The sequence below is a fragment of the Emys orbicularis genome, chromosome 2, assembly GCF_028017835.1.
Source record: "Emys orbicularis isolate rEmyOrb1 chromosome 2, rEmyOrb1.hap1, whole genome shotgun sequence".
Classification (NCBI taxonomy): domain Eukaryota; kingdom Metazoa; phylum Chordata; order Testudines; family Emydidae; genus Emys; species Emys orbicularis.
Genome location: NC_088684.1, coordinates 224,279,404 through 224,413,956, shown reverse-complemented (window position 1 = coordinate 224,413,956; position 134,553 = coordinate 224,279,404). Strand labels below are relative to the sequence as shown.

Sequence of the window (134,553 nt, the reverse complement as noted above, 5' to 3'; positions counted from 1 at the left end):
CTTAGTGGCTTTACTTCAAGTTATGTTATTATAAAAGATGCATAGCTATTTTCTTCAAAATAGATTGCCAAATGTACCACCTCTGCAGGATAGTCCCAGAATGTTTCACTCCATTCAGAAGTCCTGGTTTGGTAAGAACTCATGGAATTGAGTTATTCTAAATATAATGTCCAGTGAGAAATGAGAGAGACTTCTCTGAGCTGCCAGTCTTCCACCAGGATCTCCTCCAGACCTGGAGCTGGTCTCAGCGACCAGGTCTATGGGCAGCCGCCAGGGAGGGACGGGGAAAAGATCTCACGGAGCCCACAATCCCCAGCTCGGTGTTCAGGCGGAGTCCCTATAGGTGTGCCGGAGGTTGGTCCTGACAGGTACCACCAGGTTCGGAGATCTCCTGGACTATGACCGGAGGGACTGTACGGACTCCTGGGCACTTGGACAGAGCATGGGGCTCTCCATCCTTCTTGTCCCCTGGCGCATACTCCAGGAGGTGAGGGCAGCCTTGCTGACTGCTTCTTGGGCCTTCCTCAAGGGGGTCCTGCAGGAGGGTACTTCCTGTCCACCCCTTACCCCTGGCTCTCTGAACCTTGCCATTGGTCCCCTGCCCTGTGAATTCCCCCCCGGCCATCCCTCTGCATCACCCTAGCCTGCTGTGTGACTTCCTCCTATTGAGGGAGGGGGTGATTTTCATGAGCTTATGCTGTACAGTTCTCTGTGCAGTGCAAGACAATACAATTTTGGGTTTACACTCCAGAGGGGGTGTGCACTTGAGTGCTGAGAAATTCCCGATCTCAGTCTTCCCACGCAGAGCTGATCTCAGTGTCTGTGTCTTTCTGCAACTGGGTGTGGCCCTAACCTGCGTGTGTGTTGAAGGAAGCTTGAGGGCCTGGCTTAGCAGGACAGTGTAAGGGAGCCCAGGCTGATGGAACAGGCGGGCTCAGTGGTACCCCAGTACATCAGGTGCATCTTGGAGTGGGGGGTAACCAGTCACAGGCATAACAAAAACATGGATGTTTTCATCACTTCCCATGTAAACTTTTTAGAATAGTTGAAGTTAACTACTATATTTTTAAAGCACAGATTAAGATTTAACTCTTTAAGGCTTTTAAAACTGGCAACATTGCATGGAACTAACATACAGCACAATACCCACATATAAATGCACCAGTCCATCCACACTAAATGCAAGAGGTAGTCTCAGTATCTCTTTAAAGGCCTCTAGAAACTGACTAAACTATCCTCATGGTATTATCTGGAATGCTTACAGAACCTGTTGAACAACCCCATCTCTCTGGCACAGTTACATCCCTGGAGGCAACATCACACTTCTCATCAATCATGTGAGATCCCTTTATGAACAACATGAAAAATAACTATGTTTACTAGGAGTAGCACAGACTAAGGGCAGCTTGCCAGACTATCCAGACCTTCTTACTGGTCATGGAGTGCACTAGTGCCTAACTGATAGCTAGCTATCAGCTATGATCCAAGAACCACTCAATGCCAGCTGGACAGGGAGTTACAAAAATATCCTGATTCCAGTATGCACATTCTGGTTCACCAAAGAATGTCATGTGATGGGGCGCTGCCTCCTACCAGTTCTGGGGATTAGCTCTGCCAGGCCAATACCCCTTCCTGCAGTTGCTCTCTGTCCCTCCCTTTGTCGCTCTCAGTCCACAGCCCCTCTCTTGCTCCAGGTTCCTCTTTGTGACTCAGCCCTCTGGGGTACCAAAGTCTTCCAGCACAAATTGTCCTAGGCAGTCCTCTCTCCACTGCCTGGTCTGTGCCACTTCCCCAGTGTCTGGTAGGGGAACTCAGTCCCATCCTGTACTCTGGGTTCCAGCTCAGGGGCCCACCCATCAGCAGCTAAGGTCTGCCCTATCCCACACCTCACTGCTTTTTCCCCTGAGCCTTTCCTGGCTCTCCCTGCTCTCTGGATTTGCCAGCCCAAATTCCCTCTTCCCAGGGAGTAACGGTAGCCCACTTGCCTCCAAACACACCTCTCTTCTACCAGGGGCAACTGCAGTATACTTCCCTACAGTCTCTCTCAGCTCCTGGGCTTTACACAAGCCCCTCCTGTTCCTGTGCAGCTGAGCCTCTCTAATTAATCCCTGCTCCCTGGCTCCTCCTCCAGGTGCAGCCCAGGAAGTTAATTAGCCTACCTCACCACTTTAACCCCATCAGGCTTTTGTGGGATGGACACCCCATCACAGATGTCTTAAATGAAAACCAAGGGCATACTGGTCATTACTATCATTGTGAAATACATGTACAGATGCTATGTAAGGAGTTTATATATAAATAAAATATACAAACACACATATATGTTATCAAGGCAGACTTGACAAACAGGTTTTCTGTCAGAGATGGGATGTTTATTCACCAGTCTCTCAGCTTAAATGTAAATTAAGTATTGTCCCATACACAGTGGGTCTCCCATTAACATCTAAACTGAATGCAGATGAAGGATTATAAGAATCTTAGATAGAAACAGGTAGAGAAACACAGTATGGGAAAAGAACCTTACCTTGAGATACACATCAAAAATTTGCTGGAGTATATTTGGGGAACAAAGAAGACATCTTGGAAGTAAACAGGCAGTGCATTTACGTTCATGAAAATAGGACCACAACCAGCTTTGGTTGAAGACACTGTTAAAGGCTTTGGGTGAGATAAGCTTTATTAGACAGGAGGTAAGCCTAATAGTTAAATTTAGTCTCTAGAAAGCATGTTATGATTTTGTTTTATATGTGATCTTTTGTTTCCATTACCCTTACTCACTATCTCTTGAATCTTTGATAATAAACATTGTTTTTTCACTATAAATATATCTCAGTGCTGTGATATTAAGCTAGGTGCTCATCCTAAATTGAATCATACAAGCTGGTGTGTTCTCTATTCCCTTGGGGACAGCAGACCTGGTATTTTTGTGATGGTTCAGTGGATAAGTGGCTGGACACTACAGGGGAATGCTTCAAAGGGGTTCACGGACTCAGCTGCACCTACTGTTAACCTGCAAGACACAATAAGGGCTAACATAGCCCAGAGGAAAATACTTGGGTGGCTCACAGGCTGGTGGTGCCAGGGAGCTGACTCCCAATTAGGCACAAGCAAGTCTCCCTCATGCTGGAGGCAAGGGGGTGTAAGGAACTGCCTCTGACAATCAGGCCTAGTGGTTGGAGTACAGGTCCCAGGTGGGCATAAGGGTTGGGTCTGAGCCATGGCTGGTCCTAAAATTGAGATCTGGGGGCAGGCCAGGGTCAAAACCAAGATCAGAGTCTGTAGACAAACAAGAATCAGAAATGTAGCCAGAGTCCAGGTGCAGGCCAGAGGTTAAAGCTGAGTGGTCACAGTCCAAAGACAAGACAAGCTAATATAAAAGCTGGAGTCCAGATACACACTGAAGATTGAAACCAGATAGTCAGAGTGCAAAGATGGGAGGGGGGGACACACATAGGCCCCACAGTCGCAGAGCACCTCCCCGGCCAACATCCTCCCCCTGGTATGATGGATGGCCACCTTGGCCAGTGCCAGGAGGAGGTTGACAAAGAGGTTTTGCGACTTCATGGGGCCACAAATGGGGTGTGCAAATATCGGGAGGTGTGGGGAGAAGTGCAGCCAGAACCTGAGGAGAAGATTCTGGAGGAGCTGGAAAAGGGGCTGCAACCTGGTGTATGCCAGGGTCTCCCTCATGCCACAGAAGGAGCAAGTGTCGGGGCGGGGGAAAGAGGGGAAAACTGTGCCAGGTAGTTAATGCACAGATTTTTGCCCCCCAGTTATGAATTGCACAAACTGGTTTAGAGAAAACAAAACCAAGTTTATTAACTACAAAGGATAGATTTTAAGTGATTATAAGGGTTAGCAAACTGATCAAAGTAGATTACTTAGCAAATAAAGCGAACATGCAAACTAAGCTTAATACACTAAAGAAGCTGGCTACAAGTAGTAATTTCTTACCCTAAATGTTGTTTTAAGCAGGTTGCAGAGTTTCTGGAAGACAAACTGCTCTTGCTTGCAGCTTAGAACTCCAGCTATTCCTTTCACAGGCCAGACACTTTCTAGCCTGGGTCCAGTCCTTTCTTCCCCAGATCAGCCTTAGGTGTTTTCAGCAGTCATCTTGGGTGGGGATTCAGTGAAGAACTGACCCTGATTAACTCACTCCCCAGCCTTAAATAGGATTTACATATGGCGGGAATTCTTTGTTTCCCAGTTTGATCCCCGCCCCCGACTAGTAGTAAAATACTAGCAGTCCAAGATGGAGTCCAGTACCAGGTGACATGTTCACATGACTTTGCAGTGGCAAAGCAGCCATAAGTCCTCAGGAAGACCTCCCCGGATGTGGGAGATTAGCATCTTTAAAGTCCTAGTGCTCTCCCTAATGGCCCATCCAAACTGATTGCATTCTATCTGGTGGGCGTTCCCCAGATGTAAACCCACTTGTAATTGTTACATAGTCAATATTCCTAACTTTAGATACAAAAATGATACATACATACAAATAGGATAATCGTATTCAGTAAATCATAACTTTTCCAATGATACCTCACATGACCCATCTTGCATAAAATACAACTTAGTTATGCCATGTTATGCCATGAATGTGATATTCATATCACAACAATATCTCTATGAAGAATATTGGGCAAAGTGTCACAATGCCTACTAGGAAACAATAGAAAAGTTTGAACTTTTTTGGGGAAGAAGAATGGGTGGGTCATTGAGTGGGATGAAATGAGTTAGCTAGAGGGTGGACTCAGCTGTCATTAGATCAGGGGTCGGCAACGTTCAGCACGCAGCTCGCCAGGGTAAGCACCCTGGCGGGCCGGGCCAGTTTATTTACCTGCTGACGCGGCAGGTTCAGCCGATCGCGGCCCCCACTCGCCGCAGTTCGCTGTCCCGGTCCAATGGGGGCGGCGCGGGCCGAGGGATGTGCTGGCCGCGGCTTCCCGCTGCCCCCATTGGCCCGGGACGGCGAACCGCGGCCAGTGGGGGCCGCGATCGGCCGAACCTGCCGCGTCAGCAGGTAAATAAACTGGCCCGGCCCCCTAGGGTGCTTACCCTGGCGAGCCGCGTGCCGAACGTTGCCGACCCCTGCATTAGATGTTGAAGAGGGAAGTGAGTGAAGTTGTGGAATAGGTGAGAGGAAGAGGGCTTGGTTCAATAGAATATATACTTTTCTGGAAGGTGAGCAAGGCATCTGATTATATAAAACTGTCTAGTTCATCTTACTTTTCCCTTGTTAGTGTTGGATTCATTAGATTTTCTCACTTTCACATTTACTACAGTGCAAGTGGATGATAAATACTGCAAATGGGTGATGACTGTTTAATGACTCCCAGACATCAGTGAATGAACTAGAATTTGCCACAAATGAGTTTTCCATTCGTATAATATTAGTATTACCATAGCATCTAGGTAGGGTGACCAGAGGGCAAGTGTGAAAAATCGGGACGAGGTGGGGGGTAATAGGTGCCTATATAAGAAAAACCCCCAAAATCGGGACATCTGGTCACCCTATATCTAGGAGTCCTATTCATGGACCAAGACCCAAGTGCACTAGGCACTGTATAAATACAGAACAAAAAGATGGTCCCTGCTTCAAGTAGTTTACAATCTAAGTATAAGACAAGAGATAGCAGATGGATGCAGATAGAGGAGTACAAATACACAGTGAGACAATGGATCAGCATGACAGGCAATGGTCTCAGCACACCAGCAGCCTACACCTCTGTAAATGTTGCTCCGGTTGTGATTTAATGTGCAATTCTTGAAATGTACTAGTTCTAATTTTTCTTTAAAATAGCTCAACTTATGCTACATGTTCTGTATCAGCAAATCTACGTGTCGCACACTGAATTATGTTATTTCCTTTCCTTTCCCCTCCACCTACCCTAGCTGTAGAATGATTTTTTAAATTTCTTTGAATCTGACTCACTCCTGTTTATTACCATATACATTGCCTGTGTGTCCTGTGGGAAGGTGGACTTTGTGCTGGTGTTTTGGCACTGAATATTCACAAATGGCTGAGCTACATATGATTTCCTTATGATCTGTTACCGATACTGCATGAAAAGCAAATGCAATAAAATACAAAAACTTTACAAAACATAGACAAATTGCCTCTGGGCAGTGTTTCTTTCTGTTTAGTTTTTTTTTTCTGTTTTCAATCATGGTTTTTTTGGGTCTGGGCAAATAATACAAGCAAAGCTTGTTATCCTCTGAAGGTTATTTATGCCAGGGTAGGCTGAATGCCTGTTCCTTTGCCTCATTTTGTCATTCAATAATTCCTTATTTATTAATAAAGAATTATAATATTATAAGACAGACACACCGTAAGTATCGCATTTTAAAAAGCATCCTGGCAACAAGAATTTTTTCAAGTAGACTATTATTGTCTAGTGGTAGGAGATCAGGTAGCAAAGGAGCTACATGTGGGAAAACAAAGTTCTGAACAGCTTGTGATTCATATGACAAAGATACACTTCTGCTTTTGCTATAAAGCAAGGGAATTGAGAACTGAAGAGGGACTACATGTTCTTTCCCTAAAGAATTCAGAATCTGTGATAGGCATCAAAATTCTAACAATGTGAAATATAGGAGTAAAATATAGATAGTAACAGCAAGTATGGCAAATCCCAAGGGGGGGTGGCCTCCTATCGGATCGAGCACCCCGCACACGGATCTCTGCCAGTGCTTAAGTGGTCTGTCTGGATATTCAGTTTATGTCCATCACTAGCAATCTTATCGGGCTACCAAAGCTTTTGATGCCCATGGGATAGCAAGCCATGTAGCTACATTCCCTGGTATGCATGCCCTGGAAGCTGTTGGTCTTCCATTCGAATAATATGTCAATACTAAGAAAGCTGCCAAAACTGAACTACTGCTGTTGTAGGCAGTTGCTGGGTTTGGCTTTGAATATCCTAGTTTCTGATCTTGTCCAGCCACCTGATATGGAGCAGCTGACAAAGATGGCAAGAATAAAAAATGTTAATCTAGTGTTCTTCAGCCTTCCTCAGCATTCATATTTTATTCCTGGGGGAATTCTGTAATTGACAAATTTAAATTCTGCTCCAAAAAAAGTAAAAATTCTGCGCATAATATTTTAAAATTCTTCAAATATTTTATTTGTCAAAATAACACAATATAATCATGCTGGTTTCAATTATTTTTGTAATTTAAATAAACTACAATACAATGGATGGAGAATGAGAGTGGGGAGCATTAGAGGAAATCCCCAAACCTCCTTTGTCTGATAGTAATGTAGCTAGGTTTGACCTTTATTTCTAGTTATGGCTGCATATATTTGTTGACTAATATGTTCAGTGTTACATCATAGGCAACCGAAAAGCAAGTGAGGACTGGTGAATCAAAGTCATAATTTATATTGGCTACTGATGGTCTCCAGAAAGGTCAGTAGCAAACAGATCATGGAGCATATTTTGATAGGAAATGTTTTCAGTCCAATAATTTAGACCAGTGATAATCACTAAAGCACCATAAACATTTATAAGCCATACTGTCCTTACAATAAGACTCCTTTACACCACTGTGGCAATATAAAGGAGCCTTAAAACCTTTACACCTGTTTTACACTCCGGGGGGATTCACAAAAACAATGGGAACAATTCACTAAGCAGGCAGGCTGCTACATTCTTCTCTGCCTGAGGGGACAGAGCCTGCCCCATACCTACCTGCTCAGCCACACCCAAAAGCCCTGCCTCTCCATGCCAAGCATGCTGCAATAGCATGCAAGAGGGACAGAATGGCTTTCTCTCACACACACGACTGCCCAGCCCCACCCCCACTGGTGATTTACGTCTCTACCAGCTGCTCCAGGCACCCATATTGATGGGCCTGAGCTACCAGGGAGGGGTGCATGACCACTCTTTAGGCTTCCCTTTGCTTCCCCATCAGAAGTCATTTTTCTGTCGAGTAGCAAAGAAATCTGCAGGGAACATGAATTCTGTGCCTGTGCAGTGATGCAGAATTCCCCCAGCAGTGATATTTTCAGTACTGTACAGTGGAGGTGGTATAACCATGGTTCTGTAGATTCACAGCAAGTAGGTAGTAAAAAACCAATCCTGAAGTCCTTACTCAGAAACTCCCATTACAATATGATCCTTAGGTTTTGATACTTGGTGAATGGTCAAACACTTTTACATTGAATTACTGATTTCAGTCACAATAGCTTTTCATACCAAAAAACGTAAAAAGTCATTGGACTTGAACTGTTTCATTTATAGGTATAGTGGTTTTCTTTGTAGGGTGCCATGACATTAATTTCCTTTCCTGCCTGAGAGAGTTGGAGTACTGACTTACTTTGCTGAACAAAAATCAGTAGTCATGTCAGTTTGCCATTCGATTTTCAACAACTTTTGAATGTAATCAGCTACAGGAACCAGTCCCCCAACCTCTTTTTCTCTGGTATTTCTTTTGGGAATTCCAGTCTGTCATTTTACGTTTTGTTTACTCATGCTAGAGCTGCATAAACCATTACTACCCTTATGGGAGTTGCTCTACAAAGACGTAGGCAGCAAGTTCTTCTCAACAAACAAAACACCCAAACCAAAAACACTTTAGAACATCTTTAGTAACATACATAAAACAACACGGTTTATTTTCATACTAGATGGCATAATCTACAATGGGCATTATGTGAGGTGTGCCTCCTTGTGGCTGGATCTGGGAATTATGCCACATCGGGCACCCCTTTCTAGTAGTTGCATGCACTGTCACCCTTCTCTCTGTGTGATGCAGGGTGTGCCCTCATAATGACTTGGCCCTCCAGACAGGTCACTATACAGTCCCCTCCTTCCAAGATAAAGTCCCACTGGATAAGCTGTCCAATGCTGTTTCAGGCAGTCTGTTGTTCTGACTGCAGGTCCTGTGTCACTTTCCCAGTAACTGACAGGGGAACCCAGGCCTGCCTGCTTCTTCAGGTTCCAGCAAGGGACCTATGCTTAGCAACCTAGGTTTGCTCAGTCTCAGTTGCTGTGCGTTGGGCTCCTTCCTACCCCACAGCTGTCTCCTTGCCTATCTCTGGGTTTACCACTGGTGCTTCCTCCATCCCCCCATGCCTACTGCACCCTGTAGGCCTTTTGTAAGACTCCCTATTCCAGGGCAGGACCCCAGGGCTTACTCTCTCCCGGTCTTCCTCATTGTCCCTGGCCAACTCCCTTGCTCTCTAGGGTTTGATTGCAGATCTCCCTGGAACTTCTTCCTTCTCGCTTTTATACTCCCCCAGCTGGGCTTCATCTGCAGTTAGTGTTTATCAATCCCTGGATTCCCTCCAGGTGTAGCATATAAGATTAATTGGCCCCCTTTGACTCATATTAACCTGAGTTGTGGGGTGTTCAACCCACACAAACTACTTTTTCTGTGTTGTCTTTTATCTTTAGGAAGGGTAGTGGTGAAGTAGGGTGATTTCTTTTCTGTTTAAAGGCCTTAACCTGCAAGCTGCTGACCAGGATAGTTCAGGGTGCTCCAGATCTTGCATGATCAAGTCTAAAGGTTGACTTTCTGGAATGTCTTTGTGTGTGTGTGTGTGTGTGTGTGTGTGTGTGTGTGTGTGTGTGTGTGTGTCCGTCCCCTTTGGGCTTCTATCTTGATGCCTTAGTCCACTGAAGCTGGGGTGTAAATTTTAATGAGCACCACCATATTGCCAGGAGCGGCGCCAGGGTTTTTGTCGCCCTAGGTGGCAGTGCTCCTCCTCTGAACATTCAGGGGGCCCGGGGTCTTCGGGGCACTTCAGCGGCCGGTCCCGGAGTGAGTGAAGGACCTGCCGCCGAAGACCCGGAGGGGAAGGACCCCCCGCTGCCGAATTTCCGCCGAGGGCGGCAAAATGCCGCCCCCCAAATCCTGACACCCTAGGCAATTGCATAGGGTCACCTAGTGGAAGCGCCGGCCCTGCATATTGTGCACCAACTGCCCTGTGTAGACCCTGTTGGCATGCACTAAAAACACCTTAGTGTGTGTTAAAGGATCCACAGAGGCCAATTAGTGCACAACATTCTAGTGTGAATTAGAAATGTATGCCCCAGCTAGTGTGGACTAAGACACAGGGTTTTTTTCCTACATGGTGCCTTTCTCTGATTTCTGTTCATTGTCATATACCTTTCTATTTGCTGAAAGACAAAAAGTTCAATCTAAATGATACATACCAGGATGCAATCCAGACTAATGTGTAGCTGTGTCACCTCTGCCCTGTCACTTGGGGTGCCCTTTACAATGCCTTGCTACTGTAGCCTCCAACCTGGACTGCTCATAGCCTCCACCATGTAAGTCGCTCCCAACTGTGACTGTGTATGCTGCAGTCGGCCAGCCACACCTCGGCTCTTACCAGCCTACAAGATTACCACAGGGTGACCACAACAAACTCCAAATCCCAGATTTCCCCCCAGAAATTTATGTCCTGTACTGCCCAGCCCTCTCCTGGACAGTATGACTATATTAAGTCCATTATTCCTTTAAGGGAGTAATATGCATACAACTTGTTACCCAGACACTCTAACTTGAACACACTGGATTAGATAAAACCATAAAGTTTATTTACTACAAAAAGAGAGATTTTAAGTGAGTACAAGTAATGAGGCATAAAAGTCAGAACTAGTTACAAGCGAAATAAAGATAAAATGCTTACTTGTGCCTCACCTAATTATATTGGATTCAAAGCAAAGTTTCACATGCTTTCAGCAGTCTTACTGACCAAACTCTTTAGGTCAGAACCCCTCCCCTAGAGTCCAACGACTGCTTTCTTTGTCTCTTTAGGGGCAGTGAATGCGATGGGTAGGGAGAGAGAAAGGGGTATCTGCCCCTTCTTTTGTAGTCCTGTCACCCCTCTGAGAAGCATTTCCAGCTTGAAGCATGACGACAGGCAGTCTGTGTGGAAGGGAACTCCATGCTGTTTCTTTGCTAAGATGTAGATTTTTGCTTCTACCCCCTTTCCTGACAAAGAATGGCCACTTAGCAGGTAATGGCCCATCAGCCTTGTTTATACCTGGCTGAGGCATCAGCTTGCCCCTTGTCTCTGAGGAACTGGTTTAGCCACTCCCCAGACTTATCTGAAAAACATACTTTAAGTCATGATTTCAGCTTATTTTTATAATTTCAAATATAATGCTGCTACATGCATTTTATTATGATATTACTGGTCAGCAAATTGAGGTTTAAATGATACCTCACAAGACATGGCTTGTACAAAAAATTTTACAATAGTGTATAGGGTGTGAACACAGGTATATTCTGGCACACCAAGCTTCACCAATGACCGGTAACTTGGAGGCTGGGTAAAATCTCCACTGGGTTTCTTTCTGCATTACTGACCTCACTACGGTTCCCATATATCATGGAGATGATGTGCTTCAGTCAGCATGGCAAACTGTACAATAAATAACAGTGTGATCATTGGAAGGACTCCAGGAAAAGTTGTTTTTTGTTTATAACTTCTGACTCAGTATGTTTGAGAAAGAACTTGGTCACCCTTCCGTAACATGACAACTCTTATAGTTGCACAGCTGCATCACTGAGTGAACCTAATTGTCAGATACCTGGCTTTTAACTTTGTGGCTTCTTTGGTGTTAAGATTTTTCATCTCTGAGTCATGACATCCATGTACTGGTGTGTGTAGCTGGTGAACTGAAGGCTACATTCACCTCTCATTGTGCATGCATAACTCCTTACCTTTTAATGAAGAATATTAACATAAGGATGGCTATACTGGGTCAGACTAAAGGTCCATCTAGCCCAGAATCCTGTCTTCCGACAGTGGCCAATGCCAGGTGCTTCAGAGGGAATGAACAGAACAGGTAATCATCAAGTGATCCATTCCTTGTTGCCCATTTCCCAACTTCTGGCAAACAGAGCCTAGGGACACCATCCCTGCCCATCCTAGCTAATAGCCATTGATGGATCTATCCTCCATGAATTTATCTAGTTCTTTTTTGAACCCTGTTATAGTCTTGGCCTTCACAACATCCTCTGGCTAGGAGTTCCACAGGTTGACTGTGCAGTGAGAGAAAATTTGAGAATTTAAGGGAGCCTAGGGTAGCATCTCAAATTTGATGTTTTGTTTGGTTGTATATTGTATTTTGTTGTCTGTAATAAGAAGTCACCACAGTGTGAGAACTAGACCATGTCGTTCAGAGGCTAGGTCATCAGATCAGTTTCTGATCCTGCTGCTGCCACTAACATGCTGTGTGAATTTGCGTAAATCACTTCTACACGTGCCTCAGTTTCCTCATCTTTAAAATAGGGGTGATACTTACCTGCATTTGTAAAGTGCTAGATGAGAGTTGATGGTGTTCCTTTCATTATCTGTCTAGTTAGCATACAATCCCTGTTCCATCATTTTGAGTGCAGGCGTTAAGTAAAGATATTGTGATTTGGTTTCTGCCAAGTCAACAATGACTATTTTTATTCTCTCAACCTCACCCACAGTTTAGACCCTTCACTCCTAACCTTATCATAACATGAGGCTGTACAATTCCAATATGGAAGCTGGTCCACATTAATGATCTACTAATACATTAACTGAACATCTGTCAGGAGACAGTAACATGGCCACAAATGAGGGCGGGGAGGGAGATGGAGGACTCCTGGTAGCTGACTGTCCTCATCACTGGCCTTCAAGGGAATTTCCATTGGTTTTCATTTCATGTTGTCAGAACTCTGCTGATGGGTGTTTCCAGGTTTCAGCGAGGGTACATACAGTCTGAGTGCCTGTTTTCATGTCATTGTACTGAGGAGACAAACATAGTTTATTTTCAGTGTTCTGTATTTCCTGATGTTCAGAATTTGGAGTATATTTCATTCTGAACCAATGTGTGGAAAAAGCTTTTACTGTTGCCTAATATGTAAAGGCAACAAAACATCATTCAGGATCAGCAGGGGTCATTTCCACTTTAGAGGACCGCCTGCTTCTCTATGTGAGCATTTAAGGACACATCTACATGACAAATTTACATCAGAATAACTACATCTCTCAGGGGTGTGAAAAATCCACACCCCTGAGTGACATAGTTATACTGACCTAACCTCCAGTGTAGACAGCGCTATTTCAACAGAAGCGCGTCTCCCATCAACATAGCTACCGCCTTTCGTGGAAGTGGATTAACCACACCAACGGGAGAAGGTCTCCTTCTGGGTGATTGGGGGACAAAATTTCAGATGAAATTCAATATTGATATGTGCAAATGAATGTACAGTGGAAAAAATAATCCCAGCTATACATACAAAATGATGGAGTCTAAATGAGCTGTTAACACTCAAGAAAGAGAGTCATTGTGGACAGTCCTCTGAAAAATATGCAGTGGCAGTCAAAAAAGCTAATAGAATGTTAGGAACCATTAGGAAAGGCATAGATAGTAAATCAGAAAATATCATAATGCCCCTATTTAAATTCATGGTACACCCACACCTTGAATACCGCATGCAGTTCTAGTCACCCCATCTCAAAAAAGATATATTAGAATTGGAAAAGGTACAGGGAAGGGCAACAAAAATGATTAGGGGTATAGAACAGCTAGGAGAGATTAACAAGATTTAGGCTGTCCATCTTAGAAAAGAGACAACTAAGGGTGGATGATATAGAAGTCTACAAAATCATGCATGGTATGGAGAAAGTGAATAAGGAAGTGTTATTTACCCCTTCACATAACACAAGAACCAGGGGTCAGCCAATGAAATAATAGGCAGTGTGTTTAAAACAAACAAAAAGAAGTACCTCTTCACACAATGCACAGACAACCTAAATACAAGTGGGTTCAAAAAATAATTAAATAACCTCATGGAGGATAGGTCCATCAATGGCTATTAGCTGACATGGTCAGGGATGCAACCTTCAACTGACAGAAGCTGGTGCTGGATGACAAGAAATGGATCACTGAAAATTGCCCTGTTCTGTTCATTCCCTCTGAAGCATCTGGTTCTGGCCACTGTCGGAGACTGGCTAGATGGACCATTGGTCTGACCCAGTGTGGCGATTCTTATCTTCTTATTGCCTGCCATGGGCTCCCTTCATGTACAGTGCCCCTGGCAAGTAGAGCCCTGCAAATCTGCGGATATCCACATTGGCGGATGTGGATATCCGTGGACCATGATTTCGGATCATGGATCAGATGCGGATATCCTAGGAACTTACAGCAATGCAAGATATTACTTTTTGTTATTTCTTTGGTGGCCACAAGTGACTGGTAATTCCACAGCCCAACCTTGTTAATATTGTATTTTAACACAAAAAGACATATTATGATCAGCTGTAAAGAGATATGTCATACGAATAAGGCAAATACTATCCAAGAGAGAAGGACTTTCTATTCAGGTTGCTCATGTAAGTCTTTGAGTAGCAATGGCATTTAAAATTATGTTGCAAGTGTTAATTTGGCTATTTTTGTGCTTATCAGAAGAACCTGTTTGAAAAGATTACTTTTGTTACATTTCCATGATGCTTTGAAGGTAGTGTAGGTACGCCATGTAGCTATATATTCATTTTTGTACACAATTACATAGAGTCTGTAATAGGTTGAGGTCCTACATATATTATGATTTGGCCTTGCAGCACTGGAACCTGTATTTTTTTTTCTGTTCACAACCCAAACTCTTAAAAAGCCATGTAAATGGTGACTTCCATCTACACATGGCCTAACAATTTCCCCATTTAACTCAATCAAGAACACACACCACAGTCGTCACAAATTGATACCCATACATTTGAAGCACTTCATAGCATGGAACCTTTTTACCTTACAATATATTAAGTCCACTCTAGCATAAGGTTTTGTCAAGGAATCATTGATGAAAGAAAGCAAGTGCTGTCACAGGAAGAAACTGGCATTTAAGTAAAAAAAAAATTGCCTTTTTAATAAAAATTGATCTGCACTGAAATGGAGATCAGAAAAAGAGGTCATTTAAAAGAATGTATTTGCTAAAGAGTTCAAACTATTCTGCCTTACAAAGGGTACTTCAGGGACACAAGACGGAGTTCAATATACACCTCCACCCCGATATAACGCGACCTGATATAACACGAATTCTGATATAACGCGGTAAAGCAGCGCTCCGGGGGGGCGGGGCTGCGCACTCTGGCGGATCAAAGCAAGTTCTATATAACACGGTTTTACCTATAACGCGGTAAGATTTTTTGGTTCCCAAGGACAGCATTATATCGAGGTAGAGGTGTAACTTTTGTATTTTACTTGTATTTAATCTTTGGGTTTCCCTCATCAAGTCTTTCCTAAAATAAGAATTTCTACTGATTGCTATTGCTATAATCAAAATGAAAGTAATAGAGTTGCAAATGTATTGTTGATTAACGAGGACTACAATATTTTAAATCTCCTCACTTCATTCAAACATTTTAATAGTGCACATTAACTGCTGCATTGCTTTGAGTGGATGACTCCCTCCATAGCCACTGAGATGGTCTGGCCAACCCAGAGTCCAAAATTGTGTGTGAAAATTGAGCAGGCATTACTTTCATCTTACTAATATTAAATCTGATCCACTATCTGCTTACCCAATTACCAAATATGGTTAGGGTTTTCTGGAATTCCTAATAACCCTCTTTTCAGTAACCTAATTATCTATATCTATATAGATATAAAATATAATAATAAAATTTAGGATATTGAAAAGAGAGGACTGTGTATCAATTTCTGACTTGCAATAACAACCCTATCAAGGCAGCAAAGATTACATAGTAGTAAGAGTTTTATTGTCCAGTATCACTAGATTGTCTTTTCTTGCTTATTGACTTCTAGTAGAATATATGGCCTGAACATTTTCTTTACTTGTTTTATCCTCAAATCTCATAACTAAGATCTGGTAGAAACTGACTAAATTTACATGGTTACAACACTGCAAACAATTTTGCCAATTAATTTTTGCACTAGGTGAGTCTTCACATTAATTTTTCTGTAAAAATAAGTATATGTTTGGGGTTTTTTAAGAGCTCCAAAATTTAAATTAGGTTGTGAAATCCACATCTAGCTATACATTTCATTATTGAGATTATTCAAAAATTTTCACAGAAATACCAAGGCAGCCATTTTGGCTAACAATCACAATGATATCAATCTTAAAACTTTTGTGTGGGGAGAAGGCTACTCCTCTTACTACTGCCCCTTGAGAAAAAGCTATGTTAAATGTGGACTAAATGCAGGGCTAAGAAGCAATAGGTTCCAAGTTCAGAGTTACTAACTCCTGTGATTGCAAGTCTGTTTAAGGTTGTTTAAAAACAATTCATGACATCAGGGAAAGCTGAGGATTTTCTTGTAACTCAACATTAACTCCCAGTGTGTGCCCTTTGTGAGTGACACTGCACTGCTCTTGCTCACCAGGGGAATGGAGACCTGCCGAGGAGTATGCAGTCTTCTGCGGATTATGTCTGCCTCCATAGATGAAGGAGGTTGTGAGGCTTTGCTCCCTCCAAAATACATTTGGTCCTCCAAACCCATTCTGTTATGGGTCTGTTTTATAGGAAACTGTGATTTTTGGTTTGCCTGAGCATCATCCTGCAGTAAAGGAATATTTCTGCTTTTTATTAGTTACTGATGTAGGGATGCTTCATCACTTCTATATCAGCAGTCATCTTTTGTGTTACAAAACATTGCAAACCCTTTTCAATCCTCCTTATAATAAGCCCTGATTCAGTGCCATTAAAGTCAATGGGAGCTTTGCCATTGACTTCAATGGGAGTTGAAGCCCATAATTTATAGAGAAATGGTCTTGTAACATGTCCACAAACATAATCAATTTATTTCCCCTCTTTACTGTGTACTGATAAGCTCCTCATTGCTACTAGTTTTCCTAATAGCTTTGTAATTCTTGCTGCTCCCGCTGTTCAAGCAGAATGTAGAATATTCTACTCTCAGTTTATTCCTTCTTCTTTTGAGTATTTTCAATTGATTCTACTTAATAATTAGTTCTTTCGAAGTCTCCTATCTTCTGTACAAACCCTTTTTCTACATGGACTATTTCCTTACCCTTTAGCTCTGTCTTATACTTTATTCCTCACTATTAGAACTTTTTGATTTTTTTTTTCTTTGAAGCTACAGGTTAATCAAGGCATGATGTCACATTGTACTAGGTGTGCTTGGGAGTATATGTGTGTATATTAATATTGTTCTGTTAGGTGCAATTCTGTGCATTTCACTTGTGTTGAGTTGCTCAAGTGTTCTCTACATAGGGAGTGCAGAGTAGCTCTTCCTAATCCCCCACAAATGATCAGTTTAAATCCTGAAGTCTCTTCTTAGTTTGCATAACTACACAGGTAATAAGGTAGTCCATCACTTTTTAAAATCCCAACACAGTCCTTCAGATGTTTGTTTGATTGTGTGTTTGGGGAGGGAGGGGAGAAGGAGACAGAGTTACACAATTTCTTAATAGTTCATGGAGGTGTTGAAATCAAGCAATCACTCTCCAGTTGCTCATTATACTGCATCCACAGCACTCCCAGCCCACGACAGGCCATGGAGCTAGACCAGGACTGAAAATCGAAGTTTGATCTCCTGAATTGTAGTGTTGGTTGTGTTTGGGGCAAAAAGTTAAAAACTGAATTCTATGGTCTGAAAATTTTTACGCATCAAGGGGGGGAAAAAAGCACCTCATGTGGGGGATAGCTCAGTGGTTTGAGCATTGGCCTGCTAAACCCAGGGTTGTGAGTTCAATCCTTGAGGGGGCCATTTAGGGATCTGGGGCAAAAATCTGTCTGGGGCTTGGTCCTGCTTTGAGCAGGGGGTTGGACTAGATGACCTCCTGAGGTCCCTTCCAACCCTGATATTCTATGATTCTACTTCTAGCACCAAATCTGGTGCATGTGACTCAGACTGACACAAGATAATAGCTTCTTAAAAAGTGATTATGATCTATCAGCTCAATAAGCAACTTAATAAAAAGGGGAATAAATATGGATTTATACAGTATAAAAATATGTATAACAAACTAGGCATTTTCCAGGATAAAAATTATGTGTTTTTACTCAATTTTAAATCTCTATTTTACATGATAGACCATAACAGAATTTCTAGGTACATGTTGAACATGACTTTCACATAAATGTATTACCCAGTATACTATTATACTCCAAAATATGTTTATTACTTAGACCAATACACACATATATGTAGGCCATCTTTAAAAACTGCCTTAATATTTATTCAAAGCTGCTTTTCTGGTGTATCATGTAAAATAATATTGTATCTTTTAAAATGCCTAAATAGTATGTAGATTTAACCACAGGAGATGTTAGAGGCTAATATTATCCTTTATACAAGTCTTTTAAAATTAAAAACAACATAACACATGCTGCCTACCAGACAACTAAGTGCAAATTTTAACTCCAAATAACAGCAGAGATTGTGAAACAAACCAGCCCCCAAATTCAAAGTTAAAACTGCTGTATGTTCCTCACTCAGTTTTGCTTTCCCATCATTATTTCCCCCTCTCACTATGAAGCAAGTTTAGGAAGGAGCATCAGTTGTAACTCTGAATACCTTAATTTCCATGTTTTGGATGAAACACATTTTTACTTTGACATTTCCATATTTGCTATAAGTTTACACAAAAATAAAACCTGCAAAATTCCAATGTTTCTCTATGGTCCATAGTATAAAATTTATTATTTTCATGATGGCCAAATTAAAACTGGCAAATGGGAAAAAAAATGCCAGCGGTATGAACTATGGTAATTGACAATCAAGTCCTCACATTGTATCCACAGCATATTTTATACAATAAATCCCTGTTGCCAATAGCATTTCTCCTCTGTTTAGATTCTCAGAGACCAATGAGTTTTATAATTATCTCCAAACAATTTTCTCCAGAGTTACTTAAGCTCTCTCTAAACAGCTGGGTGTGCTGCCATGCAATATCACCATCCCCTCCACTTAGTTCAGCTTCCAAAATAACTTCTGTTGCATCAGAGAAATCTGAATAGGAGCGAAGAATTTTATCTGTTGGGGGAGAAAAAAACCCCAACAATTAAAGTTCTGCCACAGATCATTTATATTGCTAGAATACATGTTCAAGAGGCAATTTGTAATGAACATTAAAGTGTTTGACTTGCAGATAATCAAATTATTATTTATTATTTGTATTGTGGTAGTCTCCAGAGGCTCCAGTCAGGATTGGGTGCCCCATTCTGCTACATGATGTACAAATATAAAGACAATCTCTGCTTTGAAGAGCCCATATTTTTCCTGTATCCACGTCAGGTTTTGCTGGATCCTAATTTTATTTTCCCCAAATATGGAAAAATGTGGCAGGTTGGAGTTATATATTGATTGTTCTCACATATTTCCTTATCCGTGGCAAAAAGCCTGAGTGGGAAAAGGTTAAAATGCAATTGCATTTTAACTTTCTTTATTGCTTACATTGTTTCTCCCACCTCCACTTCCCTGCGCACTAGTGCATTGCATTTGCATTAGCACTTATACCGCATGATTTAAAAATAAAATCAATCAGATTTCACACTTACCTCCAGTCAGATCAACTTCCGCTATGTTGGAGCGCAATCTCCACCTTATTCTTCCACTGTGAAACGTCTGACTGTTCGTTCTAATGGAAACATTGTCTATTTTTAGATCGACTGACCCACACTCAAACTTCCAGCAGATGTAAGCAGAGGATGACCCTTCTTTTCGGGCTAAATAAACCTAAATGGAAAAACATCATGGTTAAGGTATTGAAAGATGGATGCTGAACATAGATCAAATGAAATGTCTTTAACTGTTGTATAAGGGCACTAAACCTTGGCGTAAAAAAACTTTATTACGTTTTTTAAGTCATTGAAAAATAAGTTTGTACACAATAAAACTTTGCACAGAATCTCCTTCTAATACCTTATTCCTGTTTTTACCGTGATATTGGGTAACTGCACATTTTCAGTGAAGTTTACTTCATTGAAATAGTAGGGGAAGCTCTTTAATGTGCTGCGTGGTATTTTAGCGACATAGACTCATACTGTTTTAAATATGTAGGGTTCTGCTTTTAAGTAAATACAATGGGCCAGATTTTCCATCCTGTTTTGGCTCCTTTGCCCTTCTATGGTAGCGCAAATGGCCTGTGTAACAAACAAAGAGATGTGTGGGACTCAACTGGTGCAGCTGGCTTTGTGCCACCCTTTCTAGGCCTTGGCATGCCAGGAGTCAGAGAGGGGATCACTAGCGTCCACTACATTCCAGCAATCCCAATCACTGTAATGATCCTTTTGGGGCCATCAGCAGCTGGCATATCTTGAGTAGACCTGAAGTTTCCTGCCTACATTACATAGCCTCCTTATTTGTGCTACCTATATATACTGCTACCCTTTAGCAGTCTGAATCTAGAAGGATAAAATCCAGTTTACATTCTTACCCATGAATGCAAATTTTTTTTGGAAGATGGTTAGTGTAGACTGTAAGAAAGAACCTGAGGATACAAGGTTTTAAAAATCCAGTGATTTTAGATGAACAGGTTCTTAGGTTGCTCCTTACATTGTGCTTATTAGCACCATGTGCTGCAGATGGTTCTGGGGGAATTTGGCCTACTAAATTCTAGTTTTCTTCAGCTGGTTCTAGGATCTAATTCTATGAAGTTTTACCTCAGGGACATGTTCGTTTACAGCACTGCACTATATAAGTAAGATGGCGATTACTGCTAATTGGGATACTAAATAGAGGATCAGCAAATCCACTTTACCTGCATCAGTTTGCCTTTCTTATCTTTCTGCTTGCACTGCAGTTGGTATTTCTTCTCTACTGCTTTGCACTGCAGTTGGTATTTCTTCTCTACAGCTTGTGGACTGAGATCCATAGTTAGCTTTACGTTAAAAAACAGTTACCTACCTTTTGTAACTGTTGTTCTTCGAGATGTGTTGCACATGTCCATTCCGATTTAGGTGTGCGAGTGCCCCGATCACAGCTGTCAGAGATTTTCCCCCTAGTGGTATCCGTCGGCTTGGCGCTGGTGCCCCCTGGTGCAGTGCGTTCATAGCGCTGGTATAAGGGGCCCCCACCAAGCCTGGGGAAGTCTGTCTTTGTCTTTGACTTTGTTCATTACTTCCCACATGTTGTAATCATATCTACCCAGCAATGCCTGCTGGTTCGCTATCCTCAACTGGAGTCCCCCCATCAAATAGGCCTTCCTACCCAGAAGGTCCATTTTCCTGGGCTCCTTTGGATTGGGGGTAAACCCCGTCTGACCTTCGCGGTCCTTTTTGTTGGCAGCCGCCACAATGAGGGACCCCAGAGAAGGATGAGAGAACAAGAACTCACAGCCTTTTGCGGGCACAAAGTATTTTCCTTCTGTTCTCTGCTGTGGGTAGAATGGAGGCAGGAGTCTGCCAAATGGCCTTAATACGTCCCAAAATGGATTTGTGGAAGGGCAGGGCCACCTTCGCAGGGGCTGCGGCCAACAGAATGTCTAGGAACCCATCTGATGGTTCCTTGACAACTTCTGCCTGCCAAGATTAGAGGCTACCCACTTTAACAAGTCTTGGTGGGCCCTTATGTCATCCTGCAGCGGGGACAGCCCCTTGAGCATGAGCTCGTCCTCGTCCTCTTGAGACGATGAAGAAGAGGTGTGCACTGCCATAGTGTCCACTGCAGCCTCTTCCTGAGGCACAAGAACTTGGGTACTGGTATTGGTTCTGATACTGGCATCAGTACCAGGGAGTATCCCTGCTTAGGCAACGGTGCTGGGACATGCTCTGGCATCAGGACCGGTACAGGGGGTTGGCTCCAGAGTTTCCCTGTGTGCCCCTGGTGCCACAACAGTCTCTGAGCGCACCAAGTAGGAGCACCATGAGCTGGTCCCTTGGCCTGGGGGAAGCCCCCACAGGTTCCAAAAGCCCCATTGTAGGGGTGCCAGACGCCATGGGCCCAGCGCCTTGGGTCATCCCTGCTCCCAGCATGCCCAATGGTACCACTGTCTGTGGGGGCTGACGCAGTGTCTCCCTTTGGTGCCGGTGTCTTGAATAGTCGGATCCCGAGTCCGGACTCGATGAAGAAGATAACGTGGAGGTGGAGGACCATGGTGGGGCTGATCGGTGCTGTGGAGACATCTCTGGCGAGGCAATGAAGGGGGTTTCCCCCTAGAGGCTGGTCTTGAAACTGGCTTAAAGGTGGTTGATGCTGCGGTGCTACTGAGTGGCGCCATTGGTGCTGCGTCCTGTCTCCCGTCTGGGCTTGGTATCGACAAAGTCATCAGCTCAATAGCAGCCGTGTAGGCTTCTGGGGTCAAAAGCACTACAAACTGGTCTGCCCGGTGCCAACCAGCTGGTTGGTTGAGCGCTACTGGGGTCTGTGGCGCCGGTGCCTCTACCAGTGGTTGCCACGGTGCCGGGGAGGGAGAGCGGCCCAGCATGGATCTCGCTCTATCCCAATCTGCTCGCTTGTCTCCCTTCAGTGCCAGCAAGCAAGTCTTCTCCCGGTGGCCTCGATGTTTCTTCTTCGGTACCAATGAGGAGGACCAGTGCCAAGAGCTCTTAGCCACCAGCGGAGCACTTTGTACTGACGCTGCAATACTCGGTGCCAAGTCTGATCTCTGCTCCAAGGCGGGTCTCAGCGCCGCCTCCATAAGTAGGACTTTCAACCTTGCTGCTCTGTCTTTCTGCATGTGTGCTTAAATTCCCAGAAGATGTTGCAGCGCTCTTTCCTATGACACTCTCCCAAACACTTGAGACAACTCAAGTGAGGGTCACTAGTAGGCATAAGCTTGCCACATGAAGAGCACTGTTTAAACCCTGGTGCCTGAGGCATGTCCCAGTACCGGGGGAGGGACAGAGCGCATCTCCGAGCATGGAGAGGAGTCCCAGTCCTAAACTATGACTACTTAAATGTACTGAAACTACTAAACTATCAAAATCTATTTACAATGAAAAATAGTGGAAACCACTAAACCACTTTCTCAAGACAAAGAGGTGAAGTTCCAACAGCTGCACGGGCAGTCAGAAGGGACCGAGGAACTTGGGCTCGGCGGGGGCCCCTTATACCGGTGCTATGAGCGCGTGGCACCAGGGGGCGCCAGCACCAAGCCGACGGATACCACTAGGGGAAAAATCTCCGACAGCTGTGCTCAGGGTGCTTGCACACTTAAATTGGCATGGACATGTGCAACAGATCTCGAAGAAGAACTTTACCTTTTGGGTAGCCTTTGTTGGTTTCCTCTCCCTTCATTCCAAATTAAAGGATGAACCTATTTTTTTTCTTTTTATTTTTTTTATGAAGGCTTCTCTGGCTGAAGACTTTCTTGGACAGCTGTTTAGCTGGACTCCAACTTCTTAAGCTGTACATCTGTTCAAGTTAAAAGACTGAACATTCCACAAGGTGGCATTCTATAGATCTGCCACGTCATAGCTACAAGCCTGATGGGTATCTGGTCAGTTCTCCTACCCACCCCCAATTCTTCCAACTTCATGGAAGAGCTGCTTACTGCTGGTAAACTCTTCTTGCTCAGTCACACAAATCAGTGCTCCCTACTCCACTTGTTACATATACCCAGAGTAGAGAGCTGAGCAAAAGAGCAGATATATGTATTTGAACAGAGCACTCCCCTGATTAGTGGCTAGTTTTTTCACCTGGCCCATATGTTTCTGGCAAAAATGGGAAGGCTGATTATATGAGTATCTGAAGGTGGGAGGTATAGCCACACTGTTAGTAGACGTGGGTGTCGCAGCCCTATGCTCTGTCATGACGTCTGGATGGCCAACTGTCGGTCAGAAGGTCACATCGGTGTCATGTGCAGCACCTGGGTGCCGTGTGCAGCGCCTTGGTGTCGTGTGCAACACATTGGGGCTGTGTGACCATTCTCGAACCTTCCGCCTGGTCAATTGTGGGTCACATTAGTACCGTGTGCTACAATTCCGGCGTGCCGTGTGCATAAGCTTAGCGTGCCGGGTGCAGTATCTGTTTAAGTAGAGGGCACCAGCTCGGAGCCTGGTTGGTGTAGGAGCGGGGAACCAATCAGATGCTAGCACGAGCAAGGGTCTTCGAACAAAACTATGTCCCTCGCCTAAATCAGCAGGAGTGTCCGCGTGTTAGCTGGAAGGCCTGATCACCCTTTCAGCCAGGATCTCCTCCAGATTTAGCCAGCTCGTGTCGTGTCATCTCGGGTTATATCTCGTCATGTCCCTGGTGTCTGTACTGCTGGTCAGCTGCGCCTGGAGTGTGGTATGTACATATTAATTTTTGTAGATATTCTGTTTGTTAGGCCTTTTTTCTTTATTACTTGGTACCAAATCTCATGTATAGTGTATATAGGACGAATTATTACAGTTTACTCAGTTTTGTATGTTTGTTCTGGCTTTTCAGTAAGCAGTTGGTTGTAAATTATCTGATTCCTTGTTGTTAAGTGTACATAGACTGTTTTATATTACTGCCCTGGTGATATTTTTGGTTGGTTACTTGTTCCTATTTCAATTGAATTTGTATTGTTAGTTGGTAAAGGTGCTCTTCCCCAGCCCAAGTTGTAATTCATCCCCCATTAATAAACGGCCACCTGTTTTGAATTATAATCTGCCTCTGTCTCAATTTTCCTCTTCCACTCGAATCCTCATTCGAACCTATATTGGTCTCAGACAGTGGGAAGGCTGGGGAGTGCCTAGTCTGATCTCTTACCCTTCCCTGTTCTTCTTCCTCCACTATCCCACTCTGCTGCATCTTCTTTTACCCTTCACCTTCCACTCTAGCTTTTTCTCTCCTTTCCTCTTTGTGCACTTCCCCATCCTGTTCTCCCATGGTGCTCTGACAAGCTGTTGTATACAGGGCCAGCACAGCAAATTTCAGAGTGAAATTAACTTCTCTGGTAAGCTTCATTTTCCATTGTGGATAGGAGGCAAAGCCTGGCCTATGTTGGTGGTATGACTGGACAGAGGGAGCTGTCAGGCTAACAAGATGTTAGGGAGAGCAAAACAATAGTCACTAATATAGAATGCTCAGCTCCATACTTGGTGGTTGTTTGCTAGTAAATGTCTCCTTCCCCAGTTTAGCCTTAATTCCTCTCCCTCTTTAGATTTGGAGTGCATGATCCTTCTGTTGCTCAGTGTATCAGCAGATGGGAAGGGTTTAGGCAGGGTCTTCAATAATCTGGGTAACTGACAGCTTTTTCCCTTCTTGCAGATGGAGCTGTAATGTTTAGCATAAGGAATTTCTTCCTTTTTGTCTGTGCAATGAAGAGATATGATATACTACAAAGTTATTTCACCACTGCTGAAAAAACAATTTAGACTCTTTGAAAAGAAGTATTCCTTATTAATACATGCAGTGTGTGTCCATGTGAACACAGGGGGAAGGGTATCAGAGGGGTAGCCGTGTTAGTCTGGATCTGTAAAAAGCAACGAAGACTGTGGCACCATATAGACTAACAGATGTATTGGAGCATAAGCTTTCGTGGGTGAATACCCACTTCGTCAGACGCATGTAATGGAAATGTCCAGAGGCAGGTATAAATATGCAGGCAAGAATCAGTCTAGAGATAACGAGGTTAGTTCAATCAGGGAGGATGGTGCCCTCTTCTAGCAGTTGAGGTGTGAACACCAAGGGGGGAGAAACTGCTTTTGTAGTTGGCTAGCCATTCACAGTCTTTGTTTAATCCTGAGCTGATGGTGTCAAATTTGCAAATGAACTGAAGCTCAGTAGTTTCTCTTTGAAGTATGGTCCTTTGAAGTTTTTTTTGCTGTAGGATGGCTACCTTTAAATCTGCTATTGTGTGTCCAGGGAGGTTGAAGTGTTCTACAGGTTTTTGTATATTGCCATTCCTAATATCTGACTTGTGTCCATTTATCCTTTTACGTAGGGACTGTCCAGTTTGGCCGATGTACATAGCAGAGGGGCATTGCTGGCACATGATGGCGTATATAACATTGGTGGATGTGCAGGTGAATGAACCAGTGATGTTGTAGCTGATCTGGTTAGGTCCTGTGATGGTGTGCATGGATTGGTTCCTGAGTTAGAGTTACTATGGTGCAGTGTGTGGTTGCTGGTGAGAATATGCTTAAGGTTGGCGGGTTGTCTGTGGGCGAGGACTGGCCTGCCTCCCAAGGTCTGTGAAAGTGAGGGATCATTGTCCAGGATGGGTTGTAGATCACTGATGATGCGTTGGAGAGGTTTAAGCTGAGAACTGTAGGTGATGGCCAGTGGAGTTCTGTTGGTTTCTTTCTTGGGCTTGTCCTGCAGCAGGAGGCTTCTGGGTACACGTCTGGCTCTGTTGATTTGTTTCCTTATTTCCTCGTGCGGGTATCGTAGTTTTGAGAATACTTGGTGAAGATCTGGTAGGTGTTGGTCTCTGTCTGAGGGGTTGGAGCAAATGCGGTTGTACCTCAGCGCTTGGCTGTAGACGATGGATCGTGTGGTATGTCCGGGATGGAAGCTGGAGGCATTAAGGTAGGTATAGCGGTCGGTGGGTTTTCGGTATAGGGAGGTGTTAATGTGACCGTCACTTATTTGTACCGTGGTGTCTAGGAAGTGGACCTCCTGTATAGATTGGTCCAGGCTTTAAAGGTAGGCATCCTACAGCAAAAAAACTTCAAAGGACAGACTTCAAAGAGAAACTGCTGAGCTTCAGTTCATTTGCAAATTTGACACCATCAGCTCAGAATTAAACAAAGACTGTGAGTGGCTAGACAACTACAAAAGCAGTTTCTCCTCCCTTGGTGTTCACACCTCAACTGCTAGAAGAGGGCCTCATCCTCCCTGACTGAACTAACCTAGTTATCTCTAGACTGATTCTTGCCTGCATAGTTATACCTGCCTCTGGAAATTTCCACTACATGCATCTGACGAAGTGAGTATTCACCCATGAAAGCTTATGCTCCAATACATCTGTTAGTCTATAAGGTGCCACAGGACTCTTTGTCGCTTTTTACAGATCCAGACAAACACGGCTACCCCTCTGATTCAAAACATAATGTGGACGTCCTCATTACATACTGACAGCATAGAAACTTTCTTAAATCTAGTGAAATAGGCAGGGTATTGATTCCTTTCCTGAAACTGTCTAATTGAATCTGCTAACTAAACAGAACACCTCAACTGCTAGAAGAGGGCCTCATCCTCCCTGATTGAACTAACCTCGTTATCTCTAGACTGATTCTTGCCTGCATATTTATACCTGCCTCTGGAAATTTCCATTACATGCGTCTGACGAAGTGGGTATTCACCCACGAAAGCTTATGCTCCAATACATCTGTTAGTCTATAAGATGCCACAGGACTCTTTGTTGCTTTTTACAGGGGGAAGGTAGGCCATAAACTTTAGTGTTCCAGCAGGGTTCTTGTTATCTGCAGAGAAGTCAGTCATCCCATTCTGAAAGGCAAGCTGACTTTATTTCCAATTTCTCATATCAGTTAACAATCTTATCTGAAGCGGGACAGTAAAATCTGGCAACTCCAACTGAATCCTTAAGCATTAAGAGAAATTTGATGCAAAATATGCTTAGTAATATTAGACTTTATTGGGACTATTAATAATCTAGAAAATTCTACAGAAATTTCTTTAATTGCAATCCTTACCATTTTCCAATCCGTTTCAACCTTTCTCCATAGAGACTCCGTCTTCCACACACCTTTCTCCCAGCCAGTGATTTTTTCATTATTATTGGAAACTCGTGTATAGCTATCTTCCACTATATTGTAACTGAGGTGGAAGAGTTTAGACGTCTTCTCTTTCCCAGATGGAATAAAAATGACTTCTTTTCTCATCTGAACAAAACCAAAAACTATACATTGGTGTTTTGCAATATATTTGAAGGGATCATGCTAATTTTATTTTTGCTTTTTGTTTAGCATAAACATCTGGCAAATATATATATTTGATAACGTAGATCGCCATGCCGTTATCTATTATATAAGCAATATATCAAAGAGGTTCACAGTTCTTTATGAAAAACTGTACAGCAGCCAATCTAAAAATACTAGAATTTTTTTTTGCCATTGAAAAATGTTTGCCCCACCTTAGAAATTTTACATTACTTTGCTAGAATAAATATAAATCTTCCACAGAGAAAGGGGAAGTAATTTATTTTAAAATAACTAATACCATGAATCTGTCTACAGTAAATAGTTGTTTACAAAAGAATTTTCATGCTCATTTATGACAGGGGGCTGCAGGAATTAGGTGTGTTAATCAGATTTAACAGACTGACAAAAAAGCAAATTATTAAGCTATATTAAGAGAGCAAGCATAGCTCAATGACTAAGCTGCAATTTTCAGCATAACTATAGCAATTTACAGAACAATGCCTTTCTAAATCTGATAGGGAAACAAAAATAAAGGTGGGCTTTCAAAATTAAGGTTAGGTGTGAATTTCATAAAGATAATTAGAAAACAAGGGAAAATGAAGTATATGCACTTAAAAATAGATTTTTAATCATCCTTCATATCATGAGATTCAGTAGACAGAAATAAAGTCCCCTAAAATATGTATAGTTGAAATAAACACTAGTATCTCAAATCTGAGCATTGCTATGAAATCCATTAGTTCCACTTAACTAGCTCTAATTCGGTATTTAGATTGTCATCCTTTTTACATCAAATGACAAGATCACTCAGAAAAGGATGTGCAAAATGGCAGGAATAATTGATACCTTTGTGTACTGGCCTATCTAGAGGGATTGTTTTTAGGAAATTCTGTCTCTCCACATAAGGAATTAAGAACATAAAAAAACTCCACTTAGCCAAGAACCTTGGGGTTGGGGGGATTATGTAAACATTAATTAATCTCATTTTGTGGGAGTTGCAGTTACACATTCACAGTGGGCCCTGGTTTACATTTTACACACACACACACACACACACACACACACACACACACACACACACACACACTGCTCTCAAGCTTAATTAGATTCCCCAGAATTCTTGAGGCAATTGTCATCAACCTAATGTGTTGATTTCCCAAACACCTTAATTTCAGTTTTCTTAAATTTCCTGCTTTTGTTATGTTGTAGCTTTAATCAAAAGAATGTCAGTCATGAGCCTATAATTAAGAGACAAACAATTTAGACACCCCTAAAATGATCACCAGTTCACAAATTAAATACCTCTGAACCAATTTCATCTCTGGCTACTCTCCAAGCCATTGAACCAGATATCCTTCCACCAAGTTCACCAGGTTTAGGAGTTTTGGGAGAAATGAACTCAACAAGCTCCACAATTATCCTCTCCAGGAGCACTCTCTTTCTGCTTTCTGACAAGGATTGTTGTCTCTGTAATAATTTAAAAAAAGTGCAAAAAACCTCAAAGAAAAAATAATCTTTCAGATTAGTTCCAACTGTATCTCAGTCCTAGAATGATACCATGCGGAAGTAAACATGAAAGAATCTAGATTTAAACTGATTGTTAAAACACTAAACTGGGATCACATGCATTAATATGCCTCAATCCTAATTGTATAGTTACTGCATGGCATCATGCAGTGACTTTAAAAAATGTTTGAGTGCCCTAACTGCATATGTCCACACCTTAATCTGTTTGGATTTCTTTTAAAGTAAACTCTAATTGAATTTCATGGTATTATAATGCATGTTTTTGTATCATTAAAACATCCTTGTAATGTATTTTATTCTAAATTACTGATATGTACTCTCAATCTTAATGTATTTTTTTGTCTGGGAATAGAAAAAAAACAGACTTGACCCAATAATCATATCTTCTACATCGTGCACTGTTCTGGTTACCAGAAGTCCTGGTTTGGTGAATAAGTCTAAGCATAAAAATCATATCATGCCTGAAAGAGTAGATTCACATTGATGAATGTCATTACAAATGCAGTATGAGTTGCATATTTTTAAGAAGCAATAGAATTGAGTAAAATCATACCATTACATTTCAAGTGAGCCTAAAGAAGTCTGGTATGTAGAACAAGAATTATTATATAACATACTTTTACCATATGATTAAAAAGGCTGGGTTTTCTTGAGAAAGTGACTTTAAGATGCATTGGACTGAGAGTCTATTTTTGTCTCAATGATTTCCATGTCAAATATGCTAAGATGACATGTAACACTTCTTATTTCTTCACGGACAGTCCTGCAAGCAGCCTGAGAGTTGAGTCAGGCAGTGTTATTCTCTCACAGCCAGTAAAAAAAAGTTCTGCAAAGTGAATTAGGCCCTCTCTTACAGCTATACAACCTTATGGTCTTAAAATTATGGTCTCATTGAAGTTGTGAAACTCAACTGTTTGCACAGGTATAATTGATTAAATTTATTTGACATATCTGTTGATGCACGAGAGAGAATAGAATCCAGCTCACTTTCTCTGCAGAGCCAACAGGAGTAAAAGGTAATAATTTCCTTTTCCCAAATCAACGTAAGGAAATATGACTGACTATGCAGAGAACAGACTGGTATAAGTAGGTGACACTTTTACAGTTACTTCACAGAGGAGAACTACACTTTAAGAATTCTCAGCTGACAAAACTGCTATACTGTGACTGGTCCTGAAGTGGTCTTATGTAAAATCAAAGAACGTATAAATAGCAACATTTAAATTCTTTGTAGTACACAGAGACCTTTATCAGGACTGGGCTCCCTTGTCCAAAGAATTTACATAGTCTGTTTCCAATACATGTCATTTTAACAAATCAGTTGAGGTAAAGCTACGTACCAGTTTATTAAGCCTCTCTATGGTTTCACGCAAAGCTGCTTCTTTGACCTGTGTCCTTCTAGAAAGTAATTCTTCGTGTTTACAGGAATATCTCCAGGTGACATCAACAACCTCAAGTATAAGTTGCAGAAGTTAAAAAAATACATATAAACTCTGCCTCTTAAATGTGTGTATTTTAAATAGACAATGTGATCAAGAGACTGTCTTCCCTTACAATAATCTAGTACAGGGGCGGGCAAACTTTTTGGCCTGAGGGCTGCATCGGGTTTCGGAAATTGTATGGAGGGCCGGTTGGGGAGGGGGTCGTGGCTCGGCCCTCACCTCCTATCTGCCCGCTGCAGGACTCCTGCCCCATCCACACTCCCCCGCTCCCTGTCCCCTCACCACCCCCGGACCCTCGCCGCCCCATCCAACCCCTCCTCTCATTCCTGACGGTCCCCCCAGGACCCCTGCCCCATCCAACCACCCCTTCTTCCTGTCCCCTGACTGCCCCTGGAACCCCTGCCCCTGACTGCCCCCTGCCGCCCCATCCAATCCCCCCTCCTTCCTGACTGTCCCCCTGGGACCCCTGCCCCCATTCAACCCCCTATTCCCCCCACCCGACCGCCCCGACCCCTATCCACCCCCCCACCCCCTGACCACCACCCCAAACTCCCCTGCCCGCTATCCAACCCCCCCTGCTCCGTGTCCCCTTACCACGCTGCCTAGAGCACCGGTGGCTGGCGGTGCTACAGCCACGCTGCCCGGCTGGAGTCAGGCCACGCCGCCGCCACCACCACGCAGCACAGAGCACTGGGTCAGGCCACGGCTCTGCAGCTGCGCTGCCCCAGGAGCTCACAGCCCCGCTGCCCAGAGCATTGCGCTGGCGGTGGAGCGAGCGAGCTAGCTGAGGCTGCGGGGGAGGGGAGACAGCAGGAGAGGGGCCGGGGGTGAGCCTCCTGGGCTAGGAGCTCAGGGACAGGGCAGGACTGTCCCGCGGGCCAGATGTGGCCCGCGGGCCGTAGTTTGCCCACCCCTGATCTAGCAGATCCCATTAAAATGGTATATGATGCACAGCTTCTTTCTCAAGGCAAATTTGTATTTTTATTTCATAGCATATTATTATCCCTACCCCTACCTCATCCTTGGAGAATGCAATTACATAGGAGAGCTTCTTTCCCCAGCCAATCTCATAGAGAAGAGGTTTATCACAGACATTTTCACAAGGGTCACAATGAAGCCATCTCTGCTGGGATGAAGAATATACCTCAGTCCACACATGATCTGCATGAGAGACAGGCCGAGGAAAACACTGAATGTTTTAGATGGGTTTTCTATTCTTACAGTTTGAGATATTTAAACTCTTCCAAATCAATTAAATGGGGAGCATAACATTACTCTTGAGGGCATTCTGTGCCAAAACATTAAATTCTGCATCAAAAAAAAATTAAAAGTTCTGTGCACAATATTTTAAAATTCTGCAAGTTTTATTTGTCAATAAATAAATGCAGAGGCTCCAGCATGGCAGTGGGGAGCACAGGCCACTGGCTGCACAAAGGTTGGGAGATCACCCTGCAGCCTCCCCGCTCCCTACCCTGGGGACATGCACTTAGGGGTGAGGCTGCACCCGACCCTGACACAGCATAAGGCCTGGGCCTGCCCCAGAAACACCCTAGGGCACTGCCTCTCTGTGCGAGGCACACCAGGCGTGGGGCAGGCAGGCTCAACCAGGCAGGATCTAAATGTGGAGGGGCTCAGTGTGGGGGGATCCAGTAGTGGGGTGAGAGGATTCTGTGTGGGACAATCTGGGTGTAGGCAGCTCAATGGGGGATCTAGGTGTGGGGGGATCTGGATGCACAGAGTCTCATGGGGGGGAGAGTTCTAGGTGCCATGGCAATAGGACTCTGCAGGGGCTTCCGGTGAAAGTGGTTGAGGTTCAGCAAAGGGGTCTGGGTGTGGGGGTCTCATCAGGGGGGTCTGGGTGCTGAGGAAGTGGGGCTTGTTGTGGTGGGGGTCAGTGGCATGGGGGTCTGGATGTCGGGGTACAGAGGGTGGGGCTCTTCAGGGTGGAGGTTTAAGTGCAGGGAGCTCAGTTAGGGGTGGTCTGAGTACAGCGGTGGGGGTTCGAAGGCAGAGGGTCTGGGTGTATGAGGTGAGGCTTGATGGGGGGTGTCTGGGTATGGGAGATTCAGATGCACGGGGGTTGGGCGGATGGGGGAGCAGCTCCCTGTACAATGACCCCTCCCCTGCAGCTGAGCGATGGGGGCAGGGGGCAGGAAGCAGGGGAGAATGTTGAGCTTCCTGCAACTGGGGGAGAATCCTGGGGGTGAGTCTGACACAGCCCCAGCCACTCAGGGTAGGAGCCACTGGCTGGGGTGTCCCAGCCCCGCGGTGATTTACCTCTCCGCTGCTACTCTGGGTGCATGAAACAATGTACCTGCGCAGCTAGGGAGTGGTGCGTGACTGCTCTTGCAGCTTCCTTTTGCTTCCCTGTCAGAGTCATTTTTCTGCAGGGAAGCAAAGAAATCTGCGGGGGATATGAATTCTGCACAGACGCAGTGGCACAGAATTCCCCCAGGAGTAATAACATGGAACTGTGAAGAGGGAAGAATGCATTTTCTGTTCATATTCCTTCAGAAACATCTCCTTTTAAATGTGAAAGCAAAAACAATGAATTCTGCTTATTTTTATTGAAAGTAGGAGAACCTGAATGTAATATGTAATGTAAGATATAAAGATTTCATCATGTTGAAAACAGCAGTCTAACTTCATTTGTAGAATATTTCATGTAATCAGACAAGATGGAAATTTAACCTAGATTTTGTTCATAAGATACTGTGAAACTTCAGAGGTTACCAGTTAGCTAACATGAACACACACATCTAATGGTTGTAAATCCCATTTTTATGCATGCTTATACTAAGTTTAAGGTGTTCTAGAGCACTGATACCTGTTGAATCCCAGACATATCTAGCTTCAAATCCTATAGCTCTGCAGCACAGTGTAAAACAGTTAGCCCACTCTCCACAACGCCCACATCTTGTTTCCAGAAGTTTCTCAGGATTATTATACCTAGAAAAATTAAACTTTATTCATTGTAAATTATGTGCTTTGTACACGTTAATGGACTTTAACAGGAATATATATTTCCCCCTTCTAAATCTCTGAACCATTATACAGTAGAACCTCAGAGTTATGTACACGAGAGTTACGAACTGACTGGTAAACCACACACCTCATTTGGAACTGGAAGTATGCAATCAGACAGCAGCAGAAACAAAAAGAAAAAGAAAATACAGTACCGTACTGTGTTAAACGTAAACTACTAGAAATAAAGGGAAAGTTTAAAAAAAAAAGATTTGACAAGGTAAGGAAACTATTTCTGTGTGTTTCATTTAAATTAAGATGGTTAAAAGCAGCATTTTTCTTCAGCATAGTAATGTTTCAAAGTTGTATTAAGTCAATGTTCAGGTGTAAACTTTTGAAAGAACAACTATAACGTTTTGTTCAGAGTTATGAACAACCTCCATTCCCGAGGTGTTCATAATTCTGAGTCTCTACTGTAGTCCTCTTGATTAACAGGATATCTGTTCTCAGTGCCATTGAGTTCACACTTGTTGCTGAAGATGATTGTTGCACTGGACAAAATTAACATTTGGCTGACCATCTCCTTGTTTCTAAGAGAGCTAAAATTTACATGACTGTTCTTATTTTAAAAAAACTCAACATAAGTAGGATTTTTGTACCCTAACCTTATTGACAGATGTCAGCACAATTCTGAAATTAGTACATATCTGTTGCTACAGTCAGCAGAAGTATGCCCTCTTTTGTGGGCTCCCAAAAAAAGTGCAATGGTTTCTTTCTTTCTTTTTAAAAACCACTTTGATAATGGCATTTATTAATTAAAATCATTATATACAGAAAATACACTTGGTAAGATCAGTCAAATATTTAGTATAAAAACAGGGCCCTCTTTTTAAATGCAATAATTTTTTTAAAATTAAGCATTCTAGGCTGATTGGTGATAAAATATAAATATCAGAGCCCACAACAACCCCATGGTACTGCTTAAAATGATCTATGTATGTATTATAGTAGGGTTTTCAATCTATGTAAAACAAAATACAAGCAACGACCTCCCAATAATTTACAAAATACAAAAATACAAAGTAGCATTTTAGAAAATCCAAGGTTATGTGCTTACCTTGGGAATCTATTGCTGAACTGGCACTGGTTACAGTGATGATTTTCAACTCTGTTTGCATTCCATCTCAGATCGTCATCGTTAGGTGATAAGATACCTTTAGATTCTGTCTGACCACCACACTTGCTGCAAGAAAGGCTATTCACCCATTGGAAAAATTCACCCTTAAACCACTGCAAGAGCTCCAACAACAAAAAATCATCTTCATTCACATGGGTTCCTATAACATTAAAACATAGTAATTTAAACAACATTAACCAAGTTCAGATTCATATGACCTTTCCAATATCTACATAATTACGATATCTGGACCTTTATCATAACTTAGAGTTGAAGTATCAACCAAGAAATTATTATATAGATGGTATTTTTCAAAAAATTAGATTTTAAAGACTGAATAATGGTAAATAATGTTTTTTAAAAAGACAAACAGCCAAAAAGAAATTAGAATAAGGAATTGAACACAGAGAAATTTAGCATAGAACGTAATAACTCTTATATTTTTCCAAAGGTATGGAAAAAATGGTTACTCACTTTCTCGTAACTGTTGTTCTTCGAGATGTGTTGTTCATGTCCATTCCAAGCAGGTGTGTGCCCGCAGTGTGCACGCCAGCTGGAAGGTTTTCCCCTAGCAGCGTCCATAGGGTCGGCCTGGGCGCCCCCAGGAGTGGTGTCTTCATGGCGCACAATATAGAGCCCCGCCGACCCTCCACCCCCTCAGTTCCTTCTTGCCAGCTACTCTGACAGAGGGGAAGGAGGATGGGTATTGGAATGGACATGAACAACACATCTTGAAGAACAACAGTTATGAGAAAGTGAGTAACCATTTTTTCTTCTTCGATTGATTGTTCATGTCCATTCCAAGCAGGTGACTCACAAACCAAAGCTCAGGAGCTGGGGTCGGAGTCATGTACAGATTGAAGCACCGCCCAAAGGCCGCATCATCTCTGGCCTGTTGTGTAATTGCATAGTGCATCGTAAACGTATGTATCGAGGACCACGTAGCTGCCCTGCAAATTTCCTGAGTGGGGACTTGCGCCAGGAACGCCACCGAGGAGGCCTGTGCCCTTGTGGAGTGGGCAGTAATCGTCGGGGCGGGCAACTTCACCGGGCCGTAACACTCCCTAATGCAAGATGTGATCCATGACGAGATACGCTGAGAGGACACAGGGAGACCTTTCATTCTGTCCGCCACAGCCACAAAAAGTTGGACGGACTTCCAAAATGGCTTAGTTCTTTCTATGTAGAAGGCTAAGGCTCTACGTACGTCCAGTGAGTGCAGCCTGCACTCCCTATCGGAGGAGTGTGGCTTGGGGTAAAACACTGGGAGGAAAATGTCCTGGGCCATGTGAAACTGGGAAACAACCTTAGGGAGGAAAGCAGGGTGAGGGCTAAGTTGGACCTTGTCCTTATGAAAAACTGTGTAAGGGGGCTCAGACGTGAGGGCCCTGAGCTCCGAAACCCTCTGAGCCGAGGTAATTGCTACGAGGAAGGCAACCTTGAACGAGAGATACAACAAAGAGCAGGTGGCCAGTGGTTCAAATGGGGGGCTTGTAAGTCTGGACAGGACTAGATTGAGGTCCCAGGCTGGGACAGGCTGACAAGTGTGTGGGAAGAGCCTGTCCAAACCCTTGAGGAAGGGACTGACTATAGGATTTGCAAAATCGAGAACCCATCTGAGCTCGGATGGAAGGCGGAGATGGCGGCTAAATGGACCCTTATTGATGACAGGGACAGATCTTGATGTTTTAGGTGCAGGAGGTAGTCCAGTATGAATGGTATGGGGGCGAGAAGAGGCGACTGATGGCGTTGCTCCACCCAGATGGAGAATCGTTTCCACTTGGCAAGGTACGTTGCCCTGGTGGAAGGCTTTCTACTACCCAGGAGGACTTGCTTGACCTGGTCCAAACATGACAGCTCCGCAGCGCTTAGCCATGCAGCATCCAGGCTGTGAGGTGAAGGGACTCCAGATTTGGGTGCCGGAGTCTGCCTAAAGTGAGTGGAGCCACTACTGACATTTCCAGGAGCGAGGTGAACCAGTGTTGGCGCGGCCACGCCGGCGCTATGAGTATAACTCGAGCCCGGTCCCTGCAGATCTTGAGGAGCACCCTGTGGATCAGCAGGATAGGTGGAAAAGCATAGAGCAGGTGGCTCGCCCAAGAGAGAAGGAAGGCATCCCTGATGGACCCCGGGCTGTGACTCCTGAGGGAGCAGAATGCCGGACACTTCCTGTTGCCACGAGTGGCGAAAAGGTCTATCTGGGGAGAGCCCCAGAACCGGAAGATTAAGTTCACCACATCTGGATGAAGGGACCATTAGTGGCCCTGGAATGTCTGGCTGAGGCTGTCCGCCAGCGCGTTCTGAACCCTTGGGAGGTATGACGCCTGTAGGTGGATCGAGTGTTCTACGCAGAAGTCCCACAGTGCGAGGGCTTCGCGGCACAGGGGAGAGGAGTGTGCACCCCCTATTTGTTGCTATAGAACATCGCCGAGGTGTTGTCTGTGAGGACTGAGACACACCTGCCCGTTATGTGGGCTTTGAAAGCATAGCATGCCAGACGCATCGCTCTCAGCTCTTTGACATTGATGTGTAGAGCGAAGTCCGTCTGAGACCAGAGGCCTTGAGTCCTGAGGTCCCCTAGGTGAGCTCCCCAGCCCAGATCCGAGGCGTCTGTCACCAAAGAGAGAGAGAGGGCTGAGGGATGGCAAAGGGCACTCCCACGCAAACTACTCGCGGGTCGAACCACCACAGAAGGGAGTCCAACACAGGGCGGGGCAGGGTTACAATGCAGTCCAGAGCGTCTCGAGCTGACCGATACACCAACGCTAGCCAAGACTGGAGTGGACGTAGTCTGAGCCTGGCGTGCTGCACTACGTAGGTGCACGCAGCCATGTGCCCCAGTAGTCTTAGGCAGTTCCTTGCTGAGGTGGTGGGGAACTGTCTGAGGCCCTGTATGGTATCCCGAAATGAGCAAAACCTGGCTTCTGGGAGGTACGCCCTGGCTCGGGTAGAGTCCAGGACCGCGCCTATGAACTCTATCCTCTGCACCGGGGACAGGGTAGATTTCTCCTCGTTTAGGAGAAGACCCAGTTCGAGGAAGGTCCTTCTTATAAATTCTACCTGAGCCTCCACCTGGGCTCTTGAGCGTCCCTTGATTAGCCAGTCGTCGAGATAGGGAAAAATTTGTATCTGGCGTTTGCGCAGGAACGCCGCGACAACTGCCATGCATTTCGTGAATACTCGGGGGACGGTCGACAGTCCAAACGGGAGGACAGCAAACTGATAGTGGCCTCTGCTAACCACGAATCTGAGGCAGCGTCTGTGATGTGGGACTATTGTGATATGAAAATACGCGTCCTTCAAGTCGAGGGCGGCGTACCAGTCTCCTGGATCCAGTGAGGGGATAATGGAGGTTAGTGAGACCATGCAAAACTTGAGTTTCTTTACATGCTTGTTGAGCTGTCGCAGGTCCAGGATGGGTCTGAGCCCCCCCCCTTGGCCTTCAGTATTAGGAAATACCAGGAGTAGAAACCCTTGCCCCTTAGCTCCTGAGGAACCTCCTCCACTGCCCCTACCGAGAGGAGGGACTGCACTTCTTGAATTAGAAGTTGCTCATGAGAGGGGTCCCTGAAAGGGGACGGGGAAGGGGGTAGGTGAGGTGGGGGGGTATAGAATTAGATGGAGGACCCAGCGGTCTGAAGTAATTTGGGACCAGGCACGGTAGGTAGAAAGGGGATAGACAGGATGAGAAGGTAAGATGGGAAGGATCGGGGGAGGGATAGCTCAGTGGTTTGAGCATTGGCCTGCTAACCCCAGGGTTGTGAGTTCAATCCTTGAGGGGGCCATTTAGGGATCTGGGGCAAAAATCTGTCTGGGGATTGGTCCTGCTTTGAGCAGGGGGTTGGACTAGATGACCTCCTTAGGTCCCTTTCAACCTTGAGATTCTATGATCCAGAGATCGTACTGGAAAGCCGTCCTTGACCGCACCCTCAAAAGGGTGGTCTAGGCCCAGGTGGGGGTTTTGGCTGGCCAGAGTTTTGCCCAGAGGAGGAAGGTTGTCTCCTCCTAGTACTCCTGTTGCGCCAATGCGGAACATCCTGGCGGTTTTGTGGTTGATAAGGCTGAGGGGCAGGCTGAGGCCTAAAATGCCGGCGCTGAGTAGCCAGCGTGTGAAGTCCCAGCGATCGAAAGGTAGCTCTCGAGTCCTTCAAACTATGAAGTCTCTTATCTGTCTTTTCAGAGAAAAGAGCTGATCCCTCTAAAGGAAGGTCCTGGATGGTCTGTTGGACCTCGTGTGGTAGTCCAGAGACCTGCAGCCAGGAGCCTTGTCTCATCACTACCCCTGTGGCCAGCGTGCGGGAGGCTGCATCTGCCGCGTCCAGAGCCGCTTGTAGTGATGCTCTGGAGACCAGTTTCCCCTCCTCCACGAGTGTGGAGAACTCCACCCGAGTTTCCTGGGGAAGGAGCTCCGCAAACTTAGCCATAGACAAGCAGGTGTTATGCCCGTAGCGGCTTACTATAGCCTGCTGGTTGGCTATCCGGAGCTGCAGGCCCCCAGTCAAATAGACCTTTCGGCCAAATAGGTCCAGTTTCTTGGCGTCCCTGTTTTTTGGGGTGGAGCCCTGAAAACCTTGGCGTTCTCTCTGATGGGCCGCATCGACCACCAAAGAGTCCGGGGGAGGGTGGGTATAATGATGTTCGTAACCCTTAGAGGGAACGAAGTAGTGGCGCTTGGTTTTCTTGGCGTAGGAGCCAGAGAAGCGGGGGTTTGCCACAGATTCTTAGATGTGTCAGTTATAGTTTTAATCAGTGGCAACGCAACCCTGGATGGGCCGGAGGGGGCCAGGATATCAACGACAGGGTCTACATCCTCCTCCACCTCCTCTGCCTGTATCCCCAGGCTTTGGGCGGCCCGCATCAGGAGCTGTTGAAGAACACGGTTGTCCTCCACAGATGTCAATGTAGATGTTCCTGCAACCGCTTCGTCAGGCGAGGAAGAGGATGAGAGAACAGGTAGCGGGCTCTGTTCGCTACCCTCGACACCCCTGGGGTCCCTCGGCACCCAGTGTTCAATCCGTGGGGCCGGAGCTGATAGAGAGTTCGGCATCGCTGTTGGTGCCGGGGCCGACAAGTCCAGCAGTACTGAGGTTGACAGTGTCGGCTGGGTTGGAACCGGAGCCTCCAGCGGTGCCGTTGTCTGGAGAAACGGTGCCGGAGCTGGTTGAAGTATCGGTGCCGGAACTGTCTGAGCCAGCGGTGCTGCTCCTCCAAACGGCGGTGCCGGCGCTGACTGTGGGACAAAGGATGCCAACAACACCGATGCAGTTCTGGACCGCGGACCATGGACTTGGCCCTGGCTCTGATGGTAAGCCCAGGGTGTCCAAAAGGGCTATTGGGCAGGAGGATGCCATTGTTATTGCCACGGTGCTGGGTATGATTGGTAACTCCACCACGACCTGGACCTCCTGCTCCGCGACCTGCTGAAGCGATTAGAGTCTGCCTCCGAGGTCTCCGAGTTGGGGCACCGATCGTTGGCGACTCGGGGTACTGCTCCCATGGAGGAGCAGTACCCTGAGTCGCCAACGATCGGTGCCCCAACTCCGGAGAGCAGTACGGTTCTTGCATTTGCACGGGCGGTGCCGGAGATGGAGACCAGCGGGCCATCATGGCCGGTTTACCCCTGGAGTGGAACAGGGGGCGCGCGGTCGCCGGCAATTTATCCGTCATTTGCGGGGAGGACGGCACCGGGAGGCACATCAAGTCCGAGGCTGCCTCAAATGCCTCCTGTGTCGATGGTGGCTGTATGTCCCCTTGGTCCGGTGACCGGGGGGCGGGGAGGGGTTTGGTTTGGACTCGACTGGACCCCGGCCGGGGCAGGAGTCAACGAAACCCTGGGCGGGAGCAAGGAGGAGCGGTCTGTCCCAATCCGCTTGTGGACGCCACTGATTCTTTAAGTTTCGGGAGGGGTGAGTGGCACATCACTGGCCTCTTCTTTTTTACTGGCACCAGAGATGGTGAGCGGTGCCGTACTGAGGCAGACCCGTGGCGGTGCCGGTGGGCTTTAGAGTCTTTAGCCGGGCCCGTTTCGCGCGCCGTTGGTGCCGTAGCGCTGCGCACCGAGGAGGAGGTGCTCGGTGCTGGGTCAGTGGGTCCTGGGTTGGACTGTGGCCGCAACGCCGCCACCATTAGCAGGAGTTTTAGTCTCTGCTCTCAGTCTTTAAGCGTTCTGGGGCGGAAACCCTTGCAAATGCGGCACTTCTCCTTCTGGTGACTCTCACCAAGGCACCGCAGGCAGGAAGTGTGAGGATCACTCTTGGGCATAAACTTGCCACAGGCCTCGCAGAGCTTAAACCCCGGAGACCCGGGCATACCCGAGGAGGGGGAATGAAACGTCCTAACAACCAACTAACTATAACTATAGGGAAACAACTATTAACAAACTGAGAACTATATACAACTAAGATCTATCAGACACTGCTAAGGCGCTTGCTGCGAGAGCGAGAAAAGTTCCAGCTAGCCGTCACCGGCGCTAAGAAGGAACTGAGGGGGTGGAGGGTCGGCGGGGCCCTATATTGGGTGCCATGAAGGCGCCACTCCAGGGGGCGCCCAGGCCGACCCTACGGACGCTGCTAGGGGAAAACCTTCCGGCTGGCGTGCACGCGCACACACCTGCTTGGAATGGACATGAACAATCACTTGAAGAAGAATAGCTTTTAAGCAACGAATAACAATTGTTTTAACTCCTAAATCCCAAAGGTTTTTTGTTTACCAGAAGCTAGTGGGCAAAAAAATGTGCCAAATATGTTTAATACGAACATACTTTTATAAGTTGTACAGCACTGTGCATATTTTCCAATAATTAAGGTTTGTGAACAAAGTTTTGATTTCATTCATAATTCATTCTTAAGCAAATGTGTCCTTTCAGTTCAACTTATCCAAACTAGAAATTTGCTGTCCGGCCCCATATCTTTCTATTGTCCAGCCAGTTCCCCTATGCTTGAATAACAGAGTCTTCTGTCCTGTTTTTCTGTCTATTTGCAGCAGGTGTTAGAGCCTTCTCTCCTACTTTTGATATCCTATCATCTGGAACAGCCTCATTGCACCTAATTGACTGATTTTTAAAATCCAATTTTGAGACCCATCTCTTCTTTGTTCTGATTCCTCACCACCTTTAACTTAAAAATATTTTGAATACTATGCCCTGAGTCTTCCTCTGTCCCCCATTCACAAATGTTCTCCATAAATCTGAAATTTGCTCCTTCATAACCTAGATCACATCACAGTCACAGACGTTAATGCCTATACAATATTTTATCTGTTTGCTTGTTTGCATTTACAAATTGGACTAACTGTAATGTGATATTTTTATAACAAAGATGCTATACAAAACCAAAGTTGCACTCTATTTTCAACATTCTGAAAAAAAGATGTGGTGTGCAGAGATGATCCATGTTGGTGAACTAGAGTGATTCATACTAAATGAGGATATTGATATAATAGGCATCCCAGAAACTTGGTGGAATGAGAATCATAGAATCATAGAATATCAGCGTTGGAAGGGACCTCAGGAGGTCATCTAGTCCAACCCCCTGCTCAAAGCAGGACCAATCCCCAGACAGATTTTTTTGCCCCAGATCCCTAAGTGGCCCCCTCAAGGATTGAACTCACAACCCTGGATAATCAATGGGACACAGTAATACCAGGGTACAAAATATATCGAAAGGTCAGAACAGGCTGTGCTGGTGGGGGAGTGGCACTATATGTGAAAGAAAGCATAGAATCAAATAAAGTAAAAACCTTAAATGAAACAAACTGTACCATAGAATGTACGATAGAATCTATATAGATAGTAATTCCATGCTCGAATAATAAGAATACAGCAGTAGGGATATACTACCAATCGCCTGACCAGGATGGTGACAGTGAAATGTTCAGGGAGATTAGAGAGGCTATAAAAATAAAAAGCTCAGTAATAATGGGGGATTTCACCTATCCCCATATTGACTGGGTACATGTCACCTCAGGACAGGATGCAGAGATGAAGTTTCTTGATACCTTAAATGACTGCTTCTTTGAGCAGCTAGTCCTGGAACCCACAAGAGGAGAGCCAATTCTTGATTTAGTCCTAAGTGGAGCACAGGATCTGGTCCAAGAGGTGACTATAGCTGGACTGCTTGGTAACAGTGACCATAATATAATTAAATGTAATATCCCTGTGGCGGTAAAGTTAGTTAAACAGAAATTAAAAGGTACAGTGCCAAAAGTGAAATCCCTGCAAGCTGCATGAAAACTTTTTAAAAACACCATAATAGAGGCTCAACTTAAATGTATACCCCAAATTAAAAAACATAGTAAGAGAACCAGAAAAGTGCCACTGTGACTAAACAACAAAGTAAAAGAAGCAGTGAAAGGCAAAAAAGCATCCATTAAAAAGTGGAAGTTAAATCCTAGTGAGGAAAATAGGAAGGAGCATAAACTCTGGCAAGTGAAGTGTAAAAATATAATTAGGAAGACCAAAAAAGAATTTGAAGAACAGCTAGCCAAAGACTCAAAGTAATAGCAACAAATTTTTTAAGTACATCAGAAGCAGGAAGCCTGCTAAACAATCAGTGGGGCCACCGGACAATCGAGATGCTGAAGGAGCACTCAAGGATGATAAGGCCATTGCTGAGAAACTAAATGAATTCTTGGCATCGGTCTTCACAGCTGAGGATTCCCAAACTTAAGCCATTCTTTTTAGGTGACAAATCTGAGGAACTGTCCCAGATTGAGGTGTCATTAGAGGAGGTTTTGGAACAAATTGATAAATTAAACAGTAATAAGTCACCAGGACCAGATGGTATTCACCCAAGAGTTCTGAAGAAACTCAAATGTGAAATTGCAGAACTACTAACTGTAGTTTGTAACCTATCATTTAAATCAGCTTCTGTACCAAATGACTGGAGGATAGCGAATGTGATGCCAACTTTTAAAAAGGGCTCCAGAGGTGATCCTGGCAATTACAGGCCAGTAAGCCTGACTTCAGTACCAGGCAAATTGATTGAATCTATAGTAAAGGACAGAATTGTCAGACACATAGGGGAACATAATTGTTGGGGAAGAGTCAACAGGGTTTTTGTAAAGGGAAATCATGCCTCACCAATCTACTAGAATTCTTTGAGAGGGTCTTCAAGCATTTGGCCAAGGGGCATCCAGTGGATATAGTGTACTTAGATTTTCAGAAAGCCTTTGACAAGGTCCCTCACCAAAAGCTCTTAAGCAAAGTAAGATGTCAGGGGATAAGAGGGAAGGTCCTCTCATGGATTGGCAACTGGTTAAAAGATAGGAAACGAAGGGTAGGAATAAATGGTCAGTTTTTAGAATGGAGAGAGGTAAATAGTAGTGTCCCCTAGCGGTCTGTACTGGGACCAGTACTATTCAACACATTCTAAATGCTCTGGAAAAGGGGTAAACAGTGAGGTGACAAAATTTACAGATCATACAAAACTATTGAAGATAGTTAAGTCCAAAGCAGACTGCAAAGAGCTACAAAGGGATCTCACCAAACTGGGTGACTGGGCAACAAAATGGCAGATGAAATTTAATGTTGATAAATGCAAAGTAATGCATATTGTAGTTCTCTGAAAACATCCACTCCGTGTGCAACGGCCATCAAAAAAGCTAACAGAATATTGGGAAGGAAGAAAGAAGAGCAGCAAAATACAGACCTTGAACTTCAGAAAAGCAGACTTTGACTCCCTCAGGGAACTGATGGGCAGGATCCCCTGGAAGGCTAATATGAGAGGGAAAGGAGTCCAGAAGAGCTGGCTTTATTTTAAAGACGGCCTATTGAGAGCGCAGGATCAAACCACCCTGAGGTGCAGAAAGAATAGCAAAGATGGCAGGCGACCAGCTTGGCTTAACAGAGTGATCTTAAACACAAAAGGGAAGCTTACAAGAAATGGCAACTTGGACAGATGACTAGGAAGAAGTATACAAATATTGCTCGAGCATGCCGGAGTGTAATCACAATTGGAGTTGCAGCTAGCAAGGGATGTGAAGGGTAACAAGAAGGGTTTCTACAGGTATGTTAGCAACAAGAAGAAGGTCAGGGAAAATGTGGGACCCTTACTGAATGGGGGAAGCAACCTAGTGACAGATGATGTGGAAAAAGCTGAAGTACTCAATGCTTTTTTTGCCTCCATCTTCACAGACAAGGTCAGCTCCCAGACTGCTGCACTGGGCAGCACAGTATGGGGAGGAGGTGAGCAGCCTCCTGGTTAAGGCAGGGGTGGGCAAACTACGGGCCGCGGGCCACATCCAGCCCATCAGATCTTTTAATCTGGCTCTCAGCTCCCGTCAGGGAGCGAGGTCAGGGGCTTGCCCAACTCTGGCACTCTAGCGCAGCTCCCGGGAAGCAGCCGGCGTGACCTCCCTCCGGCTCCTACATAGTACGCGGAAGAACGGCCAGGGAGCTCTGCGTGCTGCCCCATCCGCTGGCGCCGCCCCCGCAGCTCCCATTGGCCGTGGTTCCCAGCCAATGGGAGCTGTGGGAGCAGCCCCTGCGGACAAGGCAATGCGTAGAGCCGCTGGGCTGCGCCTCCGCGTAGGAGCCGGACGGGGGACACGCTTCCAAGAGCTGCTTGAGGTAAGCACCGGCTGGAGCCTGCACCCGAGGCCCCCCTGCGCCCCAATCCTCTGCCCTGATCCCCCTCCCGCCCTCTGAACCCCTTGGTCCCAGCCCGGAGCACCCTCTTGCACCTCAAACACCTCATCCCCAGCCCCACCCCAGAGCCCGCACCCCCAGTTGGAGCCTTCACACCCCCCACCACGTATCCCAACCCACTGCCCCAGCCCTGATACCTCTCCCACCCTCCGAACCCCTCAGTCCCAGCCTGGAACACCCTCCTACGCCCCAAACCCCTCATCCCCAGCCCCACCCCAGAGCCCGCACCTCCAGCTGGAGCCCTCACCCCCCCCCGTACCCCAGTCCTCTGCCCCAGCACTGATCCCCCACCCACCCTCTGAACCCCTCAGTCCCAGCCTGGAGCATCCTCCTTCACCCCAACGCCCTCATCCCCAGCCCCACCCCATAGCCCGCACCCCCAGCCGGAGCCTTCCCCCCTCCCACACCACTCCCCCCAATGTTGTAAGAATTCATGGCCCGCCATACAATTTCCATACCCCGATCTTTGAAAACTCGTGGCAATCGGGAGAGATCCCGGATGATTGGAAAAAGGCAAATATAGTGCCCATCTTTAAAAAAGGGAAGAAGAAGAATCTGGGGAACTACAGACCGGTCAGCCTCACCTCACTCCCTGGAAAAATCCTGGAGCAGGTCCTCAAGGAATCCATTTCAAAGCACTTGGAGGAGAGGAAGGTGATCAGGAACAGTCAACATGGATTCACCAAGAGCAAGTCATGCCTGACCAACCTGATTGCCTTCTATGATGAGATAACTGGCTCTGTGAATATGGGTAAAACGGTGGACGTGATCTACCTTGACTTTAGCAAAGCTTTTGATTCCGTCTCCCACAGTATTCTTGCCAGCAAGTTAAAGAAGTATGGATTTGGATGAATGGACTATAAGGTGGATAGAAAGCTGGCTAGATTGTCAGGCTCAACGGGTAGTGATCAATGGCTCGATGTCTAGTTGGCAGCTGGTATCGAGCGGAGTGCCCCAGGGGTTGGTCCTGGGTCTGGTTTTGTTCAACATCTTCATTAATGATCTGGATGATGGTATGGATTGCACCCTCACCAAGTTTGCGGATGACACTAAGCTGGGGGGAGAGGTAGATATGCTGGAGGGTAGGGATAGGGTCCAGAGTGACCCAGACAAACTGGAGGATTGGGCTAAAAGAAATCTGATGAGGTTCAACAAGGACAAGTTCAAAGTCCTGCACTTAGAATGGAAGAATACCATGCACTGCTACAGGTTGGGGACCGACTGGCTAAGTGGCAGTCCTGCAGAAAAGGACCTGGAGATTACAGTGGATGAGAAGCCGGATCTGAGTCAACACAGTACTGTAGGTGGGGGGGGGAACAGGGGAGCGGCCGCTCCCGCACCGAGCACAAGTGGTGCCTTTTTAATTTTACTCACCCGGGAGCGGGGGGGAAAAAAGGCGCCACCCACTGCGGCGCTTTTACTGATGGGGCGGCGCTCCGGGACCTTTACTCGCTTCGGGTGTCTTCGGTGGCACTGAAGCTTCATCGCCGAAATGCCGCCGAAGACCTGCGGCGCGAATGAAGGTCCCGCCGCCAAAGACCTGGAGCGCTGCCCCGTCAGTAAAAGCGCCGCAGCGGGTGGCGCCTTTTTTCCCCCCACTCCCCATCTTCCCTCCACCTGGCTACGCCACTGAGTCAACAGTGTGCCCTTGTTGCCAAGACGGCTAACAGCATATTGGGCTGCATTAGTAGGAGCATTGCCAGAAGATCGAGGGAAGTGATTATTCCCCTCAATTCGGCACTGGGGAGGCCACATCTGGAGTATTGCGTCCAGTTTTGGGCCCCCCACTACAGAAAGGAGGTGGACAAATTGGAAAGAGTCCAGCGGAGGGCAACAAAAATGATTAGGGGGTTGGAGCACATGACTTATGAGGAGAGGCTGAGGGAACTGTGCTTATTTAGTCTGCAGAAGAGAAGAGTGAGGGGGGATTTGATAGCTGCTTTCAACTACCTGAAGGGGGTTCCAAAGAGGATGGAGCTAGGCTGTTCTCAGGGGTGGCAGATGACAGAACAAGGAGCAATGGTCTCAAGTTGCAGTGGGGGAGGTCTAGGTTGGATATTAGGAAAAACTATTTCACTTGGAGGGTGGTGAAGCACTGGAATGGGTTACCTATGGAGGTGGCAGAACCTCCATCCTTAGAGGTTTTTAAGGCCCGGCTTGACAAAGCCCTGGCTGGGATGATTTAGTTGGTGTTGGTCCTGCTTTGAGCAGGGGGTTGGACTAGATGACCTCCTGAGGTCTCTTCCAACCCTAATCTTCTATGATTCTATGAATCATTAAGAAAGGGATAGATAATAAGACAGAAAATATCATATTGCCTCTATATGAATCCATGGTACACCCACATCTTGAATACTGCATGCAGATGTGGTTGCCCCATCTCAAAAAGATATATTGAAATTGGAAAAGGTTCAGAAAAGGGAAACAAAAATGATTAGAGGTATGGAACAGTTCCATACGAGGAGAGATTAATAAGATTGTGACTTTTCAGCTTGGAAAAGAGACGACTAAGGGGAGATATGATAGAAGTCTATAAAATCATGACTGGTGTGGAGAAATAAATATGGAAGTGTTATTTACTCCTTCTCATAACACAAGAACTAGGGGTCACCAAATGAAATTAATATGCAGCAGATTTAAAACAAACAAAAGGAAGTATTTCTTCACACAACGCACAGTCAACCTGTGGAACTTCTTGCCAGAGGATGTTGTGAAGGCCAAGACTATAACAGGGTTCAAAAAAGAACTAGATAAATTCATGGAGGATAGGTCCATCAGTGGCTATTAGCCAGGATGGGCAGGGATGGTGTCCCTAACCTCTGTTTGCCAGAAGCTGGGAATGGGTGACAGGGATGGATCACTTGATGATTACCTGTTCTGTTCATCCCCTCTGGGGCACCTGGCACTGGCCACTGGCGGAAGACAGGATACTGGACCTTTTTAGCATTATACAAATTAAAAATGTTCCATAAATGATTCAACTGAATTAGCATCTACTGCTTATATACTGGATATGCTTTGAGTCTATTTTACTGCTACCTTTTCTCTGAGCTGTTTGCCAGAAACTAAATGAGGTAATTTCAATCGAAGGACAATTTTTCTTTCTGTTGGTTAGTGGTGAATATAATGATGCCCCTCTATGGAAAGAAAATTGCTACTATTACATAAATATTGTTCTCTGGGTTCATAAAGTAAATCCTGCATAAAAATAATGACAAATATGATCTGTTTCAACAAGAAATGATTGTTTGAAAATACCCAGATATCACAGAAGTTAAAAGTATGCACAATTCTGGTCAATTTACATTGCTAATGCCGGTGGCCAATGAGGATAAAGACAAGCATTGTAATCTCTTGTTCAAATGACCATAACTTTATCAGAGTAGTCTTTATGAGCCAAAATGCCTATGACTTTTACTTCTTCTTCAAAATCCCAAAGGTTTTTTGGATCTGCCTGTAATAACTGTTCTCCGACAGCAATGGTAATTTCTCCAGGTGGCTGTCTTAATACAACAGTGACAGATTTACAAGGAAACAGGAAGGGTAGATTATTTCTCAGCAACAGTAGCTACTCCCTTCCATACAGCCCATTCTCAATGGAGTCTGTCTTTCCATACAGCTTTTAAAATTAAAGTTAACACACTACCTCTGCTTTTAAGTTGTCATTGCCTAACAAATGGCAACTTTTTCCTCATATTCTTTTACACCTGAGTTTAAGGTGCAAGGTCTGAAACCTTGAGTGCTGCTTTGGACACTTCAGCTGTAGAAGCTGGGATCACATGAACACAAGCCCCATCCCCCTTAAAGCAGAGTGGATAAAAATCATTATTTAAAAAAAATATCAAAAACATCAATTTTTTGGTTTAAATCAACTGTTTAAAGTTAAATAATATTTATTGTTTACATGTTACTAGTTAGTTCTTTCCCTCCATTTTAGTCTCAAATTGCTATAGCGGATGTTTTGTAGTAATTTCTTTAGTTTCCTAATTGTTAGAAGAATTTCATATTTTACTTAGTGATTTCTTTCTTTTAGGTAATTCCATACTTTAAATGCTCAGTGAAAACATTTTAGTAATATTATTATGAGAACACAATCTCACACATAAGACTTATAAGCGAATACCCCATCCTGTATTTGTAGGGCCATACCAAATTCACGCTCCATTTTGATCAATTTCACGCTCATAGGATTTAAATCTGAAATTTCATGGTGTAATTTTAGGGGTCCCAAAAATGAGTTGTGGGCGGGAGGGTCGCAAGGTTATGTAGGGGGGATTATGGTACTGCTACCCTTACTTCTGCACTGCTGCTGGTGGCTTTGCGGCCTTCAGAGCTGGGCAGCTGGAGAGCAGCGGCTGCTGGCCGCGAGCCCAGCTCTGAAGGTAGAACTGCCGCCAGCAGCAGTGCAGAAGTAAGGATGGCATGGTATGGTATGGTATTGCCACCCTTACGTCTGCACTGCTGCTGGCAGTGCTGCCTTCAGAGCTGGGTGCCTGGCCAACATCTGCCGCTCTCCGGTTGCTCTGAAGGCAATGCAGAAGTAAGGGTGGCAATACCATGACCCCCCTGCAACTCCCTTTTGGGTCAGGACCTCCTATATGAGAAACACTGGTCTCCCCCGTGAAATCTATAGTATAGGATAAAAGCACACAAAAGACCAGATTTCATGGGGGGGAGACCAGATTTTACAGTCCGTGATGCATTTTTCGTGGCCATGAATTTGGTAGGGCCCTATGTATTTGTAACCAACATAACCTTGTAATATACTGAACTTCCACAAGTAAAGAAAGCTGAAATTCTCTGATACTCTTCCATCAGGGTATACAGTTTGAAGTCAATAGGACTTAGGAACATAAGTCACTATGGTACTTTTGAAAATCCCACCTTTTGGTGCCTAAATCTGGGTATGGAAGGCTAATTTTACACTCCTTTTTTTTTGGAATTTTTTGGCTTGTGTGCATAAAAATTCAAAATAAATTTCTTAACATCTTGAAAGTCTAACTTTTCACTGTTAAAACTGAAGCAGTTTTGTTTTGAAGTGACAAAGATTTTATGCCACAAAGAGTAGTTTTTATTAAAAATACAGTTTTAGATTCTGATGCTGCAAACACATGCATGCACTTCACTTTAGGCATGTAATCAAAAGGATTATTCATGTGAATGAAGTCACATACTTGTTTGCAGGATCAAGGCCTTAACTTCCATTATTTTGGTTTTTGCCTATTGTATTTCTATAAAATTTAGAAAAGACAGACTACCAAAAGTGGTGTTTTAAAAAGAAACAGCATTTGTAATTTAGTTCATTATACATTTTAAAGTAAAGTTAAAATAGAACAAGTTTTCAAATTAATTTTACACTGTCTCAAGATGACCTGAATCAATGATTTAAAAAAAATAAACAGTGATTTTAATCAATGATTTAAATTGCTCTGCCTTTCCTTCAAAACATACATTTATTATCTTCATTCTACTCCAGATGCAAGCAGCTAAGCAATATGTACAGAATCCTGCTGCCTCCAATGCTATTTGCTGCTAGTTCAGAAATCTGGATTCAAGTACTGTAAATTTCCTTTGCTCTCTCATCCCGCCTCCCTTCCCCAGCCATGAACAGATGGACAGCAGATGGACAAAAAAGAAAAGCATGTAAAGGAAGAGAAAATACAAAATTTAAGATATCAGTGAACAGAGGATGAGGAGAGGACAGATGAGAATGGAAGACAGGACAGAGGGTTAATAAATTTAAGAAATGGTTCAGCTGAACTGAATTTATGAAACCTCTCAAAGCCCCATCTGTACAGAATACAGTACTTTGCTTCAGCCTGTGCACACATGAATTTTGAATCCATATGATGTGCTGGTACTCAACAGGTTAATCTAAAGGACAGAAGAAATGTGAGCCTCAAAATTTCATCTAATATGATTTTAAACAGAGAAAACAAACCTAAACTGATAATTAGCATTAATTCTCCAAGCACTTTTCTTTTTTGACAAAGATGATAAACTAATTGAATAACATGGCATACTACATACATTCTGAATACTAGTGTAGTTTAAAACTAGTATTCTGAACTCACAAAAATATGACGACAATCCTAGTCTATAAACATGCACATTACGCCCAAATGTTTAACCTAATATTTTTAGTGTCTCGTAAATTGTCAGAACTAATACCTTCATCCACTTTTTTGGCTTGTGCTAACTTTTCTTGAGCTCTCTCTTTCAATGCTTGGACAGGAATAGAAGCCAATGCTTTCTTCTGAAGAGACTGGTTCTCATACACTTGCACATGCTGAAAGTTTGATTGAAGGGTTTTAAAGAAGATTGTTTCAGCCTCCTAATATGGAAAAAATATAGGTATTATTACAATCTATGCAAACCATTTTCTAGTAATTGGATGATTTCAAAACATCTGGTCTTGGTTCATTAATGTGTAAGCTTGTTTGTATATTTATTATAGAGTTTCTGATCATGACTCCATAGTTAAGGTTGCATTACAGATTTCAGTTAAAAGGAGTTTTAAACTGTAAAAATATGAACAACATGGCTAAAATTAAAACACAGAATGTAAACTTTGAGCACTATTTGAATTTTTCATGATGGTTTGATTGAAAAATGGACTGGATACAGAGAGAAGTAAGAACTCAAAAATAACCCTTTTGGCAATTTTTCACTGGATTGTCTCACTTTTCTTTGTATGCCATTTCCAAGGAATCTAAAATACTCAGATTGTGGGATCTGTCCTTTCTGCACATTGTTGCTCCTCACGTGCTGATTCCCAGAGTACCAGTTATACATAGCTGTGCTTGACTAGAGAGCGTTTTATAGCTTTTTAGCCATAATGGAAAATGTATGTGTCAAGCTGAAGCTGCTGAATTTGACAACATAGCAGCCACAGCACAAATAATGCGGTGAAAGAGAGTGAGTTAGCATACCTCTATAACCAAGGGGATAATTCCCAGAACTAGGAAGGAGGAGACCAAGAGTTTAAAGCTAACTGTTCTTTGTATTTCCATGCAAGTCACAACCAGCAAAGAGCTGCTGAAAAAACCTTTATTGGAAGTAGTGATGCCTATTGTTAAGGCTTCTGAGCACTTCTTGTTATAAGACCCTGAGTGCTGGAATGAAACTCAGGAGACCTGGATTCTAATCCCAGATCTCCCACCCTCAGCTTGTTCACTGTAGCAGATTGACTAAACCAGTTTTGGTTATTAACCACTATAATTTCTAACCACTATAATTGCACTCCCCTCTTGTTGGGATTCCCTCTGAGACCTCCTTCCACACGGCTTTCCTAGAACTTAGTTCAACTTCAGATTCTGTCACTCATATTTTTAGTTGGCATACAGCAAAGCTACGCTGAGATGATTACACTCAAGCATAGTGGGTTGGTATAGGGCAGGGGTTGGCAACCTTTCAGAAGTGGTGTGCCGAGTCTTCATTTATTCACTCTAATTTAAGGTTTCGCGTGCCAGTCATACATTTGAATGTTTTTAGAAGGTCTCTTTCTATAAGTCTGTAATATATAACTAAACTATTGTTGTATGTAAAGTAAATACGGTTTTTAAAATGTTTAAGAAGCTTCATTTAAAATTAAATTAAACTGCAGAGCCCCCCGGACCGGTGGCCAGGACCCGGGCAGTGTGAGTGCCACTGAAAATCAGCTTGCGTGCCGCCTTCGGCACACGTGCCATAGGTTGCCTACCCCTGGTATAGGGCATACCACACATCCAAAGTTACACTGCAAACCTCTTTCTTTATATACATTTATACATTATATTGCATTTACTATGCATTGCATCATATATTTTGGGATTGACTTTGTAGGAAACAATCCCTGTACAGCACACACTGTCCATACATGATTTACTTTTTACCTCATCTTATATTCCAGGCTCATTTTAGTTAGTTATTTTATCCATTATAAATGGTTTCCTGGGGTTCCCCCTTATTTTAGCTAGTACAGACATTCTGCTTTCAGCCTACTGATCCTAATCCTGTCTCCCAAAAAATGAAGCCTCACCCATGTCCAATTAGTCATGTCAAGCCAGGTCTACACTTTTCAGAGCCAAGTACAGAATCCAGGATTCCTAATCACCAATATTCTACTGCTGACTAGTAAACAGTTGTGTCAGCCACTCAGAAAGCACATGTCAAGTTCTCATTCAGTGACTAATCCACAAAGTGGCTAGCAATTATTAGCCACTGAATTGGCCTAAGATAGCAATTTGAAGATCAAGGGGTTCAAAGCCTGCTGCTGATTTATACGGACAGATGGCACTGTGTGGTTCACACAGTGAAAAGACTTCTTTTAACTTTGTACTTAAATTCAATCTATAAATTATGGTGGGAATCAACAAAATATACGTTTCACATTTCAGCTGTTTGTCACACATTTTGCTTGTATGATGCACTGGTCAATGTGTGGGTTGTGTGCCTCTCCATGCCCGAGGCTCTGAGTCTGATAGCTCTGAACTTCAGAGGCTAGTTCTTCAGCATAAACTGTAACCGTTCATGTTTTTAGCTCTGGACCTTCAGCCCTGGTGTCAATCACGATGGTGGTTGTCACATATTGGCAGGTTTGAAGGTTGAGAAGCATGCTCCAGGCATATCATAGCCTCTCACACCCTTCAGGAGGGTCAACATAGTCAGGGGCAGCTTTAGCAACACAGCTTCTCCTTCCAATTCCCAAGCAGCTGCAGCTCCCTTTCTCCCTGATTCTTGGCAGCTATCCACTGAGGTACCCTAAAGCCTATATAAAAAACCTAGGAAATCAACTAACAAAAACAATGTTTAGTAGCAATTAAGGGCACACCCCAGCCACTTAGAACCTTAAAAGCATGGATATAAGAAGTTACGGTAGAAGTCTCTTGTATGCTCTGCCACCTTCATTGCCTACAACACAGTTGATAATGGATTCCAACACACCATAAGGCTTTCACTTCCTCATCTAACAAATACCCAAAAGCAATATATGTCCCAACTTCATCAAACTTGCACTCTTAGGGATATGCATATTATAGGCATTAGTAACAACATTACTAATTTTCTTTCTTGTCACCAGGGGGAAGGGTGTTGGACAGTTATTCTAAAAGCAAGACTAAAGCCTACAGCAAGGCCAGCATAGTCCTAGAGCTGAGGTGCAAGCGATTTGGCATTGACAAAAGTGGTTCATGGCCATTGCCACAGTCACAATGGATAGGCTTTACCTACTTCTTCCTTTCTGAGAGAGAGCTCAGATTAGAGGTCCATTTTCCCATACTGTATGAAGGAAATAGGAATGGGACTTAAGGAGCATGACCTTGTTCATTTTTGATAGGGCCCTGACCTGGTCACTATGCCCCCTGGTCCACAAATTATGGAGTATCCCAAGATTGGGTGTGTGTGTGTCAGTCATCAGTTGATGCAGAACTCATATAAGTACCAGGGCATACAGATACTCATGTCCTTCTGTTTCATCTATTTGTTGTGTGGGATAGGGTGAAGATTACTGGGGTAATGGTGGGAGACTATCAAGCTCAACATTGCATTTCCAACTGTCTCTTTTGGCTCAAGAACTGGCAACATGGCTTGGGGCTGGTCTCCTCTGGTGCCATCTAGCTGCTAGATTTGAGACTTTAATTCCCCCTACCCCCCATGCACATTTACTAACAATGAAGGATCAACACTGAATTAGCCTGCGTGGCAATTCCCATATTATTCTGTCTACTTTAGCCTTCCTCCCCCCACAACAACCTTATGTTTTGTGTGGCTGTTCACATCCTTCCTTTCTCCTCTCCCAGCTCCAATAAAAACCAAACAAATAAATAAATTTAATAAAAAATGTTCACATTAAAAAAAATGAACAAAACAAAACTGGAGATGGATATTTGAATGATTAATTTCAGCATGCTTTTGGACTTCAGACTTGTGTTCTTATGCCTCAACATCTATGGTGTCTTTGCTGAGATGCTCCTTCCTTATCTCACATTTGCTGTCAGACTGTATCTGTTCCTTCCCCTCTTTTGTATAGCTTTTTTATGGCTCTGCAGGAAGGAATGATGGTTGAATCAGAGGGCTCCTCCTTTAGGAAGGATTATAGGGCACAGTATGCTTCAGGGGGCTTTCAAGAGGGTAGCAATTTATTGGCCTGCATCATAGATGGCCTTCACCTGGGGGACATGGTTAGTTTTGGTGCATGACCAACTTATCTACAATTTCAGCATCAGCACTCGCTCATATACATTAAACCTCACTGTCCCTTGGCTTACAGACATCAATGTGGTTGTGGACAAGGACATTTAAGCTACTAATCTAAAATAAGTGGGTCTGCTGCCTCCACTGAAAAAGGCTGTTACATCATCTGTACTACTCTATTAGGCAATCTGCTGTTAGTTTGGTTAGATACATGCAGACTGGTAGTTGCCTGATCAAAAATATCATCAAGTTATGAAAGCTTTTTGCCCATTCAGCCAGGAGCTGTGGATGTTGATGCAGAAGAGCATCCCTTCCGATTACCTCCAACTATTGGGTCTGAATGAAGTACATCTCTTGGATGTTGGGAGCTGATGTCATTATTTCCATGGTTTATTTCAGTGCAATGTTCTACTGTTTCTCTTTTTGGCTTTCATATCTAGCTAGAATCCAACTTCTATAAACTCATTCTGTGTCCTATACATAGAATTATATATTTCTGAGATTACCTGTTTGTCCTAACTCCTCCTTAATGATTTTGTTCAATCTGGCTGTTTCCTAGGAAGATTCTGTCCTGAGTTATTGGGCTCACTTTAAAACAAAGTCCTGTGTAACAGGATGGTTTGCTCCTTCAAGGGTCAGAGCATCTGGAGCCAGAGGCTCTTTAACAACAGGTGTTTGGGCCTCGTAGAGGTGTTATCAGACCCAGCTGGGAAAGAGTCAGGTGACAGTTTGATGAGCACCTGATTCCCATAAAGGCTGAAAGAGCTCAGTTAAGGAGAACTATAGAAGCAAGCTGGTGCTTGTTCTGGGGGATGCCCAAGCAGACTGTTTCTAGACTGGAGAAGAGCTGCCAGGAGGAAAGCCTGTGGGTCGGGGAAAGGTTGAACTGCTTTTTTGGGAGATCTGCTAAAGACTGTCAATACAACCAATAAACAGTGCTCTGACAAAAGGGCCTGAACAGATGCTAGGCGGGGCATTAATCCTTTCTGTGATGGGGAGACAAGTCAACAGACTACACGCTAAGACTCTTTAATAAGGTATCGAGATTACAGATGTTATTGCTCATGTCTGGACTGTATGAGTATTCACAAAGCACTCATTAAACTCTCCGAAGTCCTGTCACAGTATGCACTAGGCTCACTGCTAAAACTAGAATTAACTTCCTTGGGGCAATCACTTATTCAATTGTTCTTGGTAAGTAATCTGGAGGGGATAGTCCCTCGACATTATAGGCAGCAGCAGTTTCTCCCTGCAGAATGGAATTTAGAAGTTTATCAAAGCAATTCAATGAGCTCTAGGTCCTGTGCAGTCAGATCTGATTCTCAGCTGCCATTCAGTGTTCCACTGACTGAGATGTAAACTTCTGGCAAAAATTAAATAGTGCTGAAGTGGATTATCTGGATTATCTGGATTTGAGTTGTTGGACATCTTGCATTGGCTTTCGTCTGTTCTGAATGACTTGCAGCCAGATTTAAGTTCCATAACATATGGAAGCATGGTTGGTTCCTCCAACCATTCTGTGGCCTCTCTCTCTTGTTTTGATCAGTTTCCTGTGACTTTGAGTATGACATATTCTTGCCATTTACATAGAGATTTGGTGTCATATGGCATCAGCTATCTTGAAGGAATTTCTTGGTGTCTCCAAAGGATTCTCAGCTCATGACCTAGGGAAAGTTTTTGATTCCTTGAGAGATATTGTGCTGCCTCAAGGAGTTGTCTTATTACCAAGTGCTAGCTTGAGCAGGTATTATCTCCATGAGAGATGGTCCCTTAACTTGAGTAACTTCTAACAGGAATGTCTCAGGTGAGCCACCAGTATTTCTGGAGTGCATCTGATTGGGGATGGCTACATTTAGAGATGTATTCCAGAATGTTTTGACTTAAGTGTCAAGAGATGCTGAAACCTCTTTGACATTTTAGTGTACCATATTCTGAGTGCTAGATAGCTTGTTCTCCCCTCAGTGTGTCAAGCCCTGAAGGCGTGCCATGGTGGTAGTTTCAGCATCGTTCATGCTCTGTAAATTGACAAGGAAATTTAATGCTGAAATCTATCTCTGCACTTTGACCTAAAAACAAGACATTCTAATAGGCCCGTGTCAGTTTGAGTAATTTAAGATCAAGTAGCAGCTGAGCATGTTTCCTTTACTGTGTAAATATAGTTAGAGTTCTACACTATTACAGCAAACAAGATATGCAAATTAGATGTCAATTGCAATTAACTGAGGAAAAGTGCTGTTTCCTCCTGGCACAACATGCAGCATTGATTGTATACATTATGGCTCTTTCATAATGTGGGTTGCTGAGCCAACCAATTGACCTTTAGGCAGAATAGTGTGCATTGCTGGTATGCCTCTCAGGAACTGCTGAGCTTCACTGTTTGAAATATGTAGATAAAACAGAGTTCCAATTCAAATATAGGTACTTGTATCCATGGATGCCAGGTTTGTATAATTTTTGGTGGTGCCCAAAATGGGTCAAAGCAAAGCTGTCCCACCCATAGGATGGACTAGGGCAACCACCCCGGGCCCCATGCTTTGGGGGGCCCCGTGCTTCAGGGGGACACAGGGTCCAGGGCGGCCTGGAGGTTTAGCAGGGGACCTAGTGCCAGCAGCAGCAAGTGACCTGGCCCCAGCCCGCCCCGCCCCGCTCCACCCTGGCGTCGCTTGGAGGAATGACATCATAGCTACAGATTTGGGACTGGTTAGAGGTCATCTCAATGGACAGTTGTCTCTCTTTCCCAGCCAATCAGATTGGTCTGGAGTAGAACTATGGGACAGCAATTTTGTGAGCATTCTAACCTCAGATCACATAACTTTGACTTTAATAAGGATGGTTTGGGGGCTTTTTTTTGGTGGCTAGCAAGTTCTACCAATCAAACACTGGAGCCACTGGACTTTAAGAATGTAGCATTCTTACAGCTTATTGTTTAAGACAATGGCAGGTGAATAACTGTCTTCAGCATGAGGAAGACTTATGCGAAAGCCTCAGAAGTTCACTAAGCAGACAAAATACCAGCTATGCAAATAGTAGGTAATATCAATCTCAGTATCAAAAAGGAAACAATGTTTGTGGTGTTGGCCTTTTCCCTTAACTTAATTTTTTGGGAAGCTGCATGTACGAAGCACTAGTAAGTCAAGGCAATATTGTGTTATGATACCTCCTCATGATGTTCAACAATGTAATTGAAAGTGACTCTATCTAAAATGACTGCATAAGATAAGAGTGAGATTTCACCTTACATAGGGAACATTGACTGTCTTGCAATGGGTGGGAAGGCCACCTGTTCACACAGGCCTAATAGTGAATATTGGATCAAATCAACCTGTCCTATCACTTAAACCCACTCAATTTAGCTGCTCTGAATGGCCTCTGTTCTCTAAGCCTCCAATATGGCATTTGTTTTCCACTAAGCTGGATATAAAGAGGAACTGATTTATATGACTGTAGAAGCAACTCCCTGTATGGGCTTGGAGCTGCAGACTTTTTTCTCCATAGCTCTATTTTCTCCTCTCTCACTAGTATGGTCTGTTTTTGCTGCTTTTCACTCAAAATGATCATATTTTCAGAGTTATTTTATTACCTGCTGCCTACGCTGGCATCACACTTTATGCTGTTTCTTATTGAAGTTGATTGGGTCTTGGAGAGAGTGTCACAAGTGAGCAGAACTGTTAAGGTCAAATGCTGTCATCTTGGGTCATGCAACCTCAGCATTTCTTTATTCACCTCCTGTAAGTTCAGTATGTGCATCTCTCACAGAAGAGAGATGTGTGGATTCCAGCATTCCTCCTTCTGTCCACCACCCCATTCCTCCTGTAGCTCCCATGCCACCGGATCAGTTTATTCAATACTTCTAATGCAGCCAAACAGATTTGAGTGATGACATCATAAGCACTTTCAGTTCACTTGTGCAGATTTGAGGAATGCTCCTCTGATCAGCACTCAGCTGGGTCTGAGGTTAGCATGTTTCAGACAGACTGTTTCAAACAGAGCAGGGGGGATTTTTTTCCACAGACCCTTGTCTGGTAGAGGATACTCTCTGGCCAGGACCAAATGCTGTGGCTGAAGAATGCTCAGGTGAACTTGATCATTGTCTATCTCACATGCCCTAATTGATCTCCTGGTTAAGAAATTTTTCCTGATATCCAAATTAAACTTCCATTTGCTTGCATTCATTCCATTACTACTAATTAGCCCCCCCGCGCCTTCCTACACAATTCCTTTACATCCTTCCAGTATCTGGAGATTATTTTCCTCTCCTCTTAGTCACTTGGCCAACCAAGTTATACATATCTTGTTTACTCACTCTAAATAATTACTTTCCCCCCCTTATTTTAATTGCTTTTTTTTGAATACTTTCCAATGTAACATCCTTCTGGTGATAAAGCATTTGGACCTGGACTCAACACAGTAGCTGTGGTCTCACTGCTGGTGTATGTAGTACATCCTTGGCTCCTGCTAAGCCTGATGATTATTCGGTAAATTAGAGCACACATGGTCATTTTTAGCATAAGTCCTCTTTCACAAGTGCCTTTAATGTACTAAATTAACTGGAATAGGTAAATTGTCTGCCAACAAACCACTGCATTAGGCAGTTTAGCACAGGGACATAACTGATACACAAGATAGTAAATGCAATAGTTATATAGAGATTGAGCTTGTGAAAACACCTTGAGCATGATTAGATGCATTAATAATTTGTCACCATGAAGATAAGAAACTGCAACTTGCTAAGGTAAACAGAATTTGCTAATGGGAGGCTTGGTAATGAAGTATGGAACCTTTTACCATTCACTAGTCAAAACCTGCCTAAATGGGCAGTGATCAAGTGTTTTTCAGGCTAAGAAAGCTTGTTAACTGAGCATGGACTACCTACAGTGGAGTTGCATCATAGGTGCATTTAACTTACGCGATTTTAACTATACGCGCTGGGCAGAACAAAAAAAAAAACAAAGAGAAAAATAAATACTATACCTGTAGTGCGGGCGATTTCGCCTGCCATTCCATTCAACGAGCGTTTGACTATACGCGATTTTCGCCTTACGCGCTGACTTCAGAACCTAACCCCCATGTAAGATGTGACTCCCCTGTATTTGCTCATCAAGTATGGTTGTCTAATATAATGCTTTTCCACTTTTTAAAGCTATGTGTATGCCTCACTTGTCTGACATTGTATGTATGTTTTCAGTTAGTCCAGGTGTAAGCAACCTATGGCACGCTTGCCAAAGGTGGCACGCGAGTGTTTTTCAGTGGCACTCTCACTGCCCGGGTCCTCGCCACCAGTCTGAGGGGCTCTGCATTTTAATTTAATTTTAAATGAAGCTTCTTAAACATTTTAAAAACCTTATTTACTTTACATACAACAATAGTTTTAGTTATATATTATAGACTTATAGAAAGAGACCTTCTAAAAACATCAAAATGTATTACTGGCACGCGAAACCTTAAATTAGAATGAATAAATGAAGACTCGGCACACCACTTCTGAAAGGTTGCCGACCCTTGAGTTAGTCACTGGCTCGCCTCCATTTCTGAAAGCTTGTCAGCAACGTTCTAGGTTCTCAAAACGTTGTACCTTGTAATAAACAGAGCGTGATGTTATAGCTAACTAGACAGGGGACCAAGATGTGTTGTATGGTGAACCTTCTACTCTAATAAGGAAAGATGGAGAGTTTTTTGGTATTGAGCTCAGAGGTGAAAGTAGGAGAGTATGGCAGGTCGCTGCTGCCTGTCATCTAAAACCAACCTGACATCTGGATGCAAGGAAGATTCTTGTATGTTCCTTCCTTCCTTCTAGAGGCAGGTGCTGCTCTGACATATACTTAATGAGTGCACCCAGGATTATTATTTTTTTAGTAGCATATCTAACCAAACGGGAATTAATTCAGGCCTGTGCTATCAAGGAGGTCAGACTAGATGATCAAAATGGTGCCTTATAAATATAATCGATGAAGATGGGAATTGGCCTCCCCCAGTCAGTTTCGCTAAGTACCACTTAACAGCAATTACACCCTGCTACACTGATAGCACCTTCTTTTCTAAGGTAATTAGCTGAGGAATTTAGCAAAGTAGTAGTTGAGCAGACAAAAGCATTCCCTGCCCTCCCATTTGGCATAGCAGGACAAGGAAAGAGAGATGGGAGAATTAAGTTAAGGGCTGTCCAGCAGGCAGCAAGTCATTCAGTTTTTGCTTTTCCGGACCAGATTTTTGGTTGCTCCAGTTTTCAGCCAATAGACTTTTTCCTGGTCTAAAGTGATTACTATTTGATAGTTATATGAGGAGCTATATAAAATTTGTGGTCACATGAAGAGCCTCTGCAATAGCTAAGGTTTCATGTCTGGGCATGAAAACTAAACTTATGGCAGAGGCTGTCCTTCTAGAATATGGTTAAACACACTCAGGGAAGCATGCAACACTACTGCTGAATCTTTTCTGAGACTAGAGCATTCTACAGTGGTGTTAATCTAGCATTTTTCATTAGCACTGAGACCGCTATGTATGTACTCCTAGGGGAATTCTGTGCCGAAAAATTAAAAATTCTGCGTACAATATTTTAAAATTCTGCAGATTTTATTTGTCTACATAACACTACATAATCACGCCAGTTTCAATTATTTTGGTAATTTATTTCAAAACCTGTCAGCAAGTATGTCTGTAACAATACACAGAGACACAAAAATTCCCCCAGGAGTAGAGAGTTAAAGAAACCCCTATGACAACACAGTTCCTGCTTCTCTGCCCCCTCCATCCCAGAGCCCAGCCACAGGCCCCCCATCCCAGATTCCTGTACCCCCTCCCCTTCAGAGTCCAGCTGCAGGGGCCCCCTAGCCCAGATACCTGCACCCCCTCCGAGCCCAGCCATGGCCCCCCCACGGATCCAGAAGGAGAAACAGCCTGATGCTGGGTCCCGGGCTTGCAAGGAGTTTCCTGCGTGCCGCTGTCTCCTTCCCTCAGGGCGTGCGGGGAACTGCAGCTGCCAGGAACCCTCTAGCTCTCTCCCCAGCAGTGTCTTCTATGTGCAAGCTGGGCTCTGCCAGGTCCAGCAGCCCCTAGTGGCGGCCAGCAGCACTGCAGCCCATTTCTGTGTGGGAAAGGAAATTCTGCACAAAAAACATTAATTTCTGCAAAATTCTGCATTGCTCAGTGGCGCAGAATTCCCCCAGGAGTAATGTATGGGAGACCAAGAAAAAATGTGACATTGTAGGTGGGTAGGAGAATCCCAGGAAGATAGCTTCCTTCATAGCCTTATTCTTAAACTCGGGAGTGACCCTTTTGCTGCAGGACAGTACTACAGGACCAGTCCGAACTTTTCATAACTATTGAAACAGGGCGGAACTGGTTTCGCTCTTCCTGGAGCTCATCAGCTGTAGGTAACTGGTTTAATATAATGGGCCAAACTGTGCCCTGATTCACCTCAATGCAGTTGCATGGAGCATAAGTCATGGTAGAATTTGGGAAGCATGTTGTGACAGCGTACCCCATAAGGCTTTATGGGGGGGTGTTTATAAATGTATGTATGATATAACTGAAATATGTTTTGTGCTGCCTGTGCCACGTAACATATCTCCGTAAAGGTTATGGTCTACTATATCTATTCATCCTTTGTACTTATATACCATTTTCTACTTGAGGTTAAGAATATGGGCTGTATGCTTGCTTGATTTCTAAGTAAGCTTGGTGAGGCATTTGGTCAGCTTCTTTAGGAAGGAATTTGCCAGGTTAAGTACCTGATCGGGAAACACTTGGGGAACAATGCATCTTGGAATGCTCCAATCCACATAAGAAGTCTTCCTGGAGACATGCAAGATACCATGTGAACAATGGCGTCGGCCTGTAAAGACTGAGTCATGCAGGGGCATGTGACTTGCCCAGGTGTCTCCAAAACTCCATCTTGGAGCTGGACTTTGCATAGGAGGGAGGAGGGGGGTCTCCTCCCACAAGAGAGAGCCTATTTAAACTCGTGGGAGACCCCTCCATTTTGTCTTCAGCTGGCTAAAGAAGGAGCCTCTCCACCCCCCCAGGATACTTGAAAGAAACTGAAACAAAAGACAGAGACTACAGGGGTTGTGAGAGATTGCTGGACCCAGGCTAAAGGGAGATTAGCCTGTAAAAGGGAGCATTCTGGAACTGGTGAGGAACTTATCTGTATTTAGTTTGATTAGGCATAGATTTGCGCATTTTATTTTATTTTGCTTGTGACTTACTTTGTTCTGTCTGTTACTACTTGGAACCACTTAAATCCTACTGTCTGTATTTAATAAAATCACTTTTTATTTAGTAACTTACTCAGAGTATGTATTAATACCTGGGGGAGCAAACAGCTGTGCATATCTCTCTATCAGTGTTATAGAGGGCGAACAATTTATGAGTTTGCCCTGCATAAGCTTTATGCAGGGTAAAACGGATTTATCTGGGTTTAGACCCCATTGGGAGTTGGGCATCTGAGTGCTAAAGACAAGCACACTCCTGTAAGCTGTTTTTGGGTAAACTTGCAGCTTTGGGACAAGTGATTCAGACCCTGAGTCTTTGTTAGAGCAGACTGGAGTGTCTGGCTCAGCAAGACAGGGTGCTGAAGTCCTAAGCTGGCAGGGAAAACAGAAGCAGGGGTAGTCTTTGCACATTGGGTGGCAGCTCCCAAGGGGGTTTCTGTGATCCAACCCGTCACACATGTATTCTCCACCCTCCCAGGGATGGCATGGTATTGACCAGAGAGAGTTTTCAAGCAGTAAAATCATGGTTTTTACCACCCTGGGAAAAATTAGTTAGTCCCAGTTTAAAACATTTTCTATTTTTAAAACGGTTTCATTAATGCACACCACACTACACTTAGTCTTAGTTATATAGTCAAATTGTGGTGACATAAGGCAGTAGATTCATAGATTAATTTATGGTTACACAAATAAGTAAAATGGAAGTGGGTGTAATACTAATATATGTAACTAATACTGAACATCTGAATGTCTGTATACATTTTGGTTTGGTATTTTCTCAAGGAAGTTACAAGTCATGACGCATTTCAGTTTGCAATATTATATAAACAAAAGTCATTATATGAAAATGACAACAATGCTGAGTTGTAGGCTTGAAACTTTAAGCAATCAGAAGCATGCAGAGTTGCAGACTGCCAGTGCAGGTCCATTTGGCCACACAGCAGTCTGCAGCAGAAGAACAACTTTGATGTAGTAGATAGACCAAGCCTATTCCTCCGTTTTAAATGGATGTATCCAATATTTGAAAAGATTCATTCTATGCTTGCTGAACTTGCTGGACATTGGTAAAATAATTGCATCAGATGCCCTGTTTAAGGCGGTTTTACCAGTGCCCTGTCCTAAACTAGTTTTCTCCCAGGAAATTGCCAACCCTGTACCCACACCTCATGGCCTCATTAGAAGGTTTTTAATAACTTATTTTAAAAAGCCTGTTACAGTCTGTAAATGGCTAAATATTGTAAAGTTTTTGAAAAAAGCTTCATTTATAATTTAATATTTTATTATTGTATTTAGAAGATGTTCCATCCCAGAAACAAACATTTCAATGCAATCATATGCACTGAGAGGTGAAGGACAAAAGGAATCTAGGACTCCTGGTGGTGTACAGATTTCCAAATGGAAACACGGTCAACTTTCCTACAGGTACGTACAGAGCTGCTGCTTCCCACCCTAGTTCTGGAATCCCCAGATTCCATGTCTACAGTGACCAACCTTCACAGACCACCTCAGTAATACAGTAGCACTTGACCTCATGGCCTATGTGGAAACACTTGGATTTTCACAGGCATTCCCTGAACCTATATATGCAACTGGAAATATGCTGGATCCTATCTTAAACCTAGGATTTGGTACTGGAGACATCAACATACCACTCTTTTGGTATGATCATCACCTCATCTAGGCAGAGATCAGAGCCATCCTGCTTTCCCACTAGGGGAGTGAGCATCCAAAACTATTCCAGCCCTGAAAATTCCTAAAGTCTGTAGGTTTTTAACTCACCCTAGGAAAACAAGCCACCCAAACACAAGGCAAGGGTGCTGATGAGTGAGTACACCAAAACAATCACTTGTCGTCCACTACCCTGGCTCCAAGCCATCCATTTTCCCCCCACACCGACTCTGAAGATCACCAAGAACTATGGCAGGTGAAGTGCAGAAGCAGAAAGCTAGAAAGCGAGTGGCACAAAGATCATTCTGAACCTGTCTGGAAGCAGCACAAACAGTCACAGGACTGTGCTACTGCAGTAAAGGAGGCAAAACAAGCCATCCACTTTTCTGCAATGAGTGCAACAGAACCACAACCAGCTGAACTATTTTGCAGCAAACTGTCTAATCAGCCCATACGGTATAGCCCAGACATCAGACCCAGAACTGACCACTGTGAAGAGCTCTCACTGTATTCCACTGATAAAAATCAATCAAATGTGTATGGAGCTAACTGGGAAAAAATTCCACTTTGACCAGAGAATATTATCTACCCCACCACGCTTGACTTTGGCTCCATCACTCAAGACAAAGCTCAAGAATTCCTAAGAAATATTAGAGCCACAATCTGTGAAATGAATCCATATCCCTCCTTATGGAAATAGTCAAGCCTCCTTCAGAGAAACATCTACCAAGCTCCTGGAAAAAATACAATAGTTCACACAATCCTCAAGAAGCCAACACTCAACCCTGAAGATCTCTCAAACCACCATCATGTCCCCAACCTCCTGTTCCTGAGCAAAATAATTAAGAAAGTAGTAACTACCATGTGCCAACATCCTGGATGCCTCACAATCAGGTTCAGACCAAGGCACAGCATAAACTGCTCTTATGGCACTAAAAGATGATTTCTTCATGGCCATGGACATATGAGTCTTTGGCTCTTGTTTGACTCCTTGTTAAGCCTGGATGATCAGGTAACATCACAATTTCCAGAAATGCCTTCTTTCACCCCCAGCTTGCTAGGAAACATCTTCCCTGATGAGTACCTGAATAGTAATCCATCTATTTGTCACTTTCACGTAGGATTCCTGTAATTCACTGCAGCTGAATCTGAACGTGAAGGCTGTGCACAGACTCCAGCTGGTACAGAATGCATTTGCCCACCTTCTCCATGGATTAAGACACTGAGTACACCCAGGCCTGTGCTCACGTCGTTCCACTGGCTCCCAGTCAGCTTTTGATGCCAGTTTAAAGGCCTTGATCCTAATTTTCAAAACAATCAACAGATCAAGCCGCAGCTACATCAAAGACCAAATGTCGATCTATGAAACATTGCAACAGCTGCACTCTTCTTTATGATCTACATTGTCCCAGATCAGGATGAAGCATCTGAGAGCTGGGGACAAAGCATTCTCTGAGAGGACCTGGCTATGAAACAATCTTGCAGAGATCAGGCAATCTAGTGTCTGACCATCTCCTGAGGGAGCAGGCCTTGACTTCAGCTGAGCATTGCTCTCTCCAACAATAGATAGCTGAATGCCCGTGCCACAGGTCATCAGGGTAGCTGAGTAATATAAGGTGCTGCGTTCAGGTTGCAGCCTCCTCCGGAGGCATGGGTTTGTATCCCATCCCAACATTATAGGAACGCTCTCTCGGAGAGGAAGCTTTTGCACCATAAGTGACACTTGCAAGTTGAACACCCCCGCCAACTCCTTCCGTCCCATCACTTCCACCAAAAAAAGCCTACCCAAAACAGAATTCTGACTGTATAAAGGGCGAAGAGAAAGAAAACCCATGAATCTACTAGAGACTTTGCTAATGATTTTACCTGGAAGATGCTCAGATCCTACACCAACGTGAGGCAGTATAAAACCCTAAGGTAGGTAAGTAGATAGAGGTAATACACAAAGAACATCTCTTTGAGAATTAAGCCATTTGGTACTTAAATTATCTAGGTCCTTTTTGTAAATAAGGTAGAACAGAAGAGCTAAAGTCAGGACTTCTTGGGTTTGGTTCTACCATTGGGTGAACTTAAGTAAGTTACTTACCCCCCACTGGGCTTCTGTTTCTTTATTTGTAAATAGGTATAATACTCTATGTACTGGCATATTATAAGGTTTAATTAACATTTATAAAATGAAATAATCTGAAATGAGCTATACTATTAACGATCATTGACCTTTTTACAGAAGCACTGAGTTTTGCGCATCCTTGGTGCCTTTTCTAACTATAGTCAAACTGACTGCTTTCCATGTGAATGGACATTAGGCATACACTGACTGATAAAGCTTAAAGATCTGATATTCACCTGCAGCTTCCATTTACTTCAGATGGATTTGTGGGTGCTCAGCACTTCTGAAAACCAGGACCTTAAATGATCTTTTCTGGGTTGCTTTTAATTAGCTCATGAAGAGGTTTGTAAATCAGTAGAAGTTCCCTGAACGTTTGAATGTCAAGAATGAGAGTAAGGACAATTCGGACAATTATGGTCCATCCTCTTAATCTCACATGCAAAAGTTGGATTCACTTTGTCTGAAGGAAACCACTCAAGAGTAGATTGTTGTGAAAGTGAAATGGGCTATATTCAACATTTGAATCACATCCCAGAAAAGCCTTCAGGGGGGAATTAGTCTCAATGTATGAATGAGAAAAAATGAGATAGAAAAGAAAGGGGCTTTGGTTTCAGGCACTGGAAAACTTTTAGGGAAGGTTTCCATCTTAACCAAACTGCTGGCAATGAAGTTAAAAAGGGTGGTGGGAAGAAATTTATTAGAGAAGATTGGAAAACAGAATAAAATTTTAATAAGCAGAAGTCAAGTTACATGTTCAGTAGCATGGGAATCAGTTAGCAACAAACAGTTGCAACAGAGAAAAGGGAAGGAGGGAAACTAGGAGTAATTTTAGCTAAACTAGATATATTAAAATAAGCACATATTTACAAACATGAGTCTGTTCATTTACCAATGAGAAGCTTAAAAGCGAAAATGGATGAACTAAAATGTTTGGCATTGGGGAAAGGACCTCTACATAACTGACACTTTTGAAACATGGTGGAATAAGAACCATCAATGGGATACTAAAATTCCTTGCTTCAAAAACTATACAAAGAAAGGATGGTTAGGTTGTTTTCCTGAAAAAGATCCTGAAGTAAAACCGTATATGGCTATATATGCAAGATCTTAAAAATATGAATACAATAGTGGGGATATACTATCAGGTAAGGATATGATTTTGTTACGGAGGTCATGAATTCTGTGACTTTAACGGACCTCTGTGACTACTGCCCCCACCGCAGCCCCCAGGACTGGAGCAGCAGCCGACGGGACTCAGCCGGTTAGTCCCTGTGTGTGTCTGGTATTTTTAGTAAAAAAGTCAGGGACCGGTCACAGGCTTTAGTGAATTTTTGTTTATTGCCTCCGACCTGTCCGTGACTTCAACTAAAAATACCTGTGACAAAATCTTAACCTTAACTATCAGTCTCTAGATCAGAGCAGCAATGATGAAGTTTAAGACAGTTTAAAGAGGCAATAAAATCCACAACAGTAACAGCAACATCCAGCCAACCCAATATCGTACAATGGTTGAAACATCACTTATAAACACAGTTTGGAAAAAATTTCTTTGGACAGCTTGTTCTGAAGCCTACAAGCGGAGAAGCTATTCTAAACACAGTCCTTAGAAACAGACTTGAGTTAATTCAGGAAGTGTAACTGAAATTTAAAGAATGGGGATACGGATTTTTAAAGAACTGAAGTTAAAAAAAAAACAAGATTACCTGAAAAGCTAAGCGTCCTCCATACTGATTCCACTAATGTTAACTTCTTAAGAGTTAGTCTTAGACAATGTAATACCCCAGGGCAAAGCATAAAAATATCCTACAGGGTACACTTCCACAATATATAGTTAACCAGCTTGTGGAATTCACTGGTGGTCAGTAGAGAGCTGGCTAATCACACGATGTTGGCTGTCTTCATTTCCCGCTGGTATATTACATACAAACCAGTTAAAAATACATAATACCTTCTTAATATTTACTTCTTGATGTAATTGCTGTACACAATTATGTATTTATTACCAAACGAATGTTATGAATGCAAATACTAGGGAAAGTGACCCATAAGAGAAGAAGATGGGTCCACACTATGAAAAAGCGGAGAACCTCTTGCCTATCACAAACAGGATTTTTTTTTAAATTTGAGTTTTCTTCTGAACTATTCTGCATAGGTCATTCTTGGCTAAAAGTTATTGAGCTGGATGGACTGTTGATTTGTGGAAATTCCATTGTTACTTTGGAAAAGTTTTCCATCTAAAAAACATACATTCAGTGAATCCTGTTCTGGAAATTGCACACTCAAAGACCTTTTCTGTTGTGTCATTTGTTTGTGCTGGGCCCATAGCACATTCAGCTGTAAGGCTGGATGTAGACAAAGAACTTCCACAACCTCATTAAGGTAATGGGAGAAGATGTTCCCAAGAAAGTTATCAAGGGAATCAAATTTTCAGCTGTCCCCAGTATTCTAGTTATTTCTACTTCTGCCCTCATGAAAGTTTCTCCAAGTCTTATAAATACAATCCCTTTTACAGGATAGGTATTATAAGAGGGTTTTAAAAGGTGCTTACCATTGCAGCAGATTGTGCAGTTGATGTTTGTAGTTGCCTATTGACAGGGATTGGGGTTGAGTCAACAGCTGTTGAAGACTGAGGTACAATAGGCTGCATACTGGTTACAGTTTGAGAAGATCCTGATCTTTGGGTTTGACTTGATTCACTTAATCTGCTATTTCTCTCTCCAGCAATCAGATCTCGGATTTTGTGTAGTTGTTCAATTGAGGCTTCCTTAGGAAAAACAAGATGAGTTTCTCCCTGAAATGTAAAAAACATAGAAAAGTTAATTTTTCTGTATTTAGTGCATGCAAATAGAACAATGCAGTTTAACCCTTTCTCTGCTGGCCTTGCTGCAGAGAGAAGAGGCATCCTTATCCATAGAGACCCAGGGAAACTGGAACAAGATCTCAATGTTTCTAAAAGAATTTGCCTATCTTCAGGTTGGATTAAGAGAGGAGGAGGAAAAGGGCCTCATGTTTTTATTTTTATCTTATTACTCCATAAGTAAGGGGAAGTGTCCAGTTTCTCCTCTAAACAAGGTCTTGTGCAGTAGCTGTGCAATGGGAAGGCTGGTAAGGAAACTGCCAAGCCTGAAACGAAACCCAGAAGCAGTGAAATGACCATGGTGCGAACATGAAGAGTGCTGAGCCAGAACAGCCTAAGCGAGATGGGGTAACTGTAACTTGGATTTCTTCCCCTCTCCAAACACCTGAGAAAGATGGACTAGCATACAGAGCTGGAACATACACACCCTGCAGATGGCTACTGAAAATAAGTTTGTGATCTCCAACCTTGATTACCACAACTTGTATAGAGATGAAGCAGCATACTCTCAAAGCTCTAACTCATACAAAATACAGCAGCAGTTTATCCAGTAACACAGGTTCCCAAACACAATCACTGTGGAGTTCAGTTATCTACACAGATTTTCCATTTAATACTGTGTCATTCAAGGTGTTATCCTGGACCTCTTCATGAGATTAGCCCTAGAAACCTGAGACACTAACTCTTCCTCTGCAATCAGGCTCTCCCGTGACAGCTACTTTCCATCAGGGCAGTTATAATATGTGACCGATAGAGGGAGGCTCAGAAGTGCAAAAGACAGAGCTCCCACCAGCACTGGACATAGATTAGAGAACTCAACCCCACAAGAGATAAGAATGACAATGGAACTAGCCAAATTCAGCTCTGAAAGCAAAACTTGTTTTTTCAGCTTAGCTTTCCCTCAAATATTCCATACACAAATTAAAACTAGAAGCTATTTCTACTTCTATTTCTGCTACAGTGCCATATTAGCACACAAGGGATGAAATCCTGGCTCCACTGAAATCAATGGTAAAACTTCCATTGACTGCAATAGGGCCAAAATTTCACTCAGGATGTTTTTTTACCTTAACTCTACAGATTTAAGATGATGCTTTCCTTAACTTTCATGTTATTTGGTACTAGATATTTATGGACAAAGTAAAGATATGCAAAATGAAAGGAAAAGTGCTACTTAAACTGCAAGTGGCCAGAAAGTAGAATCTGATGGAGTCTCCAGTCAAGCTCAACGGATGAGCTAATCACTTGTTTCAGGCCCCACAACAAGACCATAAACCAATTCTGGATCTGCAGCTCCAGGTGAAGGCAATTGTAGATCAACATGCACTGCTTTTAGCTTTATGCCTCGCACATTTCTCCTTGCTTGCAGCAATTCAGATCATGCGCTAAAAGCTCCCCAATGTTGAGGTCAACTCTGCAAGATTGGCATTTGGCCCCTTTCAGTGTTTTTGTAACATTTTCTTGGTCTGCCTCTAAAATGCGTTCCAGTCTGCAATTCTCTGTAAAAGACAGCCTTTGGTATTCTACTGTCAGACATGCGGACCATATGACCACAGCATCTCAGTTGTGCTCTCACTATAAAAGCTTAAATGTCTGATGTTGCATGCAACACTCAAAGACCTCGGTGTTTGGAATCAAATCTTGCCATTTAATTCCAGTTATCTGCTGTAGAAATCGTAGAGGGAATTTGTCCAAGCATTTTATGTGGCATTGATAAGTTGTCCATATATTGCAGCCATAGAGGAGAGTAGTGGTGATGATACATAGTGGTAAACATCAATGATGGTTTGCCACCTGACACGGTGTTCATGCCAGAGACAACGCTAAAATTCTCTGAAGGCATCACTGGCTGCACCAATACATTTCGTAATGGTATTGTCATCATTGTATTTCAAAAAACAACACTGTGTAGGTAGCAAAATTTATCAACAACCTTGAGTGGTACGTAGTCAATAGGCAACAAGAGCAGTTGCAGTATTTACCAGTGGAGCCTGGACTGTCACTTCTGTCTTCTTTAGGCTGATTGTTAAGTCAAAATATTTTGCTGCACACACAAAGCAATCAGTGAGCAATTGAATGTCCCTGAGGTTACGGGCCACTAAAGCACAACCATCAGTGATAGTAATTCATGAATAGTAATCTTCATAACTTTTGTCTTCTCACACAGGCAATGCAGATTTAAGACACCTCCATCCATATGGTACTTCATATAAATACCACAATCAAGGTCTCTGAATGCATCTATTAGAACAGCTGCAAACATGATGCTAAACAATATTAGGGTAAGAACACAACCTTGTTTTACTCTTTTGGTGACAACAGAGGAAGCTGAGAAGCAGCATTGGTCAAGGACACGAACCTGAATTCCTGCATGAAAAGATTTAATAATGCTGACAAACTTATAGGGGGGAAACTGAACTTGTGGAGTCCACAAGCCTTCTCAATTTACAGAGTCAAAGGTCTTAATAAGATTGACAAAAACTACATATAGGTCTTGATTCTACTCACAACATTTCTCCTGTATTTGCTGGAGTGAAAAGATCATGTCTGAAGTACCATGCCCAGGACGGAAGCCACGTATGCCTAAACGCCAATCTTCTCTGCAAGTTGGTCAGTTAGTTAGTTTCGCATGACTCAGGTGAGTATCTTTCCTGCAGTGGCAAGAAGTGAGATGCCACGATGGTTATCGCAAGAAGCATGACTGCTTTCCTTTTGTAAAAGTGGAAAATGTTGGCCTCTTTCAGCTCCTGTGAAATAGCCTCCTCTTCCCAAAACTTTAAGCAGAGGCCTGTGAGCTTCCTGATCAGCTGCCTTCAAGTCCTACAATTCTGTGTCCCTCACATTTGAAGATCTCTGCAGGAATACCATCTGTACTTGATCCGTTGCTGTTTGACAGCTTTCCATACTTCAGATATATTTAGTGGAATTGAGAGTTGGTCTAGAATTGCAAATTGTTCAAGATCATCAAGTGCTGATGCTAATGTGGTGTCTGGGCAGTTCAGAGCCTTATCATTGCAGAATTTGTCCACGATCAGTCAGTGAGAGTGAGTCATTTATATTCCAGATGGGGGTAGCCCATTAGATTGCAGGTCATACTGTCTTCAGCTCATCAAAAACCTGTTTGGAGTCTTTGTCTGTCACTGATTGAAGGTGGCTGGCTTTCATTTTCCACCAGCTATCTTTCATGTGGCGAAGCTTAGTTTGCACATTACACTTTATATGTGAATAAGCCATCTTTTTTAATAGATGAGTTTTTATAATTTATCTATGTGTGAAGAACATGCATGGATCTCAAGAGTTGCTTTATCTCAGCATCATTTTTGTCAAATCATTCCTGATGCCCCCTCTTTAGATGCATTGAACACTGTTTCCTTAAAAGATGACCAGAGTCAGCATTTATTATGTCTGACTCAAAGTGTGATGAGAACTTCATGAAGTTTTTTAAACAAGCTTTGTACACGTGAGCTCAGATTTTAACACATGCACACTGAGCGTGGGTATTGGAGATTGACAACATCTGCGCTGTTTCAACTGGAGGATCAGTGTCACTTTACATCTCATGAGCTGACATCAGACTGCATGCAGCTCCCTGCATTGCACAGGTGATTTTGACATCCCAATGATTGCCTTGGTATACAATGGGAGATGCATCCATGTTGTTTTGCATTTCACTGCTTGTTGAAATATGTTTGTGGTGACTAGCTAATTCTCCATGCACTTTTGTGAGGAATAGCGTGCCATTTGTACCCACACCTCGTTAACCAATTTATTTTAGGCAAAGCTTTGTGATTGCAACCAACTCGGATGTTAAAATTGCCTAGGATGATTAATTTGTCGCACCAATGAGCTGAGTTTATGGCATTGTCAAAGTCTTCATAGACTTTTTCTTTGACAATGTCAGAACATATCATCATCGGTACATATGCACTAACTGTTACATGACATGCAGATGTCAAGCTGAGGTGAAGGACAATCAGGCAATCATTTATTCCTTTTGGTACACAATCAGATGTGTGCGTGCAATAGACATCCAAATAGCAAAGCCCACTCCCGATAGTCTCCACTCTTCTGCGGACTTGCCTATCCAATAAATGTGTATCCAGCACAGACCCCTTCAATTTGGGACTTGCCTGGGAGATGTGTCTCACTTGGTGCAGCTATATCAATGCTGTATTTGGCAAGTTCTCTTCCAAGGAGTGCAGTGTACTTTCCAAGCCCACCAACATCATCAGAAAGAGTGCAGACATTTCTAGGTTGCAAAGTTCAGTGTTATGTGCGTGATGCTGCTTTTTAAGCACATACTGCATGACCAGCTAGTCATAGCATACTAGTAAATTGATAATGGAGTGAGAGATATTTAGGGATCCATTTCTCCCCCTTCCCTGCATTAGCGAGAGCAGCACTATCTTTAAAGAGGGCTGATCTGTCGCATGAGAAGGATATGGATTCCAAGATCACTCCAAGTCAACAATAAACAACCATCATGCTGGCGCTGCCTGACTGCATGTTCGTGACTAGGGACCCCCTGTTCCCATCACCACACTTTCCTGTCACCACAGGACATTCAAAGAACAGAATGAGTGAAGAGATAGCAAGGAATGAGGGCTATGGACCTGCACAAAGAATTGTTTAAAGTGGTACTAGGTTGTGCATGATTAGTCACACTCTCGTCCTTAAAAACAATGAGGAGTCCTTGTGGCATCTTAGAGACTAACCAATTTATTTGGGGATAAGCTTTCGTGGGCTAAAACCCACTTCATCAGATGCATGGAGTGGAAAATAGAGTAGGCAGGTATAAATACACAGCACATGAAAAGATGGGAGTTGCCTTATCGAGTCAGGGGTCAGTGCTAATGAGCCAATTTAATTAAGGTGGAAGTGGGCTATTCTCAACAGTTGACAAGAAGTGGTGAATACCAAGGGAGGAAAAAATCACTTTTGTAGTCCTTGTTGCCCATTTTGTCCACTGGTGCAGAAGACTGCAACGCGTGGATTGACAACACAGGTCTTTGCAAGGTGCAGGTGAAACAAAATTGAGAAAATTGCTTGCAGAACCCACTGAAGGCCAAAGTGACCACAGCCCAATGCCCGGGCTGTGCAGCAGTGCCAAAGACAGCTTATTAACACCACTGCAAATTGAAGCAGAGCGTGGCTGCTCCACTAAAGTCCATGGGCCATGATTGGCTAGCAGGTCGGACCACCTCAGTTTGAATACAGACTATACCTTCTCCTTAGACCAGCTGCCTACCAGGGCTAAGGAGTCTGGTTAATCCCAATAATGGACTTTTTGGCTGATGTTTACACCTTCTGACTTCTGTCCAGTTGGAGTGGCTCTACCAGGAGTTAAACTACTACAGCAGAGGTGGGCAAACTACAGCCCACAGGACTGTTCTGCCCAGCCCCTGAGCTCCTGGCCCAGGAGCTCCTGGCCCAGGAGGCCAGCCCCGGCCCCTCCCCTGCTGTCCCCCCTCCCCCGCAGCCTCAGCTCGCTCACTCCGCCAGAGGCACAATGCTCTGGGCAACGGGGCTGTGAGCTCCTGGGGCAGCACAGCTGCAGAGCCCGGCCTGAGCCGGTGCTCTGTGCTGCATGGTGGCGGCGGTGGCGTGGCCCAGCTCCAGCCAGGCTTCGCGGCTGTAGCGCTGCCAGCCACCAGTGCTCCAGGCAGTGCAGTAAGGGGACATGGAGCGGGGGGGTTGGATAGAGGGCAGGGGAGTTCAGGGTGGTGGTCAGGGGCAGGGGTATGGATAGGGGTCGGGGCGGGAACAGGGGGTTGAATGGGGGCAGGGGTCCCGGGGGGGCCATCAGGAATGAGAGGAGGGGTTGGATGGGGCAGCGAGGGTCCGTGGGTGGTCAGGGGACAGGAGTTCCAGGGGGGTCGTCAGGGAATAGGGGGGGTTGGATGGGGCAGGAGTCCCAGAGGAGGGGGAAGGGGCAGATAGGAGGTGGGGGCCGAGCCACAACCCCCTCCTCTAACCAGCCCTCCATACAATTTACGAAACCTGATGCAGCCAAAAAGTTTGCTAGCCCCTGTACTACAGCATAGCTCTCAAGGTCATTGGAACACACAAGCCTTTCCACCATGTTAAGGTGCAGCCCTAGAGAAGGCCCTATAGCTTTGCAATTGTAAAGTTAAGCGTGAACCAGAAGAAGGACAAATCACCTATTATACTGTAGATAGAACACTGCTGAAGTTACAACAGGATAAAACAAACCTGTAAAACAAACATCTAGAATACTCACCTCTTCAAATCCCATTTCAAACAAACATTCAACTGCTCCTCTGACAGGTAACAATCGAGTCGAAAACGCTGGATTTCCAATCCGAATAGACCTATATTTTTCTTCATTTGGGTGTCTGATAGGAATTAAAAAAATTAAAACAATTATGTCATCAGCTAAAAAACTTGGAAACTTACAGTGTGGGTAGTGACACCTCTCACTGGATTTTTCAGGGTGTTAACATTTTTTAGAAGCTAAAAAACGTAGACTTGCTTTTATATACAGAGTGTAGGCAGCCCATGAAAGGTCATTTCTAAATCTACATCCTACAAAAAACTTGACAAAGGTTAGGTCACTGCTGCGCTGACATCACTGTTCATAATACTAATACTCTCTCTCTCTCTCATTGTTTCCTTGTCCTCCCCAATCTGTCTTACATTTACATTTGTATTCTTTGGGCTAGGGGTCCTCTTTTTGCGTGTGTTTGTACAGCACCTAGCATAATAGGGTCCTGCTCAATGACTGACTAACTTGGGATGAATGGCCATTTACTGTACACTCCCCACCATGTCCCACATAGCAAAATACTGTGCAATACATGAATACCATGATGCTAGAATACCACAGTGATAGGCACCATTTAAACACCCAAACTGCTCACAGACTGCATGTGCACCTGGGGGACAGGTGTGAAATGCACAAGACCTGCACCCTCACGGTGGGAAAAGCCACTGACTCATTCAACGTCAATCTCCTGCCCTCACCCTGTCCAGCCCCAGGAGATGGGAGTAAAGGGCTGCCAGGTGGGCCCGTCCAAGCGGGTGCCAGGGCAGTGGCGAGGAGGCAGGTCACAAGGCCCAGGCCTAGGCCCAGGCCCAGCAGGACGTGGCAGCCAGAGGGCAGCCCCGTGTGGACACAGCAGCGACACGCTGCTTGGGCCGACACGGCGTGGGGTCGGAGGGGGAAGCTCTGCCCCGCAGCGGGAGCTCTGCTCTCTAAGGGAAAAGCGGGTGCAACTGACCCAACGGGGGACAGAGTTCTGGCGGTCAGTGACTCAGCACAGGCTGGGCTAAGCCGCCGCCTCCCCTGCTGAGTCAGCAGCTCTTCCCGCTGGGTGCCCGGCCCGAGCTCAGGTCGTGCCCTCCCGCGGCACCCCCCGCCAGCCCGCAGACCGTGAGTCCGAAGATTTATACCCGCCACGGGGACGGTGCCCTGACTGACCCCGCTCGGCACCTCCGCCGCAGCTTCGCGGGCCCGTCCGCCCTGCTCACCTGAGGATATTGTCCGCGTAGGTGAGCAGTAGCCGTGAGGCCTCCAGAAAGGTGTCTCGGGCGTTCTGGCAGAGCTCACTCACGGCTCGAGAGTGCGGTGGCGCGGAGGGACCCCCCGCGGCCGCCATCGTGCTACTTTCCTAGGGGCGGGGGATGGGAGGGTGTCCGCCCCAGTGAGCGGGCGCTGCCGTCTAGCGTGCGCGCGCCCGCTCGCTTGCTCCCAGATCCGGGACCTGCTGAACCACCCAGCGGCTGAACGTGGAGCGGGCGGGCAAGTTTCCCTTTCAGTTTCAACAGCGATTATAGTCTCACAGTCAGTGCCTTCATAGCTAAATTGCATTGAGTTTTGGTTGTAGCCCACGAAAGCTTATGCTCTAATAAATTTGTTAGTCTCTAAGGTGCCACAAGTACTCCTGTTCTTTTTGCGGATACAGACTAACACGGCTGCTGCTCTGAAACCTGTCACTTAACTCTAGGACTCAACGTCTTTGTTGTCTATGAAAAATATAGTGCCTCTTTCCCCAAATTTACCGCACATCAGCTGAGTAAATTTTGAATTTTCTGAGAATTTTCAAATAAATCTGTTAGATTGAGTAACATTTAATTAAAAATGGGTCCTTTAAAAATATATTCTGGTGAGTCTCGCCCTTTTTTTTACCCCTTTAGCTAAAAATGTATTTTTTGGGTCTGATTTTCAGATGTACTAACCTTGTGCAGGTTTCAGAGTAGCAGCCATGTTAGTCTGTATCCGCAAAAAGAATAGGCAGTTTCCCTTGAGGTTGCGGTGTGTAGTCTCTCTGAAAATCAGGCCCTAGGTGTATGTAGTGTACAAAATACAAAATAATTTATCTTGGTCAGTTTCTACATGGTGTGGTCTGATTGCTTTGCTTTTAAAGTAATGTTGAAGCTGCTTATCCTTTTCTAATACTGTGGTCCTATAAAGCCCTAAAATGGATAATGTGCAAGTACCCTGACTAAGCCCTGGCTGGGATGATTTAGTTGGGGTTGGTCCTGCTTTGAGCAGGGGGTTGGACTAGATGACCTCCCATCAGTATTCAGAGTAGCAGCCGTGTTAGTCTGTATCCGCAAAAAGAACAGGAGTACTTGTGGCACCTTAGAGACTAACAAATTTATTAGAGCATAAGCTTTCGTGGGCTACAACCCACTTCTTCGGATGCATATAGAGCAAGTGGGTTGTAGCCCACGAAAGCTTATGCTCTAATAAATTTGTTAGTCTCTAAGGTGCCACAAGTACTCCTGTTCTTTTTCCCATCAGTATGGCACCCCATTTAATAATTTTTGCCAAAAAGCAAGTACCAACAATGTATACATATTTCACTTTTGTCTGTTTGCATTGAACCTCGAGGGCAGGGGTCGCCAACCTGTGGCTCCGGAGCCACATGTGGCTTCTTGTATAGGTACGACTCCGGGGCTGGAGCTACGGCCGCCAACTTTCCAATGGGCCAGGGGATGCTCACTGCCCAACCCCTGGCTCTGCCACAGGCCCTGCCCCCACTCCACCCCTTCCCACTCTCTCCCCTGAGCCTGCCGTGCCCTCACTTCCCCCCCACCCTCCCCAGAGCCTCCTGCACGCCACAAAACAGCTGATCAGGAGGTGCGGGGAGGGAAGGCGCTAGCAGCGGGGGAGCTGATAGGGGGCTGCTGACGTATTACTGTGGCTCTTTGGCAATGTACATTGGTAAATTCTGGCTCCTTCGCAGGCTCAGGTTGGCTACCCCTGCTCTAGGGATAATTGTACACACAAGTTTCTTCAGATTCTTCTCCGAAAGATCACCAGGGTCTTTGAACTAGAGCAGCTCATTTACACACTTGAGAAACTTCCTCCTACCAAATAATGTGCATTTACAGGTGCTTTTATCCAAGAATCTCGTAGTGTTTTATAAACACAGCTTGGTTTATTAATCATTAGCACCCCTGTGAGGTAAAGTGATCCCCATTTTATAGATGAGTAAACTGAGGCAAGAGCACAGGGTGAGTCAGTGAGTTTATTATAGGCAACGCAGATAGCAACATCCATCATTTTAACGTTGCCTGGACACTTTCCATTATAAAACCCTGTTTTCAGTTGCTTATAACTTTGCCAAATGTAACCATTTGGGCTGAAATTTTCCATGCCGGGGTGCCAGCCTCAGGCTGAACTATTTTTGGAAAATTTCAGCAAAAACAATTCTGTTGTTTCTCAGAACAAAATTTTATGGAAAAATGTTTTGCCCATGTTAAAAAAAAATCTTATGACCATTTTGATGAGCAACTCTAGTGCCTCCATACTTTGGAGTAAGGACATGAAATTTGGTGGGGGCAGGTTGCCCTGATGTCAGGGATGTGCCTTTTTGCCATCCCCATGAAAATCTGCCCAAATTTGGTAAAGTTATGAGCTTCTGAAAATCTCAGTTTGCATGCGCTCAGGGGAGTTTGGCAGCTCACATCTCTGAAGATTCTATCTGCTGTGGGCAGACTCCACCAGAGGGATGCAGAGGCTGAGCAGGACTTTCTCAGTTGGTCCTCCCAACAGTTGGAGATTGCTGAAGTGCCAGGCACAGGAACTGAGAGTGAGGATCCTGTCTTTCCTGTGCTTTTAATGCCTCCCTGCTGGCATCCAGGCAGAGAGGAGGAGGAGGAGGAAGCTTAGCTACCTGACTGGAATATGGAGGAATAAATTGCCAATCCAAGGGAGTTGGTGAAGTGGAGAGGGTGGGGGTGGGAGAGAGAGGACGGGGATGTGACACTCAGGGATCTGGGACTGGAATGAGGAGCTGATGCAGGTGTGGCGTGTTAAAATGGGACTGGGGGCACGGACATGCTGTGCAACCTTAATTTGGTCCCCTTGTGCATATACTTTATGATCCTATGTAACTGTGTAATTAAAGACTATTTTTGTGAAAAGCAATATTAATTCTAGCATTTCCTAACTTCAGAATTTGTAACCCTAATGTTCTTTTTAATATAGTTTTATATGTGTAATACTAAATAAGATGATGTGAAAAAAAATAAAGTGAGGGAAAGTGAATTTTTGAGTTCTTGGTGCTCTCTTTTGCATGTTTTCTATTTCTGGATGTGACTTTTTCGAGAGTGCTTGGCTCTTTTTTTATTAATTTCCTTTTCAATATAACTTTATTCTGTGTGGTTTTTTAAAATCTCTATGACTCCTCCTTCTAGGGCTCTGCCTTGCTGTTTTTGTTCTGACTCCTCTTTTTGGTCTCTGTAGATAATCCTAATAGCTCTTCGATTCTGCTCACGCTGTGCTCTAAGATAAGTAGGGAGAATATTTCCACCACCTAAGAGCAAATTGAAGAAAGGCTCTGCTTATTGTCATGGGTGGGATTCTAACCGGTGTCGCAAGCAGAGTCTGTGAGATAAACACACCACCCATCTTACCCTGCCCCAACCTCACAGATAAATAGGCGAAAGCCAAGGAAGCAGCAGGTCACATGCCCTACCAATCCAGCGCCGATTTCTAGATTGGTGCCGGCGCTTCTGACCAATCGAGGAATCGGCAGTCGATTATCAAGTTGTCGAGGTTTGAGACCCCCCTTTTTTCCTCACGTGGTTTAGCCCACCGCCATTGGAGAAAGGGAGGGAGACAGAGCTGACCACAGAGGAGAGGGGGAGGTGAGATACAGATATGCGAGGAATGTGCCTGTCTCCAGGGTGGGATGGAATGAAAGAAGGAGGTTCGGGAAGGGCGCGGGGGGAAGGATCTTGCCCCCCCTGGAAATGGGCCAGGGCTGTTTCCCCCTCTCCTAGATACTAGGGGCGGGGAGGTTGCCCCCGGATGGAACGCGGCTGGGGCGCGGGGAGGGGGTTGTACTCACACCCAGGAACAAGCCGGGAGGCTGAGCGGCGTCCCCCGCCCGAGCCCCCCCCAGCAGAGCTCTGCCATTGCTGGTGAGGGAGGCGCGGTCCCAGCGTCTCCTGTGCTCGCCAGTCCCCTCTGCCCGCCAGGCATCGCGCAGCGTTAGAGCTTGAGCTGGAGTCACTCCCCACAGTGCGTGGAGAGAGGCCTCCACTCACTAGGCTGTGTAACCGCTTCCCTAGCCCCCAGGTGTTTACAGGCGTGAGGCTTGAAAATCCACTGTTGTTTTCAAACAGGGTTGCTAATTTGGGTTGGATGTATTCCTGGAGGTTTTCATCCCATGGCATAAACTTTAATTAAAGATTAATCTTGTATTCCTGGAGACTCCAGGACAATCCTGGAGGGCTGGTAACCCTATTTTCAATGCTGTGCCTAGGGGCTGGCAGTGAAGCCAGGGGAGGGAGCAAAACGGTAAAATATCCCCTAGTTTTATTCAGTTTGGAGGGCTCCACTCCTCCTTTGGTGAATCGTAAAGGTTTACCCCCTATAACAAAATAGTATTCTGTGTAATAATCTCAGCTACTCTAGCAGTATTGCCAACCCCAAATGTTCAAAAAACATGAGTCAGGCACACCAAAATCATGAGATTGGCTTTAAAATCATGAGATTAAGTAAAATAATAGCTTTGGTGTTTGTTTTGTGTGTGTGTTCTGCTTTACGAGCCTTTAGGGTTCGTAAATGGGGGTCACATTTTGAAGCTTTCTCCACAGCCAGAAGGGCTAGAAACTTGTTGGTATTGTAACACAAATAAATAAGAGCCTTCACTTGGGTATCCCTCACTTTGCACTTTTATAGAGATTTATACTTTCAATAGGCTGTAAAAAATACTAACTAATCCTGTGATGGCCCTTAATGTTAGTTTAACATTACTTTATTTCTTTTTATAGAACATTAATAACCATTAAATTAAGGTGGTGACTAAGCATTGTTTTTTTCAGAACGTACCTTGTTATAAGGTTTATTCTGACAATATATTCAGTGGTTCTCAAATTGTGGGTCAGTCGGGTCACTGGGGCTAGGGTGACCAGACAGCAAATGTGAAAAATCGGGACGGGGGTGGGGGGTAATAGGAGCCTATATAAGAAAAAGACCCAAAAATCGGGACTGTCCCTATAAAATCGGGACATCTGGTCACCCTAACTGGGGCTGACTTAGGCTTGCTGGGGTCTGGAGCCAAAGCCCGAGTCCAACAGCCCAGGGCCAAAGCCGAAGCCCAACAACTTCAGCCCTGGGCAGCGGGGCTCAGGGTACAGGCCCTCTCCCCCTCTGCTGGGGCGGTAGGACTCCCACTTTGGCCTTGGCCCCCCCCCCCACCTGGGACAGCAGGGCTTGGGCAAGCTCAGTCCCCCCTTCTGGGGTCATGTAATTTTTGTTACCAGAAGGGGGTTGCAATGAAATGAAGCTTGAGAAACCCAGCGTATTATGCCACATACTGAAGTCTCGCTGCCAAATATGCTGACTGTTGACCCACAGCAGAATATAAAAAGGAAAGCAGCAGCCTTAAAGTTACAACATGCTGCTGCTGTGAATTTAAAACCAATAGTGTTTTTCAGCCTGTTGTCACAGGAAATAAAATTACCGTACTTTCAGTTTTTCCTCCCACTCATTCCAACTGGAAAAGATATTTACCAAACTTGAAGAAGCTACATGCAAAATATAGAATAGGTTTCCCTGTCCTTTCAGTGCTCTTCATTTTTGCCTTTGGCCATATGTATGAAGGGGAAACATTATAAGAAAAAAGTGAGAAAAGTTCTACTAGTACTTGTCCTTGGCAAAAACAACAACAAGGCCAACATCCAAAATATCTAGTGTTCTACAATCACATGTTTTTACCCATATAAAATAACATCACACCATTAAACATTTGGCACAATAGAAATAAAGGCACTAGAACCAAATGCTGTCACAGGATTAATACTCTCTGTTCAAAAATAACCATCCAACTCTTTATCTAGCCGCAGGAGTACGTAACAGCATTCTATTACAGTGATATTATCTCCAAGTGCAGTTCCCCTCGGAAAAATTATTTGGTAAAAAAATGGCATGGGGTTCCAAGTTTATTTGTTTCTCATGGATGTCAAACCAAATTTGCTCCATTTAGAAGAGAAAGTGGTTATTTTCTAATTGGAAGCCCTGCAAACTCTACTTGGACACTTAATAGTCAAGTTGGGTTATTTCTTTCTTGTGTATCATCACAGGTAATAAAGTTCCTGCAAGCCAAATAATACCCTCATGAGCACCTACACAACAGGAATACAAATTGCCAAACCAGATCAGACCAATAGTCTAGTATCTAATTCTTTAACAGTGATCAATACCAGATTCTTCAGCTGACGGTGCACTATAACATTAATATAATAATGCAATGTTTTATGATGCTAGATATGGTTATTTTCAAAGTGAGAGCTATTAATCCTGTCACAGCATTATATTCCAGTGCATTTATTTTCACTATACCAATACAACTAATGGCATAGATGTCATTTGATGAAGGCAAATACATTTGATTGTGAGACATATGGTGTTTTGGAGACACTTCAAATAATTGCTTAAAAAGAGCAAATGGCCATGTTTCATAGCTTTCTAAATCGCAACTGTACTACATTTTTAATAAATGTAAATTAACTACTTCATATGCTCAACAGTATTTTGATATATACTATATGACTTTAAATAACTTTTTTCCCCAATTAGCAACAATTTAGTTTAAATTAGGGACTAATTTATAGAATTGCATTATCTAAATTTATGGTTAAAGTTTAATCAAACAAACTATCTCAAATGTGAAAAATCGGATTTTATTAAGTTGTTAAATCAAAAATGTCTTGATAGAGCAAAGGAATTTTTGCACCATATAAATGGATATTCATTCAAATACAATGTTAAACTAACATTAAGGGCAATCAAAGGATTAGTTAATATTTTTACAGCCTATTGAAAGTATAAAACTCTATAAAAGTGCAAAGTGAGGGATACCCAAGTGACGGCTCTTATTTATTTGTGTTACAATACCATCCGAGATTGAGGCCCAAATGTAATAGGTGCTGTATGAACACATTGTAAGAGATCCCTGTCCCAGAGAGCTAACAATCTGAATAAACAAGACAGACAAAAGGTGTGAGGGGAAAGAGAGGCATAGAGAGGTGAAGTGACTTGCCAAGGTGTCAGATCAGATCTGTGGTAGAGCTGGAAACAGAATCCAAGTCTCCCAACTCCCAGTCTAGTGCCCTATCCCCTAGACCATGCTGTCTCCCGTAAAGGTTATGATGAGTTCCTTAACTTACTGTAATAAATAGCCATGATAGGGCACAGGGAACACCATTCTCTGCAATTTAGAAAACACATGCATTTAAAAGACAAGTCCTAATTTTACTGTACCTTAAATGCTTTTTACATCAGCTATTTCATTGTTACCTTTTTTACCTGTTACAGAAACGTATTTCAGGTTACCCTGCTCTCCACCATGATCTCACAGTGCTTACCAGATTTCTTAAAAATTGTAAATTTTCATCACCGGAGTCCCAAATTACATCAGTGTTTAAGAAGTAGCAAAAATGGTTTCAGCACCAAGTCACTTTCCAAACGTCAAAGGCGAGTAGTTGTCACAGGTATTGGTTTAGTGTCTCCTCTTGGCGTTGGGACTCAATTCGTGTGGAATCGCCTTCTCCAAGGAGAAAGTGGGATTATCTCTCTGGATGGGGAAGAATATACAAGTGTTCCATGTAGAGTGGCTGCTTGTGTGCCAAGAGGAAATGGCAAGGGTCAGTTCAGTGAAGAAAACTTTGTGTCAAAATCAGAAAGCAAATCCATGTCTTCTGCCACTATCATGGCCTTGGGTGCTGCAGAGCTAGCAATAAACGACTCTGGCTGGCATCCACAGTCTGAACTGGATCACTTAACTGCTGGTGTGGCAATTGGAATGGGAATGGTTCCACTGGAAGATATTTCCAATACAGGCTTGATGTTTAAAACAAAAGGTTATAACAAAGTCAGCCCATTCTTTATCCCTAAGATCTTAATCAATATGGCAGCAGGTCAGATCAGCATTAGATACCAACTGAAGGGGCCCAATCATGCTGTATCAACCGCTTGTACCACAGGAGCACATGCTGTTGGAGATTCCTTTAGATTTATAGGCTATGGTGATGCTGATGTGATGTTGGCTGGAGGAACAGAAGCTTCTATTAGCCCCTTGTCTATAGCTGCATTTGCAAGAGCTCGGGCTCTCAGCACTAACTTTAACTCAAGCCCTAAACTGGCATGTCGACCATTCCACTCACAAAGAGAAGGATTTGTAATGGGAGAGGGTGCAGCTGTGTTGGTGTTGGAAGAATATGAACATGCTATGCAAAGAGAAGCCAGGATCTATGCAGAAATTTTAGGTTATGGACTCTCTGGTGATGCTTGCCACATAACAGCACCTAATTCAGATGGAGATGGTGCTTTTAGGTAAGAATTTGTAGATTAATTTGACAGATAAACTATTAAGCTATTATTTTCTGTTGGTCAATATTCTCTGTAAATTTGTCTAGAGAAATATTGTGCACCTCAGCATGAATACCATCCACATATCTTTTAACTGATGTGGGAGTGTTTAAAATACAACGGTAAGCAGATTTTCAAAAAGCCTGAAAACTTAATCTGAACAATGGAAGATTTTTGTAAGGTTTTATCTTATTTTTCTTGTGGGAAGGTAGTCTCACTAGATTCAGCCTTATGTAATATTATGGAAGCTTTATTGAATGTGGAAAATATTTCACTTTTACTTTTGATGTACACAGCTTTCACCATAAATGACTCCCAACAACAGCCAGATGTTAAAGGCTCTCTGAATACAATAAAACCTTTTGAACCTCTGTATTTAAGAGGAGAGATATTCAGCTATGAAAGCAGGTAATGCTGCTACCTGTGTTCTTTAGGAATGCTATTTAATTAGCCCACATTGAATTTCCAAATAGTACATTAGCAATTGTGTAGTAGTTGGAGAATGTCAATTCCCAGAATAATTACCTTAGATATTATCAGTGTGAATAGTTAAAATGCTCTCAAAAAGATTTAGGACTTGGTTTGAACAAGTTCCGTAGATGTGTCTATGCTAAGCACATGGTTAAAATAGAGACATGTTTTAAGTATCTTGCTTTGTTGGGGTCTTAATGCAGACTCAGTGCCTTCAGTGTGGTATTGGTGGAAAAGGTTAGAGTTGGTGGATGTAGACAGCAGAAATGCACTTTGGATTTTCACTTTGGTATGTCCTCAGATCTCTGTTTGCCTAGAATTAAGATATTTTCATGCTGTAGGCTGACTAAATGTCTTATTTTTTATAGTATAGTGCCATTTTTCAGCAATCTTTTGCCAGTCTTAAAATAAGCCTGCTTTTACATGGGATATCTGTGGAAAAGAAGGCATGTTGCTCTATCCATTACTGAGACAGAAAATCTTCTTTATGAAGCTTCTGCTCTAATAAAGTTGTTAGTCTCTAAGGTGCCACAAGTACTCCTGTTCTTTTTATGAAGCTAGTTTACACACAGTTTATATCTTTTTACTGTTTCACTGTTTTGACATTTTATGTTTATATTGTGTATATAGTGTAAATACCCTATAATTAAATTATCAATGAAACAACTTATCTGTATATATTTATTTACTGCTTGAGAGCCTTGTGTAGGCTGACTATAGGTCATTGCTAAAGATCACAGGTACAGTAGTAGCTTTACTAGCCTTCAGAGTTTATGGTAATATTATGCTAAAAATGTTACATATCAGTTCAAAGTAATGGTTTTCATAGCAGCTGTGATGCCCTTTGTGCGTATGTCATATTATTGTTACCATATGAAATGGTCAAAGAAAAAGCGAATATGGTAAAACAATCCAAGAATACAGACTAAATAAAAAGTGAAAGCATGGATGACAGTGGCACCTAATCAAAGCTAAACCTATTTGTCAATAATCTGAGTTTGCTGAGTGTGCCTATGTGAGCCAGTGCATTGTACTGACCCCATTAGAATTATTATTGTAGTAATAGTTCATAGTCAGTTCAGTTCTTCTGTTCTTAATATACCATGCCTCCCAGGATTTTTTCCTTTGTAAGGAAGAACTTCCCTGGCAAGGAAATGGACTAAATGACCAAACAGGTGGTTCTCCATATTTTATGTTGTTCTGATGTCTGTGTTTAATACCATATCTTTGCTTGGTTAACAGATTTTAAAGTAGAAGACTAATTTACCAGTTTTCTCTTTATAGTACTTGATTCATACTTAATTGCTTTAGACATTTATTTAGAAAATTTAAGACATTTATGATGAGATACTGAGATTAACCATGAACTTTCTCTCAAATTACAGATTTTTTTCACCACTGAGCTGATATGATCACACATTTGTAACACAGTTTTCCTATATGCATCTTATAATTGTGGCAGAATATGAATTAAATTCACAACAGGAAATAGAAAATTTTATATTAAACATTTTAAATTATGAATTGTTATATATTTTACGTTAGCAAAGAAATCTGAAATGTATACACTACACTTATTACTGTATATCAATTATTTGCTTCCCAATTTATATAATGTCAAGGGCATATAGTTTCTGTGAGATTTTCCTGCCCCTCTGGATTTTTTCTAGGGGAGAAAGCAATTTGCAGTAAAGTTCTGAACAGTGGTGAGGATGCGTCTAGGGATGTTGTGAGCAAAAGGGAATAATATAAACATGAGGGACAAAAAATGTAAAAATTAGGAAACTTTTTGTTTAATTTACTATGATCAAGATGGTTGCTGTAATCACTGAGGAAACTCTGCTTCTGACCTGGTGGCTAAACTAGAGAAACTTCAGCAGAGGGTAATTGAAGTTGTAAAATAGTTGGGAAAAATAATTTAAGATAATAAAACTTATTTTAGAAGGAGAATGATTGACCTTTGGATTAAAAACAGACCTCTAATGGACAATTATATCTGTGACCTGTGGCTTCATTCATTATATCCCCTTTTTCAACCTGTGGTATAACAGTTTTTCCACTGTAGACTTTAATTCCAGTCAATATATTCTATAGAAGAATAAAATATTTAAGATGACCAAGATCTAAGTGTGTATATTATTCTTCTGTTGCTGATAAAGTAAATGAGTCTCATTCTGCTCTGCCTTGCATCTTGTGTAGTCATTTATATTGGAGCAAAGTGCCTGTGAAATGCAACCATTCTGATTTTAGCATTTAACAGCCATTTCCACTCTGAACAGATGGCGGTGACTACAAAAGACAGCGGGAAATCAAGCTCTCTATTTTTCTTTTTCCTTAGATGTATGTCTGCAGCAATAAAAGATTCTGGAATATGTCCTGAGGATATAACATATGTCAATGCACATGCCACTTCTACGCCACTAGGAGATGCTGCTGAGAATCAAGCCATCAAGAGACTTTTTAAAGAGCATGCATACACTCTTGCAGTTTCCTCAACAAAGGGAGCAACAGGACATCTCCTGGGGGCTGCAGGGGCTATAGAGGCAGCTTTTACTGCACTGTCCTGTTACCATGGAATTTTACCACCTACTCTCAACCTGGATAGAACCGATCCAGACTTTGATCTCAATTATGTTCCGCTAACAGCCCAAGACTGGAAAAGTGAAAAACGACGCATTGCTCTCACTAATTCATTTGGCTTTGGTGGTAGTAATGCAACACTGTGCTTTGCTAATGTTTAGGTTACAATGTGTATGTGTGTGTAAATACTACAAATGCAAATTGGTAAATGCCCTGAAAAGTGATTTGTGGTACTTCATTATGTTTTGTTGTACTGTAACACTTTTTACACATCCCTTTTTATTCAGTCACATTGGAGACTTGCTTATTTTTTTCTTTTTTAAGTCTTACAGTCCTTACCTATTTATACTTCAGATTACAAAAGAATGAGTATTGCTCCCTGATCTTCCAAATGCTAAGTGCTTTCTTTGATTTCATTCACTTCACTGGGAGGTTAGGATACTCTGCACTTGGCAGGATTTAGTCCTTAATATTACAACTCCTGTTTGATCAACAACCCCATTCATCTCATTCTCCCCTTTAAGATATTGTTTGCATTACTTCCGGTTATGCAGAACTTTGAAATACCAAATTCAGCACTTTAATTAGGAATGTCTTATTTTAAAAAGAAAGGTATTAAAGTTGGAAATGCTCTAAAATTTTATATTAAATTAAATATTCAAAAGTACATACCACTGTTAAAAAAAAAAACTATTAATTGCTCTTTTTTTTTTTTGTTGGTAAGGTCAAGAATGTAAAAGTAGAATCTAAATGGAATTGTTCTTGCAAATGGTTTGGTAAAGATGTGGCTCAGTTAGATAGAAAAATAAACCTATTTCAGCTATTCTAAGTGAGGGGGAATCTGTCAAAACTGAGAGCTTTATTTACATCAGTGCTATATCTTTTGCAACATCAAAGAAGTAGACTCAGTTGAATTTCCTTTTCCTCAGAGGATTTAACAGTGAACAGAAATTTATTTGATTTGAAAGCATGATGGTTTTGTGTTTTCTTTATATGTATTGGTAATCCTGATTTTGTTTTACATTTTAATAGAAAGATTTAAAATAAATAAAAATTCCCCTACTCTGTTTGCAGTTCAAATATTCCAGATCCTGTCTGTCACTGACTCATCTATTTTAATTTTCCATGATAATTGATATACAAAGGTATATAGCATAAATAGTGAAAAGTAAATTATATTTTCAAAATTCAGTTTTAATAACCTGTGCTGTTAATGTGGGCTATATTGCCATTGAACTCAATGGGTGTTAAGTGAGTTCAGCACCTTGCAAGTTAGGGTGGATAGGAACGCATCTTCTGTTTTCTAATAATGTCATGTTTATCTTGACAGTGTTCCTTTAACTTCATAAATGGAGCTTTTTTGATGCATTGAATTCAAATGAAACGAAGTGCTGAATTTATAGCTGCTGCATCCCTTACATGGTAACATCATTTTGAATCTGTCAGTTTGACTTTATAAACAACTTAGTTATTCAGTTAAAAATGAATCAAATATAAAATTTCACTCAGAAATATATTTGCCTTAGAAACTTTTTTTACACTTGCTCCTCACATCATTAGTACAAGATTTGAATTCAAAGACCTTCATCACGATGAAATTACTCTGGTTATACATGTGGATATCTATTTAATTTAGTAAATGAAGTTATGAGGTTAAACAGTCTCACAGAATGGAAATTATGTCCTTCTGTTGTGCTATAATGCCATGTAATAAGGTAGAACTTTCTTGTTGGATCAGAAAAGTGGTCCATCTAGTCCAATCCTGTCTCCAGCAGTGGCCAGTAACAGCTGCTCTGGGGCAAGGTGCACGAAAGCATGCAGTAGGCTGTTATAGAGAAAATTTCTCCCTCCCTCCACTCCCAGTTCTTAGAGATTTGCATATGATATAAACCATCAGGGTTTATGTATCTTCCAATTTTTTTTTTCATATTTACTATTATAATTATAGATAGATATAAATGTCCAGTCCTTTTTTGACTCATGCTAAGCTTTTGGCCTCAATGATATGCATAAAAGGACTGTTAAGTGCACAGAAATATTAACAGCAGTCATTGAAAACAAACGTTTGAACTCATGGTCTCCTGAATACATCTCTCTCTGAATACATCTTCGTGCTAGCTTAGAGGATATTTTTATTTTAGGAATTACATAGAGTGCTTTTTGAATAGATCTCAGAGTGCTTTACAGTAGTGTGTAAGTATCATCCCTCTTTGGTTTGGTGATAGGGAAACTGCGGCACAGAAAAGATAAGTGACTTGGGCCAAGCTTACATAATTGAGAACATTACTGGAACTGGGAACAGAAGCCAGGTATCCCATTTCAGTTACTATGACCTATCCAGACTGCTAGTTAATGGATGAAAACATGGATCCTAATGAAAGTTGTATTGATTCTCACAGCTACAGTTATGCACCATGTCAAGTTATGGATAACTAATTTATGGGGAGATAAAGAGTGCTATATGAGGATGGACAATGTTTAACAGTAAAGGGAGAGAGATGGAGGTCCTAACATGATTAAATGTACAATTTTTAAGAAGTGTTAATAGTGAGCAGTACAAGATACTGCTGAAAGAATAACATTGAATTGCATTATTATTTGTATTACCATAGTACCTAGGAACCTAGTCATTGACCAGGACCTCAGTGTGCTAGGTGCTGCACAAACACAGAACAAAACAGCATCCCTGCCCCAAGGGGCTTACAATAAGTGTCAAAATCTGATAGATGCAAATGTGAAAGTTGTGTTTTAAAGCAAAAGTTGTAAGTATAGTGCAAGGTACCCACATTATGCCAATACTAGTAACACATTGATCACTCTGCCTTTTTACTTAATTAGGGTAGCTCTTTTATATACTCATTGCACTAAAATTACTTAGAAATGTTTATACAGCTGAGGGAGGCCCATTAAAAAGCCGGAACCCTGTATACTGTATGAGAATTGATGACTCTAAGATGATGGTACAAGGTATATTAATGAACTAGTCCCCTCTTAGCACCTGCTACATTTGCAGCTGTCTTTCCTCCCTGACATTGTTTTTCCAAATATTGTAGACTTACAGACTTTTCCGCACAGGTAATGTTCAAAAGTTTCTTTCTTCTCATCTTTGCTATAGAATTTATCATTTCTTCTGAGATGTGTTACTGGAAGCACCTTAAATCCAGGCAGTGAGACTTGATGAAGAGGTACATAATTATAGCATTATTGATCATGTCTCCACTTCTGCACTGCAAGAGTATTCACACAGCACTGATAATGCTCATAAGAAGAACATAAGACATAAGAATGGCCGTACTGGGTCAGAACAATGGTCCGTATAGCCCAGTGGCTCTCAACCTTTCCAGACTACTGTACCCCTTTCAGGAGTCTGATTTGTCTTCTGTATCCCCAAGTTACACCTCACTTAAAAACTACTTGCTTACAAAATCAGACTTAAAAATACAAAAGTGTCACAGCACACTATTACTGAAAAATTGCTTAGTTTCTCATTTTTACCATATCATTATAAAATAAATCAATTGGAATAAATATTATACTTACATTTCAGTGTATAATATATACAGCAGTATAAACAAGTCATTGTCTGTATGAAATTTTAAATCCTTCAAAGGAAACGAACAAAATAGGGCAATTATCGAGTGATCCATTCCCTGTTGTCCAGACCCAGCTTCTGGCAGTTAGAGGTATAGGGACACCCAGAGCATAAGGCTGTGTTCCTGACCATCTTGGCTAATAGCCATTGATGAATACATCCTCCATGAACTTATCTAAATCTTTTCTGAACCCAGTTATACTTTTGGCCTTCACAACATCCCCTGGCAATGAATTCCACCAGTTGAGTGCTTTGTGTGAACAAGAACTTCATTATTTTTTTTTAAACCCGCTGCCTATTAATTTAATTGAGTGACCCCTGGTTCTTGTGTTATGTGAAGAGTAAATAACACTTCTTTATTTACTTTCTCCACACTATTCATGATTTTTTTGTGACCTCTATCATATCGCCCCTAATAGTTGTCTCTTTTCTAGGATGACCAGTTCTAGTCTTTTTAATATTTCCTCATATGGAAGCTGTTCCATACCCCTAATTATTTTTGTTGCCCTTCTCTGTACTTTTTCCAGTTCTAAATATCTTTTATGAAATGCGGTGAGCAGAACTGCATGCAGTATTCAAGGTATAGATGTACCATACATTTATAGAGTGGAATTATGATATTTTCTGTTTTATTATCGCTCTCTTTCAAAATGATTCCTAACTGTAGTCAGGCGTGGACTCACCCCTGCGGCGCCTCCTGCTGGTCGTCTCGGGAATTAGCTCACCAGCCTCTGGAGCGCCCTCTGCAGGCCTGTGATCCGCCTGTCGTTGGCCCCCCGTGTCCCTCCCGGACCCTGGTGCCCTTGGCTTAGGTGCTGCCCCCCCTGGCAGTACCCCACTCTCTCTCTGGGTCTCCCCCTCCCAGGGGAACCCCCACCCCCTATCCCAATGTCACCTCAGTTGTGGCTACTGCCAGTCACCATCTACCCCCCCCCCCCCCCCCCGGGGCAGACTGCAGTCTATCAGCCAATCATCACCGGCAACAAGGGGTTTGGACTGGGCTGCCTTTACCCACCCTCTGGCTGCCCCTGTGCAACCCCAATACCTATTTGGGCCTAGGACCAGGCCCTGCAGCCTGGGGAGTTGCTGGCCTAGGGCTTCCCAGCCCCCGAGACCTTTCCCCAGCCCTGCCTTACTCTAGGTCGCCAGGTGAGCTCCCTGCAGCCAGGGCTGTCTCTCTCTCCTGTCAGAGAGAGACTCCTCTGCTCTGGCTACCCTGGCCTTCTTATAAGGCTGAGTGGCTCAGTTTGGAGCGTGGCCCCAGCTGCAGCCACTTCCCCAATCAGCCGGGGTTTTGCCCCTTTTCACAGCCCCAGCCCTCGGCAGGGCTTTTCCAACCCCTTCAGGGCTGGAGCGGGCGTTCATCCCGCTACACAAACATTGTTAGATTTTTTTAACTACTACTCCACATTGAGCAGATGTTTTCAGAATCTATCCTCAATGACACCAAAATCTCTTTCTTGAGTGGTAACAGCTAATTAGGCCCCATAATTTTGTAGGTATAGTTGGGATTTCCCCCCCCACCAATATGCATTACTTTGCACTTAACATTGAATTTCATATGCCGTTTTGTTGCCTAGTCACACAATTTTCTGAAATCCCTTTGTAGCTTCACAGTGAGCTTTGGACTTAACTATGTTGAGTAATTTAGTATCATCTGCAAACTTTGTCACCTCACTGTTCACCCCCTTTTCCAGGTCATTTATGAATATGTTGAACAGCACAGGTCCCAGTACAGAGCCTTAGGGGTCTACTATTAACCACATTCTATTGTGAAAACTGACCATTTATTCCTACTCTTTGTTTCCTATCTTTTAATCAGTTACTGATCCATGAGAGGACCTTCCCTCTTATCCCATGAGTGGTTACTTTGGTGTGGAACCTAGTCAAAGGCTCTCTGAAAGTCCAAGTACACTGTACTAAGTGGATCACCCTGTGACGTTGCACTCCATATGTTTTATGGAAATATGCGTATGAGTGTAAATATAATGTAACTGGAATATGTTTTATGCAAAAGGTCTCTTGTAAGGTATCATTACAAAGCTTATAATCTACTGAGTGTATTCATCCTATTTGTATGAATGTATCATTCTTGTATCTGAAGCTAGAAATATGAAGTATTACTCTGAAGTCCTATTGTAACTATGCAAAGTGTGGGCCATTAATGGTGGCTTAGGATCTTGATGGCTCCCATTAACTAGAACAATTAGTTGTAAATGGCTGTTTACTTGTAAGCCTTCCTGTGTTCCTGTGAGTCAGGCCGGAAAGAATGGAGGCTTGGGGTCTCACAGGACATGTGACCATATCACATGGTACCATCTTAAACCTGGTGCTTTTCCATTTAGAAGGAAGGGTGGGAACCCAGAGAGAGACAAAGGATTCCCGTCTTGTGCCAAAGCTATAAAAGGTGGTGGAACGGAACAAAGGGGACTGCCAGTCATGAGAAATCCCCTAGTTACTACCTGAGCTGGAGCTAACAAGGACTGCACCAGGGGAAAGGTTTGGGCCCAGAGTAGGAAGGAGTCTAGTCTGTGAAAGAAGCTTATTGGAACATCTCTGAGGGTGAGATTTACCTGTATTCAGTTTCTTAAATGTATTAGGCTTAGATTTGCGTGTTTTGTTTTGTTTTGCTTGGTAACTTACTTTGTTATGTCTGTTATTACTTGAAACCACTTAAATCCTACTTTTTATACTTAATAAAATCTCTTTTGTTTATTAATTAACCCAGAGTAAATGATTAATACCTGGGAGACCAAACTGCTATGCATATCGCTCTATCAATGTTATAAAGAGCAGACAATTTATGAGTTTACCCTGTATAAGCTTTATATAGAGTAAAATTGATTTATTTGGGGTTTGGATCCCATTAGGGTCTGGGTGCTGGAGATAGGTAACTTGCTGAACAGTTTTTGATTAAAGTCTGCAGCTTTGGGGGCGTGGACCAGACCTGGGTCTGCGTTGCAGCAGAGTAGCATGTCTGGCTCAACAAGACAGGGTTCTGGAGTCCCAAGTTGGAAGGGAAAACAGGCTCAGAGGTAGTTTCAGCACATCAGGTGACAGTCCCAAGGGGGTCTCTGTGACCGAACTCGTCACACACCCTTGTCCACATGCTTGTTGAGATGCTCAAAGAATTCAATAGATTGGTGAGGCATGATTTCCTTTTAAAAAAGCCATGTTGACTCTTCCCCCACGTATCATGTTTATCTATGTGTCTGATAATTCTGTTCTTTGGTTTCAACAGTTTGCCTGGTACTGAAGTTAGGCTTATCACCTGTAATTGCCAGGATCGCTTCTGGAGCCTTTTAAAAAAATCAGCATTACATTAGCAGTCTTCCAGATGCTGATTTAAGCAACAGTTAGTAGTTCTGCAATTTCATATTTTAGAACTCTTGAGTGAATACAATCTGGTCCTGGTGACTTATTACTGTTTAATTTATCAATTTGTTCCAAAACCTCCTCTATTGACCCCCTCAATCTGGGACAGTTCCTCAGATTTGTCACCTAAACAGAATGGTGGCTCAGGTATGGGAATCTACCTCAGATCCTCTGCAGTGAAGACTCATTTAGCTTCTCCTTATTATCTTATCTTCCTTGAGTGCTCCTTTAGTACCTTGATCATTCAGTGGCCCCACTGATTTTTTCACAGGCTTCCTGCTTCTGATGTACTTAAAAAAATTGCTGTTAGTAGTTGTGTCTTTTGCTAGTTGCTTGTCACATTTTTTTGGTCTGCTTAATTATACTTTTACACTTGACTTGCCAGAGTCTATGCTCTTTTTTGTTTTGCTCAGTTGAATTTGACTTCCAATTTTTAGAGGATGCTTTTTTACCTCTAACTGCCTCTTTTATGCTGCTGTTTAGCCATGGTGACATTTTTCAGGTCCCTTCTGTTTGGTCCTTTTACAGCCTCCTGTCCCAGCGTGCACTGGGCTTACATGAAAATCTGGAATAGAATCTTTAGGGAGTAGTCTGTTTAGTTGTTCCAAAGTTTTGGTCTGGACTATTAGGTGGGTATCATCAAAACATGACACTTGGGATCTGAATAAACTATGCAGAAAGGAAAAGAAGGTTAGTACTGGCAGCTGTAGTAATCAAAGAATGGAGAATAAAGCCATTCAAAATTGGGAAGCCAAAGACAATCTTTCAGGAAACAATAGTACTTAAAAAGGGGGAAGGCGGAAAACATATATATAACTAAGAGAAAAAGAGTGCGGGTGGGGGATTGAGTCTAGAGTTATACTTGGGAACTGACTTTTTGATACTGTTTTCTAGGATCTGGTAGGGAGCATTCTGGGAAGGTACAACTGAAAGATAAAGGATTGGTCTATACAACAAACTTACGTCGGTGTAACTACGTTGCTCAGGGGTGTGGAAAATTCACATCCCCGAGCAATGTAGTCATACCGACCTAGACAACACTATGTTGGCGGGAGGGCTTCTCCTGTTGACATAGCTACCACCTCTTGGGGAGATGGAGTACCTACGCCAACGGGAGAAGCTCCTACCTCCCATGGGCATAGGTAATGTATTCATTAAGCGCTTCAGCGGCACAACTGCAGTGATGCAGCTGTGCTGCTGCAGCACTGAAAGTGTAGTCAAGCCCCTAGTCTGTCTCCTGATAGCATCAGCAGATATCCTAGTTACCTAGCTCTTTGCTAGTCTTTCAGAATATTGCTGTCATGATAAGTGAGGCCATAGGTGCTGGAACTATGTGCTGAGGGTGCTGCCACACCCCCTGGCTTGAAGTGGTTTCCATTATATACAGGGTTTACAATTTGGTTCAATGGCTCTCAGCACCCCCTCTATAAAAGTTGTTCCAGCACCCATGAATGAGGCAATGGGGGAAAAGGTAGACTTCAACTGTTCAGTATATTAAAAGACATTTCACAAGATTTCTTATTGGAAATTCAAATCTAAGCCTTAGATCTGTGTAAGTGAAGCAGGATTAGCATGCTGGGTTTAAAATGCAGGAAATATAGGGTAGCCATACTGTAAAACAGAGGTGGGCAAACTACGGCCCGTGGGCCACGTCCAGCCCGCGGAACCCTCCTGCCCGGCCCCTGAGCTCCTGGCCCAGGAGGCTAGCCAGCCCCTGGCCCCTCCCCTGCTGTTCCCCCTCCCCTGCAGCCTCAGCTTGCCCCGCTGCCAGTGCAATGCTCTGGGCGGCGAGGCTGCAGAGCAGCGGCCTGACCCGGTGGTCTGTGCGGCGCGGTGGCATGGCTGGCTCCAGCTGGGTGGTGCGACTGCCTGTCCTGGTGCTCTGGGCGGCGCGGCTGTAGCGCCGCCAGCCACCGATGCTCCAGGCAGCGCAGTAAGGGGTCAGGGAGCAGGGGGGGTTGGATAGAGGGCAGGGGAGTTCCGGGTGGTGGTCAGGGGGCGGGGGTGTGGATAGGGGTCAGGGCGGTGAGAGGGTGGGGAACAGGAGGGTTGAATGGGGGCAGGGGTTCCCAGGGGGCAGTCAGGAATGAGAGCAGGGGTTGGATGGGGCGGCGGGGGGCAGTCAGGGGTAGGGGTTCCCGGGGCGGTCAGGGGACAGGGAGGAAAGGGTGGTTGGATGGGGCAGGGGTCCAGGGGGGGCAGTCAGTGGGTGAGAAGCAGGAGGGGTCGGATAGGGGGTGAGGACCGGGCCATGCCTGGCTGTGGGGAGGCACAGCCTCCCCTAACTGGCCCTCCATACAATTTCGGAAACCCGATGCGGCGCTCAGGCCAAAAAGTTTGCCCGCCCCTGCTGTAAAAGAACATTTTAATGCTGGAAACAGATTACTAGTGGGATATAACAAGGATTAACAGGATCACAAATGCTCATATTTTTATATTATATTATTTTTATTTTTATTATTTTTAAATTATAATATTTTTATATTATCATATTTGTCTTAAATTATACTACTGAACAACATGATTTTTACATTTTCTCCTTTTACTAAATAGAGATGCAGAGAGAATTAGATTATTTCAGAAGCTGAGCAAGTATGGAGAAATGCAGTCCAAAAGGGATGAATGAATACAAAGTCTGAAAGAAAAATGCAAGAGGTAATATATACTCATCGAAAAGTGCAATTGAATACTAATTAGAAGAGAGTTTGGGGAATTATCTAATAGCAGCAAGAAAAACAAACAAGGATCTGGGTTGCATACCACAGAAGACAGGAACAAATAAATCAAATATGATATTAGTATCTACTGCTAATACTGCATATGATACCCATAAAGGAGTTAATTTGAAAAAGCCTGTAGCAATGGCCCAGATTTTTGGAAAGTTGTAACCCATGTGTATTATTTTATTTCTGTTAATAACTTTTTCATTTTATGCACTTTTAAATGAACTTGTTCTGAATCATCTCTTTGCAACTTCTACCCAATCAACTGACCAGTGACAAAGTGCTAATTGTTGTTTTACTATGATACTTGCGTGCATAGAAGGGCAAATAGATTTCTTTGTGTTACTAGACTAAGAAGTGAATAAATGGATTAACTTTTCTAGAGCAAAATGCTTTCTCTTAAACCAAAACAGGCACCCTATTAATATAGGGATTAAATAACCTAGGATTTGGAGTTTAAATATAAAAACATTGCAATACATTCTGGAGTATGTTATTCATAGTTTTATGTGTGTGACTTCCAAGGGTGAAAGTAAGTCCAGTGACTTACCGGTACGCTGGGGCCAGCTCTGGCCCCCAGAAGGGGCGGGGCCTAGGGCAGAAGGGGCGTGGCTGAGGGAGTCAGAGCCAGCCCCAGCCCACCCTGTAAGGTAAGTGCCCCCCCCACCGGGGTAGCAGCAGCAGCCTGGGGCTCCGGGGGCTATTTAAAGGGCCCAGGGCTCCCCTGCTTCTACCGCCCTGGCCCTGTAAATAGCCGCGGGAGCCCTGGGGAAGCAGCAGTGGCGCTCCAGCGGATATTTAAAGGGCTGGGGCGGTAGAAGCAGCAGGAGCCCCAGACTTTTTAAATAGCCCCGCAGCCCTACCCCAGGGCTCCAGCAGTGGGGCTCTGGTGGCAATTTAAAGTGCCCGCGGCTCCAGCCCCTGCTGGGATCCCCAGGCCCTTTAAATTCCCCCTGGGAAAGCCGGGCTGCCCCGGTATGGCAAACCAACTCTTGCCGGTACGCCGTACCGGGGCGTACCGGCTTACTTTCACCTCTGGTGACTTCCATCTTTTAATTACTGGTTTAAAATGGTGTGATACATTATAGAAAAACACACTCCAGAACTAAGTTTAAAGTTAATTTAATGTGCATCTTTGTTGACTTCATCAAAATATTCACACTGCCTGCCCCACAACACTGGAGAAAGAATTTTGCAGTTTGGATTGGATATGCACATGAACTCTGTAGGTGACAATTTAAATTTGAACTGGATTTTCTCTTCATTATGGCACAGGTGTGCTTTTATGACTCCTTTCTTGGACTCATGCATCCATATCCTGAATATGCAAAAAGAAGAAATACTGTTTTTTTCTTACTGTGAGTTTGTGTGAATTTTTGTGAATGAATAAAAGGGTTGAGGTAGATGCTGTGTAGTTGTTATTGCTGTTTGTATATTTTTTATTAGCCTCAAATAACAAAACCAAGTAAGGTGCAGGAAGGCTGTTATCACATATTTGTAATCTCCAAGTCAGGGCCGTAGCAACAAAGAACGTGGCCCCCTCCGAACATATGTCCGGGCGGGGCCCCTTACAATGCAGAAACTGGAATGCGGTATTTATTTTGCCACTTTTAGGGGCCCCCTTCCTTGCAGGGCCCCCTCCGGTCGGAGGGTACGGAGGGCGCTCGCTACGCCTCTGCTCCAAGTGGTAGAAATGTACTTAAGACAAGAATTTAACTTAAGCTATTTGGAGAAAGGGATTCCCAATTAGTGAATTTAAGCGACATATTCTTTGAGAAGTTTTTTTCCCAAAGAAAACCTATTCCTATGTGTGATCCCACAGTGTCAAAAGGAATACTTAGCTGAGTAAATACTACTCATATGAGTAAAGATGGCAGAATCAGAGCTTTAACTGACAATTATTCAAACAATTACACCTGTTTAATAGTGCATTGGGATCTCCTTGCTTAATTTTACTTTTAGTCCCTCTAAACAATACAAAAAATCATGTTAGGTGAATCAATTTTTGAAAAGCATATTCAGCCTAAAACTTTGATTGGTCAGTGGGAAAAGCATGCTAATACCATTCTGTAAAACTATTGTCAAGTCCCTAATTACTCACTCTTTGGCCAGTGCACTTTGATTTTTAAGATGGGTTCAAGTAACATGGATTTTTTGTAGTGTAGATTAAAATATTTTTATTGTATATCATTCTGATTGTGGGGAACCTTAAGGTTGCTCCTCAAACCACTGGGACACTTAATTCAAAACAATGAAATCTGTTACACGGGCAATTAACTGGCAGATTTTAGATTCATTACCATTTCGTGGGAGAGTGGAAAAGAATCTTCCTCATGTTACAGCAGTGTCTCAATCATTGGAAGTAAAGCTGCCTGGTGGAAGGCAAAAAGAAAAGTTGTTAGTTTTCAATTCTCTTTGAAGTAGTCTTTTACGTTTATATCCATTTCAATGAAATCAGAAGGGGATTTGAAGATTGTCAGAGGATGTAAATATATATATTTGTTGAAATATTTTTGGGGAATGGATTGTAGTGCATTGAAATTAAGCCCTAAGGGGAAATCTACATGATAAAAGGTATAAGAAGTTGCATTTGCTTTTGAAGTATGATCAAAAATAAATATCCTGCAGGAATGGATTTTTGGATAGGACAAAATGCACAACATTCTCTTGGGGCTGACTGACATTTAGGGCAATATGAAATAATGGATGGTACAAATTTACTAGTAGGTTAGATGTAAGTGCGGATTTGTTCAGTGTGAAATTTTTTACTTGGTAAAGGTTTATATTAACTGCTGTTGGAAAAATACTATGATAATGTCATCAACGATCCCTGCCAGAGGAATTCCCATTTCTAGGGCAAAACCCTGCCCTTCTGTTAGGAAACCATGCAGAGCCAGAGTTGAACATGCCTGGTACAGGAGCCATCTTTCTGTCTCTTGAGCACTATATGGAGAGTTCCTACCTTGTTCCTATATGAAGGGATGACTTGCTATGACCTTCACTATCCCACACCACAACAAAGGGCAGGACTTAGTCCTGCGGTACATGCTCGCCTCTGTTCTGAAGGGGAAAAGACGTGTTGCAGTTTTGATATCAAAGAGAGACTGAGTAAACAGGCAGGGCCGGCTCCAGCATTTCTGCCGCCCCAAGCAAAAAAAAAAAAAAAAAAGCCGCGATCGCCGGCGGCAATTGGAAAAAAAAAAAAGCAGCCGCGATCGGCGGCGGCAGTTCAGCGGCAGGTCCTTCGCTCCTAGAGGGAGTGAGGGACCTGCTGCCCCCGAATTGCCACAGGTGCCGCCCCTCTCCCTTGGCCGCCCCAAGCACCTGCTTGTTAAGCTGGTGCCTGGAGCCGGCCCTGTAAACAGGGAAGCTCCCTTTTGCCTCCCTCTCTTTTCTTTTTCCATCCTCTGTCTCTCATTTCCTTCCTTGCCTGTTTTAAATATTGTTACCATTGTATCTTGCTATTTGGAAAAGAAAAACTTCTTGCTGTATTTAGTCAGTTTTAGTCTCAAAGCGTTATGATTTTACAGCAATACAAATAATAAATAAAAATAGCTTGGAACATAAAAAAAAGCTGCAGATAGCTAGGAGATACATGGTGTTAAATGCTTTCATAAAACAAATGGAATTGCTTTTTGTGCTGCAGAGAGTGAACCATTAATTTTTTTTAGGGGAAGGGGAAAAAGCCTGATCAGACTAGTTTTTCTGGATTGTCTACATTCAATGGATTTCCAGAGCACCACCCAAGCTGCCTTTTGCAGACTAGAACAGGAAGGATGGTTCAATGGTTAAGGTGCTAGAGTGGGCCTTAGAATGCCGGGGTTCAATTCCTTGCTCTTCCTATGCTTAGGTGCTGAAGTCTCAGGTCTAGTTCCACTCCGGTCCACAAAACTCCTGCCAAACTCTGTAGACACCTAAATTTACTCAGCACCTATGTTTTCAGAGTGAAAATTCCATAGGTTCGAAGTTTCAGCCTCTGGGCACGTAGGTGCTAGAGCTAAAGGTGCCAGGGGTGCTGCTGCACCCCCTGGCTTGAAGTGGTTTCCATCATGTACAGGGTTTACAGTTTGGTTCAATGGCTCTCAGCACCCCCCACTATACAAATTGTACCAGCGCCCCTGTCTGGGCATGCATACTGCTGCCTCACTTTAGGCAACCAGCCTCCTGTCTCCCACATAAGCCCCACAGCGATTCACAAACCAGAGGAAGATAGGCATTTGGCCGCCTAAGTTGGGTGTGGGGCAAATCCAGTAGACATGCTTAGGCACCACCTACTAGAATGGGTCCCATTCAAAATCTGGCAAGAGGAGGTGGTGCTGCCCACCTTATAACTTTTAGCCCAGTGGTTAGAGCACTTGCTTGGGATATTGGAGACCTGGATTCAGTTGCCCCCACTCTGCCAGAGTCTAGGGTGACCAGACAGCAAGTGTGAAAAATCGGGACGGGGGTGGGGGGTAATAGGAGCCTATATAAGAAAAAGACCCAAAAATCGGTACTGTCCCTGTAAAATCGGGACATCTGGTCACCCTACCTGAGTCTGAGAAAGGATTTGAACAAGGGTCTCCCACGTCTCAGGAAAGTGCTCCAACCACTGAGCTCTGGAATATTCTGAATGGGGCTCCCTTGGTCTCTCTCAGTGAAACTGTTCCACCATTGCATAACTAATGAAAGCAGGGAGACTGGACCCAGGGGGCTCTAACCGCTGGCCTATAGAATCATTCTCTCTCTTCCTTTGCCTGGCCAAATGACTATTTATTCACAGCAAAACAGTCACTCGGCTTGAGAAAGAGCACATGTGAGACTGACTCTGAGGTCCAGTGCTAGGAGCCATTTCCTGAGTAGTAGTAGACCCCTATTCCAGGCCTTTCTTCCCCTCTATTAGGGAGAATAGAATCTGAGTCTCCCACATCTCAGGTGAATGCTCTAACCCCTGGGCTAATAGTTATAAGGCAGGTACTAGTTCCCCTCCCTTTACCACAACCATTTTGTGTGGAGTGAGGCAGGTTCCTAACTCTTTCCCACAAGGCACACTTTATGCCTAAGCTACCTGACTCCAGAAGGCTGATTCCAGTTCATGGATCGGTAAGTGGACATAGGTGCCTCCCGGCACTCTGGAACAAGGTGCCTACCTTCGAGAGACATCCTTGTTGTCGGCCTCTCCATTGTCTAGTTTAGGTGGCTCCCCTCCTAGCATGCTGGCTGTTGTGGATCCCATTCTAAGGCACCCATCTCTCCCCAAGCACTGTATGGGGCTCCTAAGCACCGGACTCAGCTTTGTGGAACACAGCGTTATTCCTGTGATTTTCTAGGCATCTCCATGATGCTTAGCATTGCAACACTTCAGTCCCTTCATGGATCCCACACTTAATGTTTCTGTGCTTCAGTTCCCCATTTGTAAAATGGAGGTAATAGAGGATAAAACATTAAAGATTGTGAGGTGCTCAGATACTATCGTAACCAGGGCCAGATAAGTACCTAAGCTAGATAGATAGATTTTGCGAAGTAAAATATATGGAGGTTGCAGTTTGCATTTGCCAGAGATAGAGAATAGTGACAAAATATCACTTTGTTGGGTTTGTACTGGATATTTCTACCTACATGGAAAGCACTCTGAACTTAATGTACATCGAGTTCTCTGTGTGAATGAGGAATAAGAGGTTCTCTGTATTACATATTAGCTATACACTTCAGTCCTCTCTTTGAGAAGAAAATAGGGTCCTTATTGATTTCTGAGAATAGCATCACTGGGATAAGAAACATAGATGAAAGCAGTTGCATAACCCAAGCAAAGCATATAATAGATTCTGCCAAGGCAGTAGACATCATTCCAACTTCTGTAACAGGGGTGATTAATTTTAGCCTGCTAGAAAACCTGTTTTCTACTAGCAGTCAGTGAACTGTAAAGAAATGTGTCAGTATCCATTCCTTGGAATCTCAGTGTCTCTGCGTAGGAGGCACAATAATTTTACTATGACAACTAATATACAGGAATACCAGCTGGTAATATAGAAGACTATTGCAGCAAAAGATGAAAATAGGACTAAATAAAAGGGGTTGAACAAAGATGTATGTTTATAAAAAACACTGAAAATACAAAATGTCAGGAGTAACCGAAAAGGAGAGGAATGGTTCGTGATACAGATTTTATAATTTTTTTAAGGAGTTGATGTTAAATAGCTGAACATCTAGAAGTTCACTATTATAATTTTACAGTGTCATCATAATGTCAGCATCAGGATATCAGAAAATGTCAGTGGAGAAAAAAAATTAACCTAACTGCATGTAAGTCATATTGCCATTAGTATAGACAGTGATCTGTCAGGGTTTCCATTATAACTTCCTGTTTTCATGGATTTAGAACTCTATCAAAATTTGCTCAGGGCTGAAAGATGGCATTACCATTATCCTAGGAGCACAATTTATTTTTAGAAAACAAATTATCAAAATAATCCAGTTTGCCGAGGAAAGCAAAAGTAAATGACTTACTGATTTTTGGAAACTCTGTTGGTGCTCTTGCCACTGATTTGATATGAAATTTTAATATAAAGTTTCCAGGTGGTTAGTTCAGAAAGAGCTTCTAAAAAGAATAAATAACCCTGTCAACTATTTTAAGAGTTAAACAGGAGCCACCACCACCTCATTCAAGCCCCTCCAAAACCTTCTCTGATGAACCCCACAAGAAGTGAGTTATTGGCCAAGCAAAGTAAGGCCTTATACTCAACTTGATGGCTTTTGTCTGTATATAATAGGATAACATTTGAACTCCACATCCAATCAATTCCAAAATCTCAGGGAATATTCTACACATCCATGGGCAGAACTCTATTGGTTTTGGTGAAAATTGGAAAACCAGAATGGGGAAGTGGGGGACATGCAGAGTCCCTGCCATCTGGTTATTAGACTCATCCACTTTAACCACCTCAGTAGTTGTCTATAGGTAGGTGAAATAACTGGTTGATGGCAGCCATTAACACATTCCAGCATAACAGTATTACCAATTTTAGATCTGCCCACACAATTTAAAATATCTCTCAGACAGAAAGAAAAGAAATTAATGGCAGAGGGAAGAGGAGAATGGGGGCACACCCAGAGCCTCTGGCATTGGCAGCCATGAGAGAACTGGGGACAATGGTATTGTGGGAGAAGGACATGGGGGGCATACAGAGCCCCTGCCATAGTGGGGATGGGAGAATGGGGGGCATACAGAGCTCTTACCATGGAGGGAGGGAGAATGGGAGACCTTGGTATGGGGAGTACAGAGATCCCTGGGCATGAGGGAGGGCAGGTGCTTCAGGGAGTCCCTGGAATGGAGTGGGATGGGAGGGTGGCACAGAGGGAGCTTGTGCTCGGTTCATTGCATTGGTGGCAGCATTTAAAAGGTTTGAAATGAATGCTTGGCCAACGAAGATGGGGTCTTGACGCTGCTACTTTGCCAGTAACAGGAGGGGTCTATGTGCTTTTCTGTGAATTTTACAAATATGAATACTTACTCTATACAACTTTCTTCCCATCCTCACTGTGGGGTTACAGACTGCAAGGTGACTTATAAGTGGACTCGATGAAGGAGTCTGAATCAGAGCCGGGAATAAATGCAATGAATTCTTTGTTCTCTGTCCCATACCTAGTCAACTAGACTCCACTATCTCAGCTGTTCAGGATAGGAGTCAGTTCAGTTGTAGGCATCTGGCTACAAGAGGAGGGAAGCTTCTGTGTCATTCCAGTTTACTTTAGATATTTGCCATGGCGAGGCTCAGACCTTGTATCGAAAAATCCCCAAGCTCTGGGAAAGCTCAGATACTGCTCTGGTTCAAAAATCTCACAGCTGAGGACCATCTCTGATTTGATTCCTGTGTGGGTTTTGCTTTGATGTCCAGATCCACTTCTTCTGTATAAAAACATGAGGGATGATTATACGTGAGAAAGAGAGAGAGACCACAGAAAGAAGAGCCCGTTTGGGAAAGCAAGATATTGAGTGGGTATATCATAGCCAGTGTCTGGTTTTTGACAGGGCTATCCATACACTAAAGCCAAGTAAGATATGAAACTACTGCATGCTCTTCTTAATGGAGTAGGCTGGATGGAGCTTATGAAGTTGAAGCTCATATTTAATTCCTTTCCTTTCCACAGAAAAGCAACAGGAAAATGACCTTTATTTGAACTATGCTATATTAATTTTGAAGAGTCTTTTATAATAATATTTAAAAGTCAGGAGGACTAATTTGGCTATCAAGACTCTTAGCAAAATGTCCATTAGGGATTTTACTGCTTTAGCACAGACAGGGAAGAGGGAGTCTATGCTAGCAGCAGGTTTAGAGGCATTCTTATTCTCGCTCCTCCCCAGCTCAGTAATAGGAGAGGCAGGACTAGGGATGGAAATGAAAACAAGTGACTCCTTCATTCTGTATCAGGCAGATAAAATTCCCCCTGGGAACCCTGGGAGAAGGCATGCCAGAATGACAACTACTGCAACCTTCAAAAGGATGCAGAATGCACTTCCTCCATGCCAGCTTTGGTGTAACAATACAGAAAGGGTGGGGCCATCACTGGAGGCAATACCCTCCACCCTCCTACTTGCTATCTGAGGGGAAAATGCAGGTGTGCAAAGAGGAAGGGGCGGAGGGAGAAGAAGACTCCTTGGGCCCTACCTCCCCCATACAGGACCAGCAACAATCTGGCCCCAGAAGTTTAATTTTATAATGTACGTTGTGCAAGGGTTCCCCCCTCCCTTTATTTTGGGTGTTTATACAGGATTGGGACAGCACTCGTCTGTATAATAGAAAAAAAGAATGAATTTCTATTACACAGAGATCCCTAAAGGAAAATGTAGTGTCTCTGAATCGAATAGGAACCAAACTGTCTTGCTTCCGAAACTCAAATCTACTGAAACCTGGCAGTCATCTCCATCTTTACTGGGTGCTGTGACTGACAGTCCTGGAGAATGAGGTAATCTGTTTATCCAAAGCACAGCCATTGTGTTTGTACCAGCTTCTCTACACTGTCCCTCAACCCTGACCTAGAGCAACAGCCTCTAAAGGTGAGAGAGTAATTCAGGCTTCATTCATTAGTCTTTGTCCCCTCTCAGACTGTCAATGAAGGGGCCGGCTACAATGGTTATATTTCAGATACAGTGTGGACACCTGTCTCCATCTCTCTGCTTACCCTCAGGGGTGGAGAAGAAAGGGCACAAGTGGGGGATCAACTGGGCATGGGCATGTGACGTGCAGTCTATATGGTTTTATAAAAACTTGATAATAAGTCAATATAATGTAACTGGGATAGTTTTAGAGAAAATACGGTAATAAGTGAATATAACGTAACTGGGATATGCTTCACGCAAAAGGTCTCTTGTAAGGTATCATTACAAAGCTTATAATCTACTGAGTATGATCATCTGATTTGTATAAATGTACCACTCTTGTATCTAAAACTAGAAATATAAAATGTAACTCTGAGGGCCTATTGTAATTATGTAAAGTGTGGGCCATTAATGATGGTTTGGAATCTTGATGACTCCCATTAACCAGGACCATTGTCTGCAGATGGTTGTGTTTACCTGTTAGTCTTCCTGTATATGGGTGTGCTGGCAAGTGGGCAATGAAGTCTTGCAGTGACATGTGATCATGTCACCTGAACTGGAATCCATCTTTAACCTGGTGCTTTTCCAGTGAGGGGGGGGGGGTGGAAACCCAGAGGGACAAAGGGTTCCCGCCTTATGCAAAAGATATATAAAGGGGTGGAACAGAAGAGAGAGAGAGAGAGAGAGGAGCCATCATGAAGAATCCCCTAGCTATGATCTGAGCTGCAACAAGAGCTGTACCAGGGGAAAGAATTGTGCCCAGGCCTGGAAGGTGTCCAGTCTGAGAAAAACTTACTGAAGCATCTCTGAGGGTGAGATTATCTGTATTTAGTTTGATTAGACATAGATTTGCGCATTTTATTTTATTTTGCTTGGTGACTTACTTTGTTCTGTCTGTTACTACTTGGAACCACTTAAATCCTACTGTCTGTATTTAATAAAATCACTTTTTATTTAGTAATTTACTCAGAGTATGTATTAATACCTGGGGGAGCAAACAACTGTGCATATCTCTCTATCAGTGTTATAGAGGGCGAACAATTTATGAGTTTACTCTGCATAAGCTTTATGCAGGGTAAAACGGATTTATCTGGGTTTAGACCCCATTGGGAGTTGGGCATCTGAGTGCTAGAGACAAGCACATTTCTGGGAGCTGTTTTCAGATAAACTTGCAGCTTTGGGACAAGTGATTCAGACCCTGGGTCTGTGTCTGGAGCCAGACTGGAGTGTCTCGCTCAGCAAGACAGGGTGCTGGAGTCCTGAGCTGGCAGGGAAAACAGAAGCAAGGGGTAGTCTTGGCACATCAGGTGGCAGCTCCCAAGGGGGTTTCTGTGATCCAACCCGTCACAGGGCAAAGGTGCCAAATACCTGCCTACCCACACTACAGAAGCCCTTAAATGTGGTTAAAATACAGCTTTGGTTAGGCCCACATAGGTCCATTTCAGTCACTACATCTCAGCCCTTTTCTCACAAATACTGGCTAGATCCTACCTTGTTATCACAAGATCATAACCAAATCAATCACAGTTATTCTAAACAGAGAAAACCATGTTATCTTTGGGCAGAATCAGAATGACCACATGATGGCACCAAAACCTCAGTAGTTGGGTGGCTATATGTGGTATAGACTGACTTGGAGAAGTAACTGATCACGTCTCACCTCAATTTAAATAATCACTTCTCTTTAACACAGCAACAACCATGGCATTAGCTATAGAGAAGGAGAAGGGAAGGGAGATGAGAGAGAGGAAGAAGGAATACTGCAGTAAGCAAATTTAATAAAATCTCTCCCCTCCTCCCCCGAAGAAAGCTCATTTCACTCAGCCACATGAGTATACAGCAGCCACAGGCCCATCATACTAATTGGAGAGGCTTGGGAGGGAGTGAGACCTGGGAAAGCTGTATTGCTATAAAGTGAGGAATGAGAGGTATTGGCAGAGCTATGAGTGGTGGAAACTCTGCCAGTGAACTTCTTTCCTAAGGATCAAATCCACCCATACACATAAAAGAAAGGGAAAAAACAAGATTAAAGAGAATAGAGGTGGCCTAAGGTATGAAATGTCTCTGAGCATAGGTGTTTGCAGAGAGATACACCCCTATAGTTTCCAGCCCTGAAGGAGCTGTAAGGTTTGAAAACAAAACTTCTGCCACGTTATTGAATTTCTGGCACAGACATTGTTTAGAAAAGGCAATAAATCTCTATATACTTGAAAGGCTCATTTTCAGAAATAGTATCCAATAGAGCATGTGGTCTAGTGCCTTATTGTGCCTCCGAATCCCCCATATTTGGAGGTACCTTAGTCTCCCCGACTGTGAGACCTGGACACCATACAAATGGCATATCAAACAGCTAGAGGCCTTCCATATGCGGTCTCTGTGTGCCATTATGGGGATCTGCTGTCAGGACAAAATTACCAACCTGGAGGTTCTCCAACAGTCAAATGCCATAAGCATCGAAGTCATGCTGATAAAAGCTCAACTACACTGGGTTGGACACATCATTAGGATGCCTGAATATCGACTCCCCAGAACAATTTTCTATGGAGAATTGGCACAAGAACACAGGAATCAAGGCCGCCCCAGAAAGCACTACAAGGACAAAACAGCATACACTTTGTTGCAATAAAACCGAATGATCTCGAGAAGGCTGCATTACATAGATCAGCATGGCAACACACAACACTCAGAGCTTTTCAAGCCTTGAAGAGGACAGAAATCATCGATTGTTAGTTTCAAGGGGAAAGCGTCATACTACTGCTATAGCTACCAAGACTCTCACCAATGACTTTGTCTGCCCAATCTGCTCACAAGCATGCACGTCACGGTTTGGACCACAGAGTCACTCCAGAATCCATAAAAAGAGATAGTATGAAAATGTCATCGTCGAACTGATGGACTACACACACAGTCTCCAGGGAAGATTGAATATATATCTCTCCCTATAAATTTCCTTGCTCTCAGTTTTCATCATTAATATTTTAGCACCATTAATTTCCTGCAGAATACCAGATCATTTGTTAAACAGAAATAGAGGTAGCCTTAAAGTTCTTATCAACTAAGTAGTGAATGTGACTCCATCCTTAAAGTTACTTATTACGTACTTGTTTCCTTCCACCTCCCTCTTCCTCTCTGCTCCCTGGAGAATTTCTCAAATTCCTAAGCTTGGTGTTCTGTAATGAAACAAAAAGAAGAGTCTTTAGGGGGAAAGAAAGAAATTTCAAATCACATTCATAGATGAATGATGATACATACTGCTTAATAATCAGCTAGAGTGAAAGAGAAAAGCAGATTAAAGACAGCAAAATTGCAATAAATTCTGCCAGATCTTTCCTGTCTCGTACCTGATTTTAACGGTGCTGGAGAAACCAACCTTAAGAGTTGGTTTAGAAAATCATCCAAATGTTCAGTGTGGTTATCTGACTCCCTGAAAACTGAACTGATGTCTTTTAGAATTTCATTATGGGAAGTTCCACTTTTGAAAGTAACACCACTGATTGCCTAATTCTATGATGTCCGCTCCAGAAGTGCTGTACCACTTTGAAGAATGGCTCTCCCTTCAGAAATGCTGTGGAAAATTACAGCCACTGACAAAAAATGTATTTACCATTAAAGATGGTATCGTGTATACCTGCCAGTGCCTATAGCAACAGATGCTAATTCTGAGTGCCTTGTAAGCCAGCAACTTTCAACATTTTCCTCATCAGAGACGAAATCCTGGGCTTCATGAAGTCAGTGGGAGTTTTGCCATTCATTACAATGGGGTCAGAATTTCACCCCAAGTTACTGTCCTTCTGTAAGGATGTAATAATTTCTCAGAAATCCAGTCACTCCTTCTGAGTGTTGCTACTGGAACAATTGATTTGCAGTTTGTAAAGTACAAGAAGCATCTTGAGATAGAAAGAGAAGTGAGGGATTTTTTTTTTTTTAAGACATGCAGGCTGCATTACCAAAAGAGCACTCTTCCTCTGTACTTTTATGTAAAACAACATATTCAGGACACAAGCCTGACTTTTTAGTGAAAAGGGACAGAGAAGCCTTATAACTCCAAGTGCGAATTAACCCTGCTATATATAGAAAGCAATATTTAACAGCCTGACTTCATCATTGATGACAAGAAAAAGATTTACTCCCTCATTCAAGCCTCTTTCTACATTGAAACAGTCATAGAAATGGCAGGAGCAATCAGGGAGACAAACAACTTCTTGTCAAGCAAAAGGTTGGCTTTATTATACAGACAGCTAGAGCCAATTAGAATGAGGTGAAATAGACATCTTTGTGCTAAGTGGTATTACCACTACCCCTGAAATGTCTGGGGGAGCCAAGAAGCCATGGTCTTCATTCTCAGTCCTTCACCTTCCTCCTCTCTTCTGCCCTTTGATTGACAGCACCACATCTGGAGGGAAAAGTAAGCCATCATATCAGCTTCTGCCTTTTGTTATTATATTTTTATTTATTGCAGTGGTGCCTAGAAGCCCCAATTGAGATCATAACTCCATTGTGCAAGGTGCTGAAGACACACATTCATCTTCCACCCTCCATCCAGCTTCTAATGATCAATGAACTACTCAATTAATCTGCTAAAAATTATTCTAAATGAGTTATTGACTCTTCTCAAAGCAGCAAACACTCTAACTCTCAGGAGAATGGCAACAGCCAACCCAACTTTTCTCAGTCCTATATTTGTGAAGGGTGGGTGAATCTTGATATTAAGAACCAATCTTAACATCTAAACTTAATATACTTGCCCTGCAGTGCTCCTCAGATGAGAATTTTAGGACCCTAAGTTCTTCCCACCTACTTCATACATAGATAATAGGTTATAGGCACCCTAGTGTCTGTGATTATAATTATCTGGCTAGAGGTGCTTTTCTTTGTAATCATTATTTAGGGTTAGCACTAAGAGGCAAATAACAAAACAGATGAAGTATTGAATTCTGAATACTAATTTTCAGAGAGCTGTCTGATTTAGGCCCATTGCTGCTGCTGGAAAATACAATAGATATTTATGGAAGTAGTCTTCAATAGGAAAATACTTTATTTCACTAGTATGTCAGGCCTGAATGTACCCTGCACGGCATGTCATTTGGCACTCTAGGGATTAGAAAGGTTTCTATAGCGCGGCTACATTTCTCAACATTAAAAAGCCTTTCAGGTGAGTAATTTCTCTTCCCTTAATACTACCTTTTGAAGCTAATCTTCTCTTTGCTTAGTTTAATATTCTAGTTTGAACAAAGATTGATTGGGTCAGAAAGAGTACCAAAAACAAGCAGTTAGACTTCGTCATTTGAAAATGTTACTGGTTCAAATTCATCTCCTGTGTAACTCTAAATCTAAATGTGATTTACATTATGTGTGTCTGATTCTGCTCTGGTTTGCCAGGTGTAAATCAGGAGTAATTCCACTGGAGTGGAGTTAACCTAGTGTAAAACTGGTGAAAGTATTGAGTGATCAGAACCAGGCCCTGTAAACCTAATGTGCTTTCCCCCAAGCCCCAGTATCTCCAGCTCAGTACTGTAAATGAGCGATTAAAGAATTTGGAATTGAATAAATACTTTTCTGACTCTACTAAAAGTCTCTGAACTTGGTTCCAGTGAATTGGTTGTAGAGCAGCATGTTGCCATGAGGGAGAGCCTGCATTTGGAAATGACATTAGGATCTCCACCTATGAAGAGGGGCTGTGTCACAGAAGGGAAGGTGGATACCAGTCACTATCTTCTACCATAGCACTGTCAATCTTGTGTGTATCCAAGAGGTCTGGCTGGAGAGTAAGTTCTATTATAGCATTTGACAAAAGAGGGAAAGGGAGAAAAATTTGGGCATAATCAAGATAGTTGCTCATCCACTGGCATTACCTCAACCCCACCCTACATTCAATGATCTGCTGCAGAGCTCAGCTTGTCAGCACAAAGACTTTGCACTGTCACCTGGCACTACACAGAGCAACTGCACTGGTTCTTTTAAGATCAGTGCTCTCTGCAGCTCTCACTTGGTCTGGGGATTTGGCAATATGTGCTTAGGCTATTTCACCTGTAGCAGAAACAATCACAAGATATTTAATGTGAAAGGGAGACTCAAAGCCATTTGATTGTGTTAAGAAAATTATACACACATATAAAATAGCTAGTAAGGAAAAATCATTAAAGTAATCCCACTTGTATTCCTGTGATGTGTGTGTCAGATTAGTAGTGTTTACTGTGTGTCAAATCCTGGTATCTGGTCACAGCCTTTGTAGGCTATTATTATTATTTAGTATTTATATAGCTTCAACAGAAAGATATGAAGAAAAAGTTACTTTACTTTATAGTCTGTACAGAGGAGTAGGGGAAGGAAGCAGCAGTCAATGAAGTAATTAAGAATTGTGCTTTTCTTGCAATGTATCCATTCCACAATTTTTGTGTCTGGATTTTTTTTCTCACCACCTATGTGGTTAATTTTGGATGGGGTTGAGCTAGGGTCTGTGCCTTCAGGAAGATGTTCAGGGAACTTGTTTTAAGAGGGAACTTGGCGGAGGAGAATTTTTCCAGACTGGGTCAGGAAGAGGAGTTATAAGAAGATATATCCATTTGGAAGAATGGACGGAAGTGGGAGAGGACAACAAAGGGGCAATGATTCCAGTAGCTTGGGCAGAGAGATGGGAATGAGTGAAAAGTGATGAGAGCAGAGAGGAAGTGAGCGGCTAAATTCTGCAGGGCCTGGAAGGCAAGTACAAGGAGCTTACATATGAGGAAGAATACAAGGAACCCCCACTAAAGGGATTTGGTTTCCATGGGCTGCGCAGGGGAGCTTATGGAATCCTTCCTACTCCCCCCAAATGGGGGCAGGATATGAATTACCTGTAGAGTCCCTCTGGAGATATCACATCAGTCTCAAGCTGCATTAGTGTCCATCTTGCACTGTGTAGCCCCTACATATGGGATTCAGTCAGTGGATTTTCTTAGGTCTTATCTACACCAAAAAATGGCACAATTTGAGCAATCAATGTAACTGGTTATGGTCTGTGCTTGTCAGCTAAGCTCAACTGCAGTCAGTACCTGTTTAGCTGAACGAATTACTGACAAGCATTGGCTGAAATGGCGCTATTACCTAGCGTAAACAAGGCCCTAGTTACACACTCGCGCCTCCCTGGCTTGCCCTGAAAATTCCCATTCTCTACAGGCTCACTGGCAGGGACTCCAGGTGTAGCCTCTCTGTGATCTGGTCCCTAGCTGAACCTCATAGCCTTCTGCAGCCTGGATTTGGGTTGGAGGATTTAGCCTTCTGTCAAAATTGCTCATTCAGTTAAACAGTTATTTCTACAATGTTCAAGGAAATGAATGTAAAGTAGCTACTGGGACATCAGACATAAGGCATGGAAATACATATGAAAATGTACATATCCAGCGAAAATGTAATATTTCACACAAAATACCTTGAGATCCTTATCTCCAAATCTGAAATTAGGGTGACCAGGTGTCCGGTTTTCGACTGGAACACCTGGTCGAAAAGGGATCCTGGTAGCTCCGGTCAGCACCGCTGACTGGGCTGTTGACTGTCCGGTTGGCGGCGCCATGCAGTGGGGCTGGCAGGCTCCCTGCTAGCTTCCGCACTGCGTGGCTCCTGGGAAGCAGCCGGCATGTCCGGCTCCTAGGTTTAGGGATGGCCAGTGGAGTCTGCGTGCTGCCCCACCCTCCGCCCACAGGCGCAGCTCCCATTGTCTGGGTCAGGGCAGGGGACGAACTAGCACAACTCGTGAGCGCTCAGCGGCTATTGAAGGGTCGTGGTATGAGCCTCTCCCGGTGCTGCTGGCCCTCTTCTCCTCCTGTGGCTGGGCTTGAGCTGCAGCACGTGCCCTGCAGCGAACCGCAGTCTGTCGCCCTAGCGCTGGCACCCCGGAGTTCGAGGTATGTATCCCCGTCTCTGAATGCTGAGAATGGGGCTGCTGGAGGGGAGGGAAGGAGAATGAGACGAACCCAGTGCCCAGCCCTGCTCGACCACGTCAGGGAGTCGGGGCAGGCCCGGCCCGGCAGCACTGCCAGGGCCATCCTTAGGATTTATGGGGCCCTGTGCAGTATTATTAAACTGGTGCCCTTATGCCCGATGGCTGCCTGGGCTCGCATGTGTATTTTAGATAAGGGTGGTCTTTTAAAGGATTTATTTAAAAAACTATATATCTGAAGATCCAAGCATTAAAGGCTAAAGATGAATACTCAGATTGTGCATCTAAAAATCTATGCAAGGATTTTTTAGAGATGTGATTTTATAATCTTCAGCAACACACTAATGAAATATTTTTAAAGCAAATTTTAAACTAAGGTCCTGTAGACTAACATGTTCTGAGTAAATATTACAGTAATGCACAACTGTTTTTGTCAGTAAATTCAGAAACTGACAGTATATACCTGGGGGTTGGCAAATGCCTGTTAAATGGTTTCATTACCACTTGAATGTCTCTTTAACAGTTTCAATGTTTTGCTAATAGGACTGGCAGGCTGGAAGGCTTTTTCATTTTTAAGTACTAGATCCCCTCCTGAGGAAGACTCCCTAGGCTGTAGCAGCCAGCTGTGGTGGGAGCTTGCAGGAAGGGTCAGAACAGGGATAGGAAGAGGCCGGAGGGTGGACACTAATTTTCTGGTGCCCTATGCAGCCGTGTATGCTGCGTATGCCTAAGCATATGCCTAAGCGTATGCCGCCCCAGGCAAAAAAATGCACCGCCCTGCCGTAACACCCCCCCCCCCCCCGAGCGCCGTGCCACCGAAACCCCCGCCCTCCCCGAGCGCCGTGCCGCCAAAACCCCCGCCCCCCCCCCCCGAGCGCCGCGCCGGGCTGCCGAAACCCCCCTCCGCCCCCGAGCGCTGGGCCGGGCCGCCCAAACCTGCGCCCCCCCCCCCCCCCGAGCGCCGGACCGGGCCACCCAAACCCGCGCCCCCCCCAGTGCCGCGACACCCAAACCCTCACCCCCCCGAGCGCCGCGCTGGGCCGCCCAACCCCCCCCCCCCCCGAGCGCCGCGCTGCGCCATCCAAACCTCCGAAGAGCGCTGCGCCGCCGCCCAAACCCCGAGCGCCGCGCCGTCCAAACCCCCGCCCCCCGCCGAGCGCCGTGCCGCACCGCGCCAACCTCCGCCCCCCCGCGCTGCGCCGCCGAAGCCCCCCCCCAGTGCCGCGCCGCTGAAACAAAAACAAACAAACAAACAAAAAACCTCAAGCCCCACTGAACCAAAAAAACAAAAAAACCCGAGCACCCCCCGCCACCCCAAGATTGGCCGCCCCTTCCAAGGTGCCGCCCCAAGCACGTGCTTGGTCGGCTGGTGCCTGGAGCCGGCCCTGTGCCTTAGGATGGCCCTGCGGGCACAGCAGCGCTGCAGCCCCCGGGTGAGGGGCCCGCAGGCATGGGAAGTCTCCTGCAGCTAGGGTGACCAAGTGACAGAGGGAGGGGGATGGAGTGAGCGGGGGGTGAGGCCTTGGGAAGGGGCAGGGCCCCAGGGAAGGGGCAGGGCAGTGGGCGGGGCAAGGGTGTTCGGTTTTCTGGAATTAGAAAGTTGGCAACCCTAATCTGAATAGTGATCTGAAGCTCAAGGAGGCAAAAAAAAAACATTTATTTTCTTACACTACAATGGACCTGTGATAACAGTTTGACTACATCACCCACCTGCATCTGTTCTAAAAGTGGAAAACAATCTTGGAGTAACTATAAATATTTGAGCAAAAGCCTTTGGTGACTTACTGCCTTTACAGCCCTCCTGCTCCTCTGGCAGACCAGGAAGAACAGGTACTTTCTTCCTATCACCCTCTCTACTTTCTTCCTATCACCCTCTCTTACCTCTCATTTTTTGGGGGCATTGTTTTCAGTGGCAGGCAAACCTAAACGTTTTATGTAGATCCCTCAAAGCTCAGGTATTCCTTTGGAACCTATCCACATTTTTTCAGGTCTCCCTTCTTCACTTATTCCTAGATTACAAGGCCAGAAGGGATCATTGTGATCATCTAGTCTGACCTACTGTATAGCACAGGCCAGAGAACTTCTTCAGAATAATTCTCAGAGCATCTATTTCAGAAAAAAAAACATTCAATCTTGGTTTAAAAATTGTCAATGGTGGAGAATCCACCACGACTCTTAGTAAATTGTTCCCATGGTTAATTACTCTCACCATTAAAAATGTATGCTTTATTTACCTCTCATCCTTCTCCCTATCCTATCTATATCGCTCTTCCCCCCACCTGATCTCAGCCTTTTGTTACCTTTACCTTCCCAGATTCCTTCTCCTCACCCGTACTGAGCCCCTGATTCACCACTGAAAATATAACTCCTCTTTTGTAGTCCTTATCCGGCTTCTGTTTCTTGGCTTGAGCTGGGGGGGAAAAGTAAAAAATTTGACAAGAATTTTTAAAGTTTTTTTTTTTACTGGTTTTTCAAAATTTAATCTCAATTTTTCTATTGTGAAAAAAGAGCTGGTTGAAAAAATTGAAATTTTTAGCCTAAAGTTTTGTTGAAAATTTTCAAGTTTAATGTTTTCTTGAAAACTTGAAATTTGGGACATTTTGACTAGCTCTTGCTTAGTGATATCTTCCTGGTGATGATGGTAGGTGCTTCTCAGGTCTGTTGCTCTCAGTGCTGGTAACTGACTTTTCTATACAGATATAGTGTAATCTAGGACTTCCTGCGGTCAGAAGTACTGCAGAAAGATATTTACCTACAAAGGTTTAATTTCAAATACTTTATTTTATTTTTTCATATTTTTGTCAGAAGGCATAGCTCCCACAGACCCAGGAGAAGCCCAGGAATTCACAAAACTTGAAGGCAAGCAACCAGTCCTGGACTCTTAATGGACTTCTTATATTGTAGGAAAAGGTCTGTGTGCAATTTGGGAATTAGGCATAGGTTCCGATCTAGCTTTGCCCACTTTGAATTCATTTATGTTAATATATCAAGAGTAAGTGGGCAAGGGAGCAAGAGCAATAGCTTAAGAAGTGAATGTATGTAAGATCATAGGTGAAGTATTCTCATCCGTGTGCAAGCCTCCAAAAAATATTGGCTGAGGCTGCTTAGCTGGTACATACAAAATCAGAAGTGGCCACATGTGTGATACAGAACACGTGGTACAGCTGCTGATCCTCTTGCAGTACATGCATGTTCTTTACTTGCCACGGATCCATCACAGAAAGGAAACTTCACAACAGAAAAAAGAAACCTTATTTTCTTCTTTCACTGCTCTCCTGATTTTCTGGAAGTTTTCATTTAAGGATAAGCAGGAGTGCTGAATGTCAAAGAGACAAGACTTCATCAGACTCCCTTATTTAATCTGGGTTTTTAATTAGAGATAGGCGAAAGAGTGTGGAAATAAGAACTGACCAGAAATTTCATCTAGAACTCAAGTGAATTTTTTCTTGGTCGGAAAGGTGTAAGTATTAGATAACATTCCTACCATTGCATATTCAGTTTTTATTTGTGTGTGCCTCTGTTTGCTGGTCCCACATGGGATCAGAAGTAAAAATGCTGAAATGCAAGTAGGGTGACCAGACGTCCCGATAAAATCGGGACCGTCCTGATAAAATTTTGTCCCGATATCCGCCGGCAGCACGGTGGTTTATTTATTTATTTATTTATTTTTTGCTCAGCCGGCGGGCAGACCCGCCCCATATTTTCTTCCCCTCATCTGGTCACCCTAAATGCAAGAAAGGTTTTCCATGGGGTCTTACTGGCCCCACCAGTACAGAAAGCACTGAAAATCTTGTGAGAGCAAGGTTTTTTTAGGTGCCTAGAAGAAGGGCCAGAGATGGAGGAAGACAACAAGGGGGTGGGGTGCCCAGTTTTGAAATCTGGAAAGCATCTGAACTTAACAGAGCTCTTCAGAAGTCTCTTCTGTATGTGCAGCTGGGACTAAGAGCGGCCTGGCATGGAGAGTTTTCCTTTTTGTTCTTCTCCTATCTTTCTCGCTCTCATTTTTATACTGAGCCCATCACTGTGGTTTCTGGGTGTCTCACAAATTTACCATGGCTTTTTTGTTCTATGGGGCAAAGGCCAGGACACATTTGAACCCTTTATTTTATTTTGTATGAATATTAAATTCCCTTGAACTCTCTGTAGATATTTTTAGCTGTGTTATATGTGTGGCAATGAATCTGCATATTATGCAGCAAGTTTAAATTTAGCATGACAGTCTGGCAGGCACAAATTTCACACAGACCCATGCAACATTGTATCTGCCAAACTGACACTAATAACTGCCAATTATTGCACAAAGAGAAGCTGCTTGTTCAAAATAGAAGACTCTTTCACTGTAATAAAAATCTAAGGTGAAATCCTGGGCCCACTGAAGTCAATGGAAGTTTTGTCATTGACTTTTCTGAGGTCTGGATTTCACCCTTTAGCTATAAATTTTGAACTGAAAATTGAATAGAGAAGATATTTACTTACAAAGATTTAATTTCAAATACTTTATTTTATTTTTTTTTCATATTTTTGTGAAGTAAATGAAGTATTGTCTACTTTTCTCAGATTTACCCAGAGGAGACTTTGATTCAGACTAGAGCTATTTTTATATTAAACAAAAATTACACCCTCTCTCTCACTACACAAAAAAAGATAGAGACTCTAATGTAAGGTCTCAAAGCCTCCAGCCAGGATTATGAAAGAGTGGTGATATCTGTTAAATAAAAATTGGTATAATTTATTGTGATCCCTGTTTCTAATGGTGTTGTTTTGTTTGACTTTTTCATGTTCTGCTTGTGGGTGAAATCCTGGTAAAACTCCGATTGGCCTCAGTCGGATTTCACCTTGTATATTTTATTATTTTTATTATTGTATTTTAATCATGCAGTGCCTGATTTCACATTAGCATGAACATTGGCATTATTCATTTTATTAAAATTATTTATTAATATTGGTTAGAGTTTCCAAACTTGGATGCCTAATATGGTTTCTGCAGAATTAAAATTTTCAGCAGGAAAATGTTAATTTTCCTGAAATTTTTCAGTTTTCCACTGAGGAAATTTAAATGAAATATTTTATGTCATGTTGACCCACATCAAAGCATTATAGTTTGTCAAACCTAGTCAAATGCTTTGTTTCAGGTCAATTCAAAATTAATCGGTATCCATCTGAGTTGCTGTGGTGCTGCATAGGAATTGTAGTTCAGGTGGTTCTTGTCCCCGTTTTCCTTGCTGGGCTGCATTGCCCACACACAGCAGCTCAACCAGAGGAGAGTGTGCAGTGCATCTGGGAGATGTAGTCTGGCTGGGGAACCTGGTCCAAGTGGGAAGATGGGGGCAGAAAAGACCGAACCTACAATGCTTAGTCAAGGGTATTTTTAGTAAAAGTCGTGAACAGGTTATGGGCAGTAAACAAAAATTCATGGCCTGTGACTTGTCCATGACTTGTACTATATACCCCTGACTAAATCTTGGGGAGGGGGGCAGCCTGGGGGGACACCACCGGTGCTTGGGGTGGGGGGGGAGCGGGCCCTGCTGATGCTGTGGGGAGGGATGGGTGGTGGCATATGGCCAGGGACCCTCGCTGGTGCTGGGGGGAGTGGGGTTGGCAGAGCTGGCAGGCTCCCTACCCAGCTCCGCGCCTCCACAGAAGTGGTGACATCCCTGAGCTCCGGCGGAGGTCTGGCCAGGCAGCTCTGTGTGCTGCCTCCTCCCTGAGCGCAGGGTCTGCAGCTCCCATTGGCCGGGAACTGCAGTGCCTGCAGGCGGAGGCAGCGCGCAGAGGCCTCTGGCTGTGCCTCCCCCTAGGGGCTGAGAGATGTCACTGCTTCCAGGGACCCCCCCCCCCCCCCGAGGTAGGCGCTGCCCGAAGCCCTCTGCTGCAGAAGTCCCGGAGGTCATGGAATCCATGATTTCTGTGACCTCTGTGACAAACTTGCAGCCTTACTCATGAGATATTGCAATGGCTCAGGTGGATGCAGTTTAATGTCAAACCATACCTAAACAAAGTATTTTGACATTTCCAAATCAAAATGTTTTGAACTTTTTATTCAGTGAAAAATGTCAATATTTCAACTGTTCATCCCAATTCGAGATGAAAACAAATGTCAGCATATCCAAATTTCCCATGGGACAGAGATTCTGATGTTTGATCAGCCCTATATTTTATGATATTGTCAAATCCTTGTTTTAATTAACTGGGTTAGTTATGAGTAAAACCAAGAAATTAGAGCCAACACACTGTGCTTTCCCCCATATTACTGAACCTTTTTTAAAATTTCTGGTTTGGTTTTAAATGAATTGCAATTAACGTTGATGTTATTTAACTCTTTCACCTGGAGACGCCACTTCAGTAGCCTGCTGGAGCTGCTCATAGATCAGAGTTGCAGCTAATCCATTCACCCTCCTGTTCCCCACACACACACTCCACACCCATACCCTACTTCAGCACTCTCGGCATGCTGTGCTTTGAGCTCACCCCATGGCTGACTTTCCACCCTGCCCTCTGTTCCATCTAACAACCTCTTTTCTCCCCACTCTGTTTGTCACTCCACCAGGCATCCAGCTATGCTTTTGGGTTCATTGGGCCAAATGGACTCTGTCTGGGTGTTGAGCATTGCTCGCCTTTGCAGAATTTCTAACTGTAGGTCTTATAGCCTTTGTTCCCATTGTTCTGCTAAGTTCTTGTGGCTTCTGTTATTTTAGGGTGAACAGAGCTCCTTTCCTGTCTATCTGCAAAGACATTTCTGAATGATCCTCTCACTGAGTTTTACCCATCGCACTTTCATGTACTGCTGTGTCAACTAGATTAACTGATTTGTCCTTTTTGTTTCTGCTTGTTTAAATGCTATAATCAATCTGAAATGGAACAATTCACAGGTTCTCTTTAGAGCCAGTTGAAACATATGGTGTTTCATCAGAGCCGAAACCTTTCACAGAGGTGTACTGGTTTCAACTAAGTTTGCATTAAGGAGAGTGAGGTGGGGGGGAGAGTGTGAGAGAGAGATTTCGTGTCACACTTGATTGCTTGGTGGTGAAGGCACTGGCCTGGGCTGTGGGGAGCCCTGTTCTGCCTGATTCAGACTGATCTGAGATGAAAACCTCTGCCAGCAGGGGCGGCTCCAGGCACCAGCGCACCAAGCGCATGCCTGGGGCGGCAAGCCGTGGGGGGCGGCCTGCCGTTCGCCGTGAGGTCAGCAGTCAGGCTGCCTTTGGCAGGTCTGCCCGTCCCACGGTTTCAGAGGCAATTCGGCGGTGGGTACGCCGAAGGCGCGGGACCGGCGGACCTCCCACAAGCATGCTGCCGAATCCGCATTACCAGCGGACCTCCCGCAGGCGCGCCACCGAAAGCCACCTGACTGCCATGCTTGGGGCGGCAAAATACATAGAGCCGCCCCTGTCTGCCAGTGGCCTACCCACCAGGGTACACATATACACACCCCTTCCCAAATCAAATGGTTCAGGTTTTGGTCCAAAAATGGACATTTCAACACAATTCCATTTTTGCAAAAACTTTTGAAAGGTTTTGTTTTTGTTCCAATCTGGAAAGAAAACATATTTTGAAATCTCAGAAGTAGTTGTGAAATAGAATTATCGTCCTCCGGTCAGCTCCAGTTCTTACACATATATTCTTTTGCATAGAAATTGCTGACGAATCACTAGCCTCCTACAGCAACATTACTAGTGTGTATTAAACCAGCAAACAAATCTCAAGCCTCTTTGTGAATGGTGCTATTAATGATGAAAAGAATTTGACATTAAGAATACAGATTGGATTTGTGGTCAATTGGCTGTGGTATGTGTATCATTGTTGTCTGCTGAACTGTTGTCTACAACCTTCTTGTTGAGCTGCTAGTGTGTTATTATAGCAACAGAGGGTTCTGTGGCACCTTTAAGACTAACAGAAGTATTGGAGCATAAGCTTTCGTGGGTGAATGCCCACTTCATCAGACGCAAGTGTTATTATAGTAATAGGTAGGGGTGTGTGAATTTTAAATGTTGAGTGACTGGAATTTTTTGGCCCCATAGCCGTGATTGGAAAATGTACTGCTCCTGCAAAGTGTTTTTATCTTTGGAAGTGTGTGGAATATCAGACTTTTACATCACATCTTTATTAGAAACATTATGCTTTTTCTCCTTCATTATATTTCCAAAGTGAATTTAGCAGTCTCTATAGACCACTAGTTAGAGATTGAGGACATGCTTTTCAGAAAGTTGAAGCCCACATGCATTTTCTATGACTATTTTATTTCAGCAATTTGCACAATTGTGCTTGCAGATTGGGCATTTTTCACTCAAATGGGTATCTGTGAAAGGGCTAACTCATTGCTGGCGCCTCCTCATGGTCAGGAGTGGAGTAGCAGCTCTCTCTCTGCTGGGGTCTTCTGATGGCGGCTGCTCCACTTCCACAGTGGCTTGCCTCTTTCTATGACTAGGCCTTCTGGCAGGATCACTTCAAAGTCTCTCCATTTCTAGGGTAGTCCATCTTGAACAAAAAGGAAGAGGAATTAACACAAACTGAGTTAGTAAGAGATAGAGGAGAATGACTTCCTTTCAGGGTCCATCAGGATCTGGCCCTTCCCTCCCTTAGGGAGGGGCCTTCAGGCAGTGATTGTCTGGGAAGCTCCTGCCTTCAGTCAGCCCTTTCCTCAGGAGCAGGGGACTGAAGGCCTAATCTGTTCTCTTCCCTGGTCTGCCTACAAGTGAGCTGCTCTGCTCCCCTTTTAAACTCCTCCCCCAGCCTGTTCATGCCTTGCAGGTGTGGTGGGATGGAGCTGGCTGAGCCAAGAGCAGTTCCTTAACTCTTTCTTGTCCACTGTGGGGTTTGTATATCCCATTGCAGTATCAAATGCCAAATTTGCAGCTTCAGTGAGAATATGCAACCTCAGAACCTTATAGGGCTGGACCTTCACCCACCAACTCATCCTCTCACTAATTAGTGAGCAAAAATCCCAAAATGTCAAAAATTATAGATACTTTTAATCTGTCCATGAATCTGTTACTCCCATGGCAGCTGTAATTAAATATGCAGCCAGACATTCAGTAGAAGGACTCAGTGGAGGTCTGATTCACCTGAAACTGTATGCTCTGTAATTATCTATCCTCGCACATTTTGGATAGTTAATCCATTTTTCTAATATCTGTTGCATATATAATCCCTTCTTTTGACACACTAGAATCCTCTTAATTGGCACAGACCTTGGTGGAAACAGAAGTGGTCCAATTAAAAGCAAAATCCTAGATATCTAATGAAGCATCTTATTTGCAAACTGTTTCTGGTGAGCAGACGGGCTACCTAGTGAAGCAGTGGCTATGTCTGAAATTTATTCATTGTATAACACATTGAATCTGTTTCCTGGCAAATGTACCAATTATGCCAACCTGATATGCTTCAGGGTGCTGATTAAATTGATTTCACTGTATTACTAAAAAATTCTTGCTTAGATAGTAAGGTGTTGAGTTCTATAGAAAAACCTCTCTTTTTCCAAGCCTTTACCTCACTTATTTCTCTGCAAATTTTAAGAACTGTTCTCTCCATAGTAGGTGCAAAATAATATAAACCCACCTTGTATCTCCTTATCCCAGTATTATTGAAATAATCATTTATATAGCACCATAAATGTACATGGGACAAAATAGTGAAAGTTCTTGAAGGACTGGCAAATGAGGAATACAAGTGAAGACAAATGAAGCAAACAGAGAAGAATTTGGCCATTAGAACTTGTATGCTTCATGAAATAAGTTGGTTTTTGTTTGTTCCTTGAAGGAGGAAAATAAAGGAATTTGGTGTAAACTAGCAGGGAGATTATTCCTGTTAGCTGGCAAAGAGGAAATGGGGGTAAAGATGGAAGTAGAGGAAACAGACAAGGGAGGAAGCTTGGGCAGAATTAATAAAAGTTGCCGGAGTGCAAGAAAATAGGCTTTTCTTTTTGTTTTCTTTTCACTGGGAAGTTTCTTCATCTATAAATCCAAGATGATGTATTTTTGTAATGAATTGTGTTCATTATTTTTCCAGTAGTATACTCTATGCTGAGTTTAGATACTTATGGATCTTTAGCTGATAATTCATAGGGTCTTGCCTTAATAAGGAGCTATTCCAGTTTTAACCTGTGGTGCTTGTTTTTTTGTCTCAGATTTCTGGGACTTTAGGATTAGTATGATAAGATTAAGCAGTGATGTAAAGAAACAGTTGTTTTATTGAACACTCGCTTCTTGCTAGAAGTCTGCAATACATAAAACCTAGTGATAGTCGTGAAGTCATTTCCCAGAATCACTGAGTCTATGTAAAAACCTGGACTGAAATCCTGGCCCTATTGAAATAAATGTGTGTTGCCATTGACTTTACGTTCCATTCTAGGTGTAAAATCCTGGCCCCCACTGAAGTCTTTGGACTTTGGCAAAACTCTTATTTACCTCAGTAGGCAGTGGTGCTGGAACTAGGGGTGCTGGGGGTGCTGTCGTACCCCATGGCTTGAAGTAGTAATAACAAACACCAAATACATGGTTTCCATTATCAGCACCCCCACTATAAATATTGTTCCCGCACCCCTGTCAGTAGGTCCAGACTTTCACCGTGGGATGGATTATGAAAAAGATATTTGCAAAATATTACTACACATCTGAAAAGGATTCTGCATGTTAGTTTAGGTAACAGTGAAAGTCACTTGGGAAAGCTTCCTTTTGGGTCAATGTAGTCCTCTATCTCTTTTGTATTTGAAGCCTACACTATTTGGGATTATTTATTTTACCATTCAAGAATAAAAATAAAAACTCTTTTCCTTGCTTCCAAGATAAGAGCTTGGAATGCCTAGAGGCTATGTTAGAGAGAGAGAGAGAATATTGAACTAACTCACAGACCATTTGTATTGTACTCATTTTAAATCTTCCATGCTAGCTTATATACATACAGTATATCCCAAATGTCGCTGAGACATTGTCGATCTTGATCCAAGTATCCTATGCAGTGTTGCCAAGTCTTACAATATTTGGTATTTTTCTTAAAGCTCCAGCTCCTTCTGTCCTATATTTATGTGCAGGGCCGGCTCTAGGTTTTTTGCCACCCCAAGCAAAACATTTTTTGGCTGCCCCCCACCCCACCCGCACCCCCTGCTGCCCCAGCGCTGGGCTCTCCCCCCCACCCCAACCGCATCCTCTGCCGCCCCAACGCTGGGCTCTCCCCCCCACCCCACCCACACCCCCTGCCAGCCCAGCCCTGGGCTCTCCCCCCCATCCCACCCTACCTGCACCGCCTGCCGCCCCAGCGCTGGGCTTCTCCCCACAACAGTGCTGACTCCGCCCGCTCCCCCCTCGCCTCCAGCCGGTCCAGCGCTGGCAGGGTTGGGGTAAGCAGCAGGGCTCCCGGGCCGCGCCTCAGCCCAGGGTCCCTCCAGCCGGGGCTCCCGCCTCCAGGACCATCCGGGACCGGGGAGGACAGAGACGGGGGACCGCTTAGGGGGCTGAGGAGCAGGGGCAGGGCAGCCCCAGAGGGAGTGGAGCCCCGGAGAGTGGGACGCGGGCCCCGCACGGCAGCGCCCCGCCCTCTATGGCCCTGCTACTGCTCCTGGCCGCCCTGCCGCAGTCCCTGGGTGGCTCGGGCTGCTTCGCCCAGCCCCGGCTGCGGCGCTGGGGGGCGGCCGCCCTGCGGCATCTGCAGGCAGCTCCGTGTGCCCCGAGGGGCGGACCCCAGCCTGAGTGTCCCGCGCTCAGAGCCCGCCCGGCCATGAGGTGTGGGCGCTGCTCCCCAACGCAAACCGCAGCGGCCCCAGGGCACCCCCGGTGCAGGACACGCTGCTGCTGCCAGGGCCGGCTCTAGGCTTTTGCCACCCAAGCACCAAAAAAAAAAAAAAAAAAAAAAAAAAAAAAAGGCTGGCTGGAATGCCGTCCCTGAAAATGTGCCGCCCCAAGCACCTGCTTGGTTTGCTGGTGCCTGGAGCCGGCCCTCTTTATGTGAGAATTTCAGGTTTCATTTTTTGTTCAAAAGGTAATTTTATACCCTTCATGACGGTAGAGAAAAAGCTTGAAAACATTATTCCAAAAGGCTCAAAAACCAGCAGGCAAATAAAAAGAAATGAAAATGAATTATTTTTAAGATCTCATGATTTGTATGCCAAGCTCTTGATTTTTAGGGCCTGACTCATGAATTTTGAATACTTGGGGTTGGCAGTACTGCCTATATACTTTAGACCTCAGGATGGATGAATTGGTTCAGATTTTAATAAAAAGAGCTAGCATTAATTTTCACCTAAATCTCAGACCAACTATACCTTTCTCTGAGATTCCAAAAAATTCAGTAAACTTTATTCAAAAACATTTTTCAAACTTTTGCATTACTTGGAGTCAAATAGGACAGGAAGTGACAACATTTAAATACCAGGAGAAGATATTCTCATCATTGTTCTTACCTGTTCAACATTAGGATGTATAGGAAATCCCATATGAGCATCTGTTCTTATCATATTTATTTAATCTGAAAAATTAGGGTAGAAACATATTATCTCTATCTTGATTTTTTCCCCAGGCCAAAGTAATTTGGTTACGTGTTCTTGAGCCTTTTGAAGTTCACTCTCCAGCCATCACTATTTGGCACCCAATAAATTGCCAAAACATATAGAGAACTGTTGAAAATCGAGACACTTCTATTTGAATTTAGGTGTCATGATGATCTTTAATCTTGTGTGATTCATTTGTGAAGATTCTTTTTAAAAATCAAAAAGACTTATTTATTACCCTGCACAGTCTTTAACTGTCAGTAAATGGGTGAAACATTGCTCTTACTAATTATACATAAGAACTGATTTCCAGTCTGCTGTTGAAATATTTCCTTCCACAGCACACATGGCAAAGTAGCACCCTTTGTGAACATCACAATGCCTTAAAGATCTCATTAAAAATAAGCAAATTTATCTTTACAAAATTGTGTATATATGTTTGCTTGCTTTAACCTGTAAATAATTCTCTTATTTCATTTTCCTAGTTAATAAACCATTAGAATTAGCTACAGGTGTTGTCTTTGGTGCAAGGTCTAGGGTATCAGTTGATCTGGGGTAAGTAACTGGTCTTTTGGGACTGGAGCAACCTGAATATTTTGTGATTTGTCACTAAGTTCAGCTGCCTGGGTGGCAAGACAGACTGGAGAGTGTAAGAGGATTGTCTGTGACTCCATGGTAAGACTGTTATAGTGATCCAGGAGTTCACATTAGAGAGAGAGAGAACATACCACCAGTTTGGGGATGTCTGCCCTGTTTTTGACAGTCTGCCCTGAGATAGGCAGTCATGGTGGTGAGCCATTCCAGACAGCATGACACAATAATAATCACACATTAAAATAAATGTATTTGGTTTGGTTTAATCTAATATCCATTAATATGAATTAGCAGTCATGGAAAATCTCAAACACAACGTTGCATTGGGTATTTATTTATTTATTTTGTTTTATTTTTGTATTCAAGAACATAGGAGTTATACTTAGCACCCTTAACTTATATGATCTATGTATAACTTCTGCTGTCTGAATCAATTTGTGTATCCACCTGTGATGGCTTGTATAGACCCCACACTAGGGAACCAAGGGTTAACAAGGCCCCAGCCAGCCACACCTTCTGGGCACACTCTCAGTGGAGGCAGAGCTCAAAAGGGAGTGGCCCCTCTCAGTCAGGGTGGACAGAGCAAGGCAGAAGTCCTATGCTGGTAGCTCCTGCAGAAAGGCTGCTGGAGCTCCACACTGCCTAGACCAGACCCTGCTGCAGAGCTACCACTGACCCCTGTGGAGACCAGGAATGGATGACTGTTACTAACAGAGAAGAGCCTCTGGGTCAGTGATCTACCCCAGTGAGTTCATAAGTTGGCCCCTGTTGCAACTTTGGAGGGTGCTGAGAACGTGGTAGGAAGTGACCCAGGGAACAGGCTTGATGGTATCTGCCCTTCAGGCTGCATATCTGACCGGCCATTCATAGTACCTTGGGTTGGAACCCAGTGGAGCAGGGAGCACCTGGGTTCCCCTATGGCTTGGTGGTATGGCTATGGACCCTCACCACTAGGTGATACTGCTGGTCTTGGACATCAAACCCCCCAACACCACCATATTTCGATTATAAGCTCTTCAACTCTTTGGGGGAAGGGAGTGTCTCTTTGGCTATGTCTACATTTAATGTTGCCAACTTTCTACTCGCACAAAACCAAACACCCCTGCCTCACCCCTCCTCTGAGGCTCCGCCCCTGCCCAGCCCCTTCTCTGAGACCCCACCCCCGCTCACTCCATCCCCCCCGTTGCTCACACTCCCCAGCCTCACTTACTGGCTCATTTTCACGGGCTGGGTCAGGGGACTGTGGTGTGGGAGGAGGTGAGGGCTCCATCTGAGGGTGTGGGCTCTGGGGTGGGTTTATATCCAATTGTTCTTGTGTTCACATTGGCACTTGTGACGTTATCAGGTTAAATATGACCATGTAGATCATTGTTGCTACCCCTGTTATATAATTGCAACAAATCAATTAAGTAAGGTGTGTATGGAAAGGATATGATTTGCTGAATATGATTATGCTATTTGTATGCATGTATCATTTTTGTATCTGAATTTATGAATATTAACTATGTACCTATATTTCGAATGTGTTTGCTCATGTAGTAACACCCACAAGGTATTTAGCCAGCACATAGTGAAGGGACTATTCAAGTTAAATGGCCCATCAAGGAACACTTAACTCCCAATGGACCATGGAAGATGCCCATCCACACCCGATGGACTTTCCTGTGAACATTCTAACTAGAGTATGGGTGATGGCCTTTGCTATGACTAAACGAAGCAGGCATAGACATGTGACTTGCCCAGGTGAGTCCCAAATCCATCTTGTTACCTGTAATTTTCCACAAACTAGAACAATGGGTTTCCCTTTCACTTGGCAGAAGCTATAAAAGGCCCTGGAAATATCTCCATTTTGCCTCTTTCCAGCTCCAACCTCTGGACTATGCACTTATACTAACCAAAGAACTGAGGACCTTCCAATGATTTGGAAGCAACCAGAGACTTAACAAGCCAGCAGTTTATTCCATCACAGCTACAAGCCTGATCCAAGAACCTTGCCTTTATTGTATGTATTTGATCCCTTTAACCAATTTTAACTCTTTCTTTCTTTCTTTCTTTCTTTCTTTCTTTCTTTCTTTCTTTCTTTCTTTCTTTCTTTCTTTCTTTCTATAAATCTTTAGATATTAGATACTAAGGGATTGGCAACAGTGTGATTATTGGGTAAGATCTGAGTTATATATTGACTTGGGTATGTGGCTGGTCCTTTGGGATCAGAAGAAGCCTTTGGTTGATGAAATTGGTTTTAAAGAACCACTCAGCATTAAATCTAGTGTTTTTGGTGGTGATGCAAGGACTGGAATACCCAAGGAAACTGCTTTTCTGACTTCTGCCCTATTTCTCAGCAGTTTGTCCTTGAGCAGTTTCTCAGTTGTGACCCACTGAGGCATGGTGACAGCACTTAATTTAAATACTCCTCTACCTCCTTGGTATTTATCTCTCTGATGTGTATATATACAATGGCAGCTGGTGAAAATATTCTTTCAGGGAGCTGAGTCAGCCTTGCCCCACAGCAGCACTCTCCCGTTGACTCTTGCCACTTGCAGATTCGGAGGACCCCATTGCAGCATCACTTGACTCTTGCATCAATGCACAGGCAGGGCCCTACCTCAGCCCCACTTCCTTCCTGTCCCTAGTGTGACTAGACACGAGGCTGGCAGAATGGCTCAGAAAATAGATTTGGGGGCCTGAGCCCTCTCTAGCCCTAGACATCTACTGACTATGTGAACATACTGTAGCACTATGACTGTAGTGCTTTACAAATGATTTGTTACTGGCATTAGTTAACTCATAGTCAAGTGACATCCTTTTCTTTTAGTTATTTCAATTGCCTTTAATATCGTTAACCTTGACATAATGTTGAATGGCTTACAATTATGGTTTTGACCCAAAGATCATTCAGTGTTTATGGTCTGATCTCTCAGGAATAGCCAAATGATTTCCTGAAGAAGAAAAGTCCTGAAAATGATTCTATGAAATCTAATACACTGCACTAGTCCCCTGCTTTGCTCTCCATCTTTCCCTGGGGTAACCTTACTTGGGATGAATTTCCATCTTCCTGCAGATGACTCATAGTTCTAGTTTGGGCAAAAGGGGCATATCATTGGTTGCTAGTCTTCAGAATTGCTTCCCAGCCATGCAGAATTGGACTGCTAATATTATTCTACATCTTAATGCATTTCAAGACTTAATTTGCTATGTAACTTCACTCACTCCTGTAAAATAGAGTCATCTTGTAACTTACGTTGAAATATATTCAGCCTTCATTCCCATGGAGTCACTCAGATAATATTTTATATTTTAAAACCAATTTATCTGACACATTAATGGCCATCTATTAACATTTATGCAATATTGCAAAAGCTTGGTCGTACCCTCTCCACTAAGATTATGCAGAAACGCTTATTCACTCTTGTGTTTAGCCATTTTTAGATAATTGCTGGGCTACTCATGTCACTGCCATGACTGTATTTTGCAGGAACTGAGAGTGCTCTTTCACTCTCAGTTCCTGCAAAATACAGATGGCCAGTTATTAAGAGGGTTGCATAACTTGATTTGTGAACTTCATTAGCTTCTCTTTAGACCTCAGCTCTAAGCTTGCATATTTCCCATATTTCATATAATTAAGTTCCTGCACTTGTGGGCATCATTTTGAAAAGTAACATGATAATATCTCTGAGATCAGGATTAAGACCTTAATATATAAATTTCTTTTTTTTAAGAGAGGAAACAAAATATCTTTATTGAAACTCAGATTTAAATATACATGCATCATAATAGGTAGGAAGATAAGGCCCAAAAACAGAGATACTAATAATGATTAGAGATACTAATTCAAAAGGAGTGTGAAGAAAAAACAAATGTAAATGAAGTACACCTCTACCCCTATATAACATGACCCGATATAACACGAATTCGGATATAACACAGTAAAGCAGTGCCTCGGAGGGGGGGAGGCGGGCTGTGCACTCTGGCAGATCAAAGCAAGTTCGATATAACACGGTTTCACCTATAACGCGGTAAGATTTTTTGGCTCCTGAGGACAGCGTTATATCGGGGTAGAGGTGTATAGGGTTCAGAGTGTCACTTTAACACTTACAAGTCTGATTTTTTCCTCTCACACCAATGTAAATTAGTAATAACTCCATTGAAGCCAATGGTGTTACAATAGGTAAGACTGAAGAGAAGGGAAAATAGACCTATAATTCACCTATAATTCACTAAAGACTGTCCAGATGGCTTTGTACATCTCAGTTGCTACGTTTGTTTTTTTTCTTATAAATCAGGAATCCAGAGGTATGTAACTCAAGAACTGTTTTATGACACAAGAGCAGAGACAGTGGCTGGAGATACTCAAAACATAATAGTTGGCTAGTCATTCACAGTCTTTGTTTAATCCTGAGCTGATGGTGTCAAATTTGCAAATGAACTGAGGCTCAGCAGTTTCTCTTTGAAGTCTGGTCCTGAAGTTTTTTTGCTGCAGGATGGCTACCTTTAAATCTGCTATTGTGTGTCCAGGGAGATTGAAGTGTTCTCCTAGCACCTCCTTTATCAGCCTCCATGCAATAAACCTCGATGCCAACTCTGCCCACATATCTACACCAGCGACACCATCACAGGACCTAACCAGATCAGCCACAACATCACCGGTTGATTCACCTGCTTACATTTTTGTGTGTGATGGGGTGGAGAGGCCCTGCACTGGTACTGCATGGGTTAACCCTTCATTCCTAGCAGAGGAAGCCCCGCCACTGAGGCTCTGCTGGGCGTACTCCAACTGGAGAACAGGTATAAAAGCCTGTGGAGCTGCTCAGTCGGGGCTGACCACCGGAGGGGAAGGAGGCATGCCGCCAGCTCCTGGGGAGGGACAGTCTGCGCTCCAGGATCCAGAAGCCAGCCAAGCTGAGACGCGCTCCGACACCCAGATGGAGCACGTCGCCGCAGGGGAACAGAGTGGAGGACCCCTCGACAAGGAGGGCCCAGAGGTTCTGGTAGGAAGTGACTCAGGAGAACTTTAGAGGAAAATGGCGTTAGAGCTGCACAGGGGCTCGGTGTGTTTCGGGATGATCCCCACCGAGCCGGTGTCAAGGGAAACTTGCCGCTACCAGGGCCCTGGGTCGGGACCCGGTGGAGAGGGCAGGCCCAGGTCTCCCTAGCCTCCCCCAGCCACTTGCCCCCTCCTATGGGAGTAGCTCATTACGGGAATTATATGAACTCCGATAGCTAGGCCGTGCTACCCCGCTTGCGAGGGGGGTTTATATGGACTCTGGCCATTGGGCCACACTGCCCTGACACTTGAGGCGAGCCACATGGACTCCGGCTGCTAGGCCACACTACCCCGCCTGCGAGGGGGGTTTATATGGACTCTGGCCACTGGGCCACACCGCTCCGACACTGGGAGCGAGTTATATGGACTCAGTCAGGCTAGT

General features: G+C 43.6%; 2 protein-coding genes across 2 annotated transcripts; one reads left to right on the top strand and one right to left on the bottom strand.

Annotated features, from left to right (window-relative positions):
* Positions 1–17,944: 17,944 nt before the first annotated feature.
* Positions 17,945–78,128, bottom strand: NGLY1 (N-glycanase 1). Its single transcript, XM_065398627.1, has 12 exons — positions 77,968–78,128; positions 76,718–76,832; positions 70,168–70,410; positions 51,633–51,795; positions 34,757–34,976; positions 33,503–33,624; positions 31,691–31,836; positions 30,574–30,684; positions 29,009–29,173; positions 27,479–27,667; positions 19,469–19,646; positions 17,945–18,944 (listed from the first exon to the last, which is right to left on the bottom strand). Exons 1-12 carry the CDS (start codon positions 78,093–78,095, stop codon positions 18,769–18,771), a joined length of 1,956 nt encoding a protein of 651 aa, XP_065254699.1. The 5' UTR covers positions 78,096–78,128; the 3' UTR covers positions 17,945–18,768.
* Positions 78,129–81,463: 3,335 nt separating this feature from the next.
* Positions 81,464–90,446, top strand: OXSM (3-oxoacyl-ACP synthase, mitochondrial). Its single transcript, XM_065398628.1, has 3 exons — positions 81,464–81,597; positions 85,274–86,290; positions 89,136–90,446. Exons 2-3 carry the CDS (start codon positions 85,305–85,307, stop codon positions 89,536–89,538), a joined length of 1,389 nt encoding a protein of 462 aa, XP_065254700.1. The 5' UTR covers positions 81,464–81,597; positions 85,274–85,304; the 3' UTR covers positions 89,539–90,446.
* Positions 90,447–134,553: the final 44,107 nt, after the last annotated feature.

Excerpts from the sequence above, each read along its gene's own strand:
- OXSM (XM_065398628.1), top strand. The coding sequence starts at position 85,305 with ATGATCTCACAGTGCTTACCAGATTTCTTAAAAATTGTAAATTTTCAT. Across the intron at positions 86,291-89,135 it reads GATGGAGATGGTGCTTTTAG|ATGTATGTCTGCAGCAATAA; the intron begins GTAAGAATTTGT and ends CTTTTTCCTTAG.
- NGLY1 (XM_065398627.1), bottom strand. The coding sequence starts at position 78,095 with ATGGCGGCCGCGGGGGGTCCCTCCGCGCCACCGCACTCTCGAGCCGTG. Across the intron at positions 33,625-34,756 it reads TTCAGCAATAGATTCCCAAG|GTATAATAATCCTGAGAAAC; the intron begins GTAAGCACATAA and ends TAATTTTTCTAG. Across the intron at positions 29,174-30,573 it reads TAGAGAGGCTTAATAAACTG|AGACAACAATCCTTGTCAGA; the intron begins GTACGTAGCTTT and ends AAATTATTACAG.